Here is a 144,179-nt window from a genome sequence, read left to right as displayed (position 1 = left end):
TGTGTCGTTTGTTTGCCCTCTAGGTGCATTAATTCCACCTAGCAGCAGAGGTGCACTGGACATCAGCCATACTGAGATAAATCACAGCAGGCTGATGGGCCGTCTACATTTTAGAATTCTTACCCTGTTTGTTTCTTTACATCATCTCTCTGTGCCTTTTCGGGTGCCCCTGAGAAAACTCTGCTTGCATGTTCATATATATCAACCCTCATCCATGCTTGTCCCAAAGGATAAGTCCAGAGCTGAATTTTTCCCAAAACACCCGTCTGCCAGTGTCCTATCCAAAACAAAAAAAATCTCAGTGCAGCTGTGGAATATTTGGGACTGACCAGAAATGCTTTCCTTAGCATTCTGCCTCTGTTGGTTGACTGTAAAGACACCACAGGTAGGATTTTTTAGTATCAAAGCAGCTCTGATGGTGAGCGAAGTTCAGCAAATCCTGTAGCTTATTGCTGCTACTGTTTCTAAGTGCAACATTTTTTTTCCCCCAGCTACAGAATATTCTGTAAAAGAAACGGCAGCAACATTAAGCTGCTTTGTTCTTTCATGAGACTGGATTTGGGAGGTCTGGATTTTCCACAAAAGCTATAAACTCCTTTCCACTGGGATGTTAAATAACATTTTCATTAGAGCAGAGAGGACAAGAACTGTGAGTGGCATTTCTAAACTGTCTGGGATGGGAGGCAGTGCTTGTGTGGCAGCAGTGGTCGGGTTATTTTGTACTCAGAAAAACATCAAATTGTAAAAAGCATGTCTGTGAAAGTTCATACTTTTTCTAACGCAGTGTCTAGATTCTCCAAAACATTACACCTGCTTAATCTTTACGATCTTCAACATCTATTTATTTCCACTACAGAAGCCATTTCAAACATCTTTGGTTTTCAAGACAGAGCTGGAATGAAATTATTTTCTAGTTGTCGAGTTCGCAGCAGTTTCCTCCTCGTTCACTGATCACCTGAACCTTGTTTCAGCTTTGATGTATAAGATGAGAACACTGGAAGCTCTCGTAAAGCTGCCACAAGCTTCCCTTTAAAGTGTGATGAAAATTCCACATTCTGTAATATTTAAGTTACAGTGACGGATTTCAGATGTTGAAACTATCCGTGTCATTTGGTTTATTGTGATTGTTCCAGAGATGAAGTGTTGTGGATTTCAGCACTTCCAGCAACCACAGTTTTTTTTTCCCATTTATTAGAAAAAGCAGTTTTTTGAATTCTAAAGTTATTTTGGTTGAGTGTTCTTTGGTGTCACCGGAAAAGAAAACCAGAGCGTTCCTTAGATTAAAACATTGAAATAAATCCTCTCTCATCCTCCTAGGACAGTCTCCAGACAGGCACCATCCTTAATGGAAAGGCTTGTACAGAAGCTACCTACCAGGCTCCAAGCAAACAACACGGCTGAACAAGGACTTTCGGGGACTTTCAGGTGTGCAAAATGTAACCACTGTGAGAGAATCATCCAGAACAGGACCTTAAGAACTCTGAGAAAATACAAGAACGTCGTCTTCATCAGCTGTATCATCAAGTTTCAGTTTGCTGCGTGTCCCTGTGGGTGCTTCTTTGTGACTCAAACAAAAAGGAAAGTTAAAAGAGCACTTTGCCGAACACAAACATACAATCTGCGTCAATGATGAAGACCCCTTGGCTCAGCGCTGTAAAGAGGTACAACATGACAACCCTCTGTGCTTAAAGATCCAGCCTATGTGTGTGAAGAGCTGGATGAAGTCGGTATTTCATTGTAAAACGTGGAATAATAAAGCTATGCGATACATTGTCTCAATAAGGGAATTGAATTCAGACCTTTATGTGGTTGTTGGAGGGTTCATTCTTCTATAGTTTCTGTGTTTTTCTAATATATACGTGTGTAAACTTCGGTGTTGTTCTTCAATAACAGGGTTAGATTTGTTCTTTTCCTCTTTCGGTTGCTGCTGGTGTTTGTTTTTTTAAGTGGGGATGAAGCTGAGAAATGAGTCATGAAATGAAATGAAATGAAATAAAATAAAATAATAGACATTGGTGCTCTTGCCTGCATGACCTTTACACTGCACCATAAAGAAGCCACTACCGCCTATATTTTTTTAAATCTTTTTTCATCTACTGATCATTTTTCCTTTGGTGACTCATTATGTCATTTATTTTTGTGATTAATCAACATAAAATAAAGATTATAGTAGAAAAGGGCCCAACACAATTTCTCAGAGGCCATGGTAACATAGAAATTGCTGTTTTCTGACAATCCACTAACACATTTATTATTTCAGTGCTAATTTTCACTTTCAGTGCACACATTCTCCTTCTAGATCCACCAACACACCTTTTAAATCTAATGGCAGGTGTCCAACTTTTTTACTTACCCCCTGATGGCACTCCTTTCAGTGTAGTTCTTCCCAATTTAACCGTATATCTATCATTTTATCATTTTCCATTCACATTGACCTCAATAAAATGACCGAAGCTACTGTTTTGTTAGGAGCCATTCTTGCATTCTGTCTGTTTCTGCCACAACACTCAACAAACCAGTTCAGACTCTAAACAAGCCTATCAAGCAAGTATTCATCCAACAATTAAAGTAGCAGCTGTTGTCTGCAGTTGAAGGCAGATACATGTGATGATTCTAGCACAAAATTATTTACAACCCTAATGATGGTGGTTGTTAGGGTTGTATATCCAAGGTCCCTTTGTGAAGCGCCGAGGAAGAAATCTAATGTTCCGTCTGTGATTTTAAGCAGTTGTACTTCACATTCTGAATGTTAATTTAGCACCAAATGAAAAGATTTCTCTCACTTTTACACTTTTCTGCCTTCCAGTGGCAGGTTACAATTATGGCTTTGACTCATTAAACTAATCTTTTAAGATGAATAAAACAGTTAGAAAGAACAAGGTGAAAAGGCATTCACCACTTCTGAAAAGCTGAATAATGAAGTCTTCGATTTTTCACTTTGGCCACCTTTTGAAGGTGATTAGCTGCTTGCAAAGAATGAAGGTGTTCTTGGTAGTAGAAATCAATGGAAGACTAAAATCTACAATTGTTTATTTAATTTAAAAATTCTGTAAGCATATTGAGTCTGTCAAACAGTACACATTGATCTCTGTTGTACAGAACTGGATTTGTAGTCACACTTTTCTCAAAGCACTGTGTTTTTGGGTTGTTGTTTTTTTCTTTTATCAGTGCACGAGTGACAAATTCACTGTGAACACAGAAGGTGACAAAGTTCTGTGCAGCTAATGCAGAAAAGTAGGCATGACTGACACACCCCTTGAACCTGAACCTGATGGTATCGTGTGAAGTTTCTGACCGCGAGTGACACTATAAAGCAAGTTTTTACAAATAGGTCATACTTTGTGAGGACCTATTGGCTCAGTGGTTAGAAGCTAGAAGATCCCTGGTTCGCATCCCGGTCTTCCCAGGAGCTTTCTCCATAGAGTTTGCATGTTCTCCCTGTGCATATGTGGGTTTTCTCCGGGTACTCCAGCTTCCTTCCACAATCCAAAAACATGCTGAGATTAATTGGCGATTCTGAATTGTCCTTGAGTGTGAATGTGAGTGTGATTAAATGGTGTATAGACAATGGACAGAAGCACAGTAATGCAACATAATGAAGACCACCAGGAAACAAATACTGATATTAACAATCCGTTTTCTTCAACTTATCCACTGTTGGGTAGTGGTGGCAAAAACATTCCAAATAATCCTCAGCCCAGTATTGTTTTTCAGCAGCTCCTGGAGGATCCCAAAATGTCCCCAGACCAGATGAGACATGTAATCTGTCTAGTGAGCCTTTCTTTGGTGCCCTTCCAGTTAGTGTTGTCTAGAAAACCCCCGAAGGAAGGCGCCCAGGACACATCGTGATTTGATGCCCAAACCTCCTCAGCTGGCTCTTTTTGATCCAAAGAATCAGTGACTCTACTCATCCTATCTCTAAGGCTGAGCTCAGCCACTCCACAGAAATGACTCATTTTGATCATTTGTATCCATCACCTTGTTCTCTCGGTTACTACCCAGACTTCATGATCCTTGGAGAGGGTCCCAGAGACCTTTTCTTTGCAGCTCAGCTCCCTCTTCACAATGACGGTCATGAATAACATGTTTTTACCCCCGCCAGGAGGTTATGTAATCATCTGAGTTTGTTTGTCTGTTAACAGCATAACTCAAAAAGTTATGGACGGATTTTCACCAAATTTTGACAGAATGTCCAGAAGAGCAAAAGTAACAATCGATTAGATTTTGGAGGTGATCCGGATCACCGTCTGGATCCAGGATTTCTTTGAAGGACTCTGTACAATTGAGAGATGGCTGCCATCTCCGGGTCACCTCCAAAATCTAATCGATTGTTACTTTTGCTCTTCCGGACATTCTGTAAAAATTGGGTGAAAATCCGTCCATGACTTTATGAGTTATGCAGTTAACAGACAAACAGACAGACAGATGGCCTGGCGGAGGTCTGCGCTCTCCGAGTGCTTTTCTAGTTAGGGTCCGAGCACCGAGGGTGCGAAGGACAGGCGGTGCCAGGGCACCGACTGTCCAAGGCACCAGCGGTGCCAAGGACCCTATTGAAACCCTAGGGATTATTATTAGGGTCCGAGCACCGAGGGTGCGAAGGACAGGCGGTGCCAGGGCACCGACTGTCCAAGGCACCAGCGGTGCCAAGGACCCTATTGAAACCCTAGGGTTTATTATTTAGGGTCCGAGCACCGAGGGTGCGAAGGACAGGCGGTGCCAGGGCACCGACTGTCCAAGGCACCAGCGGTGCCAAGGACCCTATTGAAACCCTAGGGTTTATTATTAGGGTCCGAGCACCGAGGGTGCGTAGGCGGTGCCAGGGCACCGACTGTCCAAGGCACCAGCGGTGCCAAGGACCCTATTGAAACCCTAGGGTTTATTATTATTATTATTATTATTATTTTTTTTTTTTTTTTTTTTTTTTTTTCTCCCGTAAAGTAAATTGGCTTTTTGGCGGCCTTATCATACTCCAAAACGCGTGAAATTTGGCATGCACATCAGGACTGGCGAAAAATTTGATATTTTATGGGAGTTGCGCATGTGCGTGGCAAAATGGCTCTATAGCGCCACCTGCAAACTTGAAAAAGTAGTCATTAGGCCAACTGCCACAATGTTTCATGTACAGCTACAATATTTGGTGGGCATATGCAGAACATCTGGACACACCAAAAAGTCAATTACAGCCACGCCCTAAACCCAACAGGAAGTCGGCCACCTTCAATTTGCTGTAAATTTTTCAAACTTAATCGCTCCTCGGGAAATGACTTGCCTTTTTGGCGGCCTTATCATGAACCAAAACGCGTGAAATTTGGCGTGCACATCAGGACTGGCGAAAAATTTGATATTTTATGGGAGTTGCGCATATGTGTGAAAAAATGGCTCTATAGCGCCACCTGCAAAATTGAAACAGTGGTCATTAGGCCAACTTCCACAATGTTTTATTTACAGCTACAATATTTGGTGGGCATATGCACCACATCAGGACACACCAAAAAGTCAATCACAGCCACACCCTAAACCCAACAGGAAGTCGGCCATCTTGAATTTGCTGTACATTTGTCAAAATTTATAGCTCCTAGTGGATAAGTCTGAGAGAACTGAAATTTGGCCAGTACATGCACCAGACCTTTCTGATGAAAAGTTATCAAAAACTCAACCAGAAGCCAAAAGGTGTGGGCATGGCGGAGCCTCAAACAACTGATCCTTCGCCATGAAACAGGAATTGGTGTCTAATTCTTCTCAACATGCTCCAATCTGCCTGAAACTTTACATGTATGATGACAGTCCTGTCCTGATGTCATCCACATAGGGATATTCATTGACAGTCATAGCGCCACCTTGTGGTTTCAGGAAATAGACATCTTTTACACTTTCATGCCCTATTGTTACCCGGTTGATCATATTCACTTCAAATGCAGTGACAACAGCCTAAACACATTGATGATGCATCCCAGTGAAAATGGTGACTTGTCATCAAAGGGCGTGTCTGTGGCGGCCAAACCAATTTCGATGTTTCGCCATGAAAATTTAACGATTCATATCTCAGCTGAACAACATCCTATCTGCCTCAGACTTCACATGCTGGATACCAGGTCCAGTCTGAACACATCCACACTCATAAATTTTGAAAAAGTCATAGCGCCACCTGTTGGTAATAGTAAGTTTAAGGCCTTATATTTTCAGGTACAATGGCCCCAAACTTGGTGATATCATGCTGGAAATTGGTCAGTCGAGTCTTCACCTCTTGACAATCCCACACTGTGAAGGGTGTGACATTTCATGTAACGCTGTTGCCGTAGCAACCAAATATCGCCATGAAAAACAAAGCCCTTTCTGACAGGTTAGGAATACTCCAATGCTCACAAAAATTACCACACACATCACCATTGACCCAAGGAACAACACTGTATGCATCTCGGCACTGCACATGCTATAGCGCCCCCTACAGTATTTTTAACAAACAGCCCCCCCAGCACGTTTCACCTACATCCATGAAATTTGGGAGGCTTATAGAGCACATCAGGACGCACAAAAAAGCCTCTTGGAGCCATGTCCTAAACCCAACAGGAAGTCGGCCATCTTGGATTAATTGTGAGATTTTTGATGATTTTTCTCATTTTTGAGAGTTAATACCTCCTGGGGGATAATTCCAGGAGACCTGAAATTTTGTCAGTCCACACAGCAGGACTTGGTTTGGAAAAGTTATCAAAAGTTTAACCAGAAGCCAAATGGCGTGGCCATGGCGACCATCAGCGTTTTGATGCTTCGCCATGAAACATCAACTGCTGTATAACTCTCCTCTGCATGCTCCAATCTGCCTCAAACTTTCCATGTGTGATCACAATCCAATCCTGATCACATCTACAGGCCAACAGACACTCTCAGTCGCAGCGCCACCTGATGGAGGGACAGTAAATGCTGTATAACTGGCCTCTACATGATCAAATCAGCCTGAAACTTTTCATGAGTGATCAGAGTCCAGCCCTCATCACATCCACTGTTTGAAATACACTCTGAGTTACAGCGCCACCTGGTGGTGGATGGGCAGGAAATGCTGTATAACTAGTCTGAACATGCTCCAATCTGGCTGAAATTTTACGTGTGATTAAACTCTGGTCCAGATGTGATTCAGAGGCCGACACACACTCTCAGTCACAGTGCCACCTGGTGAACGTGCATGGATTCGCCGACCAGCGTGGATGCGAGGACCCGTCCATCGCTGCTTGCAGCTTTAATATTATTATTATTATTTTTTTTTTTTTTTTTTTTTCTCCCGTAAAGTAAATTGGCTTTTTGGCGGCCTTATCATACTCCAAAACGCGTGAAATTTGGCATGCACATCAGGACTGGCGAAAAATTTGATATTTTATGGGAGTTGCGCATGTGCGTGGCAAAATGGCTCTATAGCGCCACCTGCAAACTTGAAAAAGTAGTCATTAGGCCAACTGCCACAGTGTTTCATGTACAGCTACAATATTTGGTGGGCATATGCAGAACATCTGGACACACCAAAAAGTCAATTACAGCCACGCCCTAAACCCAACAGGAAGTCGGCCATCTTCAATTTGCTGTAAATTTTTCAAACTTAATCGCTCCTCGGGAAATGACTTGCCTTTTTGGCGGCCTTATCATGAACCAAAACGCGTGAAATTTGGCGTGCACATCAGGACTGGCGAAAAATTTGATATTTTATGGGAGTTGCGCATATGTGTGGAAAAATGGCTCTATAGCGCCACCTGCAAAATTGAAAAAGTGGTCATTAGGCCAACTTCCACAATGTTTTATTTACAGCTACAATATTTGGTGGGCATATGCACCACATCAGGACACACCAAAAAGTCAATCACAGCCACACCCTAAACCCAACAGGAAGTCGGCCATCTTGAATTTGCTGTACATTTGTCAAAATTTATAGCTCCTAGTGGATAAGTCTGAGAGAACTGAAATTTGGCCAGTACATTCACCAGACCTTTCTGATGAAAAGTTATCAAAAACTCAACCAGAAGCCAAAAGGTGTGGCCATGGCGGAGCCTCAAACAACTGATCCTTCGCCATGAAACAGGAATTGGTGTCTAATTCTTCTCAACATGCTCCAATCTGCCTGAAACTTTACATGTATGATGACAGTCCTGTCCTGATGTCATCCACATAGGGATATTCATTGACAGTCATAGCGCCACCTTGTGGTTTCAGGAAATAGACATCTTTTACACTTTCATGCCCTATTGTTACCCGGTTGATCATATTCACTTCAAATGCAGTGACATGAGTGATCAGAGTCCAGCCCTCATCACATCCACTGTTTGAAATACACTCTGAGTTACAGCGCCACCTGGTGGTGGATGGGCAGGAAATGCTGTATAACTAGTCTGAACATGCTCCAATCTGGCTGAAATTTTACGTGTGATTAAACTCTGGTCCAGATGTGATTCAGAGGCCGACACACACTCTCAGTCACAGTGCCACCTGGTGAACGTGCATGGATTCGCCGACCAGCGTGGATGCGAGGACCCGTCCATCGCTGCTTGCAGCTTTAATTTAACAATGTTTTTTTTGTCTAGCCAGTTGTTCTTACTGCACTGTACAGTGTCTGCACACTTTGCCATCACTGTACAGTGTGGTTACAGACCAAACTTTAATCCTGCCAGCACAAACAGTGAGTGTGTGGTGACCCCTTTTTGAATTCTGACGTTTAAACCTGTTCCTGTACGGTTTGTCTTGATTGAGGTAACTCTTCTGTGAAGGACAGTATGTCCTCAAAAAAGCAGCTACACCCTGAAGAGCTCGTAATTAGAAGTCTGATTAGACTGAAAAACAAAATGGTCGAAAGAACCACAATCTCTGCGTAGATTAAAAAGTTATGTCTCTTGCAGACCAATCACGTTGGATGAAGCTTTTCCTTACAGCCAGACGACATCACTTTGTGTTCTGTGAGCAGCCCTCTGCAGCAGACGGTGGCCAGTATCCTGCTTTTCAGCTGGGAGGGACGACCATCCAATTACATCTTCTTCCCCTCTTAAGTCCATTAATCACCTCATTACAAAGGCCTCTCTTCCCTTAAAGGAGAGTTTTGTCCTGCTATCACACTTTATCACATTAGTGCTTAATTAAGAATTATGTCCTAGCATCTTGGTTTTAATTATGTGAATGCCTGGCTCCATTTGTTAAGTAACTATGTGGTGACATGCAGCAGCAGCAGCCACTGCAGGAAAGACACGGAGGGAAAACCGACTGTGGCCTTTTGCTGAAGTAATGAATTTAGTTTTAATGATGAAGGAACACAGGGTAGAGCCTCCAGGCAATGGCAGCTTATTTGGAAGAGTGAACACAGATACCCTCAAAAGTAAAAGGGAGCTGTGAAGTATGTCACCTTATAGGGCCAAAGTAGAATATAGATCCATAGGAATGAGCTGAATGCACTGACATCAACAACTGTAATTCTATCAGTACTATAAAAGGATTGTTGCGAAGAGGATGTTCGCCACTGCCTCTTTGTCTTCGCAACGTCGTGTTTGTTTTGAAGAGAGAGGATAAGAGCTTCTACTCACAGAGGAGCTGATGAAGCTTCTGCGTCTTTGTTCAGAAGGTTTAGTTCTTTGACTCCTCCTGTTGAAATCTGCTCCCCATGCGACACATTGCATAAACATTCACTGGGGGTCGATGTGGCAGACAATGCAGCAGCAAATAACATGACAAATAACTTTCCTTTCAACTTTTACATTACTTAGGCAGTGTGGTCCAGTGAGAGCCGTTCTCTCTTTTAAATAGGTCTCCTGTGTCCCTTTGCGAATAATTCAAAACTTTAACAGTTAGAACAACATTAAAACTTACAAAAATGCGAATGAAAGAAAATGAGTGAAAGTACAGATGACGATGTATAAACACACTGTGACTATAAAAGGTATTCACAACGCTTAATAATTTTACCCTTTTGTTGCTTTTCAACATTGTGTCATGGTCAATATAATTTGTTTTGTTGTACAAGAATTGACTAAGAAAACTTAAAAAGACTGTCATCTCAAGGTGAAAACAGAATGCTACAAAGTAACGCCAATTTTTAAAAATTTTTTGTGTAATTTAAAGACACCGGAATCTTGAAGGTGCATTCACTGGTGAAGGGTTTTCTGGTTATGACTACAACATGAAGACAAAACAACACTTCCAGCAAGTCTGTGAAATGGTTCTTGAAAAGCAAAAGCCAGGGGATGGATACAAGAAATATTCTTTGAAGTGCCGTTAAATCGATCATAAGAAAGTGGAAGGAAAGTGGCACATGCAGAAATCTTTGTAGAGAAGGTAGTCATCAAAAACTTAATGACCATTCAACAATGGCACTCGTAAGAGAGGCCACTAAGACACCTATGACTCTTCTGAAGGATATACAGGCTTCAGTGACTGAAATGGGAAAGCCTGTATACAAAAACTGTTGCCTTTCTTCACCTGAGAGAAAGAAAAACTCGAAGAAGACTCTTTGGTCTGATGACACACTAAGCATGGCACCAGCACAAACACACCATTCCCAATGTGAAGCATGGTGGTGGCTGTAATTTCAGCTAAAGGTGCATCTATCAAATGCTGACTTTACGGCCCTAAATACTTATGTTATCACATTTGTATTCATATGACGTTACTTTAGGTAGTGTCTACAGATACGGACCCGTATCTGTCTGGCAAATGGAAAGTGCCGTTTCTGTAGGCCACAGGCTACGGGTACGGGTCCGTACCTCTAGCAACTACCATTACTTTATACTACTTTATTTATATGAAATGTGTTTTCACTTTGAAAAGGAAGAGTTTTTAGCAAAAAAAAAGCTGTCTACAAGTTCTCTAAAATATTGAGCATTAATTTCAACATACATTTTGTGTCCTTAATGTGTGATTCATGCATGTGGGTCATTCATCACTAACTCGCTTTAATAAAGACATGCTGTTCTTGCCATCACCACAGAACCATAGTGCCACAATATCACAAAGTCGTTTTAATGTAAGCATGAGAAAAAACAAACTTTCATGACACCAGCTAGCACAAACAACCATATTTCACTGGGGTGCTGAAAATAGACTTTTCTCAATAGGGTTTTCTTAGTCTTAATATTCTTATTCTTGTAGACGGGAATAATGATGATTGAGGTACAGGAGAACGTGAGAACATCTGTGCTGAGAGATATCAAACTACTGAGAAGGGTTAGGGTTAGTTGGTCAGATCTTCAATTATTCTTTTCTCAGTTTTTATTGATAAAGTAGGGTTTTTTTCATCTATTTGTTTCAGTATTGTTTTGTATGTTATGTTGCTGTGTGATTTCTGTTCGAGGTAGTAGTTGGTGATGATCTTAATAAAGAATTTCTTTGTTTAATGTTAAAACTCTTGTATTAAAATTTACCGTGAGGGAGCAGTTTTATCCTTTTTAACACAATATATCAATTACTAACCCGTCTGACCAAACAAAGTTGGTATTGTATGCACATTTTTCATTCTAAATTACTGTTGAGCAAAATACAAAATCTGATTTATGTTGCTTTGGTAACAACTGCGCTTTGCTATATTTAGCATGTTTGATTCAATATTAAAATCCATACGTCATGTCTCTAAATTAATGCGCTAGTGATTTATTGATTAAACCCTTCACATGGTAGATTGGCGCTGACATATGCGCTTTACCTCTGGGTTAATGTCAGAGCTGCTAATTGCCGGAGGCTCGCAGGAATAGTTATTGTAGAGGGATATTTTTATTCTGATGTGTCGTTTATGTTGAATGTTTCAGTGTTGGTATCTTTGGGTTTTCATGCCAGAAAGTTGGACTGTGGCTAATGGTTGTCTATTTTCAAAACTGTGGATGTAAGGAGGACTGTCATCTGAAAAGTTCTAGGAATCCAATTCAAAGAGTGTACGATGTGTGACAGTCCTCCATTTCCAAAAAAAAACAATGCTTACAGTCTCTTGAAGTTAAAGCTCCATCAGATAAAAGAATAATGATGCCTGGCCTTGCTCACTGCGCATAAGCTGACCAAATATTCGTCAACTTTTAGGATTCCTCACTGGAAACAAATAAACACAAAGCTTGTTTGGTTTAGAGCCTTAGATGAATCCAGAAGGAGCCCCTCACACATAGAGTGTGAAGTGACTTTGCAGCTGAGAGGAGAAAGTGTTTTTGTTGCTTTCAATTAGCAGGAAAAACAAAAGCCTCCTCGGTGAGGGGGGCGGAGGTTCAGGTGTTGGATGTGATAATGATCCGGGGGTTGACGTGGGACGAGACGGGGGAGGACATGCCTTTGAGGACATGCCAGCGCAGCAGGCGGCGCTTTCTCCCAGGGTGCACTTCAGATGTTGAAGGTGGGACAGCCAATCAGATATGATGAAGGTTGATGTCTCCATTTTCAGTTTCCCCGCCACCGGCTCATCATCTTGTTGTATCGGTGCTGCAGATGTAGCGCTCTGAACAGATTGATGATCAGGGCGGCTCTGATAACAGCTGGAGTCAAATCGTAAATCGATTCACGTGCGGATCGGATGATTCTTTCTGCGAAACGAGATGTGCCATTTGACTGAGGTGACGCCTGTGCTTTCAAAGTGATGGATTTAGTCCCATTTTACACTGTTAGTATGTCAACCAGTGTGTTAGTCTGATAGATACATTTGTGTGTGTGTGTGTGTGTGTGTGTGTGTGTGTGTGTGTGTGTGTGTGTGTGTGTGTGTGTGTGTGTGTGTGTGTGTGTGTGTGTGTGTGAGAGAGTGTTTGCACTCAGACATGAAGAAAAATAAAGAGTAATTTTTTCCTGAAATTGTTGCACCTATTGTAGCACGGAACAAACTGTGGAAAATTGTCATAGATAGAAACCCAAAGTGTCCATTTTTCTACTTTTTTCTTTAAAAAAATGTTTATTCATATAACTTTAAGTGCACATCGACAGCACAGTCCTCTACCAAGACCAGTGTCTGAGCTTCCAATTTGAAATAAAATGATCCGGATCCACACCACCTCTTTACACAATCCAGCATACAGACAAACAAAGAAGAGGCACTAGAAACACCTTTACTGTTTCTTAGAGACTAAACGGCGCCTGTTCGCCTCTTGTTGTTTTAGTTGTTTAGGAGAATATGCAAATAACAGATGGGCCTAAACATGAGACAACCCACACAATTGTAACACCTGTTTTTGGATAACATTAAATACTTAGAATAGAACACAGACTACACAAGAATCCTAGCCACAATTTTCAGTCAGTGTTGCGTACATAAGTGCTATAATAATTTAGTGTTGCACTCCTGTAATAAGTTAATATAAATGATTGTGGGGTTACAGAGCTGGACTTTCCTCTTTACTTCTCACCTCCAAATCTTTTGCTCTTCTAGTTTCCACCAGTGCTCACAGAAAGAAATTTAGCATTTTTTTATTCACATCCACAGTAATACTCCCTACAACCTGCAAACAGCATTTTGATGTGTAAAGGCAATGTTCCCTTCATTTAGCTCTATTAAAAATGATTGATTAGGTTAATTTATATATAGATATAGATAAATCTAAATGGCTTATGTCAGTCCCTCAAATAAATAATGTGTTCAGAAGTGTTGGAACTGGATTGCAGGGTTAAGATTATTTTTGGCAAATACGGTATAAAGTCAATTACTTCCAAACCTATATAAAGAGATCTGTTGATTTAATCAAATGAAACAATTTTTTTTCCGGAATGCAGGCCAGTGCTCCTTCAAGCTTCTTTGTGCAGATGTGGAGGACGGAGAGATATTCTCTCCTTAGTCGACAATTAATCAAATGAGCGCCAGTCGCTCCGTCAGCAGGACAAATACGTCGTGCTGTATTAATTGCCTGGTTGTTCGTGCTGACCCTCAGAGCCTTGACAAAACACACAAACACTCCACACATCGTTTTCTCTGTGATGCAGATTTAATTCCCTTTAATTCAAATGACGTTACTGCAGCGGTGGTGCAGGTGTGACGAGTGAGGACAGAAGGATAATTAACGTCATTGAACTCTTCCATCTTTAGCTTTTTTTTAATTATGAGAAAGAAATCTGCCATCTTTCTCTTCAACACTGACAGGCGCACACGTGCAAATGTACACGCAGTCATGCAGGCGTGACCTCACTCATACACCTGGAGAAAAGACATGCACACATAATAAATACGTACATTTAATATGGCATTCACTGATAGGCAGATATGCCAAACACAGATGTACAGTAGTGCACACACATAGGACAAGATGAGGAACGCACACTAAACATAAAATTCTGAGTCAGCCTCTGACTTGCTGACCCGTCCATCTACCCCAGCCTCCTAGTTGACTTTGTAGCTCTATAACATCACTAATTTTTATGTCAAGTCAAGACCTTAATGCCTGATATACACACACACACACAGTTCGGGTACAGAGGAATTCTTCGGCATGAAGCTGAAAGAACCAGGAAATTACAGAGTTCACATTCATATACCAATAAGTTATGAATTAAGGCAACAAAAAATCTAATCTAAATCTATGTAAAATAAATAAAAACTGTTTTAAAATGTGTTTTATTGCACAACATTGTGTTATTGAACAGTTTTATTGCACATATCTGTCTGTGAGAATAGTTTTGTGTGAGTCCAGGTACTTACTTTGTATCTGCCATCAATCTGACTGTGGCAGGAAACAAACTGTTGTGGAAACGTGTCCTGTGCGTGAGCAGGCTGCCGGCTCTCTTTTTCCTCGTGTTGTAAATAGACTGTTTGTGTCTGGGAAGAGAGTGAGCTGGGTTATGTGCATCTTTGATTATATTGCTGGCTTTTTTCTTGCATTGCTTAGTGTTTAATTGCTTAACTCTCTCCTCTGTTTCTGTCATAATATGTACCATTTCTGACATAATATCATACTGTCATAATATGTGCTGGTCCCTTTTCTTTTCCCATCAATAGGACAGCTACACACTCACAACACAAACATCACAGATTCAAGCCTTTAATTACAAATGCAGTAATTACTCCAGACCAAAGTGTGAAAAAGTCTCTTTTCTCCATATTTGATTATTTATTGCACTGGGAATGGTGAATGCATCTGCACCCGACATTCCATTTGCCTGAAATGTGCCACCTCTACAGAAACAATTGAACCCCTTGCCTTTTTCAAAAGTTCTCGTCCTACTTTCACACACAGCCCTCCACGCCTTTCTCCTTCCTCTCTGCCTTCTTCTGTGGTGCCTCAGCTTGAGCTGAGCAGCTGAGCTCTCGGTGCATAATTACCCTCAGCTTTGCAATCACACGCCTCCCAGCCTCCCCCCTGCATGTATAGGGATGCTCACATCTTGCTCAACACCCCACCCTCCTGAATCGCAATGGGAAATAGCAGTCATTAGGCAGGTGGAGGACGTGAGACAGACAATGCAGAGCTGCAGAGTATAACCTGCCGAGTGCTCACGCATAATGGCTTGTATCTTTTTACCTCAGGGTTTAGCTCTTCCTCAAAGATTTTGCTTTAGAACTTCCAAAAGTTATTTAGTTTGTGTCTGTCAGCAAAATATCACAAAGTCATCAGATTCTTAGATTTCCTTAGAAATTTGCTCTTGCACAAGTGATTAAATGACTGGATTCTGGTTGTGTTTTCTAGAATTTCTGTCAAATATTCCCATTTTTAGATCTCAGATTGAAAAATGTTGAACCGCATCTTAACTTGGTCAAACTATATGTTCATTTAGCAGAGTCAGTTTCAGAAAATCCATATTATTTGTAACAAAGCTTGTAGAAAGAGGATCAACGTTATATTTAGGGCTGAAAGAACAATTAAAGGGGATCATTTGATAAAAGTTGGAGTAGTTTTAATCCCAAATCATCCATTTTCTATTTGTAGCGGTGCTGAGCTTGTGGCTCACGTGAGTTTTCTCTTCCTTTCTCTACTCGCTGTTCTTGGGTGTGTATGAAGTGCTTGGAAGAATCTATAACAGCTTTTTAGTACACTTTTAAAATCTCAGCAGCCACACTCTGTTCACTTAATTTGGCTATCCAAAGCTCATAATAACCCCATAGTGTAAATCCTGTTGATGGAAGTAACAACTTTGTGTTTCAGTTTATCTGGTGTGATCATTTCATTTTCACATGAAACATTACCATATTCCTGCTTTTCTCAAAATAGCGTAGAAATCTTAAAACCATGGATGTAGAAAGCCAAAGCCAGGCTGTCACGCACAAGGAGTCAAGAGGGGGTTTCTGTATCATTATTCTTCTTCAGAATCAGTTATTGATTTGAACATATATGGTTGAATTACACCAGTATTACAACTTTCGCTTGTGTAGTGCAGGTTATAGTGTTTGAGCAGAGTTGCAGGTGAGCTGCTGTGCCTGAGATGCAGCAAGTAGCAGAGGGATGGGTGGAGAGAGAGGCAAAGACCTCATAGAGCTGGAGAAAGCATCAGTTAGGAAGTCATTTTTATACACGATGCGATAATTTTCATGTAAGAAAACAACTTAAAAATCTCAATATCTGCAACTTCGATATACAGAGATGAGTTTCTAGGGGTTTCATAAATGACCAGAGAGAGACTTTAGGCAATTTCTGCCTTTATTATTTTCTTTTGAGGCAAAAGAGAGAGGAGTGACCCTAAATCTTTGTTGAAATACATATTCATACGTCTTAAAGATTTAAGGACAGCCTATAATAACTGCCTCACAATGTCGTCCTCACTTGAAAATCCTGTGATGCTGAAAAGTTGATAACAAACATAATGAGGGAGCTGCACGACTTTCCTCCCAGAAACTTCAGAGGCAAATCTGAAAACAGAACACACATCCTCATGTACACACACACACACACACACACACACACTCTTTGTGCACTTAGGCAAACAAAAATTACCCAAATGCGCATTTGAAAAATCAACCCATTTAGAGGCAGCTGCAGAGCAGACACAGGAAAATGATGTTGTGACTCGCCTGCAAAGTAAAAATGATGAGCACCCTGGTTTTGCAGGCTCTGCAGTTAAGAGTTTGACAAAAAGTAAATAACAGCAGCACGGCTGGGCTCTGCTCTAGTCTCTCCCTTCAAATGTAATTAAAAAACTTCTGGCAAAGGAATGAATTAAAGGCTCCCAGTAGCACTGATAACCCTGGCGTGGCAACAAGCAAGGGTTTTAACAGTCTCCTAATGGGCCTGCTAAAAGGCCCTTTAATATGTTTTCTCCTGTAAATGATCAAAACTCCTTTTCAGTAACCTCAATAATGATCTTTATCAGGGAGTGAAAGAGAAAATGTTCACAAAGGATGAAAGAAGGAAGGAAAAAAAACACCACAGGCAATGGCACTTGGATGGGCTAAAGGCTAATTGTGTCTGAAATGAGATTTTAAGCGTTTGAATTAACAGAGGATGCGGCGCACGGCAGCTGAGAAATGGAGGGAAAATGGAGGGAAAACAAGCGCAGGTCACATACAGATAAGCATGTCAGCTCTCCGAGAGGCCGACTCTGTGTTTGTGCAGCTCTTTAAGCCACACAGGATGCCGTCTGGTGATTAATTAGCCTGACTTAGAAGAGCAAACCCTGTCATTACTTAGCGCATTCATCTTTCATTTCAGCCATTTACACACTCTCCTCTGCAGAAGTGCAGTTGGGATTGAATTCATGCATAAGCAAAACAAAAAAGTCGCCGCAGCCTGACAGAAGATGGAACAAAATATTCCCCCACAATCATCGTGTGGGGTGAAGAAGTGCGAGAGAGAAGTTACAAGAGGACACAAACAGTGAAGGCGACGTAACAGAGCTGCTAGAACAAATGAGTTTTCGGGTTAGTTGCGGATAGAAGGACTAATGTAAGTGTTTAAATGATGGAGAGAGTGAGAGGAAGACAGGCTCGAGATGTGGAGAACAGTGTTTATTGCTCAAGTAAGAGAGTAAATATGATGTAGCATCTCCAGCTGTGCACTCAGCTCTGTCAGGGCGTGTGGTCGGCATGCAAATACGAGGTGATGGATGTATCTGGTCTAGTCTAAAGGGAATGAGCCAGTGAGGGGGAAAAGACGAGGCTGTGGTCGCTGGAAGACTAATGGGCCGATTAAGAGCTTCAAGGGGGCGGCAATTTATTTGTCGTGTGTGACTGGATGAAGATTCACTTCATTAATAAGGCCCGGCACTTACCAACAATGTTTTTTTGCTTGTCTCTCTCTCTCTCTCCCACTCTCTCTCTTCTTTCTCCTTTTCAGTTAATTGTGTCTGGAGGAAGAGACAACAAATGCAGACTTACATGACAGACACAGCAGAAGAGCAAAAGAACGGCAAAGTTCAGACGTTCAATTGATCCCTTACGACAGAAAAAAACGCTCCATGATGATGAAAGAGCGATTAATCTGCAATGTATTTGTGCAATAACACACACAAGCAAAACACAAGCCCTGAATGCATGTAGGTGGTGTTGGTAAAAGTCCACCTTACTCTGGTATGTCCTGTAGATTTTTATATGTGTTTGTTAAGTGCCACCAGAAGACTTATGAACGCCGTCAGAGGTCACTGTCAGAAAAAAATATGTTCAGAATTGTTGTACTGACATTCTCTCCAAAATGCAGCTAAATCCAAAGGAAGGTCCAAAAATGAAGTGTAGGATCCAGTGTCAAACCAGAGACTGAAGGTGGGTTCATACTGAAAGTAAAGAAAGTTTTTAGCATTCATTATTCACCCTGAACTTATCAGTTCTCTTTGCTATGCCAAAGGTGAATTTTTTTATTATTATTTTTTGAGTATTTTCCTGGATTTTATTACTATTCCCACCACAAATATAATGTGAAGGGACAAGGATCACAATAGTGTGAAAAGGACAGCTAAAACAAAACATGCATCGTGAAATTATACTTCGAGTTTTTGTGTGTCTGCAGTATTGACCAGTGTTGAGGCCCTCTGACATTTCAGTTTGCAGTTACAGTTGTACATTTTCGTTAATTTGCCTTCCATTTCTGTGCAGTTACACTGCGCTACGCATTGCATTGGACTGTCTTTGTGGGGTTTTTTATTTTTATTTTCTGCTTACAATCTTTTCCCTCCATTTTTCTCTGCTAGTTACTTTTTCACTAACTACTGAAGTGAAACATGCTAAGGTTGAAAGTAGCAAATGCTAATCAGGAATACATCCCAGCAGGCTGGGAAATATTCGTCTTTCTGAACTGGCTCGGTGGATAGCACTGTTGTCTTGCAGCTGGAAGGTCCCCAGTTCTCATCAGGGTCTGGTCCTGTGATCTTTCTGCATGGAGTCTGCATCTTTTCTCTGTGTATGTGTGGGTTTTCTGCAGATTCCTCCCACAGTCCAAAAACATGCTGAGGTCAGAGGCGTAGTCTACTTTTTTCTGAGCAGCTCAGTGTCTTCCTGCTTTATGTCTGCAGTCAATCATTTCCTCTGCTTCTCTTCACTGAACCGGGTTTGGTTTCTTTACTTTAGTTTGTTCTTTAGGCGTTGGCTTGCAGCTTGCAGCTTCCAGCAGTAAAATCGTCTTTAATGTGTTTTTTGGTGTGTTTTGGGGCTTTGTACTGGATAGCTGTCTTGGTAAATGTGGTTCTCTAGTCACAGTTAGCACATCAGATCACGGGGGGACCACTCCCTATTCCACTGTCTGTCTTTATAGGAAAGACTTTGGAGCAAAATTGCGATCTCCAGTTCCTGTGCTGAGGTTCACAACTCTTTCAGAACTAACCTTAAGATAATTTCTTAAACATGCATTTCTGCTTTTTTTTTTTTTTTTAACAACTACGGAGAATACAGATCTGAGGTGCTGATGCTCTTTTGATTAAAATGTGTTATATTCTCGTAGTTAATAATAACAATGATGAATTAAAACAGACATAAAAATTGCATGCATTAGTAAACAATAGCAGTAACTTTTGATATATGGAGAAAACAGCTATACACATTCAAATGATGATGAAAATAAGATTCCTGAAGCTTACATGGTGACAAGAAAAGTCTCTCTGTGTGTCTAGAAGCAGCAGAATGAACTGTTTGGTGTCTCTTGTGAATGTAAAAGCGAGGAAGAGGTGCTCAGAGTATCCAGAATCACTGACTGCAAAGGTTTGGTCCTTGCTGTACTTATGTGTAAATTTAAGTTTCCGTTTAAATTTTGCAATTCATTTTGAGATTTTAAAAAAAACTAATTGTTTAAGAGGAGATCTGACTGTGAGATGCAGGTCATGGCAAGGAAGGATTTTAGGTTCACTGAGAGGTAGGAGACATCTCTTGTTGTCTGCTGTTGGCATTAAATAGTCTTTTGGCTGTAAACCTCCATCCTCACTGCTGAAATGAGGAGACAGGAGAATTAGCACCAGGGTTTCCGAGGTCAGCAAAAGGGTCAAAGGTCTGAGACTTGGCCTTTGACATGGATGAAACACCAGAAGCAGAAGCACCCTGCGCGACCCTAGTGAGGATAAAGTGGTGTATAGAGAATGGATGGATGGATAAACTAACCAGAGCAGGAAGTGAGAGGAATCTGAAGAAAATTTGCCTCAAATGACCAATGCAGAAAAGTCAAGAAGTCAAAACTGAATCTGTTCATACAGGCCTTGAGACTGAAACATGTCCACAAGGCCAAAGTGAACTTGAAGTGTGGCTGCATGAACGCTAACATGATACGTGGAGAACCAGGCTTCATGCTGATGGTATTTTGATGAACATCAGCATCCAACTGATTATTCTGGGAGAGAAGACAAACCAGCTTGTAGCTTTGTCTGCCACATTAATCCCGTATGTGATTTTATGACACTACTGTAAATCAAGAAAACATCCTTTGGTGAACCATGATGTTCCCATGGGAAAGACCTTTACTGGCTGGAATATCAGAAAGTCTGTTATGTGCAAAATTTCAAAGAAAATGTGTCATCATCAGTGAATAGTCAACTAAATGTTAAAAAAAAAAACCCATCTGTTTCTGTATTATTATCTTATTTTTTTTCTTAATCTCACCAACCAAGTAACATGCCACCCAGTGTTCTCATAAAGATGCACATGCAGTGTTTTGACCAGCAGACTACAGTTTGTCCACTGCCAAATTTATATCCAGATCATTTTTGAGCTTTAAATCACTGGTTTTGTTTGCTAACAAAGCTGAAATGAGATGTCAGAGAAGCATAAACATACTTTACTTGACAATGTAAAAGCACGCCAACCTGCTGTGTCAACAACAATGCAGCTGTGGAGCAATTTAGATACAAACAGCAGGCAAATTGACCCTTCCAGTTCAGATGACTGCAGCTTTTTCTTGCTCCTCTTTTGCAAAGCATTCGTGGTTACGTCACTGTTCAGCTTTTGGTGTGCAGAGGAGCTCGACAAGATCAGGCACCTCCAATAATTCAGTCTTATCCCTTTTAAACAAGGGACAGTGCTGACAGATTGAGCTCCACTGAGTCATTATGGTAATACTGTTTCACTGATGTGATATACTAGGCAGAAATGTAATAAAAGCTTAAGGCTATAATGGAGCCTGTCATACCAACCAGCTTGTCAACATAATAGCCACTTCCATCTGCAATTAGTTCCCAGCGCATTCACTGATTTTAATTTCCATGTGAGCCATTCAGGTGTCTGATGGAGCAGGTTAGAGGTTTTAATGTCATCCTGAAGGACGTCGTCATGGAGACAGACTCACACCGGCCGCCGTGACCTTTGACCTGACCGGAGAGTGTGGCCTCAAGGACGACACACGGTTCCCACTACTGTCCCGGCAATATTATCGAAACACCTGAAACTTCCTGCCCCCCGTTCCCCAACTAAGCCGCAGATGGGTCGGTATAAACTTTTGTCCTTTAGAGTCGCCTTCCTCTTGTTTCTCCTTAGTTTTACCCTGGCTGGGTTCAACCGAATAAAGAAATCAAACTCTGGAGTTGTTAAAGTAATTGCCAAGCTGGCACATCCCCAGTTCCTCTGCAAAGACACGACGGACACTTCAGAATGTTAATGGCCACCCTGATCCAGCGAGGGCAATGCAGGCTTGGCATATGCGTGGATGGTACTGGTAGAGTGTGTGTGTGTGTGTGTGTGTGTGTGTGTGTGTGTGTGTGTATGTGTGTGTGTGTGTGAGAGAGAGCTCATACCCACATTAACGATTTGCTCAAGAGACGGACATTTCTTGTTCTTTCAGTGACCTTCTCTCTTTTCCACTTCTATCCTCTTCTTATTGGGCTCTTTTCAAATTTAGAATCTCTTAACACTGAAGAGTCAAAGTGAGTCCTGTTGGTGCATGAAGATACAAAGGAACAAAATACCGACAGGATCCTGTTAATGAAACAGGCTTTGGTGCATTTTTTTTGGGCATTTTGACTTTTGGTTATCAAAAAAAAATGCTCCAACATTCCAAAACAAACACCAAGCAGCAGATTTTGGTGTTGTTCTAGACTAAAATTCACTAATCTTCTGTGATGGATCTGTCCATGCAGGAATCTACAACATGTCATCTGTCATTAGCAGCACATTTCTTCTTTTATAAGTTTCTCTTATCAACTCAGACGACACTCATGCAGCCCACAGTAGCGTGTCAGATCCATGTAAGACTCACTCATTCATATTTATCAATTTGAGATACGCGATGGCCTCCATTTGTGATCTTGGTAAGTAGATGTTGCAAATGGATTTCATAAACAGGCCTCTAAGGAACAGGCCATAAAGAAAGCACAAATTTAGAACATGTGGGGGTGGATTTTTCCTTCCAGAGCAGGTTGTTCTGGCTAAATGATGCGCTATATGCATGTGTACGGCTTTGACGTGTGTGCACCTTAACAGGTAGATAGGAATCCTTAAACAGCAACCTGATTACAGAACACTCTAAAAAGGGCATTTTGTGCAGCAGAAACTATTCCTACTCACCTGTCTGGATGCTACCTCATTATTTTTGATATCTTGTGCATTTGTTAGGATCTTGAATTAAAATATGTTTCAAATTTTTGCAGAGCTGTGTTGTGCCATTGTACACCCAAGAGTATTATGTGACTAAACTCTGACCTTCAAATGTGTTAATGTAAAATAAAGCAGGAAAAAATCTTGAACATGGGAACTATTGCCTCTCGGTGCACAGACTCCCTCAGGGAGAAAACAGACAGAAGGCAAATATGGGGAACCCACCCTGAAAATGCAAGAATGAAAGATTGTTTTTCCAAGAAAGAACTTGATACCCCCCTCCTAAAAATATAGTTTGCAGAGTTTTAATTTGTAGGGAGTTTCAGCTGGTCCGGATGGTGGTTCCTCCTAATTACACATACCATCTAAAAATAACTTGTGTGATGAGCCCAGCAAGGAGGCGCAAAAACACGCTTCCCCGCTGTGAGCTTAATGCGAGATTCCAGGACTCCCGCCAATAAGCCACTGCAGTGAGGAATAAACAGCAGTGCTGCTGTTTGCCGTTCCAATTATTGGCACTTTACAATCTCTTCATCTGAGGAGGAGGCAGACGATCATGTCTTAAAAAAAAGCAATTACACGCCACCGACACGGGGCAGTCCTGATGGCCTTAATTATATTTCACCATTACTGAATGAATCAACAGGGAGACAAACTCTCTGGAGGCCGTAGGAGAACATCTTTTCAGCGTTGTAGAGTAAATGTCAAGTTAAATCAGGAACAGGCAGCATTACAGAACTCATACTGCAAAGTGTATTACTTTGAGCAGCTTTCAGTCACATTAAATGGAGCCTATCAATGACACTTAGAGAAAGAAAGTTTTTGTTTTTTTTTAAGGAAAGATGTGTACAGCTTTTTGTACGATTTCACTTCTTAATTACAAACTTCAAGTGACAATAAAAATGACTAGTTTCTCTTGACTAATTTTAAGCATTTTGGACGGAGTTTGATAAGACTACATGCTGCCACAGGTTGTCTTGAGACAACTACTTTTTTAGATCAAATTTGGAAAAAGTTGCTCAATTTTGTCAAGTTAAAGTACACTTAAGTTCTCACTACATATAATTCCACCTATGGAGAGTTAATCAATTAAACAATACTTTATTGACTCTCATGAACATAGTAGACCACAATTTTCCTCATAAACTCCTGACCTGCAGTCAACATGTGTTGTGATTCACTTTAACCCTCTGAACCCCAAAACCCACCGGTGAGTTTGAAAGATAGGTTACCTTTTTTTAAAACTGCCAAAAGTACGCCATTTCTCAGAGCATGTGCAAACAAGGGTTTATTGGACTCTCAGCTTTCCATCAGTCAGTTTTAAGCAGATCTAACCTTAAATTTGCAGCATTTCCTCAAAATTTATCTAATTCTACGTCATTTAAAAATTTGGCTAAACAAATGATTTCCAGTAGTCCAGTTCTGCAAAAAACTAAAAGTACTGCCCTCGTCGGTGCAACTAAGAGGTAATTTGTGACCAGCAGTCACAGGAGGACAACTTAGGGACTTCTCAGCTGAGCTGCAGGCCGTGTTTATAAAGAGCAGCTACAAGACAAGTATGGAAACAAATCAGATTAGTGAATAGTTACACATAATAACACCTGGGGCACTTGGAAAAATTCTGTCCATGTTGATTGCAGGTTTTTCCCTTTTTGTCAAATAAATTGTGATAAATATTCAACTTTTGTTTTCCATATTTTATAATTAATGTCATAACTGTTACATGCTGCATTTGAGACTTTTCTCTTTTTCCAGCCACGGTTGACCTGTTTCCATAGATGTTCCAGACTTTATTTTGTAGTAAATACAGTGAGTAAAAATGAAAACACCCTGAAACTGTTTAGGGTTCAGAGGGACAAATGTACTAAGAGACATGACTGACATACCAACGCAAACTGATGTAAGAACAGTTCTGGGAAATGCAGTCACTTCTTTGCTTCATCAGGCGACTGATACCACATCTCGACCAGGACACAGATGAGCGTAAAGACTAAAAGCAGAGACTCAATGGGTTGCGTGGCACCGTTATGGTGCAACAAGCACCATAAAGCCTTTGCTAGCATTTCTATCAATGCACTGAAGCATTCATTCATTCATTTAATTCACCGTATCCACACCTGCTTAGCTGATCTCGACTTACTTTCTAGAAAGTGTAAACTATCTCTTCATACTTCCAAACCGAGATATTACACATAATAATCAGATGACTTTCCATAGCTAGTCTGAGGACTTTCACCCAGAAAACACATGTCAAGTCTCTGGACAACTGAACACACAAAAACACAAAAGAGCTGGCGACTAGCAACCCACTTTAATCCCCATGATGTACGATTTTCTGGATGAACGTCATTTTGGATACAGGAACTCATCTTTGTTCCAACATTTCAGTTGTGGTGACAGGAAAAAAAAAAAAACAGAAAAGGGGAAAAGAAAGGTGTGACATTTACAAATTCCATTCACAATACAAGGCCCGTGGTATGTACAAGGTGACAGTGTTGGAAAAAGTCAGTCTGTCAGTAGTTGAGTTTCTCTGTAGCACCTCTGAAGCACAAAATGGCCGTACCCGGGAAAAGAAGAGCATGTAATTATCGGTACAAACTGAGTAATACGCCTGCAAAAAACTGCTAAAAATTAAGGTATTAATATTTTAGATCGGCCAAGTTTGTGAATTCAGTTCAGAAAATGAACATACAAAGGATACAATACAGTAATAGAAAAAACAGACAACAGTAACAATATACAATATTGATCTATACAAACCAAGAATGGTACAATATATCCAGATTTTAGGGTTCCTACATATATTCCTTTTTCCAGATACCTGGGATTTCCTAGACTCTCATTCATTTAAACCAACTTCACAGTTCTGGCCAGTTCAACTGCCAACAGGAGATATGTGACGTTAAACAGATGTCCCTCAGTGCAGAGCAAATGTGACAAGATCAGCAACAAGCTCCATGTGTCAATCATGAGTGAGCAATGTTTCTAGACTCTTCTGTTACATCCTTGACTGTGCGAAGAACTGGATGCTAAAAGTGAACTTATTTTCCACATGTAGGAACCCTGAGAGAGTTTTGGTGTAAAAAGTGGAGCCGCCAAATGACCATTTGAATGACGTCAATACATAAAGGTCTCATCTGTTAACTACTGTGACACGTCTTCACAAAAATTCAATGCATCCTGCAGACAAATCTACTAGTGTTTGCATTCAACATGTTTGTTCTATAACAAATAATTCTTTCAATATTTGACTAAGACATTTAAATACTGACTTCCCGCTACAATACACTTCTTTTTTTTTTTAAACCCCTGTGTGCCCATTTACCTCTTGCAATCCAACAAGAAAACAGCTTACTGAAAATATCCTGCAGATGGACAATGTGACACTTTTGTTCCACCAAACAGTTTCAAAGCCATGAGTGGCTGGATTGAAAAATAGATATCTTGTTGCTGGTTATTCGACTTAAAAAAAGAAAAGAGCAGAGTTTAAAGTTCACCAGGGCCTCAGTGCTGAGAGGTCAAAATAGTAATTAGCTTCCTGTAGAAAGAAAACGGAGTGTGCTGTTACTGAATTAATGCAACGAGGTATGGAGTTGATGCCACCCAGAGATGTATTTATATTAAGATGGCGGAAAAAAGCACAGCAGCTGACAAAAAACAAACAAAAAAAGCAAAACTGTCTAAAAAAAACAAAAAAACAAATAATAATAATAATCATAATAATAATAATATTAGAAATTAAAAAAGCCTTGTCCTCTTTCGCAGTTGCTTCAGAGCAGGCTAAAGCACCACTGCAAATACATTAACTCAAAAATAGAAAAGCAACATGCATTAAAAGAGTGCTCGTGTGTCCGTATCTTCTCCTGCTCCTGCTTTGAGCTCTCAGAGCCGGTGAAGGAAACTTTTGTCCGTGAATGCAGCACTCAGTAGAATCCACCTCCTTGAGCTTACTTCCTATTGGCTCCGCCTCCGTCGGCCGAGTAACGACATAGTGGAGTTGGATTTAATACAGGGGGCCGGAGCCATCGTCCTGAGGAAAATGTGAATGGAGGAGAGTCTCCATGTAGGAAACGTAGCCGGTGCTGGGCGTGTAGCTGTCGGACATGTGCTGGGGCGGAGGGGGAGGGGACGGGGCGGACAGCAGGGGGTCAGAGTTTAAGGTGGACTGGAAGGGGGTGGACTGTGGAGTCAGCGTGGGGTCCGAGGCCAGCGTCGTCTCCGTGAGAGCGTCGGTAAAGGTGGCGCCGGTGTCCATCGGGGTCTCAGCGTCCATCTGAATACCAGCGGGCGGTGGGGCAGCGGGGGCATCCTGCGGGGTCACGGTGGGTTGGGACAGAGGTTGTGAGGTTGGCGGTGTACTAACACTGAGTTCTAGTGATGGTGTTGCTGCCGGGGCCGAGGCCAGGGGGCAGGCCGGGGCATTAGTCGTCTCCATGGGGGCATCAGAAGGCGGAGCTGAGCTGGAGGGCAGACGGCGGCGTTTGGCTGCTTGAGCTTCATCTGCTGAGGAAACGTCGTCCTGTGGCACAGGGATAGCCTGAGAGCAGACAGACCCAGAATTAGACTGAGGACTCATGAGGATTATCAGGAGTTTTAGCATTCTGTTACCAGAAGCTGGTTGTCTGTCACGACATAACCACCGCAGGTCATCTGACATCACTACCTATTGTTGGTACGTACGTTTATAAAAAGGCTGTCTTGTGATTATTTTGTGCTAAGGAAGGGTTTACTTTTTCTGCAGTTCAGTGGTTTAATGCTACCTGAGCTAGCAGTTCAACAAACCAAATGAGGCTAATTTGCAGCTCAGAGAATATTTTAAATGACTGCTGGCATAACTATTGTGTTACTCTTTTTAGCCAGCTGAGCCCCTGAATTCACCAATTGGTTAGAAAATATAAAAAAACATCATAAAAATATTTTTAAAAAAGGGGACAGTTTAGACCATTTATCGTAACAAAACAGGAGGAAGAATTAACAGATTTCCAATTTTCCAACAGTCCTTGAATTAATTGCAAGTGACTTTTGGTATTGTCGAGAAAAAACAACAAAAATCTGAGCTTAAAATTGAGATATTTAATCAAAATCACTTTATTCTACATGTCTCATTTTAAAAATTAAAACTTCTGTGCACCTCAGTGCAACTTAAAGTCCATTTGTGATCGAGTTGCAACCAACAGTCATGAGCAAGAATTCAGCAACATTTTGGCTTTATTGCAGGTTGAGTTTATTCAGAGCCCAAAAATTCTGGCAAGAATTTAAAACATAATTATATAAAGCCCCCATTTGTTCCAGTATTGGTGAGACCTGCTCATTATAATTTTGTTGTATTACAAAAACAGACATTTTTGAGTTGTCGTTACTTCTAGAAATGGCTGTGCTGTTTCCATAGAGATGCATGATTTTATATTGCAGTGACAACAAAGGTGACAAGAGCAAAAAAAAAAAGGTCCAGAAACTGCTTGGAGTTTAAAAGGTTTTTTCAACTCTTGTGGATTCCTTGTGAGTGCTAGAGAATGTGTTTCTACAAAATCTAACAACGAAACTAGGCAGGTTTTAGCTTTCAAATGAGCCCTCTTATCATTGTAACAATTAGTTTATACATTAATTGATTATAAGGAGCTTAAAGTGTTGTTTTTCAGCACCTACTGATGCTTTGATTATTAATGCATATCTTAACACACATTCACAGATTGTTCTGGCAGCATTAGAGTGTGTTATATGTCCTGTTTTAAATGCTGTCAAGTTTTCCTCTAAGCTATATTGTGTGAATTCGGTCGAATATCTTTAAACTGAATCCGAATGGTCAAAGTCCGCCTGGCTTACTTCTGACACCAATGCTCATGGAAAGCATCTGTGGCATGGCCCTTACTGCTCTTTGTTGGTATCCTTCTGAAATTTGAATTCAGCTTTGACATTTGTACTTTTTTTCCACCGTCTAAAACGATATTTATTCAAACTAGCAGCCTACACATTTGTGCCCACTCACAGGCCTTCATCCTCTGTGGACTGCAGAGCGTTGGTAGTTTGAATTAATGGCTGCTTTAGCTGCAGCGACTTCTAGTCTTTTATTTAACAATACAAACTGTTGTTGGGTTGTCTTTTCTTACCATTTGCCTCTGCAACCAAATATCTTCCAAACAACAGTGTCTTGTCTGGTGTATGAGGGACGCTGCAGGGAGCAGAGTTTCAGTGTTAAAATACTCACAAGTCGGGCTCTGACCCTCTTGGGTAGTTCCTGGTCCAGCTGAAAGATCTCCGACTGCTTGAGCATCAGCTGACTCTGGTCCTGAAACTCAACCTGGACAGAGGAAATGAAAAAAAACAGATCAATCCAGCCACATTTCCAAGAGTGTCTTTCTTCAAGGCACAGTTTAGCACACATGTGAAGACAAGCACAAATATCCAAATACACCCAACTGTTAGAAGATTTACCTGCACGAAACAACATCATTCACACAACACAAGAGGACAAATGTGTATATAGTTGAAAAAGAAAAAAGAGCATCAGGATGGTTCCGTGAGTAAATTTTTCACACTTGCACCCAGACAGTCACAGGTTGGATCTCAGGCATAACAAACGGTTCCATCAACAACCATGTGCTCCTGTCAGGACGCCCTTGACCGCGACACTGAACCCCAAAGCTGCTCACTGACCGGAGAAGAGCTTCAGTTAAGCACGCTAAATGTAAATGTAGATTTAAAAAAAAACACTGAGCAAAAAAACAGGGACAAGGTCACAGTTGTGGCCGTGACTGTGACCAGCTGGAGGCTTGTTTTTAGCTCATTACAACAGAACTCTCGTCTGCAAGAGGCCTCTCGGTGCTGTAGCCGATGGGCTACAAGGAGACATGAAGGGAGTGCACTACGTTATAGAGCCGATTTACTTTCCGAAGAGGAAATGATTGGAAAAACTGACAAAAATTCAGTTTGTGGCGCATTATTAGATATGCCATCTGAAGAAACAAGACTGAGGCACTAAACAAAAATGGCTGGAGTGACTGTAAGCAGCAACCTGGAAGACTAGCTCAATATCTTTTGTTTTATCTCAGCCATTAAATGGTGTTTTTTTAAATACAAAGACGCAATGAAGCAGACAGAGATCAATGTCAAGTTCAATAAGTGATCTCTGGGCTAAGATGTAGCCTCTATAATCCGTTTGTTTTTTTTTTGTTGGTCGATGTGTGTATTTGTAAAACCAGAATCATGGCAAAATTTAACAACCTCACTGAACCTTGTCTGCTAACACGTTGGTGTGTGTGTGTGTGTGTGTGTGTGTGTGTGTGTGTGTGTGTGTGTGTGTGTGTGTGTGTGTGTGTGTGTGTGTGAGAATTTCAGGATGCTCCCTCTCTCTCAAAAGTCCCACAGTCATCATCTTCAATTCTGCATTTTCCACTTTGTAAGCGCTCTGCAGATTTGCTCCATAAATTCCCCAGAATGCACCAGTGATGCTGAATCTCTCCACTTTATGTTTTAATGCCACACTGTATCAAAATGCTCTCCCGTAATCGACAGGGGCAGCCGAGCTTCTCGCACGTTGATAAATGCCAAATTGGGGAGCCAAATCAGAGGGCGGTTACAGAGCAGCCTGTAACCAAAAGTTCAGCCGTTCACTCGCTTCGACTCATTCCGAAGGAGAGCATCAGATGAAAAATGCAAATGATGCCGTTGCTCCAAAGTGGTCGCCCAACAGTCTTCTCTGCCCCACAACTATGTAAAGCCGTAGTAAGAAATGATATTTACAGTTCGATTTGACTTGGAAAGCTTTAGACATCTGAAAGGTTTAGACATCTGTGTGTGTATGTAGCAGGACGGGACTTTATTTTGTAAAATGTAAAAACCTGAATGTTGTGTGATTTCTTTGAAAGTTGTCAGTTTGTTACATTGAATGAAGGTTTATTAGCATTTTAGTCATCAGCAGTGTTTGGAATCAAATGAACAATTAGTCAAATAAGCACTGATCACAAAATTAAAACTACTGACAGATGATGTGAATGACATTGATGACCTCTGTACAATGCACTGTTCTGCTTGGAAACTTTGCACTTCTGTGGATGTTACTTTTCTCCTCGTTGGTAAGTTTATAATTATGTACTCTTCTAAAGCTTAAACGACATGCTGCCAGAATCCACGTGTATCTTCTGCTTCTACCGTCCCAGTTTATATCGCGGTAGAACTTCAAGTTACATTCAGTTTCATCTATTTTTTTGTTGTTTGTGGGTCACGGTGGTAGAAGGTAAAACAGAATAAAACTTTAATTAATCCTCCAGCATAGAAGCATTTTTTTCCTCCCTTTCTCTTTCCTGAACACAGGAAAGAGAAGTGTCTGCTAACTAAAGGTGAGGGAAGATTGCTCTCTGCCTTTCTCTACTCCCCCAAGGGTTCCATATGTATGCAAAGGGAACCACACTCTGTCAGTGGAATCCTGTCATTTTTGCTTATTCTTCTTCCCCGTGGTCTCCAGTCGAACTTTTCTACAGTATGGTATAATTGTTTTTCTTTCTATTCCTTTATGTGACAAACTGAGATATAAGTGGCATTAAGTGAGTGAACCAAACTCCTGATATTTTACTGCTCAGTAGGCCTAAAACCAAAACAAAGTGGACCTTAACCTACTGTCAGAACGCAAACCAACCAGTGTAATAACTGAAGAAGTCTGGGGACACTCTTCAGAGCAGCTCAGAGAAGTCTTGTTGGAGTCATTTGCCTAAAAACAAACATTCTCTCCTGGAGAAGCCATCAGGAAATGTCGAGGAGCAGCAGATAGCGTTGATGTCAAAAAAAACAAAGCCTTCATTCTTGACATTTTATTTCATAGTTTCTAGACTTAGTTCATTAGTGCCCGCTTTCCTAAAGCAACTGAACACATTCTCTCGCCCTACTCACTAAACAGTTATCTTTAATGTCCAAAGATGTGTTTTTCATTTTCTTTACTGTGACTGGTAATGATTTGGTTATTGCTCAGCTATCACTCATGTGTTGGCAGTTGTTTGGTGGACCAACTTTTCTCCTGTTTGTTTCTTAGAATAAAGTCGAAGCTCAGTGAAATTCAGAATAAACTATGTTTGAGTATAAGACAGGTAAAGTTGATTCATTATTATTTTCTAAACAGCTTGGTATGATGGTGCCCCAATAATCCATAATAAGCGCATTTAATCATTTCATTTTTAAATAGTTTTAGTTGCTACATATTCGCACGCACTCCAGGTGATAATTAAAAACAGTCTTTTGAAGGTTTTGAAACAGCAGCTGTTCCTATTTCTCACCTCCCATTCAATAGCTCTTCCTCACAGAGATGCACATCCAGTCTGTTCAGAGACTCAGATTGTAACTTTCACCTTTACGCCACAAACATGATTGCCAAATCTCTAGCTAACTGATGAGGTTTGATCCCAGGTCTGTCTGTAAATGAATTAAGGCTAATAGTTGTGTTTTCCCTCACCTGGTAGAACTTGTGGGTGTGTTGTCTGACAAAGGAGGCGTTCAGGACCTGACCCTCTGGTGTGCTGACCACAATCAGCTCACCGGTGTCAGGAGGGCCGCTACGCAGGCAGTCATGACTCTGAAGGAGGAGGGAGAAGGAAGAGATGGAGGATGTGGGCAAAGAGGAAGAAAATGGAGAGGAGTGAAAAATGAGTAAGAAAGTGACGACAAGAATGCATGTGTTATTTGCTCCTGTTATCCAATGCAGTCAGACTGGAGAGTTTTCACTTCTCTCTGATTTGGAGTGATTGTTTTGATAAGTTTTAAAGTTCACTGCATAACCGGCTTTGGTATGTTACATTAGATATATAGATATAGTTCTTGCAAAGTTTTTAAGTACAATCTCTTTGTCATACATCGACTGTAACAGTACTCACTAATATGTTCTCTGGGTGCAAGTTGTCACAGTATGAGCCATCATCAAAGTTGACCTCGTAGTACGTCTGTGTTGCCATGCCAATGATGGTGCAGTGGTAGTACCAGGAGTCACTGTTGCGACCAATCACCCTTTGGCCCAGGGTCGGACTCTGTGGGCTTTTGGGCGCTGCTCGAGGCTTAAAAGAGGAAAAAAAACAAGAGAAAGGTCAGGACTGGCATGTAACTGGAAGTGTGTGTTCATTAAGAAATAACAGTCATGTTTGCTCATGATCCTTCAAAAAACTGAAATGTACGGGTGAAAGTCCAACGCCTACTGAAGAGGCACAGTTCACAAGATACTGCTGTCTATGGAATTCTATTGTCTCCATGTTTATTCATACAATGAGGTAACATTTTGACAGAATAAAGTCAAGGCACGAGTGTGTTCTATAAGGGCAACGTAATTCATTTTTCCTGATGGTATGTAAACTTAGATGAGTGGCTCTTCGCCTCAGTTTCTTTCACTAATTCTTTTACTTGCTGCTTAAACAACACTCAAACAAAGAAGTGTTCAGCCGAGTCACTACATGATGGAACTACAAAGGAGTAAATCGCTCCAGTGAAACCAGTCATTTTTCTTACACTTAAAAAGTGTATCCACTAAAACTGTTTCTCCAAAAGTAAAATATTTCATCTAACTTGGACTTTTGACAGCAGTTTTAACAAAGAAGTTACAATTTTACAGAATCTTAACTGTTGCAGGCTTCATTTTACAAAAAGATCCGCTTTAATGACCCATTTGGCTGATCTGCACTTACCTTTGGGGTTGCCCTTTTATGCTTGTGGCAGGTGACAGACACCACGAAGGGCCAGTCGGCAGGCGTCATGATCACGCCGGCAATCTGGGCGCAAGTGACGTGGAAGGAGGTGGCACAGTTCTCGTACGAGCACTGGATGCAGGCGCCACGGTTCTGATTAGGATTCTTTCCGTGGCAGAACACACATTTCTGCAAAGAAAACATGAAGACTTTTGTTGGTCTTTAATGCTAGAGGCTAAATCACCTCCACTTTGTCAGCTTATTTTTTACATATTGCATTGATGTTGACAATTTATTCATAAGAAACATAAGAAGCTCAGAAAACAGGCGTCCTAAAGAATGAACTGAATGCATAAAAATCACAACTGCAGAAAACTATTTGTAAAGAAGTTTAGTACCTGACCTCCTTAAACCTTCGCCCCTAAAGCTCCAAGAAAGTTAAAACGATTAAAACTGCGTTTTATCCACAAAACTATTTCCTTGTGCGAGTCTGGTACACCGTAAAATTGTAGTAATTGTAGGGCACCTCATGAAATGGAGATGGTGGAGGAATCAGCAGCTTCTCTCTGATCTTTGACACTGCTGGGTGCTCTAACAGGTTTCTACTCATTAAAAATAGAAGGGGTGTTTTCAGCTCTGCTCATAACATGCTTGTACAATCAAGCGTCACTAGTGGGGTGACATTTTCATTTTCTTGAACAACTTAACATTTGTTATTAGCAGCAGGTTGAACTGTCCCTTTGACATAAAAAACTATTTTTCAGTTGTTTTTTTTGCTGCATAATTTTTGGCATCTTTGTCTTCTGCTGTTACACAACCATCACAAGAGCTTTGCAATTCTCTGTTGGATCATTTTACTTTTCAAATCCCATAATTCCAGTGTGAAATTACCATCAGCCAACCAAATCTTTGCCTTTGGCAGGCTCTGTTGCACCGCTTTGATAGGCCCCCCCAAAACCATCATCCTCCATTTTAATTCACATCCCTCCATGTCTACAGTAGACATGCAGTTTTGTTCTTTGTCTTTACATCTTCCTTCCCCCAGCCCTCATTTATCCTTTGATTCAGTTAAAATTGAACGAACACGGGAGACAGAGATGAAAAAGCCCAACTAGACAAAAAGTGGAATCATACCCATTCAACACATGACAACACACTCTGATCTAACAGACTCGACCCATTATCCCCACAGCTTTGACAGCTGTTAACTGGAAACACTAACTATTTGGCTTATCTACCATTTCAAGCCCTCCATCTCTTTCCAATCCCTCACTCTCTCTGACACACATCTCTCCTCCGCCATCCTTCTTGTGTGTGTCATCCTGTTGAAAAATCACACTGTGAGCAGCTGTAATGCACCGCATGGCCGATCGATAGAAAATAAAAACCCTTTATTAAAGTGTCAATACTTCATTTTTGTACTGGTTCAGGGTAGATATTTCACCAGCTGCTGTGCTTCGTAGTTTCCAGCAGCTGGTATAGTTTTTCCACCGCTGACATCATAGGCAGGCGGTGACATGAAACCAGAGCAGCATGGAGGGAAAACAATGGCACCAACAAACACCGACTGTCTTTTTATTTCTACGGAGTATTTCATCCAGCTGTTTGCTAGATTTCCCATTTAATGTTCATTTCAAAAACAGTTCAAATGACATCAACCTCCTAAAGCACACTGCACACAAAGGCTGAATAGATTATTCAACTGAAAAACACACTCTTAATAGCATTGAATAAATGGAAGTATTTTTTGCATTATTTCATCGCCTTATTTATTTTTGGCACGTTCTCTTGACTTTATGCGTTCGTTAAAGTTTCTCTCCACCCAAGTGTGTTTTTCTTTGCACTTCTACTCAAAAAGTAAATCCAGCCTGGCATATTCCTCACATCCATCCACACCATCGAACTACTTGATCACTCTCTGCTTTTTCCGGTACCCACATCGAAACAGACTGAAAACCCCTGAACTGAAAAATGAATCAACACAGGAAATAACTAACTTTGCCAGCAAGTTGATTTCTTGCGATATTTGTGAGTTCACAAATCTCTCAAGAAACCATCTTGCTCCGCTCCCGCATTCACTGTTCGTACAGAGCCAAGTTGGCACGGGCCAATCACACAGCAGTATTCGTGTGTGGGGCGGGATATCCGGGTGTGAAGACGACACCAAGCGCCAGTAGATCAAAACAAACATGGCAACGGAGGACAACGATCGTGTAGATGCTGCTATTAAGTCAGTTTTAGCTGAATCTCGTATCGCTTCTTTGAAGGAAGAACAACGAGAGGCGCTTTGCGCATTTCTGGATGGTAAAGATGTTTGTGCTTTTTTACCTACGGGTTTTGGTAAGAGTTTAATCTACCAATTGGCTCCACTCGTTGTGAAGATCCCGCGATTGGCTAAAAACAAACCTGTCAGAGGCGGGACATACTGTTGCATTGTCCAATCCGTGCCTCTTTCCTCCGAACGGATTTACATGGAGCGGTCCCAGATTGATATTGTGGAGTACTATCAAGTACTACACAATTATTAATCTGGCTATTGCCAGGTTAGGAAATAACTGGCCAGCCAGTAAGTAACGAAAACAATAAAGTCACTGTTTTGTGCATGTAGCAGGAGAACGGACCTGGAACGGCAGGTGGAAAAACTGTTTTCAAGATTGTGTGATGATTTATTTAAGAAGCTTGCATTTCCAGGCTTGAGGCTGTTTTTTCACAAGAACTGAAATCGCTGTACCTCTTGGTGCAAGATGCAACACTACCTTTGGGAAAGGTACAACTTTTGAGGGTTTGAGCAGCGTTACTGTGCCTGAGAAATTCTGAAATAACTAACACAAAAGCAAACTTGTGTGAAATCTCTCCGTCCCTGAAACAGAATGCTCAAAGACGGGAGGGGGGAGGAAAAGAAAGCGCTGATTGCTGAACACGGTGCAATATAAACTGGTTCCAAGGGTGCGTGCTCACATTTGATCAGCCCAGCCATCCGAATCATTAGACCGCAGAGCTTCTTCTCACAGCCTTTTAAGAGGAGATGGAAGAAACCTGCTTTGACAGCACTCGGATGCAAATGTCACCCAGCTCGTCTTTGATAGATTATTCAAAGACAAGGGGAGGGAGGGAGGTGACATTATTTGTAGATTTGTGATAATGCACCAGCAAGCACTGCTATTGCCTGTGAAGTGGGATCGGGTGATTGGGGGCAGGGGAGGGGAGACTGAGGAGGAGGGATGCCAAGAGGAAAGGGAAGCCAGGGGACAAGTTGTGTTCAAAGACACAGCAGCAATGGGAAAATTGCCTCCTGCCCACGGGATCGATGCAGTTCATTTGGCGCAGTGAGAAATGACAGCTGATTATTCAGCCATTCCTCTTAGCACATCTGTTTTACCCCACATCCTCATCCGCTCGCATTAAAAAAAGAAAAGAAACGAGCGTTCCATCCACCAGGAAAGGAGGAAGGGTAGCAGAGAGAGTGACATATGGAGGCATTGAACAGGAAACTCGCTTAAATGTAGGAAAAGATTGTAGGATCAAGAAAACGAGATCAGGGATGAAGAGAAATATATAATGGTGAAGGAAGACAAAAGAAATTAATCGGCTGCAGTGGGCAGCGAGTATAGATGAGCTACACTTTCTCCAAACCTGGAGGATAAAGATAGTGACAGCAAAGAAGGTTTTTGCCAGATTTAAATGTTGCCCGTTTCACACTGAACTACAGTGTAAGAAAGATGTGTAAATCTTTTCTTTTCCTCTGCCTGAACTTACCAGATTCTTGCGGGTTTCTGGGACAGCGCTGACGTCCACTGGGTGCCTCTCAATAGCGTTGACGAAGCGAGCTTCAGCCACAGCAATGGCACAAATGACATGGACCCACCTGGTGACACAGAGACAGAAAAGGTAACATGAAAACTTCAGACTCGTACTGTACTCGTACTCGTACGTAAGATGTATTAACTAACCTAATCACTCAATGTAGTAACACTTGGAATTTAATTCTAAGTTGTAGGTCTCAAAAAAAGATCCAAGTCTCACCAGTCAATCATCAAAAGAGTCCAGGAGCCAAGTGTTCAGATACCAAGAAGAAAAGTGTTTATTCACACAAGTCAAAACACTGAGAAAAATCCCGGGAACCTTCTGACCTCTGGTCAAATCGCTCAACCTTTTATACAGTATGGGCCAGGTTTGGTCACTCTCCTGGCCCTTCCTTCTTTTACCTGTGCCAGCTTTCATTTTACACCATTAATACATAGGGTTAATTTTTAATGGTGTCTGGAACTTCCCTAACTCTCCAAAAAATAATGAGACTGAGCTGGCAATCCCTCAAAGGGAGAGACCCTCCCTTTGGCTTCATGTCAGCACAGTCCCATGCCTTCTTTATTTTTACCTTCGTTGTTTTCAGGTACAACCAGGTACAGCCAGGTTCACAAGTGCAATACAGGTCACCGTGACAGTACATCAGATTCAAACACCAGGTTCATAAGTGCAGCACAGGTCACTCTGACAATACATCAGATTCAAACACACACAGCTCTAAATTTGTAACACCAGTAGAGCAAAATATTACACAACAGTACGAGGAAAATATTCTGACATATACTATTATACAATACTATTTTCAGCATGATATCTTTATTTTCAATTGTCTCCTTGGAGTTTATTTACATTACTGAATTTACAACTAACATCCAAACCAAACATGTGGCACTAACCGGTTGTCTGTGGTAGTCTTCAGAGCTCCTCCTCTCAGGTTACAGAGGCAACACTCCTGTAAAACAGACAGAAAGTTAAGACTAAGTTAAGGCACAGAGAACAGAGTGATGCGGCTTATTTGTCGCTATAGCAAGCCAGTCTTTTCCTAAGTATTAATATAGTTTTAAGTTGTGATATCTGTTTGGCAGCATGATATAAGAACAACAGATATGACAAAATGTAGGTATGTCTACAAAGGCTCCACGTCCAGTCTACAGTACTGTAAGAAACATGTACACTTAATTCTTGAGACTAAACCCTATTAATCCTGGAGAAGAGCTGTTTTTCTACACTTGTGTGTGAGCCAAAAGATTTCTTTGGCTTCAGGTACAGCTACTACTCACCACTGTCCAGGCTCCTGCTGCACACCTGGAGCATGTCCAGGAATTACCGACAGAGTCTGGCTTCACACCGTAACAGCCTGCAAGGAGGAGACATTAATAACCTCATGTATCTCTGGAATAACATTTAGCATTTACCCCCATCTTTCCTGTCTTTCTAAAAATTGTTAAACATTTCATTCCCTTTTCTGTAAACCACAAATCTATTGTTAACCATTTTGTTCACACTTTCTTTATAACCCGCTCTATCTCACCATCTCTGTCTCCAGTTCAAGCTTCTGAACAAAAAGACCTGCAGGTTCGTGCAACACCTGGACAGGTTTGAATGATTTTTAGTGGGGTGTCCACTCCCAAACAATGAAGAGCAAAGGGATGGAGCCCAGAACTGGCAATTTTGACAGCAGATCTTTCTGCTTCATGTCTTCTTATCAATAGCAGCGCTGTTTCGCCAGCCGAGTCCAGCTCATCCCTGGATGACTAATGAACTGGCCTTGAAGGTGCTCCAGCTTTAGGGATAATAAGAACCCAGGAGGGTTGATGTGTGCGTTTCTCACTAGACGAGCGCGTGCAAGTCCATGTTGTGATTTATGTGTGTGTTTAGCTGGACACAAAACATCATTTTGTGCGGTTAGTTGGAAACATTGATATGCCTTTTTTTTTTTAAAGCATACATGATGAACGTACTACATACAAGTGTAAATTTTAAAATGTTTTGTCCAAACAGCTCATATCTGCACTTGGCAATAGAAACTAGAGCCGAGCACAGAGAGAATCCTGGGATAACTCACTCAAAGATAATGCTAACAAGCTGCCTATCCCTTCAACTCTCCTGCCCTTTGGTTCAACGGAAGCAAGATGCCCTTAAAAGTCAACTTTCTTGTGAAAAAATGATGAAGTGAGGAAAGGAGTGTAAATAAGAGCTAGGAAAGTTTATGGTGTGCTGCTTTCAGAAAGACCTTTGCGCTGCTTCAACAGCCTCTTAGCTAGTTTAACCCGAGTCAAGGAGAGTTAAACTAGAAAGCCTCACTGAGCATGGCAACAGGGGAATTGAGCAGACAGTTTGTTGCTCTGCTGTACTGGACTCTCGTCTTCTGTGCTTCCTATTTTTCCAACACTATTCTCGGAGGTCCAGGGGGGAAAAATGTGAACAGAGAGAAACAGTGAAATGTCCAGTGGAGTCTGTAAAGCTTGCCAGTCCGTGTATGGGTTTGTGTTATCAATCAAATGCTGTAGAACAGAATCAAATACAAGGTTTCTACAAAAATACAAAGACAAAAGACTTCTGAAATCACAAAATATTGTTGAGAAAAAGGAGCTTCAATGCTCAGTTTCACGCAGGCCTCTTTCACAACTGATGGCATGGCTGTTTGTCATGTTAACTACACTGTAAAGTCTTACACTTGGGTTTTTGAAATGTATGCGTGCAGTTACATCCATCCCCTTGTACAACAAATATGGAATATATAATTTATTATGCATATATAGAATGAATGTGTTTAAATGACAAATTAAAAGAAGTCTCTTAATAAGGTGTTGTATCATGATATGCCACCAGAACAGCTTCAGTGATCCTTGGCTTTGATTTTGAAATTGATCTGAAATCATTCTTAAAAAAAAAAAATCCCTCTTTTGATAGTTTGATGACAGTGGTGGAGAGAGCTGCCTGACATGTCAGTGCAAGATCTCCAATAGGTGTCCAGTTAAGTTAAGATCTGATGACTGTGAAGGCCATCCTAATCAAACCATTCAGTAATCCCTCATGCACTTTGGATGGGGCCATTGTCATCCTGAAAAAGGCCACTCCTATCAGAACAGGAATGTTTCATCATAGGCTAAAGACTCAGAAGATCTTTGTACTCTTCCCTCTAAATGTACTCAAACCATGCCAGTTGTTGCGTACTTTACCACCTATGTACTCTCGCTCTCTGTAGCTGTACACACACAATAACGGAAGCTGCTTCAGTAAAAGCTGTAATCAAATTCTCTTTGCTTGAATTCTTCCTGCAGCTGGAAGAGCTTTAACTTTTCATTATCAACAAGCAAACACTGCTGTGCTCAAATGTATTTTTTAAGCTTGTCTAAAAAGAAACCACAAAAACTAGTATACCTGAAGTTATTAATTTATAGCAAGGAAGTCTTAGCGAACTAGGCTGCCCTGATGTACCAACACAGGGACTGCATTCTCTTGTGTATTGATTGATTAATACTCACTGGCATGAGCCTGCATCTGGCAGGATGAACAGCGGATCAGAAGACTGGTTCCATCCTCTCCGATGTGACAGTTGGTGGGCGGTGGCTCCGTGTTTCCTGCTCCAACACTGAAACACATCTCTGGGACAAGTGGACGAGTCATGCTGCCATGGCGGGGAGGGGTGGTACGCTGGGTTTCACTTGCAACTGAGCCGTCTTTCTGCGGCTAAAGAGGTCGGATAGAAATAAGAACCCTTTAAAATGAAACTCTTAAAAAGCATTCATCAATTTGTCAGTTAGTAGTTTAAACGGTCAACTTATCACCCAACATCACCGGTGCTAATCTCCTGAACTGCTACTATGTACCTCTGCAGCGGTGTGTGGGTTTACCTTCGTGTAGGGACAGAAGAGTGAGCAGATAGCACAGTATGGCTGGAGGGCAGCCACTGCAGCATTAAAAGCCTTCTCTGCCAGGAAGTTGGGTGAGTGATTCTGCCACAGGTGCTCCTGTTTCTTCATGTCGCTATCCAGCGGCATGGGTGAGGACAGCTCTGTGTGTAAGAAATAGAATTATTACGGTGCTGCTGCTACAAAACATAATATCCACAATTAGAAGTAAATGACACAACATAAAGACAAGTGGGAAGGTTTTTCATTGGCAATAATTTGTATTTTGTAAAACCATATTAAATGTTTTTAGAGAATCTTTTTCATAAAAGAGTCCCTGCCAAGAGATGAGAAGAGCGCATTCTGTACACGGACAGTAACAACGCCACTCCTGATATACCTGGCTGATGAACACAAACAGGACAGGCTGTAATAATTTGCTACTCAAGGCTGAGAATCAATTTTACAGTAAAGCCCTGAAGCTACTGATCCAGACCGCTTGTTAGACCTGGACAGAAGGCAGGAAGATCTTTTCACAAGCTTCCCATTTAACAGTCTATTTTCACATCGCCTGCTTTCTCTCCCTCTCCTCTAGTCCCCCATCCACCCTTCTGAAGGACAGGCCCCGAGTCGGGTCCCCTGCTGCCAACTTAAAGTGACTTTGAAAGCAGGTAATTGGAAGTCATGATCCCTAGATCAATAAGTGTCAGTCAGAAAATGAAAAGAAAAACACGGAAGGGAGAGCAGGGAAAATAAGCCTTGCTGTCTTGATTTCATTATCCCCACAGGGAGCTTTAGTCCTGCTTGTTTTTCTTTCCCCAGATCAATAATCAAAACAGAAATGGTGTCTTCTTCAGTTTAAGCATCATGATGGAGAGAGCAAAGAGTGGGATAAATAATGAGGGAAAAAAATAGGGTTGGTTTCTTGAAAACCGTGTTTTGGGTAAAATGTGTTAATATTTTCTGCAGTTAAATTTAATGGTTTCCAAGGCAGCTAAATTTTGCTTTTCTTCCTTCTCTTCAAGGAGAAAATGAACACCGCATGACAGTATATATTTCTCAACTGACATCCAGATTTTTGGAAAATTCTTGTGCAGCTCAAAAAAGTAGGGTGAGTATTCTTCAACAGTTCAAATCTTTCTGTACAAGCACCACTCAGCCTAAAATAAGTAATAAATATTACAGTATTTAAATATTAGTCTGGTGTCAAATACAAAACCACATACCTTTGTCACCTTTAGGGTCTTGCTTGACGATGGACAGAGGGGAGCGCATGGGTGGCTTGCTGAGGGGGTGGCGGCGACTCTTTTTCACCTCTGTTGGCATTTTCATCTTGGAGTAGCTTGCCTGATAAAACAAGGTTGTGTCAAATGATCTTTTGTTTATTTATGTTCAATGTGTTGTAACCTCACAACACAAATGTCATACATTTATACTAGATGTAAGCCAATTTATCGTGCAATACTGCATTAATCAACACTGACATTCTGATTTGTTTTGTGTATTTAACTGATAATAGCAAATGTATGTGAATTATTGTAAGGCTGAATAAATTTGCTCTTCATGAGACAATTCAGAGGGTTAATTGTGTCACAAATCAAAGGAGAAATCTTTTGACTTTCAGTCTCAACTGGGTGGCACTCACGTCCATCTTGTTGTCTGCTGGGATGTCATTGTGTCTTGGGGATACAGTGCGTACACGACTGGCCGTGGCTTTCTTAGAATTATTGATGCCAGATGTAGCAAACTGCTGAAATGCTTCCTCAAATCCAGTCATGGCACTCTGGATATTGGAGATCTTCTTTGGCTTTTTCGGCTTCTTTTTCTCAACGTCATCTGTCAAGTTCTGTGGTTTGGCTTCTGGCTCTGGAAGAAAACAGGAGGGAAAAAAAGGTCAGAGGAGTATTAAAAAAAAAAAAAAACGGTGACAGACCAGATGAGCTACTGTGATTAAAACAGAAATGTGGATTCTATTTCTAATCAAGTTAAAATTGTTAAATTTACACTCTAGAACAGGGGTCGGCAACCTTTAACACTCAAAGAGCCATTTCGACCCGTTTCCCACAGAAAAGAAAACACCGGGAGCCGCAAAATCCTTTTGGCATTTAAAATGAAGACAACACTGCATACATCGCTTTTTTTTTTTTTACTTCTATGCCCTTGTTAATCAGTCGTGATTAATTAATTACAAAGCCTCTAATTAGATTCATTTTTTAAATTGTGTCCTTCCACTAATATTTATCTTACCTGGTTAATGTCATTTTTGCTCCTGGACCTCATATGTTACATAATGTTAGCTGGAAATCAATATTTTGCGAATGTCTATTTGACTTGTAAAATCTATTTATCTATTTATCTTAAGCTAATAACTTTTCTCCGGTAAGTCGCTGCCCTGTTTTCCAAGACGTTACTCCTCTGACTCTCTGACCTGCTGCCGTGTTCTTGCGTGTAACGTGTATCACCCTATCATGAGTACTTTTGACTCAAAGACAAGACGTGTCTTTCTTGGAGTGGAGCTTTAATATACAGGCTTGCCATTCTTGAGTACAAAACGATGTGAAACTACAGGCGTTGCTTCTCCATCTCCTCCGCATCAACCTTGCGCTCTCATGTCCCAGCCAGGGGAAAACCCCAGCAGCACATCCGGTGAAGTGACACGTCAAAATAAGAGCGGTAATTTCACAATAAAACTCTCTATATTAAAATGCATTGAAACGCGCCTGAAAGGCAGAACAATTTATTTTCCAAAGTTACAGGGAGCCACAACAGAGGGCTGAAAGAGCCGCATGCGGCTCCGGAGCCGCGGGTTGCCGACCCCTGCTCTAGAATAACACCCCTTACTTGTTAGATTTGTTTTCACACAAACAAATTACACTAACTGTTCAGGTCTTCCTCACCTTCCACAGATGGGATCTCTGCTGTTTTAGCGGCAGCCTCAGCAGCCTCCTGCTCCTCACGCTCCATGGCCTCCAGGGTCATCATGGCCTCTCTGGCTAGACGCTCCTCCCTCTCCTGCCTCCGCTGGGCCTCGCGCTCCTCCACCTGACGCTGGTACTCGGCAGCGTTCAGCTCAATGCCCTCCTCCGCCAGCACCTTGACCTCCTCCAGCTTTAGACGACGAACCTGCTTCATCTTCTGCATGGCCCTGGGGTTGTGCAGAAAGACAGTTTAGCCTTAGTACAATGTACATTTTAGACTTTCTTGGTTATCCCTTAGTTTGTCAAAGACAATTTTGGAACTAGCACATTATATACAAAATTTGGAACCGATATAGATATTAGTAGATAATAACTATAATATATAACGGATGTGCATGTTTTGAGATATTCTTTACTGCCTGACAACATCCTGTGTGTCAAACCTCTCACCTTCGCAGGAGGTTAGCCCGGTAGGTGACACGATGCTGCCTCCAGTTCTCTAGTTCGGGGCTGCTGAGCTCAGTGGCCTTAAGGTGGTCTAACATCGTGGTGTCTTTGCCCTGCTTCCAAAGCTCATAGCGATCAGGCTGCAGGCAGCGCACAAACACATCCATGGAGATCTTCACCATGTCCTTTCGACAGGTACACTGACAAAAAAAAAATGCAGAGGAGAAGCACATGGCACTGAGTTAGAGAATGGAATAGCTGCACATAAACAAGAAAAACAAACTATGTAACACAAAAATAAAAAGTGAATTCATTTCGAGTTAATTCAGCCTGGGAACTAATGTCACATCCCACTGCTTTCAGGTTTTTCTGAGCCTAATCCCCCACAGCTGTAGAGTGGAGGAGATTGTCTACATATGGAGCCACAACTACAGATGAAGCTTTTCAGCTACACTTCACAGATTTTAGACTGAAAACTTGGTGCAGTGAGGGACCAAAAGCAGAAGTAACCTTCTGTGGCAAACTGATGAAGAATCCAAAAATCAACATGGAAGAGGACAGAGAAGAACAGCAGCAGAAATCCCACTTATAAAGAGATGTTTCTTGAACCTAAATGTCACATATTTATACAAAGCATCTGTAATGTTTCAGAATTAATAACTCATTGCAGTTGAGTGTATATAAACTGTGCTAAATAGAAGGAAAGCAACTCTCCTCGCCCTTCTAAGTAGGTTATAGTCTGCAGTATAACAATTATACTACACCTTGCTCTGTGCTCTATAGTCTACATGGAGGCAGTGACATTATCTAGGCTATAATCATGTAAGATTAACAGCATTTACTAATAAGAGTGATTTTAAAATGGCGTTATACAAATTACTGCAGAGTGAGGTGAAAAAAAACCCACTCTGTATATGAACAAGGGCAACTAGGACATAAAAAGCATAACCGAGTTTCAAGTGTCTGGATACTAAGAGACTCTCACCTCTATGTTCCCAAAACCAAGTTGGAAAAATCATAATACACAATCAAGCCTTAAGTATACAGAGTAACATTAGTTGTCCCAAGAAACGGTTGTATTTACAGCACTGATCAAAGTTACTCTAAAACATGTAGGAAGTAAAATGCGGCACAACATATGACCTGGTGAAAGAGCCTCAGATGTAAGCAAGAGTACCGGCTGCATCTGGTGACCGCTCACATTTCAAAATGTCCCCAAAAACCTTCAGAACGGCATCACAGGTCAATGAATCATTCTGCTGACTAGAGAAAGGAGCAGCTGTAGCAGCAGAGTTGTTAGAGGAAACCACAGTGCTGTATGTAATAGAGTGAGAAATGGCAGTTACAAAAGAGAAGTCTGGAGATGAAGGAAACAAAAAAGGGAGATGCAACAAACAAAAATGGAGGAGGAGGAGAAAGAGAGAGAGAGAAAGAGCGGGATGAAAATATTTTCTTTTGTGCCTTGCTTGCTGTATTACATTTTGGGCCTATTATTTTCTGAGCAGTACTGAGAGTCTTATGTTCAATTACTGGAAACACAACAGCTCACACCTCCACAGCAAAACAATATCCCGGCTACATCTCATCTAGACACCATTTGACAGACGGAAACATTAAAATATGGTGTCGGGTGGAGGGTGGCGGACCGGGAAAGTGGGAGGGCAGAGGGGGGCAGGGGGGGCAAGTGAGCGTGGGTACACCCGCCTGTTACTATTAGGAAACCTTTAGAAGAAAACTGCATCATGCCGGAAAACCAGAAACACGAAAGAAAACCAGATAAGTGTTGCTTTTACACTAACTGGACCAGGCGAAAAAGTGCTATATACATTTGTAAAAAGACAAATTATTTTATTCTAATGAAACTATAAAGAGGTTATGGACACTGTTGCCATCCTCAAGGGCTGGGACGAGTTACACTTTGTTATCATATAAAAACTTAATTAGAGGAAACACATTTGGAGATGCACAAGATCTGAGAAAATAAAAACTTGCCCTGAGGCAGGCAGTCAATGAGCCCTGAAGTATACTTGGGCTCATAATGAAGCTAAATTGTTGAAGCCAGAGAAAACCCTAGAGCCTGGGGACTCTCGATGGATCCGTGGACTCAGAGTGTTAATAACAAAACAAGGCTCGAGTCTGACCCGTCTGACCTCCCTCACAGTAGCTGGGAAACTTTGATTATCCAAAATTTGTTATGCATGCTTTGATCACACTACTGATGGGGAACAAAAATAACCACAAAGACGATCCGAAGGATGAAGAATGATTTGAGATGTAATTAAAATTTTTGAAGGTGCAAAAATTTCCAAAGGCGGGGATGTATTTCATCAAGCTGTTCATGCTGCGAAAACCTACTACAAAAGAGACAAAAACTTACTGAAAGTATTTGCTTGTTTGTTCCACAAGTTTTTCCAGTGGAGAAATAATGCTGACCAAGTCTAAATAATGACTACATTGCTCTCATTATTCTCGGCCTCCCACTTATTTCTTTTCCTTCTTTATATCTTCATATACGCCCACATTTGACCACAGCTGTTTAACATGCCGAAAAGAAAGGGTGACTGAACAGAAAACAATGAGCAATGCAGAAATGTTCATTAGTAAGTGTTGTAAGGCGTTCGCAACCATAAAGCTGACTGTGTTAATAACAAACAGTGCACACAGCCATGGATTGCTGCATCTGTCAGGTTTATGTTGCACCACGTTTTCTGTTGTAAATGTCAGCGATACTTCAACTGACTAAACAGTACCAACTAATCTCAAAGCGTGGCCGTAAGTCTGTGGCTCACTCTTCTCCCCACTTAAAACTGTCCTCACAATAAAGCCACACTTTAATAGCAGTGAATAGTGGTAGGGTGGATTGACTATTAGAGAGCTTACCAGGAAACTAAACTGATTTGATGCAAGTTTCAAACTAAAAGTTGTAATCTTGGACTCGTCATTTCACTGATTTTTTTTTAAGTAAAATTACAGAAATTAGAGACAAATGTCATGTTTTTTGCATGAATGGACATGTACATATGCAGAAGATAACTAAATCATAATTTTTCTAACCTTTAACCATCATAAAGACATAGAGAAATCTGTTACTGAATTTTGCTGTACTGTTTTAATAAAAGCAGGAAGATTCATTAGAGGCTTTTCCCAGCAGAAATTTTTATTTCAAAACAGTAATTTTATAATACTTAACATCTGAGATGTACAGAAGTGAAATGTGGCAAAGACTGCCCTTGAGCTGCTTCACATTTCATAAGCACCTAGAGTGTAACTGTGATCATCACCTCTCAGCTAAGCTTTATCACACTGTATTATCATGGATAAAACCACAGGCTTCTAATGTGAATATAAAGTTCTTTGTAAACGGTCTCTGTGTTTAATGTGTGCACCATAATCACTGAGAAAGTTTAAGACGGTGCTGACACGTGTCGACTAAATTATTTGACAAATGTTATTTCCCACTGCCATGTTTGTGTGATACCTAGTCATCTTGTACAGTGTAATTATGAGGGAGTTTTTTTTTGTTAATGAATACAATGTTTCTCTATCCTGTAAAGTTTGTAAAGTAATCATCACAGACATAGGCTGCACATAAACAGTCTAATACAAATTTACGATGTCCAACCACAGTATATCTGGTCTCGCCAACACGAGACAAGTCTGCAAACAAATATAAAAAGACGAAGTGAGTCGTCTGCAATTCACTCTGAAGATGAAAAAGTGATGTAATTTAGTCTGGGAACTGGGAGGATGATTTCTGCTCTTCTCCCAGACAGAAAAATCACCCCGGAAGCCTAAGGGAACAGTCGCAAACTGTGACTGAGCACCAAATGAACATGAAGAGGCTTTCTTTGAGATTACGATAGACCCAGAGGACATCAACTGTTAACATTCAGCAACATAATGGTGTGGCAGACATAACCATAATAACCTTAAGGACCATTTTTTACCAGCTTTAGTTCTTTAATGGGTTCAGTGCTCTGACGATTTCTTCGAAACTTGCCAAAGAAACTGCAAGTACAGTTAATATGCCACGATGGCTAATCATGCAATGCCTTGCTTGCCAATTCTGAAATAGTCTGACCATTTATAGAAGAGTTTTGTAGGAAATGGATGACACTTAGGGATTAGATCCAAAACTGCTAGAGTTAAAGTTCTTTGCCTAAATTGAAGTAAACATGTCTGTTTGAAGTACTACGAATGAAATGCTCACCCCATGAATGACTAACTAATAAGAAAATTAAATAAACACTTAGAAAAGGTTCAGAGTAAGGTTAATTAAGACCGCGATGTCTTAAACAATGAGCGTTTAAGTACTTACACACAGCACGCAGGGAGTGCTGACAATAGGTCTGCTTTGACCGCAGGTGTGTGTTTGCTTAGTAAGTCAGACAGATGGGTCAGCAATTGAGGAGCTCGTATTTAAGACGGAGACATGAAGCACACCTAAGCTCACTCGCTCTCCTTCTCTCTGTCATGTGCTGGCAGCCCCCAAAACGGTGACAAATTCGATACTGAGCCTCATCGTTCACTGTCCTGTTGGGTGCTGACAGAATACGGCTCGGTGAGGGGGAGGGCGGGCGAGGGAGGGGAGGCAGCCAAACGAGTTAACGGATGACTGCTTGAGCCAAAGACAGAGAAAGAAAGACAGGGGAGTTAAGAGACAGATAGAGAGAAAATGAGAGACTTCATTACTGCCAGGCAAGTGGCTGGCGTAGGCAAGCTACATTAAACTACTGTGTGTGTGTGTGTGTGTGTGTGTGTATATATATATATATATATATAAAAAACACAGTTAACTGAAACTGAAGTGGAAACAAATTCACTTAAAAATTTGTCAATGAGATAAAGCACAATTAGACTCCAATTATATGTTCAGCACTTAAGGGTGGGAATATGTAGTAGAATGAGAGCACGTTTGAATATTTAACACCTGATTTTCAGAGCACTGAGACCTGGTGATTCAATTTAGGTTTTTAGGACATCTGGTGGGGGGAAAAAACAAAAGCAAAAACGAGTAATCAAATCCAGTGAATACAGTGACAATGAGATTACTTTTTAGGTTGTGTTAATGAAGATGAACAACAGTAAGACCTATTCAGGAAGAAATAAAATGAATTTCAACAGGTTCTGTGTCACTTTTACCACCTTCTATATCAGAACGACCCACAATTAGGAGTGACTGCGGATGCAAAATGAAGCGGCACTAGTTATGAGACCATCCCTGTAACTGCTGGGGCACCACACATCACCCAAAGAGAGTGGAAATGCCTGTGTGGAAGAGGAAGAAAGAGAAAAATGGACTGGCAGAGAGAACCGTGCTCATTGGCCGAGCTGCTGCATTTCACATTCCTCTGACTCTGTGTGCTGTGCTGTCGATTTGTCGACTCGGATTAGTAGTGCAGAATGGACCACTCTTCTTTATCAAACTGAGACAAGTGCTGTGGAGATGCTCCCTTGGGCAACGGTGGAGGGAAGACTGCTGGAGCCTGGACTAGTGGTTCTTAAATTACAAGTGGCCACATGGGTGAAGTAGGAAGGCCGAAAATGAGAAAGAGTGAGAAGGGAGGGAGATGTACTTCTGCAAACTGGCACCTCATAAATCTGACATGCAGCCAAGTAGAGAGAAAGCAGGAAAAAAAAGAGACGCGCACGCACACGAGGCGAAAGAGAGGGCGGAGGACTGGATGGGAAAATCAAGCAGAATGTGTAGAAGAGACAAGGGAGGAGTTTCTTCCAGAGGACGTTGTCGTTGGGCTCCCCTGCACAACCTATCCATGCCCTGTCAATTTCATGCTCAACAGCCCACAGGCAAAGAGGCAGTTTGCGTCAGTGCACGGATGTGAGGGTACAGTTAGTGTCGGTAACAGATGGTGTGTAGCAGAGAACCAGACGCTGCTTTTATATTTCGATAAGATCTATTACTATATCCCTTCAGAGAAGCAAACAGCCAGAGCAGGAGGGCTGCAGAGCGGCTTCTGAATAACACTTTAGATCAAATGTCTTTAAGTGAAGCGTCTGCATTTGCCTGCAGAGCGTTTACGTGATGACAGCGATATTAAGAGCTGCAGGTGTTTACTTTCACTTCAAATATTCATGCCTTGTCTCATATAGCTGTCTGCTGGTAATGCTGCTAGCTTATTGATGGCTGCCATCGAAAATCTGACAAATATATAGATTTAGGTTCTCGTCCCGATTACCTGCCAAAACATATACAACTGATATTTAGCAGCATCATGCCCACACTGCCTCAAGCAGACACAAATTTAAATTATTAACATCATTGCAGTCTAGGACGGTTTTGCTACTGATGTCAGGCAGATTTGCCTCGATATTTTTGAAGTGAGTTTCAGCAGAATTCAAGAAAAAAATTGGACTTTCAACGCTGTCGTCACAAGTTCATATCTTACATGACTTCATGACACTTCAACAGCACTGAGTATATATCCTGCTAGGTCGTCTTATCTTACCTGGGTAGCCATCTTGCCGTAGTCCACCCAGCGCAGAGTGGCAAAGTTTGTGGACTCTGCACAGTTGAAGCCATGGTTGAAGCCAGCATGGTAGCCATAAGGAAATGTGATCATAAACTCCCCTTCATTCTGAGTTATCTGTTCACATAAGGAGAAAAAAAACAAAAACGTTTACAAACTTAAGATAACATTCTTGATACGTTACATTTCTATTTTCTAAGTGTCAGTACTGCATACACAGAAGGCTGCAATCAAGTATTTATTTTCAAGCCAATTTGCCTTTTTTTTTATTATCCACGAGTATCACATACATAACACTTGCTATTAATGTTTCAGGGATAAACAGGGAGTTCAACTCCTCAGAAAGAACTTCTCTCTAAACTTTCCTGACTTGCGAGCAAATTTAATTCCACCTAACATGACTGCTGCTCCAAGTGTTGAGAGTCTTCCCATGAGCTCCGTGTTATTCTGAGAATCTTTAAAACGGGAGGACAAGTGAAGCATATTCTTTTTTTAATGTGTTGCCCCAAAACTTAGGCCCTATATGTCTGAACTGTGGATCTCAACTTCTTTGTGAAGCCTGGATCCCGGCAATCAAGAGACACATCAAGCCAGACAAGGTGACAGGCATGAGGGGAGGAACAGGGGTAGAGTCTGAAAGCGGGAGATAAACTTCCTCAACTAAAAGGCAGTGGTTCAGATATCAAACGTCCCTTTTTTGCTCTCGCAAGAACACAAGACGATTTTATTTTTACACATGAATCAGGAAAGCTACTGTAGGTGTGTAACAAGTAACATGTTCGCTGTGATAATGACGTCCTCAGGGGGGAGTGATGAGATAAGTGGGGTAGGGGGGAACCTTCTGCTGACAGTGGAGAACTTTTGATGCCTGTTCTGTGCCAGTTTTTTTTTTTTTCCTCATTCAATCATCCATAAATGTTTGTACTGTGAGGACTTGTATTGCATGCTGATCCAGAGGGGGGAAAAGATGGCAATTAATTTCCAATGACAGACATGAGAAGATCTTGACTCATATTATGTCAAAACTACTGTCGGCATCAGTTGTGATGTTTGCGTCAAAACGGCGTCATCCAAAACTAGCCCACCTTTTCTGCAATTTACACAGGAACGACTTAGAGAACAATTTCGCCTCTTCTTTTAATTGTCATACATTTCAAGCATTCTTATTGTTATAATGTCATGATCATAAATGTGGTCACTATGAGACTGAGGATATACATTTATGTAAATTTGTTGAGGAACTTGACTACTGAAAAACACGTTATTTTTCTAATTTTACATTAAAATACAGTTAAAGTTTGAAATAACATACACTGTCAACTTGCAATCAGCTTGGACTCATGTGACCAGGGATAATGGGAAAACTAGCTTTTGTCTGTGGAGTGTTAAACGATGCTGTGTCATAGCATTCTAATGTAGGCAAGTGAATCCAGCTTTATGGAAATTTAAAAATATAGAGGCTTCCAATTTTAACACAGAGACTATTCCACATACAAATTAACTTGAATAAATATTATTTTATTGCTGATAAAAAAAGCCCTCCTTCGTCATAGATGCGCAGACCAGTAGCCACTCACCCTGTCGAAGGGGATGCCATATTTCTTCAGAATGGATGGAGATATCAGCGTCATCTTGTGGCGAAGGAAGGCGTCACAGCCTTGGGAGCTGCCGGGGAAGAAGCCTGCAGAGGGTGACACATAGTATATTTCACTGATAGCTAGAACAAGGAGGGAGTGAAGGAAACATAACTTATATGATAACATGAAAAATTAAACCAACATTAAGGGAATTATCAGGTCAACAGATCTGCAGTACACATAAGCAAAAACTTTCCATAAAAACTCGCAAGCCATCAGATACACACTGATAGGAATGTTTTGATTACCAGGCAATTTTGTTTTCCAAGAATTAGGCCTGCTTCAGATTTGGAGATCGAGGATCATGCTTTACAAATGTTCGGGAAACAACCGCAGTGTGTGTGTGAAGTAGTGTCTCGTATCGAACTGTAGGTGTTGCAGAAAATCGAGGACGGACAGTACTTTCAAGGTTATCAACTGAGAGCTGACACCAATGAAGCACTTGCTCCTGAAAGCCACTAAGTATCACAATCATTTCCTGGTCCCACCACCCCCTAACATCATTTTGCCCCTGTGGTCCCTGTCTAGCAGCTGGCACAAGTAAACCTCTGTGTTCTGCTGAATGGACACTTAATACAGCATGACGTATGTTAGATACATATGTAGACATGCAGAAATTATACAATGCAAGCATTATTACTTAGTTATAATTTGCTCAAACTGATTCTTACAAAAAAAGGATTATTCCACTAATTCTGCTGCCAATGGTTACAAAGCACTAGTTGCATGTCTAAAATTGGGTTATGCTCAAGAATAAACTTTGCTGTCATTATTAAATGTATGAAGCAGGGTACAATCCCCATTTGCATCATACTCTCACACTACCTAAATCACAGACACTGCAGTACAGTATTATGATCATCATAATCCAGCTAAACCACTACTGAGCAGACTGTAGGCCTCTGTATCACAATTTACATGAAATATATTTGCTTGCACTCCAGCAAAAGTTCACTGAAAAATAGTGTGTTCCATGTAAAACACAAACCAAATTAACGAGTAATCACATCAAAGCAGAAAAATGTGTAACACGTTTACATGTGCTACACTAGCCTGATTGCTCTACAATGTAAATTCACATGCTGCATGATCAGTATACAGATTTCTATGCTCCCTTTGTGTATGTAATGGAAAATCTTAACTGTATTCAGACAGTAACAACTGAACGGCTTTCTCCAGGTGATATAGAACTATAAATGTTTGTGACCCCACAACCTGGAAAAGGAAATTTCTCCTTGACATAGACATTATTTTTTTACTGCCTACAGTGCGGAATAATCACATTACCACAGTGTATGTTAATGTACTGACTGCATGCCTCCAGGTTCAGGGTAAATCTGATGGACCCAACTATGGCTTGAAGGAATACAACAACACAAAAGGGGATGTTGTCACCTCTGAAAAGTGTGATCGCCTTCAGTGCAGCACAAGAAGAAAATCTTTGCCTCTAAATGTGCTTTGGTTATTAAATTTAAGAATCAGCAGCTGTAACAACATTGAAAGACAGAAGGTACTGACTGCTTTAGCCACGGTATCATTTGTTTGCTGTGATACAGTCCAAAACAATGAAATTAAGTCTAAAACTGTTAACTGCCGGTGTCTCCGTCCCCAAGGTCACTACTAAAACATTCTGCAGTCACAGTACTTTGTAAGACCACTTAAAATATGTACAGACCAAATGAGAGCGCAAATGCCACCATTTTCACCAGCAAAAGCGCATTTGTGTAGCTGCAGTAACTTACTAATGTTACCTTTTGTGTTGCAAAGCATAACCACTCCCTTAAAAATAGCGACCGCTTTAAGATCATAATAAAGCTCCGACATTTTGGGCTTTCAAAGCCCCAACTTGCTCTGTAAAACAAAGGCTCACTTTTGCTCTCTGAGACACAGACACAGAGACGGCCTGTGCATAATCAAAAGAAAGAATTTCTCCTCCATCACTCACTCTCCTGCTCTTTACCGTCTGTAACCGCCAGGGCCTCAAAGGGGGGTCCATCCAAGCCTCCACCCAGTTAAACTTTAATGTGGCTGACAGTATAATCGGCACCCATTTCATCCTTCATTTTCTCTGCATTGTTTCAGCCTCTGTTCCACCCTACAAAGCAAAAGAGGGAGAGAGGGACTCTGCTCTCTCATTGCCTGCCTGCTTGTTGGAGCTGATAAAGGTGAATAATGTGCCGACAGAGCCTGGGTATTAATCCCCATTAAAATGCAGCTGGCTCTCTGAGCTCTCCACGGGGTAATATTAACTTAAAGGCTTCATTCTGTCCTTTTGCGTTTGAAAATTAAGTTCCTGCCTCCAACCGAGCACCTTCCCCTCCCAACCTGCCCACCCCCCCCAAAAACGTCTGAAGCCGTGGCTGAAATAATGCAGAGATGAGGAGTGATAAGGGCAACGGCTGTCGCTGTGTCAAATGTTTGGAGAGACGTTTTCAGGCAACAGGACCACCGTCCCAGCCCCATTTGGCATTCCTGCTACACTCATAACTGTCTTTTTAGGACCTCATAAACAGTTGGCTGCCTGTGCTGACGATGGCTTTGATAGGTCAGCGGGTGCCTGTTAAATAACGTTGGCAATGCTTCCCTCCTACTGCCAGCTGCTTAGATAAGAAGAAGAGGAATTTGACTAACTGAAAGATGCACGCTGACAAGAAGAGTGATAAGACTATCGACACATAATATAGATTTTAAGGTCGAAGCATTTGATCAAAAGTGAATCCAGCTAAATTCACACCAAATTTCAATTTGTTTTGATTTTTTTTTAACAATTCTATGTAGGTTGGATGTTCAGGAGCCTTAAAGAAAACTTTTTAACACTTCAATACATACTTAAAGCCATTATCAACCCAGGACTATAGCACATAACACTGTCCATAATTACTTTAACAGAGAGAATCAAACAGAGCTGGAATAAAAAGAAAAGTCTATTTGATATACTGTGCCTAAAGTTGTCAAAAAATAAGCCTGTCTCACAGCAGACATTTTGACTTTCCATTGTAGAAAGGGCAGAGATAAAAGAAAGTAAATACAGCTTCATTCCATTTTGGTGGACCACTAAGTCAACATAAACACTAGTGCAGCAACAACAGAACACAAATATTCCATTCCCGAAGCTCCTTTTTCATACTCAGATTTTGTAGGGTTTCTTCAGATGTTTAAGTTGAATCTGGCAATGATTTGAGGGTGAGCATAAAAAAATGGGACTTTCTCACTACTGATGACGAAGGATTTAGAATAATGTAGCTGTAAATGATAACAACAATGAGCAGGAGCCAGTTCAGTCTGTAATGACCAACTGGTGAATCCATTTGAAAAGAAGAAATTCTTTATGTTATGATTTTCCTGAAATTAAGTGTTATTAGGACAAAAATGATGCTAAAAAATATTTGTTAATTACCTATTTTCACGACAAGAATGTAACTAAAATGATAAAAAATATAACTAACAAATCACTGTTTTAATGCAAAGTCTTGTTTAACTCCAACATCTGTAGATTTGCTGTCAATAATAAGAAGCACCGTACATTCAGTAACTTTATGTGTCAGTCAGTAATTCTATGTTAGTTAGCGCTTGGAAAGAATACAGGCACGTTATGGACCAAACTCATCTGAAATTTTCAATAAGAATTAGGCAAGAAGTAGCAACTAAAGAGACGACAAAAACTACAAACATGCAGGCAGCACTTTAAATGTATAAAAAGGTGCTGGAAGCTAATGTAAAGTTACTTTCAGTCAGATTTCTTTTGTGTTGCTGACAGAAGGAATAAATAGGTTACAGGATTAATGCCAGCATCTAAATCATTCTGTATCTGCTCACTGACAAAACATCACTGTATTAATGTTCTCCAATGCTTCTGCTTCTCTTTCCAAGCCTAAATCAAACAGTGCACAGTATTACAAGTCTGATAAGTGTGTGAACCGTCTGAATGAGCTCCAGCTCTTCACTGTAGACTACAGGTAGCTGTGCTAATGCTAATGTTAGGTGAGCAGGACCAAGACAGGCAGAGTAGGTCTGTTCAAACAGATTGGAAATGATAACATGAATTGGATTTGCTGAGGAGAGTCTGTCTGACGTGTCACGGTAGAGCAGAGGGAGCATTTTCCATTAATCCTGCAATATGTAAGAATAACACCTGTAACAATTGTAAGTGTACACACAGATGGCAACAGCTACAGTCAAAACACTAAAAAGTAAAAACAGAAAAAATGAGACTAAAGTGTCACTGATGACAAGTAGCCTGAATTGCCTGTATTTTGGTTGCTAAAACAAAGAATAATCATAAGACTAAAATATGACTACAATCAATAAATGTGATGTAGTTACATATGCAAGTAAGTAAATCTTTCAAAATAACAGAACGTTTTAGAATAAACTGCACTGTAAACCATGAGTGCTTTATTCCTTTGAAGAGACTGCTTCCCTGTCACACTCCATATAGTGTGCGTTACATATTCGAGCCACTCCAGCACAAGAGACAGAAGCTATGCACTACTGATCACCGATTTGTTCTGAGCCCTTCACAACAACAACCGTGTGTGTCTATCTAATGTAGTCTGGATTAAGCAACTTTCCCTCATAATCTTCCACCTCGCTCCGAGCAAGAGGCTACACTCAAGTTAATCCTCACTGATCAAAACAGCGAACCGGAGGAGAAGAACAACATGGATGCCAGAAAACAAGGAGGGAGATGAATGTAGGCATCTTGTGTCGCAGAAAGAAAGCAGAATGGTTTCACTTTAGTGCCTCTCCTTTATCTGGCTCAGATAAGATTTATAGATTGTAGACAGAAATCCCCTGTCAGAACCAATTCTGGGTATAGAAGTCAGTGAGGAATGTAATGCTCTAGTATATCAGAGATGCTGTCTGATGTTCTCATTAGCACTGGTTCCACTGTGCTTGATTCGGTCAAAATCTGGAAAGCTCTCAGTGTGTGAGTTGTGGAAAGCACCAACAGCCAACGCTTGTTCCTCAGCACCGCAAACATTCATCAATGCACAGTCCAGTTTGATAAGACTTCAGGGTATGGGCTTTCGAAGTTTTCTCCAAGTCCTTCCAGGGAACAGAGAGCTGATGCTGCTGGCTTCACTTCAAACGGTTTCTCCTTCAAATTCAGCGTCTACAGCCCTCCTGATCTTTTTAGCTCAAGCGACTGCACACATCAAGTGCTTCAAGCTGCTCTTCCTTCTCCAACTCCATTTTAGCACAGCGCAGGTGACACAGAAAGCTCTGTTTCTATATGTGGTGAGAAAGCGGGATATCAACCTTTCTGTCAAAGATTTTTCCAGTGTATGGTCCACGGTGTACAGCACAGTGTTCACTGTAAGGACCACTGTGTTTGACAAAGAAACTCAAGAAAGGTTGTTTATTGTGAGTAGTAAATAGTTTTAAACGGTGTTGTCCATGCTGTGCTTCAAAGGAACAAAGCAGGGTGTAGTCGAGAGGTTGCTGCATTGCTTTCTATTTTCCCACACAAGAGAACCAGTAAGTGTACGTTGGATGTGAGCTAGTGTGCATTGTGTAAAGATGTTCAGTGTCCAGCATGAGAATGATTTTACAGTTTGTGCACTCAACAGTCAACATCAGGGGTCCCCAAACTTTTTCCTGTGAGGGCCGCATAACTTTTCCCTTCTCTGGTGGGGGGCCGGGGTCAGATTGGAACAGAAAAAGTGTGACGATCGCAGGGGTGCCTAAACGTAAACACTGTTTTCCAGAAAGCCACACATAACCAAATATTAATAACCCTTTCTGGGTTATCAATATTTTTTTCACAGAAAAAAAGTCAGGAAATAAATAATAACACTATTAATGACATAAATAACACTATTTATGAAATAAATAATAACCGAATAACACTCTCTGGGTTCTTCACAGAAAAAAAGTCCATGGAACATTAATTTTCTGTTGTGTCGTGCACAAACTTAACAGGTAAAAGTTCAGCTTAGTTGTCAGAGCAGAATCTCTGACGTAAATGACTCATATGATCAGTGTCTCAAAGCTCTTGTGTTCCTTCCTTTTAATCCCAGGGTTTCTGTTACATTCATTCTGCAGCGGCAGCCCGGTGCTACTAAAATTCCAGCGCTGCTCCTTTAATTATTTTTTTTTTTTAATCGTTGCAAATACTCCACACTGCATGTCTCCACCTTCACAGCAGTCTTGCGCCGTGTCGGGTACTCGCGAGTGCTCAGGTAAACTACAGATAACTGTGGTGCTCTCAGTATCTACTCTCTTTTTATAGGTTCCAGTAAAATGTCACGTTCTATGCGTGTATTAGTCTCGATCACGTGGTCAGACTGAAAAAAAAAAATCATAATGTGTCTCTGGTATTGTTCAGGGGGCCGGGCCAAATGTGGAGGCGGGCCATATCCGGGCCACGGGCCGTAGTTTGGGGACCACTGGTCTACAGCATTTGCTCTTTCTGGTATTACACATTATAAAGAAAGAGAAAGCCAAAGAAAAGGTGCATTCAAGTGTTGAATAAATAAAAACAAATTGATTCTAATTTAAAGCAGATTCTCACCTTGTGCCAGTCTCTCCAGCCTCTTGCCATGCTCAGGTGGGACAGAATACCTGTCAGAGAAGAAAAACGTTTTTAATTTGATCTAATGCTACGAAATTTGGAAGGACATACATTTGGAACTGCAGCATAAAAAAATATCTGAACCGTACTTTAACCTAATTGTAGTTCAAGTTTCTATATTTTCCTCTTTCTCCAAAATATCTTGTGGCATAAAATCAAAATTCCTCTCAAACGAATATGAGCTTTACAGAATGAGCAGACGCCAACATCCCTGAAATGTGAACAAATTAGTTTCTTTAAATGTGCATCACCTTCAACGTATCTGCAAGTTTCACTCAGGTGAGCCTTCAGCTTCAGGAATGCATGTCCACAGAATCAGTCATTTCACTTCCCATTCAGCCGTGCAATGTATGCTGGTAGCGCCATTAAATGTTTCATGAGACAGACTGTCTCGCTGCCTACTCCAAATTTGCATGAAGTTGAGATCTAGGTTACTTTATACCAATAAAGGGCATCATAATGCCACTTATCGCTTCTGGAAACTCCAAAAAAAACTTTGAAAATGTGTTGTTGATGTAAAATGAAGACTGATTAATGGTTGTATATTTATTCATTTATTACCCCAACCGTTTTTGTAAAATAAGAAAACTGCTGTGTTAGTCTGGTTTGCAATCAGGCAGTTTACAGTCCAGCAGTTAAGTGTTCGTTTAATCAGGTGCAGCCAGTGTTTGCACTGTTTGTAGGAGGGAAAAGCCTGTATAAGTTTCCCGGAAAGGACCTTTCGACAGTTCACCGTGACACTGTCTAGGCACACACCCATCAAGCCTCTGATGCTGGGAAGCAGTGCAACTCCTAGTGTCCAAAACCTCTGTGCACAGGTTTCAAAAGGATCTTTTTGGTCATGGAATTCTGTTAAATACATGCGAAAGCAGAAATTGTAGGAGTATAAGATTGCAGGCCATCACGACTGAGAGCTCTTGGTATTGGATATATCATGAAACAACTTTTGTTTTCATGATCTCTAATAGTACTAAATTAAGTTAAACCCAGGTTTGTTCAAATTGAATGCAAAGCCAATTTGTAGGATAACAGAACAGTGTAAAAAGATGGTGCAGACATGATTGGACACAACTGCAAAATGTGGCAAATACAGCACAATAGGAGAATGCAACCTTAAAAAAAAATAACAACAAAACTGGAGAGAAGAAACAAAAGACATACAGGTTCCTGTGAAGTCTTGATATCAATGTAAGTCTAAACACAAACATAGCACAGCCAAATGTGTTACCTCCACCAAATGTCTAAACAGCTGGTACATTGGCTGTTTGGGGCAAAAAAAAAAGCATGACTGCAAAATCATTAAAGTAATGTGTGTGTGTGTGTGTGTGTGTGTGTGTGTGTGTGTGTGTGTGTGTGTGTGTGTGTGTGTGTGTGGTAGTACATATTAAGAAGAGGATGTAACCTTGAACTTACTAAGAATAAATGCTGTCAAAATTGCATCAACAGCTCTCGAAGAGGTGTACTAAATAAATCCACTTTCAAAACGAGTTCTAATCTGAATGGGAAAAGAAGGGGAACAAAGGAGGGTGGTGAAAAAGATGAAATGGCCGGTGAAGGGCAGGACTGGGAGTAATTACTGTTTTGGGAGTTCTGGGTTATTTCTCAGCCCTCAGCACTTACCGGTTTAAGAAATGAAATTGTCCATGACGTACTCTTCACCATCTCTCCCAACAACTTCTCTCTCTCACATGCACACACCATCCAAACAAAACATTATTCCTATCAGTGTTCGAGGGGCAGTGGCTTTAGGGTTGCTACCATGTTGCTTGAGCTGTTCTTCTATTAGTGCTTTGTTTTTGTTTTGTTCCTTTACTGACATTTCAGCGCTAATTAGCCAACTCCCTGCTGTGTATATGTTTTATTTTCTTCCTATACTTCTGGCTTATTACTGTACAAATACAGTAACTCTGTGGCCTCACTTCTATGTCGTGGAGGAACAAAGTATTACAATTACCAAACTGTTTGCGCTGGTAATAGGCGCTGGAGAGTATGAAGCATTATATCAAATGTCAGACGCTACATTTAGAAGCTGCTTTATTTGTTAAAAAGAATAGGAGGGAGTCAACAGACCTCTAACCTGTTTATTTGTGAAGTTATTACATACTCTTTATTACAGCAATTATGTCCTCTTGGTTGTTTAACCCTCCAGAGACCTCAGACATTGAACTACGGGGTGGAAAAAAGAAGCCTGCATCTCTCTTTTCTTACTGAAGCCTCGGCAACCAGATGGATGTTTGAAACAAACTAAGAAAGAGAGGAAAAAAATGAGAGAGAACAAAGCCAGAGATGTGAGAGGCAACAGCACTTAACGAGAGAGAAGAATGAGCAAGAGCAGAAGACAGACAGAGGAGGAGAGAGGAAAAAAATAATAAAGAAATAAAGAAAGTAAAAGACAAAGTCCATTTCAGTCAGAGGTGCCAGATACATGGTACCACACTGCCACCTGGAGACAAAAGCTTAGACCTTACTCCACTGTCGTATTACTACGGATTTACACAAATATCCTACTAAATCTTGTCATCAAAATTCTTCCTGCTGCTAGGAAACCAGGAAGTGACATCTGACTAGAATCATATATAGTGAAATTCAAGTAATCATCTCACAGGTGTCGCTGATCTTTATGTACAAAGTAGTATCTGTCTTTTTTAACAGTTTTTCCGGACTAAAATAACTTTCCGTGTGTGACGATGCGTTTTATACATGTATTCTGCATATAAACATATTGGATGATGTGTATGGCAAAAAAGGAATCACACTATACAGTGTTAGCTAATTGATGCTATGATCAAAAAAGGGCAACAAAAAGTAATAACTCCTAACTACTACTGGTTGCCATTATCCTTTGGAAATAACTGAAATTGCAAATATTTCACCAAGTTTTTCACTTTGAATCCCATAAGACTTAGTGTCTGCGTATTCATCACGCTGCCTCGCTGTATTTTAACCTATCAGTGGCCACTAATTTCACCATACAAACTGTCCTGCATGGTTGATTTTCAATTAGGAGCCAATATTTACAATCTTTCAGTAGCAACATTTCACAGTTTTATGATTATTGCAGCTCAAAACACAATTTATAATTTCTGGAAAAGAAATCCTGCTGCACTCATTATTGTGGCATTACATCTGAGGTTATGTCAGGACTCAGCAATGCCAGGCAGACACAAAATTAAGCAGGTCCTAAGTAAACTGTGCTACGATGTGTGTGCTTGGCTAAGAATGTCAAGGTTGTGTCTCTGAAGTGACGGTGAAATTGACATTGATCTTCCCATGAAATGCAAAAAACAAAGCACATTTCCTAAAAATGTTTGAGTTTTCCTTCAAAGCTGTATTTGTCCTTGGGAAGCATCGCACTGCAGCTTTCTGAGTAAATGCAAACAAATTACAGAGCACCCCACATAAGAGAACACCCCTCAAACGAGCCCTTCCATCTCAGCGTCAAGCTAAACAAATCAGCCGACCAGCGTGTGTTCTCCTGTTCCCTCCCTCCTAAGGCCTCGGTTACCGTGGCAACAACACGTATGTCACGACGGCAACAGAAAGAGGAAAAAGGCGAAAATAAAATGACACACAGCAAACGGAGGCATGGACTTTTACACCTTTCTTCAGGAGAGCATGATTTATCTGTGGCGGGACAGCATTCCTGCAGGTGGGATTAAAGAGCCACGACAACATGAGAAGCAGCACCGCATGTGTTCGAGAGTTTTACATTACAGATATGTGCATTCTTCTAACACAGGAAGTTCTACTTCATAGGCCTATGATTTATTGGGATGATCATATGCAAACATAGTTCCTATAAATACCTGAAGTGCAATTTAATTGCTGAGTGTGCATGTCTGCCAGTTGATGTGTGATATTTTGTTTTTAGTATGAATGTAGTGAGCTGCGAGATATTGGAATGTTTAGTCTAATAATGTGGTAATTTTGCTGTGATCAAATTGACCAGTATTATGGTTAGTAATGACAATAAATAACTTCAGGAGTTGACATTTCTTTTGAGATCACCATTTCTACTGTTTTTGTGCCAAAATTTTCCCATATATTTTGAGTGTAAATACACACACATATACAGCAAAGGGTTAGATTTTGGCCAGAGGAAAGCTCCCAACAGCAGACCTTGTTGTGGAAAACCCGCTGTGACTTCTGTCGGGATTTTTGGAATATTCTTAAAACATGAAAACACCAAATGTGCAACCTATAAATGCACTTCCAATTAGTACTACAAACACAAAGTCAAAGTGCGGAACACCCCGCCCGGCACCCAAACTGCAGTTACAATCCAACTAATACACAGATCTTCAGCCCTCTGTTTCTCTCCTCTGGGAACTGTCAAACGTGAATGGTTCAAAACCATTGGACTACAGAGGAGGCTGAGCACTGATGGATTCATAATAAACTCCTCCCTTCTGGGGAAGTGGCAGCTGGGCTACACTTCAAAATATCCCTTTCAATTCTCTTTCGTCAGCCTTCTCCTACCTTGCCATCACAAGCTCGGAGGCTAATCTTTTATCTGACAGCACATCTACTGTTGCGCGCTGGGGTAGAGGGGTGACTGAGAGGGTTTCAACATTGAAAAGAAAGAATGATGGAGGGACACAGACAGGGAGAAAGTGACTGGCAGCTAAGGCTGAGATCTTTTTACACTTTCGTGTATATGTGTGTGTGTGTGTGTGTGTGTGTGTGTGTGTGTGTGTGTGTGTGTGTGTGTGTGTGTGTGTGTGTGTGTGTGTGTGTGTGTGTGTGTGTGTGTGTGTGTGTGTAGCAGAAGTTATTGGGGGGGCAGACATTGATGGGAGCAGAGTTGCAGGGGGAATGGAGTTAATTTCACAAACGGCTGCACTATGAGACGACAGGAAGACAAAGAGAGTGTGTGTGTGTTTTAAGGGAGCATGCTCTGTTTAACAGCCTGTAATTACCCCACCACACACAAGTACAAAAGTGAAAATGATTCAATTTTAGAAAAAAAAGTCAAGGTGGAAGGGCTCGGTGAGAACTCAGAGTGAAAGGCAGGGAGTGACAAGGGGAGCACAAAACCATGCAAGAGAATTAGACAAAGGCAAGTAAAGAGAGGGGAAAAAAGAAAAGCACATTTTTAAAAAGGGAATGAATGATGTACATCCATCTATCTAGGAGTTAATTAGTCTTCACAAAGGACAGGATGAGCATAAAAGGAAAGAAGGGCTGAGAAAAGCTAAGAACAAAGAAAGTTGGAAGGTATTATTTTGAAAGCATCCTGCAGACTATATAGTCAGATATCATCACGAAAAAGTCCTATTGGCAGTGTGACTTTTTTTAGATTATTGGAATTGCTTCAAACAAGTCCTGACAAAATTGAATAATTTGAAAATGTACAATTTGGACACAAATGCAACCTCTTCGAGCAAGTTCCCGCCCACAGCACCATCTGATTGGTTGGGCCTCATGAGTAATAGCTTATCAACAACTGCTTTAAATTAAAAATCTGGCAGAAAAGTAAACACACAAAGGAACCAAAATTATCAACAAAGCTTTATATCTGAGTTTGTGTTATGCTAAACGTTGACACCGGGTTTTTCATTTTTACTGCAAATGCATATTGGTTCCAGTTTACACTTTTACTAATGATTGATATCAGCGTTGGTCTTTTAAAACTGAATGAGATTGTACTTGTGGCAGTGGGGGTTTCTGTGTATGTGGGAAGAGGTTTATGCTATTCCTAACTTTCTAATTTAAATTAAGTATTTAGTCATACAGCACAATAGACCCTCTACTGCACATATTTTAACTGCTTTATGTATTTTGTGACTACTAAGCCAGTAAAAATTCGGAAGGTGCCCTTGTGGGTAGTCTTGGAGCGGTGTAGGTCTGGTAGGAAATGGCCAAAGTGATGAAAGACCCAAACTTCAGATAACCTTGATTTCTAAATTACAGTTCAGTTACAGGACCGTGGCAGGGCACATTCCAACACTGTTCAGGTCAATATTGGAAACTCTGCAGAGTCAAACAATTTGTGAAATTAATAGATAAACTAACAGGGTTCTCGCCAGCGCATTTCGGGCCGTTACGACAGCGTAACGGGTCGTTACGCTGTCAAGTTTAAAAGATTACGCTGTGATTAGGGCCGCTACGTTGTTATTTTGACAGATAACGCCATGTTATCACGTTTGTTTTTATCGACTGGGTGCCTATCTAGGTTAATTTATGTCTCCCCACCTCAGCCGTACTTTCCTGTCGATTGACCCGTTCCCATCTAAAATTAAGCGTCGCTTCCAATCTCGGGGCTACAATTAGCATGTTTCGGTTGTTTCTGTGATGCCATGTATGGTGAATAGGGACCTAAATCACGAGCATTTGGAGCATCTGCGTGACGCTCATTGGCTGACATCTGGGCCGGCCGCTCGCGAGATTTAATGAAGGCTATCGCGCGTGCGCAGTGAGAACCCTGACTAATATGCACATTTGTATCAATAGCAATTACCTAGTGTACATTTTGACAGTGATAATTGAAAAGCTAAATTTGTTTTCTTTTTCCACTACAATGGCAAAAAGATTCTTACTATTAAAGTGTACTTTAAGAGCAACACACACACACTAGGGGCCTATGCTGCATACCAAAACATTAGACACCCACGGCATTTTATCTCAGTTAATGTTAGACAAGATGTTAACATCCTCCCACCCACCACAACAGAAAAATCACAAAAAGCAGCAATTGTATCACATACACGCTATAGAACTACCCAGCATAAGTTATTTTTTTAAATTAAAGGTGCAAAATCCCTCTTGAAATATTTTAAAAAGAAATCCAACAAAAGAAAAACATGAAATCTTAACAGAAAAGGCCTTCAAAAGCCTTGATTTTTCAGACAAGAGTGCTCTACCAGTTCAGCATTGCAGCACTATAACACTGCTGGACATGAACACAATATAACTGTGGGTGTGTTATGATGTTAGCAGCTGATGGAGGTAAGTAAGTAGCTTGGTGCCATTTTTCTACTTAATGCAATGGTTTTCTCCAAGACTCGGTGGAATTTCCATGTAAATATACACTTGTCCACTGCTTCCATGTGTTCACTGATTTGACACAGGACAGTCACGCGAGATCTGCTCAGCAATGTAACACTGCATCAGCTAAACACTGGAGGGAAACAGAGCGCAGTGCCTTTTACTCGCTGCTCTCAAGTAACACCAGACTGTACATCGCAGCTTTATATTTATCTACGCACAAACACAGGCACACACAGGTTTTGACACGGAGCTGTAATAAAATATACCCACTCTCAGTGAGAGGTGTGAAAATGAGATAAATGATTTTAATGAGATGACATTACAGGGAGGGGGAGTTCTAACGCCGCACATGCCTCCAGGAGGTGAATGGGGAGAAGGGAAAGGTAGAGGGGAAGCATGCTGTGAAGAAAATGAAGACAGGTGAGAGAGCAAACAGAGATGAAACTCACAAACACACACAGAAACAATGCTGTATTTCTGAAAGCTGGATTGGCTTGTCTTCCCTCCTGCAGTGCCAGGGATGGAAAGCAACATGGAGGGGAAGATGGGATATAAAAAAAAAAAACCACACAAATACAAACAAAAGAAATTCAAGGGGCAGAAAAAGTAAGAAAAATCCTCAGAAAGCTGGGACCACCAGGTGTGTGACAGATCATTTCTGATTTAGCAACAACTAGCGTGTGTGGAGACCATTTGTTGCTGATATGCAGCGTAACTACCAAGACTAACATTTTGAAGGGTCCAATACAGTGCAGCAACGTTTGAAAAAAATAAGCCATCTGTCCATACACACTACCAGTCAAAAGTTTGTACACACCTCCTCATTCAATGGTTTTTCTTTTATTATGGTATACATTGTAGATTACATATACTGAAGACATCAAAACTATAAAAGAATGCATATGGACTCATGTTGCAAATAAAAAAAGTGTTCATCTTCAGTATTAATCTACATTGCAGAAAATAATACCAATAAGTAAAAAGCACTGAATGAGAAGGTGTGTCCAAACTTTTGACTGGTAGTGTAAACCAAAAAATGGAGGCTGGAGATAGCCAGCATTTTACTTACATATGCAAGACAAAATCTGAGTATGTAAATGTGACAAATGAATAAGTTATATAAGTGGAAATCATTTTTTAGTTCTAATAATCTAATTTACAAAACTCTGCTTTGCTTTCAGGCAGCAGTTTCCCACTTTTAGTCTGCACTGAGTGCCACTGCAGTCACTTTAAATGACAAAGAAAGCCACCAGCTGTCAGTATGTAATGTGATAATCATGACTAACTTGGTGAAGCCAAACAAAAACTTCACTGATGTGGGGGATCTGCCAGCCTGTGGAAGAGCAGGTTTCACAACACTGACGTCTACACTCAACCACAGATCGTTTAACAGGTGACCAACACGAAAGCACAGGTCTGTTTCTTCATACCAGTGTCTCTGATTTTCACATTAAATCGCTAGAAAACATCTGATTGGTAAGGCCAATAACTCCATTAGCCTTCAATAAAACCTCTGTTTCTTTACCAGATTCATAATGGCTGCCCTACCTCACAGACAAAGTTAACTGTCAGGCATCACATGGACACTAGATGGGGCTGTTAACCACCGCAGGACTTCAGATGCTACTGGGCAGGCAAGGTTGTCTGTCTGTTAGCATTTGCATAGTGCAAGACAATGTTTCTAAGAGCTGATGTCGGAACTCTTGATCGAGTTTAGTGATTGCAAAACACAGAAAAATGTGTAACAAAGTCTAAAAGTGCAGCACTGTTCTTGAAGTCGGATAAATTAATAACAATAGCAACTACACTGGTGTGCTGTTTGACAGTTTTATCTAAACAATGCAGTCATCAAGCTCTTCTGTCTGTTTTTGCGATGAACCTGTCTGCATTCTAAAAGGTAAGAAACATGCAATGGCTTGCTGTAATGGCCGAAGTGGAGCGAAATCACTTAAGTAGGAAGAGCATTTTTTAAAATACTTAAAAAATAAAAACACTGACAGAAAGCTACGTTTTGTAAGTTCTTCTACATAAGAGTTTTCTGTAAATTTGAAAGGAAAACAAAGCAATTATTTTATCAGTCAATCATAATCAGTCGTTCTAATGAAAAATGGTCCTAATGGTCATATAAGTGTCTTTGGATGCCCTGAAACCTCCACTGAGTAACCAATGGAGTATGTCAAGGCAGACAGGCTGTCACTGGTGGCATCTAAATTACACACATTCAACCCCACAACAGCTGCGCATTTCAAATTAGCACCAAACACAGGTCTGAAAGCAATTAAAAATCTTAAAATGACAAGTGACAGTTCTGAAGATGTTTAGAAGACTTCAAGATCAAGAAGCAGTGACTGACCAGGACTTGGACTGTCCAAAGTGCAGGTAGTTGATGCTGTAGAGGTCCATGTCCTCAGTGTGCCAGGCAAAGGTGGTCTTCCACATGCCAAAGTACAGGTACGGAGTGTTGACACCTTCAATGACAATGCCGCACTCTTGCTCCACCATATCGAGCAGTGTGTTGAGATGGCCAATGTTCCACTCATGAATGTCCTGGAAGGCAAAAGGTGTACTGATGTGATTAGCATACTTAACTGTCTTCTAAGGTTTTATCAATAATCACCAGAGGGTGCTCTAGTCAAATATCTATGTACTAGCCAAGTGTCTGATTATTGAACTGATCGCTATATTTCATTCACTGAGAAAGAAAGAAATAGAAGATAAAAATCCTGTTTTAATTGTCCTAAAAGCCCAATATTTATAGTAGCTTAGGCTGTGGCCATGAGGCATAGGAGAGTGCAATTTATAAAAAATAAAAATAAAAAAAAATCAGTGGATAAATTAATCACAGGTTGTATTTTGATTTTAATTAGGATTGGAATAATGCAATTTATAGAATATAGAGGAGTTCAGTCTCCCCTGTCCCCAAATCACTAAGTAATAACCTAAATCTAGATATCTAGATAAGTGATCATGGTTGGCATCATCCTGAATTAATGAGTACTTATACACACACTTTTCAGGAACACACATCACTCACCTCATCATAGATGGAGCCACTAACATCAGCGCCATAAATAGGTGACACGAATGTAAGGTTCTTCCAGTACTTTCTCTCTAGATCATCAAAGTCTTTGTGACGTGGTGTGCAGTACCTGAAAACAGAACAGGAACAATCATACTGTAAGTGGTGAGCAGAGAGATGGCCCTCCAACTGAACCCGCAAGCATCTAGCAGTATAAGCAGTTCAGAAATTAGTTCCTAACCAGTTGCATTCAACTGGTTAAAAAAAGCACAAGTATATAGGCCGTGCTTTTGGTCTATAGCCAGTAAACAGACTCACATAGTATAAATACAGCCCAAGTTTTTTTGTTCAACATTCTCAGTTTAAAATAATAAGAGACAAGCTTTTACCAAAAAACTTTAACTTCATAGCAACAGTGACAGAAAACAGGGAACAACAATTTCAGTGTTTTGAAATGTAGCACATAAACATTATTACTTTTTCTCAGTATTTGTGGTATTTTTCATGTCTATAACGGGACAAAATCGTTAATAAAGGCATGCATTTACCACCATCTTCATTTACTTCATTTAAGCATGTTACAACCACTAGTGGGCAGAAAAGACACTAAACCACAAAAGCACTGCAACAAGGTGTTAGGAGTCTACAAAACAATGGCCACCACCTGGTTTATTTTATATTTCAATGGCTTCCAAAATTAAAAGGTAGATTAGAAAATTGATTATTTTTTAACACAAATGCACCTATGTTCACTTTTTTGCAAATGTCCTCTACTCTAAAAAAAGAAATCTTAAAAAAAAAATATGATCTTCAGACAAAGAACTCCTGAAATACACAGGCGATCAACTTACTTCTTGCTGTTGGCCAGCTTGCGGTACTCGCTCACAGTCATAGATTTTTTCTGAATGTTGTACTGAGTGAACAGACCAGACTGACCGGTCACCACCTGCATGATGGGAGCTGGAATCACCATGTCTTCGATAGTGTCATATGACCTGCGTGGCTTCCAGCCCTCCGGGGGAATCACCTGGAGAAGGACAGGGACAGTCAATATTGACTTGCAGTAAACTACTATGCAATGTACTTTAGATTTGGCATGCACAACTCTCTAATCAGGTAGGACATTGAAATTTCACTAAAAAACAAGGTATATAGTTAAACTGCTAATTATTTGTAGGGCTGGCCCGAATATTCAGGCCCCATTAAAGACGAATATCCGAATATTCGTTCCGCCCCGTAATGTCCCACGAGGGGGGTCTTCAGTTAAAACTGAATAATTCCCAAACAGCGGAGGTCTTCCGTGTTTATGCAACGAAGTGAAGCGTGCCGTCAGAGTCAGCAGCAACCTGGCCATTCGGGTGGTGGTAACAAAGAGCTGAGATGAGTCAAACACGATGGGATGAGCCGATGTGGGCCGAAGGCGAAGGGAAGAGACGAGCTCTGAATATTTTCGTCTGGGGGAGGAAGGGGTGATCACATAGACATATGTGTATGTTTATGTGATCACAGGACGGGATGAGCCGATGTGGGCCGAAGGCGGAGGGAAGACAGTAACGCCACATATTCTTTCCGCCCGGTGACATTCTAACAAATATTCGGATACCAAAATTAATATCCGGATACCGCTGTAGCGAACGAATATTCGGATTTTCGGGTATTCGGGTCCAGCCCTAATTATTTGATTGATAATTATTTTGTGGCAGCCTTGAGAGCAAAATAAATGTTGGTTTAAGATCTTAAAAATATTAAGTCAAGCACTTCTGTCACTTCTAACAGATTCTTGCAAATATATCTGGACAGTTTTAAACATTAATCATCATTTTGACGAGAACTCTGAGTATTCAAAAGTAGGCAGAAGCTGACAGTAGCTGCTCATGGGATTGAAAATTTCATGAATTTAATGAAACCGAACCATCAAAACTAACTTTTTACATTGGTTGTATTTGGAGACAATTCATAATGTACATATTTCCATTGTAACTCATAATCTGCCACAGTTACCACAATTTACTAGTGGTGGCGGTGTAATGTGCATGCAGACTCATGCAGTTTAGAGGAGCAGAGTGTAACACGGATAGCTTTCTGAAGCAAAAACTGACAGATGCCCCCATAACACCTTACATACAGACTTTTGGTAGACACTACAATTTACCGATGCTGTCCAAATACCTCACAGGCATTGGCAGACACTACCAAACAGCAAGGCACACAGAGTTCTACGCAACGCTCGGCTACTGCAGCACTCTTAACTTAGGCACAAGAAGATATGAAATATTTCACTGAATTTGAAACTTTGTAACTTTATCTACCCAGAGACATGTCAGTTACACCACTGAAACCAACAAAAATATTTGCTCTTGACAGACATGCAAATACAACAGTCACAGGCTGGAGCTCTGATCACCACATCGTAGGTCAGAAAAAGGCCGCATTAAATATGCGATTGTGTATGGGTATATGCACAGCAAATGTCTGTGGGTTGTCCTCACCTTTGCCAGGCCAGCACGATGAGCCCCTTGACTCTCCATGTAGACTATGTATTTGGCAAAGTCTTTGAACTCCTCCATGGTGGGCCGGAAAGTCATGATCTTGCAGCTGGGGTTCTTGGCGGGAACTGGTGGTGGTGCCAGCAGAGGGCCTGGTGGCAGCCCACAACCAGGAGCAGGTTCGGGGGCCACGCTCGGGTCTGTGGCCTGAGCTGGGGTGAGATCTGGAGGAATATCATGTTCTGAGGTCACTGCTGTGTCGGGGGTTTCAGCTATTGCTGGCTCCTTAGTGGGAATCTGGTCTTGGGCTGCACTGGGGCTGAGAGAAGGAGGAGAAGCCGGGGCAGGGTGAGGAGCTGACACTGTGTCCATGGGCATGTCGGTAGCCATCGAGTCTTTGAAAGACTGCAGGTAAACCTGAAGGGAACAGCATGTCATGACAGTCAGTTTATATTTAGTCTACTTCACTTTTTTTTTTTTTTTCAAACTAGACAGCTAGAAACTTTAGTTGCAAAGGCACATTTGCTACAACTATAAGCTGGACAACATGCTCCGAAGAGGTATCAAAATTTTTGAAACAATCCTTTCTTACAAGAAAAATCTAAACAGTAAAAACAAACTAAACTCAAGTGAAATTAACAAATATGGCGCATTTAAAGATGTCAATGCAACGAGCCAGTGGGAGAGTAATGCATGCAGATAGAAATGTTCACAATAAATCACATCTGATCTCATCTAAAGCTGGTTGTAATTAGTAGTAACGGTACTGAAGACAAATTCTATTGACGTTGAAAAAGTGTAAAAGCATTCACTGCACCAAGCTGCATTTTTAAATAAACTTTTGCATATAGTGACATATTTTGTTCTCATTTAGCAACAGTTTCTCTCATTGTCAGACAAAGAATGGAAGTTCCATAGACTGTCCATAAAAGATGGACGTAGCAACAGCTGGTGTGTGGACTTCCACTGAAGCCTACAGTTTGGCATTTGCCTTCACTATCTTGGTCTTTCAAAACTACAAGTGAAGAGTAGATCTGTCTAGGGTGGTTCATAATGGTCAATAAAATCATTATGAAAATCATGTGGCCCTCAATTCTGGAAAACTTCAAACTGACCTTTTAGGTGAACAGTAGCAGCTCCGTAACTATTTAACAGCCTTCCTTTTCCCCTTTCAATTAAATACTAATCCTCATTTACATTTTCAAGAAAAATCGATAAACATTGATGTTTTTAATGGCTTTTGGCTGCTCCTAATTGTCTTAATATGTCATTTCTTTTTTTAGAAAGTGATTATACAAGTTGTCATTCTGTTTTGTCTAATTTATTAATTTATCTTTGTTTTTACTTTGATTTTATTAGTGTAATCCTGTCTGATAAATGTACAGCACTTCGGTTAACTGAGCTCGTCTGAAACACGATATATATATATATTTACACTTACATTACCAGTCAAAAGTTCAGACACTCCTTCTCATTTAATGTTTTTTCTTTGTTTTTAAGACTATTTACACTGAAAGCATCAAAACTATGAATGAACACATACAGAGTTATGTAGTAAACAAAAAAGTGTGCAAATAGGTCATAACATTTTTTATATTTCAGATACTTCAAAATAGCCACCCTTTGCTTTGATTACTGCTTTACACACTCATGGCATTCTCTCCATGAGCTTCATGAGGTCGTCACCTGAAACAGTTTTCACTTCATAGGCGTGCCTTTTCAAGGTTATTTTGTGGAATTTCTTGCCTTCTTAATGGGATTGGGACCATCAGTTGTGTAAAGTCAGGTTGCTACACAGTTAACAGCTCTATTTGACAACTGTTACAAGCCACAATATGGCAAGAACCAATCAGCTAAATAAATAGAAACAACAGTCCATCATTACTTTAAGAACTGAAGGTCAGTCAGTCTGGAAAATTGCAAAAACTTTGAATGTATCCCCAAGGGCAGTCGCAAAAACCATCAAGCGCTACGACGAAACTGGCTCACAGGAGAACCACCCCAGGAAAGGAAGATCAAGAGTCACCTCTGATGCTGAGGATAAGTTCATCCGAGTCACCAGCCTCAGAAATTGCAAGTTAACAGCACCTCAGAGTAGAGCCCAGATAAAAGCCACACAGAGTTCTAGTAGCAGACACATCTCTACATCAACTGTTCAGAGGAGACTACACCAATCAGGCCTTTATGGTCAAATAGCTGCTAAGAAACCACCACTAAGGAAAAGTAACAAGCAGAAGAGATTTGTTTGGACCAAGAAACACAGGGAATGGACATCAGACCAGTGGAAATCTGTGCTTTGGTTTGATAAGTCCACATTTGAGATCTTTGGTTCCATTTGCCGTGCCTTTGTGTGATGCAGAAAAGGTGAATGGATGGTCTCTACATGCATGTGAAGCATGGAGGAGGAGGTGTGATGGTGTGGGGGTGCTTTGTGGTGACACTGTCGGGGATTTATTCAATACTAAAGGCACACTGAACCAGCATGACTACTACAGCATCCTGCAGCGACATGCCATCCCATCCGGTTGCAATTAGTTGGACCATCATTTATTTTTCAACAGAACACTGACCCAAACACACCTCCAGGTTGTGTAAGGACTCTTTGACCAAGGAGGAGAGTGATAGAGTGCTGCATCAGATGACCGACAGTCACCTATCCCAAACCCAGTTCAGATGGTTTGGGATGAGATGGACCACAGAGTGAAGGCCAAAGAGCCAACAAGTGCTCACCATCTCTGGGAACTCCTTCAAGACTGTTGGAAAACCATATCAGGTGACTACCTCATGAAGCTCATCCAGAGAATGTCAAGAGTGCAAAGCTGTAATCAAAGCAAATGGTGGCTATTTTGAAGAATCTAAAACATAAAACATGTTTTGTCTTATTTCAGACTTTTTGTTTACTACATAATTCCATATGTGTTTATTATCATTGTGTTCAATAAGAGACAACAGATCAACATTTCAACTTTTATTTCCAGACAGACAGATAGAAGTGCATTTTAATTAGATTTCAAATCTAAATGATAATGGCAGCATCAGAAAGTAAGCCAGAAAGTCAATATCCCAAGAAAGAAAGGCCAAATATAACAACATAGGTAAATGGACACACTCTGCATTTTACTGCTGTACAACTGCCATGTTTGCATAAATGCAGGAAATTTTATGGTGATTTTTGCATTGCATTAGAACTTAAGTGTATTTAAACACAAAGTAAATAAATTACATTATGTTTCTTTCACTTCACTCTCAGCTACCACCCTCTTTCCAGTGTCATCTCACTGTCTTTAGACTAGTCAGACAAGACTTTGCTTAGCTGTGGTTTACAAGACAGTTCCACCGCTTGTCCTCATGTTGAAACTGACAACTGGTGCTTTCCTACTGTATGAATAAAAGCTGCACACATACGGAAGCAGAACTGTGACTTGTGTTTGACCAACCAATAACAAGCAGAAGAAAACCCACACTGACAGTACTAAGGCCAAGTGAAAGTACTCTCTCTGGAGCGCAGACTTTGTGATGGAAAACTATGAATCAAGATTTTAGAGTGGATAGAGACACTCAACTAAACAATTAAATGCCACTACTCTCATCGGACAGCACCACAGATACAAGTTAATTAAACAAATGCCTAAAATATTAAAATAACGGACAACAGAAATAACTTGTTGCATCTAAGATGTAAGGCTCCCTACCAGCCTCTCGCCAAAGCTGAGGCTGCTACCCCAGCAGACAGCAGCCCTGATCTTCTAATCCTGATGTTGTCAACCACCAACATGGAAAATGGGAAAGAAGACGCATTATGAAACTGTCACACTTCGCCAGTATATTGACATTTGGAAAAGGATCAATTCAGAGCTAACTGAGACAAAGTCAGAAATATGTTTTCAAAAACTGCATATTCCACCGAGATTGTGCGTCAAGTGCTGTTTTAATACTTGAAGGTTAATACTAAAGGTGTTCACTGTCGTTGTTGTTCCCCCAATTCTAGATGGAAACATTGAAGCGCTACTGATGGAATGCATTCTATATAGCATTTCAGACATTTGCTCTTTCTAGTACCCTTTCGTCTTCTGATGAATGTAACATTCATTAGGCGCCGTGGTATGGACCAACAGCAGTAAATATCTGTTAACCGTTTGAGCTTATGTCTAGCATGTGGAGAAAGTGACAATCATGGCAGTAATTGACTATTTTTGCGTTTTTGCTGATCCAAAAGAATGATTTAATCCATGAAGCCACAATACAATATGAACCACAACTTTGTTATCCGTTGCATCCCGATGAAAAACCCAGTTCATTCTTTTGACTGGCCCACTTCCAGAAGCCTGTCGAATACAGCAGCCCTCTTAAAGTCCATGTTTTGAAGTATCAGTCAAACATCTCTGATTCAGTTCATTAATCCATGTGACAGTACTGTTAGCTGCCAGGTGTTTTTCTTTAAGCAACATGCTATGCGTGGGTAACCTGCATTTTAAAGTTTAGCTCAAAAGGAGGCTGAACTGGAAATGTCAGGGACAGTTTATTCCTTCTACATTTGTGTGTGCTGTGCAGACTGATGCAAATTTTGGAAGAGGAGAGAAGACGCGCCTGTATTTATTAAATTGGTACACATTCCTCTGCTATGTGGACGGTCAGACTTCTTCTCATAACAAAGACAAAAAAAAACAAAAACACTTGGGGTTCCGGTAGATGTTTCTTAAAGGTTGGCTGCGACTTTGCACCGTTACAGAACATAGCAGCTGGTTACAGATTGGGCCGCAGCTCAGCGCTAATGTGATTATTCCTGTGCTGTGCCAAGCACGGTGGGCAGGTGTACCACAGGATATCCGGTGAAACTGAGACTTTGTACAGTATGCAGGCAAAGGCAATGGAAATCATTGACAGATCAAAGTTACTACAAAGTCCGGTAGACAACTTCAAGTACAACTTTGTAATAATGATGAATTGTACTGGACTCCTCCATCTCTTCTCTCAACAAGCACTCGTTTCAACTACCACTTGTTTCTGAGGCACATGTGCGGTCTCTACACTCGCAGTGCCGAAACTATGTGCGGTTGCAAATTCTGGGCTGCAAGCGGACATCAGCAGGGAGGTTTAAGCAGACCCTCATGGACATATGAACAGATGCAAAAAGTATGAATCAACACCAAGGCTGTCAACAGAGGAGGAGACTTAGTATAATACTTATGTGTACATATACCTATCTTGCTCATCACCTTATTCTGAGTAATTCTGTGAATTACGCTATTGGCAGCTACAATATTGCAATTTCATACCCAGATTGTAAGTCTACTCTCTTGTTGTTGGTTGGAAATGGCAATTTCTTAAGTCCATCGGTACACATCTGAGCCCCAATCCAATCCAGACTATGAACGTTAACACCACTAATGTCCGAAGCAACAAATACAACAGAATGTCTCTATATAATAAATATTTAATTCATAACATGCTTATTACAAGACATAACAGTTCATTTAGTGTTTCTATCACGAGCAGCAGTTAAAAATTTTCTATGTGTGCACTTATTATTAGGTGTGAATGGGGGGGGAAATGCTCAGTGAAGTGTGTCCTGCTGTCCAAAAATTAAAAAGTGCGTAAGCAATGAAATGTCAAACACCAAATGGCTGCACATTATCTCCTTGAATTGATGGTTATTTGTATACTGGAGTACATTAAATGCCTACAACATCCCCGAGCTCCACTGCTTTGTGATATAATCTATGTTCAGACCATTCAAGATCATAGTTGATTGTAGTACTGTAGCATGCTGTGTCTGGAGCGATGACATATAGAGAAATCCATGACAGGCTGATTGAGTTCAGCAGACTGGAAGTCGAGTATTCAGAGCTGTCTAAGGAAAGAGTTTTGACTCACAGACATTACTTATACATACATTTACCTTGTTCTTTGAAATCTCGTCACATTCAATGTGTACATCCAACATTATAACCCTGACATGACATAAATAAAAGCATAATGTTCCCTTTAATGGATTTGACCTTATCAGACTGTCAACTCCTGAACCGCACAGCGTCAATATTTTGCTTGTCTGCAGGTGATGAAGACACCACTGTGTTGGGGTATACAGGAAACTAGGGCTGCACCTAACAACGCAGTCAACGAGTCGTCTGAGCACGATACGTCATCAAAAGCGGAAGTGAGCGCGCAATGCAACAGAAATTCCCTTCCGACCGGAGCACGGAACACGGACGAACATCGGCGTGGCATCATGCATGTATTATGTATGCACGCTGCAGCGCGGATGTCCGCGTTCTATCGTAACATGGATGTCAGCGTTTACTATACAGCTGTATCTAAATGCGGACGTCCGCGCTGGCTTCTGCATAAAACATGCACGACGACTTGTCGACGCGTCGTTAGGTGCAGCCCTTACAGGAAACCAACACACACGGACCAGTACCTGCTTTTTGACTCTCACCATCCACTGGAACACAAGCTAGGAGTCATCAGGACCCTCCAACACAGGGCTGACAAGTTACCCACAAGTACCCAAGGCAGGAAAAAGAACACAAACACCTGAAAGGGGCACTGAAACTGTGGATACCCTGACTGGACCTTTGTGAAGGCTCACACAAGATCCAGAAAGGAAACAACCCATGAAAACGGAAGAGAAGGAGAGCAGGCGCAACAATATATGATCCCATATGGTCTGAAAAACTGAGGAGGATTTCAACAAACTGTCTTTTTAAGCCAAATAACACCCTCGTAAATACTGTCCCCCCAAAGACCCCACACCACACAGACCAGGAAGAGCAACCTGGTGTATGCAGTTAAATGCAGCGAGAATGCTCAGATCTCTCATAGGGGAAACCAAAACAGCCAACAAGGACACAGGAGAGCCAATTCCTCAGGACAGGATTCGGCAGTCTTCCTTCACCTTAAGGAAGAAGGACACTCATTCAGGACACCAATGTTCAGATTTTGGACAGTGAGGACAGATGTTTGAGATTGGAGTGAAAGAAGCCATCCATGTCAAAGTAGAGATGCCATCTCTTAACAGGGGGTGGCGTCTGTGACATCATCTTTTGCCAATTTACAATCAGGTCCTTTCAAAACTCCTCAAAAGAACTACTCAGCAGACTCATGCTAACGACCACCATTAGCGCACCAGCGCTCGATTTAGACGGTCGCCAGGTCGCCGCAAACGCCGGGAATCATGGCAGGTTGATGACATCATACAAAGTGGCTGCCTCCATGAAGAAAACATGATAGGCGGTTCAGCTGATCAAGCGTTCAATTTCGACAGTCGCCAGGTCGCCATTTGCGACGTTTTTAGTCGCAAATGGCGACATGGCGACCGTCTTAATCGAGCGCTGCACATGAGGGCTCAGTGACATCTGTGCATTTCAACGACCCCCACCAATACTCACAACGACCACTGTTGAGTAGTCAGATGAGTTTTGGCATCGGTCGTTGGAATAATAGCCCTGGACACACCTCACAGAGGTTTAAAACCTGAGGCAACATCAACCACCACCAGAACTGAAGAAGCCTCTTTGATGAGAGGTGAAACGTCTTCAAAGAACTTTCTTAAAAGTCCAGTGGATTTATTTAAACTACTTTGGATAACCATGACCTGGATGAATGAGAACATACACAGACATAAAGAAAATAGCACATCCTTTTGCTACAGACAGCCCCTACCCATAGTGTCACTCTTTACTTCATTACCTTTTTTCATTGAAAACTCCCTTAACACGTGGCGTCTGAGAGTTCCACTGATTCAATCACTTCTTTCATTGGGAACCGTTTGCTAGACTGCTAGACCTTGTTCTCTTAATTCCATCACGTTCGTCATTGATTAGAACTATACACAAACTAACGACTCTTCTATTCTGTATTTACACACTGTCCCTCCCAATGTCTGACCAGCTGTAAAAAATGTTTGTCAATGTTCTGGCTGGGCTTACCTTCACAGACTCATGCTTGTGTGTCGGTAGCTCACTATATACAGAATACTAATAAACATCTCACTACAGCAAACTTCACATGAAGACTTGCTCAACACAGGCATGAAAGAGTAGTCAATTTTGCAGAGCACACAGTTCTGTAGTTTCACAGAGCCAAATGCAATGTGTCACAATCACATAAATCATTTATGTCAGACAAACAACTGCATGGAAACGCCCTACACAAGTTATCCAACTGATCAGTTGGATAACTTCTTGCACCACATAGGTGCAACCCAAGCAAACTCAGTGACTGTCCCCAAATGGCACTACAGCAACATGTTTAGGTTCAATCACACTCAACAAAATAGATGAGAATGCTAATTGGCCTGGCAGGACAGACCGGTTTTACTTCTGCATTTACACTGTGGTGGCTACACATGGTTTGGATGGTGTCAGATAGTGGGTCTAGCCTCAACAAAATAACACACACACGCACGCACACAAAAGAAAAGCACTTCGCACTCTTGCAGCTTGGTACAGTGCCTCCCCACAAGGCAAATACAAGCAAGGCAGATAGCGATTAGAATTTAGCAAGTCATTTGCATCAAAAAGCAAAAAAACCCCGTTCAGAGCAGGAAACATGCAGTGAGCTTAAATGGGCAGTCTGGGTCCATGGGAGTGAATGAAAAGACGGTACTTAAGTTGCGGTGATGAAATTAACATGACATAGCATTTGTAAATGAATCCTACTCTAACACAGCAATGCTTTCTGCTCACTGACAACATAACTTGCTGCCCACCAATTTGTCCAGCTAGCCTTCAGAGTTACTTTTACTTTCACTATTAATAATCACTATTCCAAGGCGTTTTCAGATTATCTCACTGATGCCTCTACATCTTTGAGGGGGAGGGACCGTCATTCTAACTGGGACTGACCTACTCAGAAGATCGAAGGCCACATGACCCCCAGCTGTACAACCACAACAAATGGGGCCTACATGGACCCTTTAACTCCATTTGGCCTTATTTCAATAATGTAGCAAGCGGCTCTTTTCAACTAGAACTGATGTGCTAATATGTATGCATTATCATGATAGCTAATTCATTTCTTTGACATAATAAAGAAAAACGACGCTCGTCAGTGTTAGTGTCACTTGCTACTGGCTGCAGCTGCTAAGCGCGACGATAGCCCTGCACAACTAACAGTAACTATTAGCATCTGATCCAAAATGACAGCCAACAAAAAAACAGCGACTGAAGCGCTTCACATGACTAAAATGCGGAACACGCTGAAACATCTATGCAATCTCCCGAGCTGAACATAAACCAGAACCAACGTTACATTTTAGAGTTAGACTTACCGTGTACTAACGTCAGTGTATCCCTAGCTACGACGCCTAGCTTGTAGCTAGCTACTTCCATATCTGCATTTAGAAAAAAAAAACAAAACACCGCGACGACAGAACAACACACATCATAATTAAACGGGAATGCGGTGCTTGCGACTGAATAAAATAAAGCCCGTTTGGGAAACATTACTCCTGCAGCAAAATATCGTCCGCTCCCCGTTTCTCTCAATCGACTTGGTTACGTTTATAAAAATTCCCTGATCGATTTTGTTCTAGCATTAGCTAGCCGAGGCTTTGGAAGGTGCACGCCCACTCACAAACTACCTCTTGCAATGGTTGAAAAAAGCGGATGATGGAGATATTGGTGAAGTCTGATTGGTACTTCGTTATGGACACACAAGTCAACCAAAGGCATCAGACACCACTGCCCTCCATGTTCCGATGCTGGAGCTTGAGCGATGTGCACGCCACGCACGTACCACTGCCGGGTTTGCTCGAAGCTGTTACGCGCTTGGGCCATGAGCAAAAATACAACAGGCTGCGTGCAGGTAAATTTTTTTATTTGAATTTCAACCATTTTCACAATCCTGATGAAAGACCAGATTTTGTCACCCTACTTGCATTATGTTCTACCACTTAGAGTAATGGAACACAACTAGTTTTACTTGAAGAGGGTATCTACCTTTAATTTACAATCAAGTATCAAATCAAATCTGCATGTAAAATCAATCGTTCTTATTAACACTGTAGCATTTTATACTAACCACACTTAAAAGGTACAACCAGTTCTTTAATAAATCAAGTTTTTACCACAAATATTCAAGTAATTGAGAGAAAAAAAACAAAATAATCAGCAACACCAAGCCCTTCTTCAAAACAAAACATCCTCAATTTTCAGTTTTTTTTATTGAATAACACTGAAAATGTATTGACAAAATTTTGCACCAAACTTGTGCAAGCAATTCTAAAACTACATATCAAAACTAAAATGAACTACAAATTATACAATTTCAGAAAATATACATTTCCCAGTCTATGCAAATATTTGTCTCTCCATCAAAACATGAACTGCTGGCATATTGACAAACTCATGCTGCTCTTTGAAATTCAACTATAAACATCATTTATAGAAAGGCAACGGCAAAAGTACTAAATAAATTCTGTTTAGTCAAATTGCCATCATGCTTCAAGAGCAGGTTGTTGAATTAAATGCGAGCATTTCTTGTTTTTAAATGAGGTCAGGTATCACAAGCGACCATTGGAGACAAAAGACTGACTGAACACCCCCACACACACAGATGGCAGTAATAGGTTAAAAGATGAGACAGTACACATTTTAACTTTGTCACAAATACAATTTAAGTTTCTAGACTCTGTTAGGTTTGAGTGTCAGGGACAACATCTAGAGAGCTAGATGGGAGGTCTACATTACATTCTTGGTTAAGAAGTCGTTTCTTTGGACTTTATCAAAGCAAATTTCAAAATGAGGGAAATCCCAATCTATTGTGTTAGATTTTCAAGGTTTTGTCCAATTAATAGCAACTTTTAAGCAGACTTTCAGAGACTTCACGAACAGCTATAAAATTTCCTGTATGAAAATATTTTTAAGGAACCAGTAAACAAGTTAGAAAATCTAACGTTTTATGACACGGTTTCACGACAAGACACAGTCTCTGTTCATGTGCAGGGAAACAAAACAAAACAAAAAAAATCAGTTTGTGCTTGTATGTTTTTGGAGAAGCTGTTAGTTCTGAAAGCCTCTCTGTTCATCTGTCATAACACACAAAATCAATTAAAAGTTTCAACTGCATGATCGGCTTTTTGAAAACTAAAACAAAAGCACCATAATGATAACCAACCACAGCCAACCTAACGGCAACACTAACAAAAGCATTTCCAGACAAGTAGGGAAAACGGTTGAACATTCTCTTAACAAGTGCTAAACACATAGTGACTTAGTTAAAAGTGACAGTTTTACAATATGGATAACATTAGCATTAGTTAATGAAACATAACGAAACCATGGGAGTAAAAAAAATTGAAGGTATTAATGGAGTACAGCCAGTTACAAAAGGAATCTTCAATATCTCATTAGCACCACAGCATGGCCGATCCAAGGTGACAATGGTAGTATTGAAGTCCACAAATATTGTAGTTTTATAATCATAGAAAATATATTAAGAGAAACTGATTCTTTATTGCCTCTGCTGAAAATGCCCCTTACAGTTTACATCGTATTTCCTCGAGGGCTGAGTAGGCAGAACCAATGATCATCGCCCGTTGCTGTACCCTGGGAAAAACTGATTTAGAATGGCTTGCAGAGATTTGTTGACAGACATGGCGTAGTTTTGCCCAGGTCGTGTCTGCAGGCCGGGCAGGTGTACACCTCTGCTTTGAAGGACCGCTGGAGGCATTCCTGGAAGAAAAAGAACAGAACAGCTTTCAGTCTGAATGTTCTTCATTTTATTGCCAGTCATATTCAAAGGTGTGTCCTTTGTTACCAAAATGGAACATTTCAAGGTGTGTGCTGGTTAAAAGCTTATCAATTTCAATGTAATGTATTGCAGTAGTGTATTCATGGATTCCTTTGGCAACTGGAACTTGGTAGTAAATCTATAAAGTCCACTTTGCATTGCTTACTAAACTTGGGATGGTAATAGCTTCTTACCCTGCAGACATTGTGTTGGCACTCTGTGGTGATGGGCTGATACACCACTTCTTGGCAGCAAATGCAGAGGAAAATTTCTTCAACTTTGCTCAGGAATTTCTGCAGAAATAAACATAGTAGAAAATAAATTAGTTTTCAGTAAATTACAGTGATTAAAAACTATTTTCAGTTACTCTTTTTAAATGATTGACCGCTTTTAGCAATTTCATGGGAAATTTAAAAACACTTGAGTTGCAAATTTGCCAACAAAAAAGAAAAACACTAAATTCCTGTGTTGTTCCTCAACAAAAATGCTAATCTGGAGAAAATAGTTCAGTGTTTTTTCAAAAAGCAGCAGAATCCAGCACTGTTTAAGCAACTGCAGTCCACAAACCAGTCTATTTTTAGCTAAACAATATTTCCACTCTGACCACGTCAATCTAACTTTGATCTCTTATATTAAGCTCCTGCTGGTACCAGGCAGCTTCAGCGACAACATAACCGTTTCGTTTCCAAAGGTATGACACGTTTAAAATGCTTAGCTTTTTCAACTGCGGTTTAACGTTAAATGTTTAGCTGCAGTAATTCTGATATGCCGGTCATCTATTCACTTCTAAAACAATATTTGGTATCATTACAAATTAAAATTGTTTACAACTATAAAATAGGTCTTGTTTTTTGACATTTTCTACCATGATTTACCCTCCTGTGGGACAAGAAACAACTCATAGCTGCCCAAACATTAGCCCAAGTTCAAAAGACAGCCATCCTTACTGGTCCAAGTGACAGTGAGTCCATGGCTTCATCCACAGCTTCTTGTTTGGCTTGTCATTCTTGATGAGGGATTTCTGCTCCTGGGAAAGCTTGTACACCTCCACCTTGATTTTCTTAGCGGACTTGGCTGGTGAGGTCTTGGAGGATTCTGAGAGAAACCAACAGACATTTTATTCATTTAATAAGCAGTGCTCCAAAGTAAATTCTTTACTTGTCGCACTGTTGCTACCAACTTCATCAGTTGGTCACACCAGCAAATATGTCAAAATCTCTCTTCCTGCAGGCTGCACTCTTAATCAGATGTATTGAGTCAGACCTGTCCCTCTCCATCAGCCTCCTCATGTTGTTTTCTAAAATAATCAGCTATAAATCATTTAATTACCAACTGGCCAGGCGGGAGGTTGTGGTCTATAAGGACAGAATATTTGTGCTTGGGCTCAGAGGAAAAAAACGAATCAATTGCACTCAGCATCTATGATCCTATTTTCCAGCAAAGATACTGTCAAACACAACAACTGCTCTTTGCTGGAGCAGTAAAAAAAAAAAAAAAAGCATACCGCTGCCCTGAGATTTTCGCTTCCTTTTTGCTTTGGCTGGGTGTTGCTTCCTCCTCCACTTCATTTTTGTTCTCTTTCTCTTTCTGATAACCAGCAGGATACTAGAAAAACAAGAATACATTAAATTAGTTTACACTAAAATTAGTATTAATGAAAGTAAACAGTCAGCAGTTTGAGAATTAAAAGTTATTTAGAAATAACTTATTGCATTTCCCAGGTACCATTTACAGTGTTTATATATCAACAAATTCTAGGCAAAGACGTTAAAAACAAGCCCTGTGAAGGCTGATAAAGATTATTCTTTCCACATAATAAGCCACACAATGTATTATTAATTCCCAGTTGAACACCCTAGAAAACTGACAGTCTGCACAATATAACAGAATCATGTTTACCTGCATGGTGAGACCAAGCTTCTTGATGCGTTCTTTGCCATCTTTGGTCCATGGTGCCGGCTCATCGTCATCACGCTTCAGCAGATACCGCCACACCAAGAAGCCAGACTTTCCTTTGTCTGGCCAGTACTTCACCACCTGCAGGAAGTTCAAGACAAGATATGAATTAAAGCTGCAAATAAATGCTCAAAGTTACAAGATTATTAATCACATGATTTTCAAGCTGGAGGTAGTTGTTGGATTATCAGTAAATTCGTTCTATTTTATTTATTTTAGCAAATCTTCACACTTAAACATCACACAATTATTAATCATTGTAATGGCTGCCATAGAGGAGTTTGCAGTGTGCTCGCTGACATGTGTCCTCCCCCAAAACATACACAAAAACCTGTCTAATGTTCCCTCATACCTTATATATCCCATCATATCGGTTTCCTTCTTCAGGGCAGTATTTACTGTGTTTGCGTCCTTTGCAGCTGCGCACAACTCTCACTGATTTGCCTTCCTTCCAGTTCTTGGACTCTGCTCCGTTTTTGTCGTTGACAGGGACGTTGCAGTTGAGAGCCAGCGCCCTGGTGGGCACCAAAGCAAACAATTTAAATATGCAGAAACAAAGCAAAAAGTAAACAGACACGTTGAATGAAGCGAGTTGTGTCGGTCTGTCCTTCGATGTCATACCGATTCATGTGGGTAAGTGTCTGATCACAAGATTGCTCAGCAGTCCTCTTGTTTCCAGATAGATCTCGCCCTCCAGAACCAGTGTAAGTGAACTCATTACCATCATCCTACAGCGCAAGACATAAATATTACACACACAAACACTAGGTTTTGGCAACAGAATAAAAATGAACAAGGCACCTACTGACAACACTAAAACATAAATATTAGTTAAGTCTCTGAGGTTTTTTTGTACATAATTTGACTATATTTAATGGGCCTGAAATGAAATTCCCCTGGAACTGACAGCGCACTGCAACTTCAACCTTGTTAGAAGTTATCCCCACCTTTCATACAAGTACTGGTAATAAAGAAACATCATACCACATCATCCTCATAGCCTCCTGCCAGGACCAGAGAGTAGGCACCATCATTGCTCCTGCCATGAATTCCAGCCACATGAGGCCTGTGGACACCAGATTCACTGACCTGCATGAAACAAGGAACATGAATGTTATTACAAGCACTACAATACATGATCAGCAAACACGTAACAGAAATGTTGTTTTTGTTGCAGCCTTAACATTGGATGTCTCAGTATTTAGGAGCAGCTGCTCCAAATTCATCTTTTAAAACAACCTGTAACAAGTACAAAGTGATTCTAGGCACTTGAAAAAAAGCTGTCTAATGAACACTAAAATTGAAGGCAACATGGTTAAGCATTGCATTGTAACTGAATTAGACTGACCTGCACTCTGAACTTCCACAGGGAGCCGACAGGGACGCCAGGGATTGGGCCATAGTGGTTGGATGGGACAATTGTGCACTGCTTGGTTCGACCAACACAAGCCATTCCCTGCAGGATGAGGAGTACATTATATTTAAAGACTCCAGCATTTAACAGGCTGTATTATCACAGCAAGCTGTCCACAAGGACACTGAGCATATAGGCTGTAAGATGTTTAGTCTACATGCTCAAAGATACTGCACGACTATTATCTTGGTCAAAATCACAGTCAAGATCTATGTGATAATTAAATGGTTCTTATGAATAGAATTAGCTCACTTTTCCCCAGTCCCTCTGGCTGGAGGAACTGGCTGAAGCCATCTTAGCTTTCTTCTTGCTCTCCTTCAGCTTCTCTCCAGCACGCACAACCTCACTGGTGTCATTACGGCAGCCTGGGCAATACCTGAGACAGTATGACAGGGAAAGGTAAAAATCAAGCTCAGCAAACCGATAATAAAAATAATTTCCTAAAGAGTGAGACAAAAGTTGTGAATTTGGTGGCTGGATTGTTGATTACTGACAAACTCCAATGTTTAAATTGCAAAACCACAATATTAATTATAGCATACCTAATCATTTCCTAACTTTATATTCAACTCAATGACAGCCTGTCTGGATATACTAAATTCCAAATCCACTGACCAGTCCTCGTCTTCGGGGATGGAGGTGAGGGGAGGATTCAGGCAGTAGGTGTGATAAGCCATGTCACATTCATCACACAGCAGCTGTTTGTCAGGGTCCTGCTTGATGCCACAGACTTTGCAGTTGCACCAGTGACACTTTTTATTGGGATCATCCATGCAGTGCTTGCACTCAGGTCCATTTGACCCTGGAGAATAAATATATTTTATCATATTATACTCCAATTATCATTTCATTATTCAGGACTTTCATTTGAATGGGAAAAGGTTGGTTTCATACATACACATGCAAAATTCTAACCATTTACAAGTCAAAATTGATCAAAATATTGATAGCTATCAGTACACAACTTTACAATTTAAAAATTTTAATTTCAACCCACTTTTTAGTGGACTTTCTGATCCAGCTGAGGCATCGGCCGGAGAACCAGGCTCCTCAATTTTGTAAATTTCAGTCAGGAACATGATCCGGCAGTCATTAAGAGAGTCGCCAGCGTCACTGCAAACAAAAGAAGTAGTAAAAAAAAAAAAAGCTCTCAGGGTATCCTACATAGTAGCAATGCTGTAAATAACGAATCAAGTTAGAACAAAAATAACAAACTTAGCAAGGATAATGGAAAACTGCAGAAGTACAAACACATCAAAAGGCAGTATATATTTTGTGTCAAAATTAAATTCTTAAAAAAAGTGCACATAATGAACATGAAAGCCTTTTACATGTCATCTTGTTCTTCGGTACATAACACATCCTGCAATTAGCTTTGATACCACAGCAGGAAATCTGTTTCTATGCACCTGCTGCGGTGGTATCAAAAAACCCAACCAACTGAAATACTGTGACAATGGAACGTAAAGATAACGCTCACCAGCCACCACAGCTTGTCAGGTAAATATATCAAATATGAATGATTATAAATAACCCTGTGAAGTATTCCTCTTTATACGCAACAACGTCCTTACCCAAGGATAATCTTGGCATAGATCTCTCGCAGGGTACGCGTCTCCCGCTTCCTCTGTATCTCAGCGTCGTACCAGTAGCCGCGATCCTTGGGCTCATCTGGGTTGTAGTTAAGCATTACGATCATTCCCGGTTCCAGTTGGTGCCACTGGTATACAGTACGGGCTCGAGGACGAACATCCTTGGCCAGCAGCTGAATCACTCCGTTCTCTGGGTAGCTATGGCAGAAAATTTTATACCGTATTATTTATTTTGTCGTTCAGAAAGAAGCCACACACCACCACAGGTGTTTCCCCACACAATGCTGCGTTAAAATGTAGCTTAGTGTATGAAATCATGTTTGAATGGTGAGGATCAACTGCTAGTGCAGCAGGTGTCAACAACCACAGCACTCAGATGAATGTCACCTCCAACACTAATGCACTTGTGAACAAAAAACAAGAGCACCTTTCAAGGAGGTCAAATCCAGAGGCACTACAGGCAGTTGTATTAACAGTTAGGGCTACTAACTCATGAAACCACACAATTTCTGATGCCTAACTGGTGACTGTGAGGTGGTCTAAATTACTGACGTGCCTGCTAATCTACTAACCTTCTATAGAGCACTATCTTTCTTGAGATACTGTAACTGTAACTAGAAGTGTTTCACTGGAAAACACAGATATGTTAACTGTCAAATTTGTGCTTCGTCCTGTTCATTTAGGAAACAGGCCGTTAGTCAGACCATCAAATCTAAATGTACACATGCAATTAATGTGCTACACTGTCCTTCTACTAAAGGACTACTTATTATACCCTTAGTAATTTATTATTATTATACTGTTATATTAACATCTGTAAGGAGACTGACATTAGGGAAACACTTCTAATGTTGCATATTCAGTATACGGACATTCCATTACTGCAGCTCTGATTGACAGAGGATCCCTGACTGAACCAATGAGAGCATCCTTTTTAGTTTAGAGGGCATCTAAAATATTGTTTTGCAAAACAAATCTGTAGTGCGTTCAAGAAATGATTTAACATTAGCTCCCCTCATCTCCTTCATGTAACTTCAGGCAACCCAACATAGTCAAGTCATTATGATGAGTAGTAGTTTTAGACATTGAACGTTTTTTCACAGCTGAAACTAATTATTTTCTCCTTCTGCACCTACACCTCTTGACAACCAAACTAAAGCTCTAAAGTGCAGGTGTTTGGCCACTTGTACAAAAAAATAACATCCCTCTTAAATCATTACACCAATTGATGGCAAATGTCTTTTCGGAAAACTATCCTGACAACTTTGTAAAACAGGATCGAGTTAAATAAATGTCAAACGATGGTCCAAAGCATTAAAAAAACAAAACATGTCCAACAGAAATAAGACACTTACTCTTCATATTTAACATGGTACAGTATCTCCTCCTCTGCTGGCTGGGCCTCAGCAGCCTCTTCTTTGGGTGTCTTCGGGGTCTTGGTGACGTTGACGATCTGGGCCTCAAACCAGGCTCCCATGTTTAAATCTCTTGCGTCCACCAGCTCATTAATCTTTAAACAGAGTGGGGGAAGGAAGGTGATCAGAGTCTTTTTCAGAGACAGTAACAACAAATTCCACCAAAATGTTGTGAAACTAAACCCTGTTCCAATGTCCATAAGTAGTAAGCTCTTTGAAGAAACTGAGAACAAAGTCCAGCCACTGCACCCACACATTTTTATCCTGGTTGCCTCCATTTGTAGATTCATGTTCACTATATGAACAGCCATCACAATCGTGTAGGTGCAGAGCTGAAGACAGCAACCCCACAGATGTGTCACACTGCTGGAGTCTACAGAGTTCTATTTTTATACGTCAATAAAATTGTGGGCATGTATAAAATGCTGCCTTTAAGAAAAGACAACTTCATCACAGAAACTTTAAACTAAAGCTGAAAAGGTGGCAATGTCGGGCATTTAAGAAAAAAGCTTAAGCAGCAAACTCAATCAGACACTTGTAAGTGCATGTTCCACTGCATCAAATAATACACATGCAGTAACTCAGTTGCCTGAGCAATGCAGCCAAGCACTCAAAAACAAGTCACGTATGGTGATATTTTATCTGACCACCTTAGAAATCAAAGTGGCTATAGCTGAACAGATACACCTGAAGATAGAGAAAAAGTGCATCAGAGAAGAGGGGGACTGAATATTGTTTAAAAATGGGGAAAACAGATAGTGCATAGTGCTGCACTCAGTTTCCAAGATAAAAGATAAAATTGTCAGGAATTGTAATGTGAAGAATGAAGAGAGAGCTAGAGAACAAAGTTCAAACCTTGTCTTTTTTGTTGTTTCTGCACAGCTCACCCATTACTGCATGGAGCATGCATGAATGTTTTATTTTCACTTTCAAAACTAGTTACAGAAAAGGAGAATAAAAGCCCCTCCCAATCAGATTTCAGAACGGTATGGGATAATGAGTCTTCCGAGTCTTTCCAGCATCAGTCTTCATGGCAAAAGATGTTTCCTGTTCAGAAAAAAACTGCACCTAGCATTATGGTTATGTATTTATATCCTTCATCTTAATACAAAGCAGCCTACACCGCTGTGAGAACAGCTTTATGTGTCACTTAGCTGAAGACGGATGTCTAAGATTCTCAGGATGTCGTTTTAGAGGTAAGAATACAAACAAAATATTTTAATCAGCTTAAAATAAAAACATTTAAAAATTATAAATTGTCTTTAGTCAAGTTTGGACTTGACAGCAACTTGTTTTGGAATGGCCAAGAACTCTGAAACCACCCAGAAATGATTGATGCCTACATTTTACCACTTTCTTTTTTGCTATTTCCTTTCTCTCACTCTCACAGTCAGTCAGAAACATAAAATCCAAACTGGTGGTTTATCAACTTTACATGTGTTATCCCACCACGTCTCATGACAATTCCCAAATTGGGTTGAATGCAGGTCAAATACTACAGCATGTTTCAAATTTCTCTCTTCTCCGTAAAGCCAAAATAACCATGAACCTCTAAAAACAAATCATCGAATTTAATCTCAAACACCATCTTTAAAACATACCTTGTAAAATCCAAATCCAGGATCAATGAGTTCTGGTACGTTTGTCTGGGCAGAGGTGCCAGCAGTCTGACCCTCTACCTCGCCATGAGTTGAGCTCTTGTCAGAATCGCTTTGGGTCGAACCACAGCCAGAATCAGAGTCTGAGAGCTCAGCTTCTTTGTCCTTGCTTTTGACGACATTAACAGGGGACATCTTCTGCCTGACGAGCAGCTGCACTATGTCGTTTAGGCCCACGTTATAGTCAAATATGGTATGGCCATCCTCCATCTGGCAAATTAAAAATGTATAACATGGTTAAATGGGGAAAAAAAAATCACTATTTCTTATTGTTGTTTCAGAGGTGCTTTATTGTTTCTGCTGTTGTCTTTACAGCTTTGTATTCGATGCATTCTACACTCCGTTTACGATCATCTCCTATATCACTTCATGAATGGAAAGTTTATGTCACCAGAGATCTAGCAGCGCTTAGGTTTTAACTTAGTGACTGAAATACCACAATTAACAGCATCAAAGACATGAACAACATCCCAGTAATGCTGCCTCACCTGCTTGCCACGGTAGAAGAGCCTTTGCCTCTCTGGCTCCACCTTGAAGAGTTCCGCGATTTTAAGACGAAGCTCATCCACCTTGGTGAGTTTGGACAGGGAATCCACCCGATGGGTTTCCTTTCCATCCATTGTGCGCACTTGAATCCACATTGCAGCTGCCCTGTGTCCACAGCCAAATCATGACCCCATTACGTCACAGTTGGAATCATTTTACTACTTACTATATGTAAAGACAATAACCTTTACGAGATCATTTGATTATATGGCATTTTTAGTAACACAGTGTTCTAAAGTAGTACACAAACACAAAGCATTTCCAATAAGCTATAATGTCACACAACAACAAAAATTCTTTGAAGTTTTCTCTAGTTTTGTTTTGCAAAGTTTATTGGGAAAAGAGAATTCACAAACTTCACATATGCAAATTAATAATATTCTTCCTCACACAGTTGTATGAAGTAATGGAGGAAATTCAATGCATGTAATTATTGTTAGCTATGATCCAAAATTCTTGACATGTAATATCTGAATTATGATTAAAATAATCATCCAAGCAGTGCAGCAAGCCACTTTCCCAAACCTCCAATTACCATTTGGAAGCTCTGCAGTGTTGGATTTGCAGATCAGCATCTTACTTCTGCTTTTCTTATTCCATACACGCTGTTATTTTTACTTGCACATTGCTAATAGAAATTACTATCGCAAATTTTCTTGCACTTGACAAAGTTTCACAGATCCTGATATCTGGAGCTGTGAAAACTAAAGGGGTGCAGCTCAAATCTAAAATTTGTTTTTGCCCCTCCTTTTCATCTTTCTATCCACAATAGCTGGATAAGGCTAAGCATTCTGAAAATTAACTTCAAAGAATGAATTAATGTTCTCAAGAGCAGAAATATGACTGTATTACTGCCTGCTCCGTGCATTGTGCTGCTGTCAGCACTGGGCTGTCACTTCAACAGAGTATGAGAAAGGGAGGGAACAGGCTGATTTAAATACAGTGCGGGAAACTGAGCTGCAGGCCACTCCCAGTTCTTTTAAAAGCACATCCGGACGCGAGGGAGCGCTAGCAAACAATGTGCCTTCGCTCTTTGACAATAAAACACACCGAAATACTATCTTAGATATAGTTTTATATCGATTATTATAGCGCCACAACCCTCTTTTACTCGCTTGCATCGTGCTTTGTTCCTGTGTATTAACAAGCAACGAGCTCCGCGGCTGCTTTGCTTTCACATTTGCGCTCACAGCTGAGGTCTTGTTCGCTCTGCTGGCTCGAAATAAACCAACAGCTCTGAACAAAACAAGACCAATAACATCGAAAACTAAGTACTTCTCCGCCTCCATCGTGTGTTATTTCACCGAAACCGTTCGTTTTTCAAAATGCAGAAGAAAACATGATCCAATTCAGTACTAGCCAATACGGGCAGGAAAACAGGCAATCTGGGGTTAGCGTATTTGTTTTTCTCCATGTGAAGCGGTGAAGTGCCAAAGCTAACTGAGACTACAAGTACTGCAGATTATGTAGCTCTACTACAGATTCACAACAATGATAGGGGTCGAGTTCATCACCCACCCATATTAATGCTTACAGCAAACCACGTTACAATTTATTGTTACACAGCTTTCAACTAGTATGTTAGCAATAAGAAGTCGGAGGAGAATAAAAAGCACGAAAACTATCCAGTTAACTAAAAATTGTGACTCATTTTGAATTTTACATTCGGTTGCTCGGTAACTTGATGTAGTAAGCGAAAAGAAACGAGGTAGGACTTTGTCAAGTTAGCTAACCTTAGTAAGCTAGCTACTGAGTGAGGTTATCAATGAGTACAATTTCAAAAGTTATCACAACACGAGAAAAACACTGCTTTACCTGTTTGTTCGTCCAAGTTAAAGCAAGAAATTGACGTTGAACGAATAACGTGCACGTTTTCCCCAAATAACTTCTTTGCAGGGTTGGCACGACCAACTCTATGCCTTGTTGGAGATTGATCAATGAGTTATTCTTCAAGACTTTGATATCCCGCCTGCGCTAAAAACTCTGTTCCGCCATTGGCTGCTTGCCTCCAACTACTTCGAGCTCATTGGACGGCAGAGCTGTCAATCTTTAATGTGACTGGAGCTTAGCCTCAGCGCGCGAAACGACATTCTCGTGGGTGCAACTCGTCTCCGGATATCTATCGCGAGATTACGCAGCTCCCCGTAAACCGGTAACCCAGAGAGACAGATGGTGGTTCTGGTAAACAACCTTACTGGGAGGGCTGTTTGTCATGGATGAAGTATGACTGCTTCATTGTTGGGCTTCAGAATGAGTTTCCTTCCTCAAGCTAATCACCTAAATATGTTAAACTTGGTTGTGGAGCCCCCCGACGGGCTCTATTAATCCTGTTTAATTAATAATGTGCAATTACCTCCCCCTCAGTTTGGCGGGAGCTGAGAGTTAATGAGGCCAGCTCAGTTCAAAGTAGAGCCCTGAAAATGAGAAGTAGGTGACGCAATGTGTGTGAGAAAGGTCTGGGTTTGGGTACATGGCAGAGAATGCCTGTTTGCTTGCAAAATTGATACACTATGCAATAAAATGTTTCTTCACTTGTTTATGTAATATTTCTACTACTATTTCTTCACTGACTGTGTTGACGAATAATCTTGTAGTAAAAGAGTTCTTGTGATCCGCTGATTCATGTGGTGATCACATCCTGACCTCAAGTCTCACTGTCATCTATTAATTGAAAAGACATCATAAAAAGAGATATTTCTTAAAGGAAGGGAATTTTGGCTGTTTGCACTCATGAGTTAAAATGTGGAAAATACGTTTTTATGTGACAAAAACAAATTCAGAAACATAGAGCTCACTGTAAAAAAGTGACGATATTAAAAGGAAGTGACTACTAGATAAACTCACAACAAAATCTTACCTGTAGCCTACTTTTGATTGTGTGGGCTGAACAAAAAAATGGAGCTCTGAAAGAAGTATTAATTTCGTGGAATTTAATAACATGTCGCATGTTATTTACTAACAAAATACTGTAGCCGGCTACAAAAGTATATGTCACCTGTGAGAGACATTTATGTCTATAATGCTGCTTCTCATATATAGGCTAAAAAACATATAGATGATACATGTATAATACATAAAAATATATAACAGACTAGGACAGTGTGATGCTGGAAGAAGGTCCCACAACAAGGCTATAAATAAAGTCAATAATGGGAATAATTACTAAATTAAATCTTTACACTAAGCAAGAACACACCATTAACAAAATGTGAAAATGACAAAATACAACCAGAAAAATCAACAATATGAGTAAAGCAACTGAAACTACACATCTAATGATAAAAACAGAAGTGAAAGCACAGAGGTTACTGCAGCCTTATTATTTTAAATGCAATGAAAGCATAAAAATCTGGTGAGCATGTTTTTGTGAACCTTCTCAGCTGTAAGAGAAACTAAAAAATGTAGAAGACAGTGTCATATTGGAACAGGAAACTCATAAACTCTTGGATGTACAGAAACATGAAAAGCTTTTTTTTTTTTTTGGTGAAAATGTTGCTAATCTGTTATTAAGAATCAATTAAAAATCTGCATGCAGTAGGCTATGTTCATCAGGTAAGGCCACAAGATGGAATGTTACAACAGCAAGAGAAATTTACAACATTTGCAGCTGTGTTAATCTTTCTTTTATTGCTCTTTTGTCGTACTGTTCTGCTTATTATATTTTAAGCTTCACTCATTCACTCCTGGGGCTGCCCTGCACAGCTTTTCTCATTAATTTTCACAAACAGTTCAGCAAATGAACCCTTGAAGTCCACTTCTGTAAACCCGAGACGACCATCGACTTCCAGTGATCAAAGCTGCTCCTTTTTATGTTTCAGCAACTTTTTCCACTCACATTGTTCTGCCACCAGCAGCTGGTTTCAGTGGGCAGTTATGTTGCTATAGGAACCATACTGGCACAGATTCACATCAGTTTAGCGGCATTGTGACATCCACCATCTTTATCTGATCTGTGTCCAAACAAATTGCAACAGAAGTCTTTTATCCACTCCCCAAATGCCCATGTTGAGGTATTATCTCTTGGCACACCTTTTATTGAAGCTGTTATAGGAAGTTCTTATCAGCACACTGTTAACCAAGCTATGTTAGCTATCTGGTGCTAATGTGTTGTTAATGCAATATTCTAGCTACTGCAGGGATACCTGATTTGCATTTTAGTTTTCAGTTTTATTCATTATGTGTATGTTTATTCCTGCACTGTGCCTATGAAAGCTTAATATTAATAAAGCCCAGTGGAAAAAGCACTTTTATTTCATATCACAGGGTAGAAATACTCTGCTACAGTCAAAAGCAATGCATTTAAATTCTTACTTAAGTCAAAATACAGCAGTTTTAGCATCAAATACAAGTAAAAGTACTTATTATGCAAAAATATAGAGTTCAGAATGTTGTATATGACTGGATTATAATATAAATGTAATAAATATGTCAGTTGCTTTAATGATGAAGCTGGTAAGTGACTTGTTACATAGCTTATCTGGTAGCTTGTTTATATATTTACTCATGATTATACTTGATAGTCTGTTATTAAGTCAAGTCTACAACTAAAGTTATTAATAAACCAAATCTGTAATTATTCAACTTAATCCACAAAGTAACAAGCAACTAAAGTTATTAAATACATGCAGTGGAGGAATAAGCTCAATATTTACCTCTGAGCTGTGGAGCAGAAATCCAAAGATGAAAAAAGGGAAATAGATCAAGTAACTCAAAGCTATACTTCAGTACAGGACTTGAGTAAATGTGCTTAGTGGCTTTCCACCACTGACACAAACTAGTTTTACATCTTTTTTCGATCTTTGGTTTATAATTTTTTTTTGTGTGTGATTTGTAGTTACTGCCCTTTTCAAAGTTTTATAGTCGCAGAAATTGTGGAAATAATGTTTTAACGATGTAAATTTCCAGTCATACCTGTCTGTTTAGAGATCCAGATAGTAAGTTAGTCCCGGGACTAACTGTGAAACTCTGAGCGGAGGATATGAAGAAATAATTCTCTCTGTTCCCTGACAGAAGCACTTCCCCTCTCACTGGAGCTGCTCAGTATGTGGCTGAACTCCCAGGGATGAATGAGTGTAACTATATGCATATGTAGCAGAGTGTTACCAAAAGAAGAGTGCATGCTGAGAAAATTCTTCCCAGCATGGAAGAGGTTACACACTAAGAGGAAAAACCACTGAATGAGGCCTATCAGCTGTACGGTGTCTCCGGTGTGGTGGATCCTGGACAGAGCTGCCTGGCAGGCACTGAACAGCACTCAGAGCTCAGGGAGGATGAGAGGAAGTGGACACGACAGGCCAAATCGTCCAGGAAATCTTTTTGTAGCTTTGTTATTGCTTGAGAAAGCGCAACAGGCAGCGACTGCACACTGAGAAGGATAGAGTCCAGCTTCTCTTCAAGAGCCACGATCCTCCGGTCCAGCTCCCCGCTTCGATGCTGCAGCTCTGACACCAGATCATACATCGTGTTCTGAGTCTGGGAAGCAACATGGAGACGGATCATACATCTTAGCTGCTGTGATCACTCTCCAGGACCATCAGTCTAAGTGGTGTAAAGATTCACACTCACTAAATTATTGCAAACATTAAAAAGATTATGAACAAGGCAGACAAGTTTGAGTTTTGTCTAATGGTGACAGCTTTAATGTGATATGCAATGAAACAGTCAGGGCTAAGGCTGACTTTACAAGGAAGCTTTTATTGCACTTTTAGTAACACTGCACACCCTTGCTGAGTCTATATCAAAAATAAATAAAATGTGAAACGCGTCCAGCATTTCAAAATGGACATCCCATATTAGCAACTTAAATGGGATCCACTATTCACCACAAACGGGGCCTCACACAGCTTGTCGTAAAAGTTCTGTGAGTATTGCCCCAACATAAAGAAACCGTTAACCCCATGACGCCTACTGTTGCAAATTCACAACATACCTAACATACGAGATAGCGTATCCATTCCCCTAATGCCGGTTTGTGCATATTCCATATGTATCTCGGAACCTTTTGCAAGCACTGGTTTCTCGTAGGACAAGTCGGAATAGAACCTAATTATTATAAATCTGCTCTATGTGTAATAGACAAATTAACAATCTCCACTTTGTTTTAGCATCAGTTGGAAAGCACAAACACACCAAAAATGTTTTTATAATTTAATTGTAAATAAATTCAGGTGTCAAAGGGTTAAAATATGCTGTTTTCCAGGAAGTAATAGTTATCAAAAACAAATATATTTAAAAATAATAATCTCCTGTCACCTAAAATTAACAGTTAAAGTGTGTATAATTAAGTTACATAATTCTCCTTTGACAGTTTTCAAAACAGAGAAGAATACTGCAGATACAAACCTTTGCGAGATCAGCAATTGTATTGGCCTGGTCAGTTAATTTCCTTTGCTCCAGTTTGACTCGTCGTAGTCTAAAAACAAAAAACAAAAAACCAGATGCACTGTCACTTTTTTGTTCCAAATAAAACAAACACAAGGCACAGTTTGTCTTGGTTGCAACTTAAATTATATTATCCTAAGAATAAAGATTCTGTCACAGATTTTACTGTAATAACATTCATTTAAAGAGAAGAGTGCAGGACTTGACTCTGTGTTCCTTGATGATAATGTATTGATACTTACTCATGGATGGCTTGCAGGAATTTGCGCTGATGGTGGCGTACTCTGGCACGGTCAATCTTCTTAACCAGCTTGGTGTTTTTGTAGATGAGCCACGTCTCCCTCAAAACATTTGCTGCTGTGTTTTTTATCTGAGGAAGAAATATCACACTAATAAAAAGTAGTGCGAGAACGGAAAACACTGTTTTCAGCATAGACTTGATGTCATTTTGCTTTTCGAGACATAAATCTACTAAGATAGCTGAATACTATGTATATAACAGATTGTCAAAAAAGATAAAATTGTATTACCTGTTAGATTAAATGTTTATTGCTAATATAAAAAGCCTCTCTGTGTCTAAACAAACCTTTTTGTAGATTTGAGTATCCATCATAAAGTTGTGGACGTGTTTCTCAGCTCTGGTGAGCTCAGACTTCCTTGCAACAACGGCGACCACTAAGGCCGTACAGCCTGCTCCCTGAGGAGAACAGCAGCAGTGGTTAGCATCACTGTCGTGCTGTACTTATTGTAGCAAAAAGCATTCCAGTCATCCAAGCTTTATACTTATGTTGAAGTGATGTTGTTGTCCATAGCAATTTATTACCAGTGATACAGAAGATAAAAAGCCGACCACATTAGATTATTAATTGCAGGAGAAAAAAAAATTCTGGGAAAAATTAAAACTTTTAATCTGCAGCCAGCTGAAATAAATATTCATGAATATTACAGATGCGGTAGTTAAAACGTACTGCCAAGCTCTGTTATGACATTGCAGCAAGAAAGAAAAGTTTTGTTATGTGTATGTTATTTTTCTCTGTAGAATAATTGTATAACCCTTCACAGCACGTCTTGATAAATTGTACCAGTATGAATCTCACCATAATTCCTGTTAACAGGCAAACCCCTTTCCCACAGTAGGTGTGAGGGACCATGTCTCCATAGCCGATGGACAGGAAGGTGATGGAAATCAACCACATTGCTCCAAGGAAGGTACTAGTTACTTCTTGAGCGTCATGATACCTGTTGAGGTATGACATCTTACTGTTACAACAGCCGATGTTAAAGCTGAAGAGAGGCACACTTTCCTGTGTGCAAACTGTTTGAGGAAACTGAAGGTATGTAGATAAGAAGTCATAAGATGATACCTCTCACATATGCGCACAGTCCATGCTGCGATGATCCAACAAGACACACTGAAGACAAGCAGGACTGTGCCAGGGCAGATGGTCATCAGAGTCTTCATGACAAAACGAGTGTCAAAGTTGATCTTGTTGAGTGCTCCGATGCTGCGAGAGGAAGCATCTGTGAAGAGTTTGCTGTGGAGCAGCATGACCCTCCCGATCAGATAGAGGCGCAGGAACATCGGCACAGAGAGGATGATGTCCACATCAGCATCCGCCACTGACGCTGTGTAGCTGAAGGCCAGTCGAGCAGTCCAAGTGAACACATACTGACCCGGGATTGGATGGATGGCACAGATGAGGAGCTCCAAGCCGACAAAGAGAATTCGCTCAAATGTCATGGCTATCCTCCAGTCGTCCGCCCCGTTGTCCACCAGGAAGAGCTAGGGAGGAAGACAAGAGAGCTAAAGAGTCAAAGTAATTAATGATTCTTGGTTTTACCAGGTTTATTTACGTTTGGATTGAATTGGCAAATAATGACGTTCCTTCACTGATACTCATCAGCGTGACAATAAACGATCAGTTTAATGTTAAAACAAATTAAATCTTGTGGATATTATTTAATATGCAGATTAAGTTCTTTTTAATCATAGACATGGCATTTGCAGCAAACGCAGCTTGGTTTCATGACCTTCATGGCTAACTTTGTGGCTTAGACTTGGTTATCTATTTGATATGAGGGCTGACTGGAAGTCATTAACCGCCACAGAAGTCTTTGTCATGGTGCCCATTGCTAGCTAAACCTCAACAATACTCTCTGCTTGCCAACATGGAAGTACCAGTAGTTTGTCACTAGAGTATTAAACATTAATGAGCTGCAATCTTCCATTTTCTTAAACAGCAGGAGGCTCTACCTGGTGGCACAACTAGGTACTGTAACTAATCTACAATATATTTTTATTTTATATTTTTCTGACATGTATGGTCTTTCTCTTCTGCATTATCAGTTAATTTTGTAATTGATTCAATAATCGATTCGCAGTTAATCATTAACATCTCTAATTTGCATGATTTTCCTTTCCATTATTATCTCAGTGCTAAGTAACAAAGTGAGACACTTAGGACTAAGCTCCAGGATAAGCAAATAATTCATTTCGTGAACCATCATTTACTCTGCTGAGTTGCTGAGGCTGGATTACTAGCTGGCTACCAAGTCAGCAACTGGCTGGGGTCCCTCAGGGGCCCCAAAAGTTGCAGGTTCATCTATTTCCACTGGTCATTGCACTTTAATCAGTTACAAACATGTTGAGTTATTTGTGCCACGAAGGCAAAAATATCAACTCTGGTGTAATATCAGCTATTTATTGAGCACTGTGAGTCAAGAGTCAGTTAATTTATTCTACTTTATGTTATCCTCATGTTAGGATGTCAAGAATGAAATGCATGGATTATTCATTCATACTCATACCTGGACTTCCCTTGCGTGGTACATCACAATGAGTCCAAGTAGAAAGACGGTGGAAATGCTGATCAGGCCTTTCAGTACATATGAGTAAATAGATTGCTGTTCATGAGGGAAAGAAAAACATCAACGTGTTAGTAGCTTGAGAGAGAAAAGAAAATCTTAAAGATACACTCAGTGAGAAACAGAAATAAACTCTGGAATGGGGGTAATCTCATCTAGAAAAGTCATATGAAGGGCCTTAACAGTCATGTTAGCTGGTGACACAGTTGCTTTGCTGACATCTATTTAATTTTAAACACATAATACTGAATCACAATGAAAAAGTGGCACATTTGAAAAATATAGTGAAAACACATTTTTCTTGATTTCACTTTCAGCACATGCATGATCACTATGGTGGCAGGTAATTTGCTGCACAAAGTCTTAGAACATGCTATGAAACCTATTTTGAGTGTTTCTGCACTGATGCAGCCTGTTCTCCATTATAAACAAAGTACCTTGCTGTAAAATTCCCTTGACAGTTCAATCTCGATGACCATGACAATAATACCAAACATCCCGCAGACCAGCGCGTAGTCGCTCAACTGTTTGCGCTTCCCAAACAGAGCTCTTCTCTGACCCAGCCGGTAGCTGAAGTCCTTAGTCTTCTTCTGTGGTACGGCACCTTCCTCTCTGGTCATGCTTTCACTGTTGGCTTTACTGGAGTCTTCTCTAATGACTTTGGAGAAGGCGTCCTCGATGATGGTGCTGTGAAGGAGCTGAAGCGGTTGCTGGCTTGAATGAAGGTCTGCGATACTAGATCTTAAGGTGCCGTGGCTGCTCAGCGGTCGCACGACGTCTCCGTTTAGGATGTTGCCTGTTTCTAAGGTGTCAAGGAGTGGAGGACTGTGTTTAGGCAGGGACAGTCTCGATCCACTGAGGTTCTGAGGGTTTGTCTGCAAAAGGAAGTAAGACTGTCAACCACAGACAGTACGCTGTCAACACAGGGCATGTAATGCGTCAGACAACATCCTGTATGCTGAGAGAACGATGAATTCAAGAATAAGAAATTAGAACTTTCAGCCACAACATTTAAACCACCTGCCTAATATTGTGCAGGTCTGCTTCATGTTCTGAACCATCAGGTCATGGACACATTACATCAAAGGGTGTCTGACTGAAAAATTGGGAACAGATCTTTTGCCTTCTATGAGGTGTGGGATGGAGACTGCGCGGATTGATTTTGTTCACACGGAGCCCCGTACAGAATTTCTTGATTTGTTCTACCTCAAAACACTTTTGCAATAGCCTTTACATTCCTACTGATCCATATGAACACTTAATGTGTTGGTTCAGTCCAATTACAATACTCTGCCTGTTAAGGCAAACACTCTGCGATACTACAAGAAGGAGAGATGATGTGACCCCTGAATTAACTGCTCATTATTCATTAAAAAAGGAAGATTTTGGACAGCATCCAGCCACTTGTTGTGGGAACAGCTGCAGCTGCTACCTCATACAACTATTTCAAGGTAACACAAAAGTCTAACAAGGGCATACAAAAGGTTTTGCAAGGAAGCTATCAAAAAAACTTGTGAGTTTTTCTGGAGCTCTGTATGTTCCCATGCTTCCCACTAATGCCCGATTGGATTGGGATCTTAGAAGTTCGGAGGTTGGGTCAATGCTTTGAGCTGGTTGTGTAGCTGTTTTTGTTTTACTGTGTTGTCGGTTTGGATGTTCTGCATAAGGGACGCTGCTGCTACCGGAGAGTGCACTTGCCCTTGAGGTTTTTGCTTGATCTGCAACAATGTTTAGGTGTCTGGTACATATCAAAGTCACATCCACATGAATGCCAGGACACAAGGTTTCCCAGCAGAACATTGCATGTAAAGAGCTGATCACTTCACCTTTCAATGGTTTGAATTTTGTCGCTAACCGATGCAACTTTTTCCTTCATAACAAATATGAACAAAGGCTTAATTTTTAACTGGGATCCAGAACATATCAGAGTTAGTTGTAATGTTTGTTGTAAGTTTTATATGTGACAAGTAGAGATGTCTGATATGGGCTTTTTGCCAAAAACCGATATTGTCTAACTCTCAATTTCCGATTCCGTTATCAACCGATACCGATATACGTGTATGTTGATCAAACCCAACATATAATCCCTTTCTCACTCTTTTTCTCATTTTAGTCTCTTGGGGGCATTTACAAATATATTTCCGTATTTATTGAAGACATTTAGCTGTTTAGGAAGCAGTGACATATATGAAAAGTCATGTACCTGATTTTGTCGCTGTCTTGTTTTCTCTTCCACTAAACCCTGGTTTTCCAGTGAACTATACTGGCCGGTGGAGAAAGACTTGACACTTTTGTTACGAACTATTGTAGATGACCTCTGCGCCCACAGAGTGCTGGAGGGAAGATGACGGCACTTGAGGACGATGGATGGATCTCCAGGCGACTTGCAGGTTTGATCACCAGTTCCCAAGCAGTGGGATTCCTGCTTTTGATGTTGCTGAACTAAGAGTGGTTCTTTACCAAAAAGCTCTCTCCAGTTGATGTCTGAAGGCTCTTTTTGAAGTTTCTGATTTGTCTTGGCACACTCTATGGAGTTCAGAGGAATGTTAAACAAATTTGGACAAGGTGCTTGGCTGCCGTCTTTGAGTTTAAAATGATTGCAAGGTTGTTCTTTTCGACCTTCTTGTTCAGGACACTGAGGCATGAAATTATCCTTTGCATGATCTGACGCTGGTTTCAAAAGATCTCGATGGTTTGCTTGCTGTGGTAGAACCTGGCGAGTGGTTGAAATTTGGCTGCTGTGAGAGAAAGAGTGGGAGTGTGGTGCAGATGAAAAGTTTCTCTTATTTGTAACTCTGGAGAGACAGTCTTGGATCGTGCCATGTTTTGATTGTGGTTGAAAACCGGATGTCTCTGAATGCTGATGAGCATCAGGACAGGGACAACCACATCTGTCATTGTGGTTTGGATGACCCGCACTGGTCCCTGCTCTTTCTGCTGAGGGTGAATCATCTCCTACGCTGCTAACCTGGCCACACAGCAGCAGCCAGTCCTGATCACTCAGCTGTGATAAGGTTAAGCTTCTGGTTTTCAGTGGCGACATCTGGGCAGAAAATCTTGGAGAACTGATTCCGTTCGATCTTTCGTGGGGTGAAGATGAGACACAACAAAGACTCTTCTCCTGTAGGGACAAAGGCGTTTCAACTGAGGTGCCAGAGTATGCGTCATGCTTCCCCTCAGGTTTTTTTGTCACAGAGGATGGACCTCCTGAGGTACAATGTTCACGGTCCCCGTCTTGGAAGACTTCACCTGTTGAGTCCAGACGTCGTGTTGCGTTGGTGGGTTTAACCAGAATCAACCTCATGGCATCACTGCAGACCTGCATCACGATCACACACAGATCATTTTTTTATGTCACTAAAAAGTCCAACAAAGATCCTGAAAAATACCTGATTGCAGGATTATACAGTTTAATGATGTGCAAACTGCAGCCTTCAACTTCTCCACCAACGTTGCTCAAAAATACACATAAGACAACCTTGGCTGCAGAGGGATCTATAAGTTGCCCAATCCAAGTATGCGAATCTCAGTCTGCTCGGATTTTCTGAACTTTAACATTAGTGGACTATGTACTGGAATTGTTGATTTAAATAAAGGTAGCAGGACCAAAGTACCATGCAATCGAAATGTTAAAAGAACCAATATGTGCATTGAAATATGCTTCATTACAACACACATAGAAAGAGATGCTATTTTGTTTCAGAAATGAAGTCTTTAAAAGTCTAGTGTCGTATTTTTAGGTCTGACTTTTGTCTGTCTTTACTCTCAGTAATACTATTCATTCAGAGTGAATTACTGTGGAGAACAAGGTTTACATGAAATCTTAACATGAAATCTAATAGAGTTTTGAAGTGACTTATTTGTTTATTGGAGTAATAATATTAATCTATTATAATATATAATATTATTATTTTAAAAATCACAGTTTGGAGTAATTATTCAAGATAGATTATCACCAGCGTCAAACCAATCATTTGCTTAATCTCAGCTTGTATTTGAAGGTGGCTGTGAATATGAAACATTCTGTCAAAAGCAGATGTGACTCTCCTCTTATGTTTGTTTACTGTGCATGGATACCAGAGAGGCTGAGAGAAAAGCACTGAGCAGTTTCACATATTAATCAGTTATGTAGAAGAAAATAATGACATATTTCTATTATGGGTAGTCTTTTGAATGATTTGCTGTTCTGTTCCATTTTACTATATCTAATTTTGGGAGAGTAAAAGATGGAAAATAATTTAGTAGCAGATGGTGGCTTTAAAAGCAGGATGTTTAAAATGATGCTTTTGTACATACTTTCACCTGATAACTGATGTTTTTAATTATTATATCAATCACATTAACATTCAGTCTGAACCTATATTCACCTAATTTTAGTGATTTATTTTCTATTTTATTTATTTCAATCATGCTTTTGTATCTCATCTCTTTTTTAGCTTATTTTTTTATCTGCATGTAAAGCACTTTCAATAATTTCTGAGTATGACCAGGTGCTACGCAAATAAACTTTTTTGCTTGGTTACAAAAGTTTTTTTAATGTAACTAAAATGACAAATACAATTAACAGACATCAGTCATTCTGCAGATGAAGAGGCGAACAACCAATATCTAGGTGGGTTCCATCTTAAGCAAACCCCTGTATAAATAAAATGACTCAGACAAGAGTATGAAAATTGTAAGAGATTTTCTTTATTTATTTTATGATCTACTAATCATTTTCAAAAGTGCATTCTTATTATTGCCAACAGTGGTTGTCTCATTTTGGACCACTTCAACTGCAGTTAATCTAAATTTTAATTTAATTTTCCTTAGTAAAAAAACAAGACTTCATGACTTAAATCCTTACTACCACAGGTGATCCTTACCTTCCTCTTCCACGTGTTATTTTGTCCAAACTTGAAGAAGCAGGTTACAAACAGACTGTGCTCCCGATTTGCAGGACAGTAGTATTAAGAAGAGCGATCTGAGTGGGTGTTGAACAGCAGCTTGCCTCCTCCCAGTACGAACACTCGATAAAGGAGCTTTAGAGACGCTTCCTTTGAAAGTAATGATTAGAATTCAGCATGAAGAAAGAAAAGGGCTGCAGTGGCCGGCCTGGTAAAGGGTTGCCATGCAAATAGACAGGGAGTGGGAGGGTGTAGCAACAGGTTAGGATGCAGACAAGATAAAAATCTGTAACATCAGACCGGCGTGTCAGGGCGGAACATCACACATAGAACCTCAAAGAAATCCCTATAAATTGGGAGTGGACTGGCAGGTTGCTAGGGAAAAGAAAAGGAATTGGTAGCTTTCAATGCAAAGTGGAAAATAAAAGGTCAGCTGAACTAGTCATTGAAGCTCCACAGTTCAAAGGCCTTCGCGGTCTCTTATCTCCTCCGCCACAAGAGGCTGCAGGACAAAAGTGTCCATTTTTAAATGCAGTTCTGAATGAATCAAGCCAGCGGGTGCAAGGCCTCATCAGCTGTGTCCTAGAAGATCTAACAAATGTAACTATATGAGCAATTCTGCAGTATGAAGAGACACATTTTACAGCTGTTGATGAAAGAAAGTTATAAGAGAACATCACTTCAGACTCATGTATCAGGAGTGGTGTTGTTTTTCTCAGCCAAATACTTTCGCAGTGTTTTTGTTGGTATTTACAACTTTCAGTGTGAAGCACTTCCCATTTCAAAATATACAGATTATTTCCACAAACATGATAGTTTTCTTGATTGTTTGCCATTTTGTATTCCCCAAGAATTGAAGGCTTGTGAGTAACACTTGCTTTACACTTTCTCTTTCATTTTCAGATCTACGGATGAGCCACGTGGTCGAACCCCATTTCCCACATAACACTACTGAAATTCTACTTTAACTGTACCTTACTTATAGTTAGGCAAATTCAGCCCTGTTCTATCTGTGCTCACTGTTGTATCAGGCAAACCTACAAAGCCTGCAGCTTGCTGCCTCAGCAGCTCAGTATATGAATGTTGCTGTGCTGGAGAAAACCTTTGTGAGCAGCAGTAGCGACCGGCCGTATAAATGATTACCAAACTCATCTGAAAGCAACAACTACTGCTACCACTGCTGCATTTAACCAAAACCCTGCAAAATGTATTCTAGAAATGGTGCACAAAATTTTTTAGAAATTAAACTAAGAAGTTACTTTTGTTGTTACTTTTCACTGGCTTTAAGCAGTGTTGTTCCTACCAGAGACAATTTTCAGGATTAAAAGCATCATTGCACTGATGTACTCTGTTGAATGAGCCCACAAATTTAACAGTTTAAAACAGTAGCAACACAGCTCTGAATATCTGGATGAGTCAGAAAGCCACCATTGACTTTCTCTTGTGTGAAAAAGAATAAGACTTCCTTGTCATGATTGGCTGAAAGCCCGAGTCTGGCAGAATAGATAATGGAGCCAAATTCAGGTCCAGTCTGAGGACTAGAGATGTTTTCTAAAAAACATCTTGACAATGTTGTTGTTGTGGTCAGGACTGTATGCCCATTTACAATGTTTTCTATATCATTAAAAATACAGGCAATCAAGTGGGGTTTTTTTTCACTGTAAAAGCAGCAACACCAGGAGATTATATGTAATCCTCCAGCAGTGGCTCTGTCTGGTATCAAATCAAATGGCACACTCAGGCTTACCTGAACAGAAAGTAACAGATTGTGCCACTGGAATCCTAAATCAAAAATAGCTATAAACATCCTAAAATACTGAACAGGAGGCATCAGCAAAGTAGTATAACAGGTGAATAGTCATGCTTACTTAACAGGTTCATCATTTCCATTATCAATGCAGGTAATGAGGCAACAGCCCCGCCACACTGAGGAGTTACAGCACAATAAAGTCATTTTCTACATTCAGGAGTAAGCCAGGACTATTACAGTTAACCTCTACCTGCTTCACCATCTTGGCATTTTTTTTTAGAATAAATACAAAGTTATTCTTTAACTGATATTACACATCTAAAACACACAGGGAAGATATCGTGTTGGAAATCCCACTGTCTATGAGTATTCAGGGTAACACTCTTAATCCACTGACAACGGAATCAATAAAAAACAATGTAATCAAGGCCACGGCCATCTGTTCTGCTCAAGTGGCTCCTATCAGGCTGAAACTGTTGAACCTGGTTAGTTGTTTGCCAAAGTTACCAAAAGGACAGAGAAACCCTGAAGTCTCTTTCAGCCAGAGGTATTTTGATTCTTCTGGTGACTGGTGAGTACTACTATGGACAAAGAGCTGCTCTCTCCATGAGCCAAGTTTGAACTCCATCTTCTTTTCTGGATAAGCACTGCCCAGCAGCAGCAGTTTGATGTGGCTTGGTTTTCATTCCTTCTAATAACATGGACTGCACATTTAAAGGCAACAAGAGGTGTTGATGATCGAGCAGTGAACTTTAATAAGTTACTCTCTAAACATCTGGTTTCCCACCTACCCCGAAGTGCTAAAAAAAAAAGAATTTAATTAGCTTTATTAGATGCTGAGATGCCAAATTAGAGGCCATGTGCACAAACAGAATGATCAGCTGTTACTCTGACAGGTGAAAATGAGTGTCTCCTTCCTAGTGAATGAGTCCTCTGGCACTGGAGAGATTGTTTCTGAGTAGGTAGTGGTGAAGCTCTTGTCAGCAATGCTGATCTTTGCAATGAAATTATTACATTTTCCAATGGAAGTCTCCAATGTGCATAGGCTGACAGTTTTCAAGTGGAGTTATGGGCAAAAGAGTGCATTCACTTTGAGTTGTAGGCGGCAAATCGCTGGTTCAGGGGGTTCTCTGGTGCCTTGACCCACTCCTTCTTCAGCTGTTGCTTCAGCTGTGACAGCCTCATGTTGGGGTTCTCCTTTTTTAGACGAGGCATGTTCTCCTCCTCATAGGCTGCAAATGCCGCTTTCAACCTCCGCTCTGGGTGGCGGTCCAGGTCCTCGGGCCCCGTGCTGGGAAGCAGGAAGACAAAAATCAGTGACAACATTTGCTGTAATCATGGAGTCAGCAGGATGTCACGCACATAATCGGTACCTGAGCACAGCGATAGCATCTTCTATTGTTCTGGCTTCCACGGTTCCTTCCTCAGGGATAACTCTGTTCACATTCTCCTCAAGTGGAGTCTCCAGGTGGCTCTTTTCTGTGGGAAGAAATTTTATATGACAAAGTTAGTGACATAGTTCGAGAAGTAGTAGTTTGCTTATTCTAGCCAGCACATTCTTGTCGCCATCTTTTTACCTTTCGGGGTCAGCTGCAGCTGCTGTTGTTGCTGCAGCTCATTCTGAAGCGTCTCCTCGATCTGGGCACGTGTCACTTTTCCACCAGATGAACCTTCCTTCTGGGATTTGCCTTTCATCTTGGAATTCTCTTCATCCAGAAGTCGCTGGTTTTCCTTTTTCCTCTCAAGGAGTTCCATCCTCTTTTTCTCCTTGTCATCCTGCAATGACAGAAATTGTTTCATAAATACGAGTTGCTCCTCTTTTATGCATAAACAGTAAGTCATTTTGGCCACAACATGTAATATAGCGCATGAAATGATTTCACTATTCAGAAAGTTTCACTGATGTTTCCCTAAAATCCCACATAATAAAGAATCATACATACAGGATAACATTCATGCCCTAATGATGCCTGTAAAAACTGTTCACCATAGTACGGACATTTCTATTTGCAAATTATATAATATGAGGTCATGCCCAAACTCCAGGACTGAAGTGTCTAAGATTGTGGAAGCTACAGTAAGTTTAGTAGAGTAACTTCAGTAACTGTATGCTTCACTTCTCTGAAGCAAGTGTAACTGTTTTCCACAGTTCTATAGCTAATATATTACACAGTACATACACAGGGTCATGTTCAATTGAACCCTGTATGGGTTCAAACTAGAGATCAATTCTGTAAAACATTAATGACATGGACAGCCCTACCCTGCAAACTGACAGGATTGTTTTCTTAGCTTTGTTAAGTGTTACACCTTGGCTGTCTGAATTAGTGTTTTGGATTCTGTCATTAGTACGCTGCATTTTCAAGGCAGAGATGCTTAGTCATGGTGCTGACTGCTTATTCTGCTCCAGATATGTCCTCTAGATAAACACAATAAGGACATGTTACCAAGGTTTAAAACTTGATTTTCATTGTGAGGATTTTTATCATTTGTACAAATATCACAGACAACCTTAGGTATGATCATAAAGTTGAACACGACACGTGTTTGGAAAAACAGCTCACCTTTCTCTGCTCTTTTTTGAGTACATGTTTGTCAGTTTCCTGCCAGAGGGCATCCTCTTCCTCCTGTTTCTTGCGGGCATCTGCCACTGCCTTGGCCTCAGCCTTGCGGGCTCTGGCTGTGGCCGCCTTGGAGTTTTCACCCTGGAACTTCTTTGGCATCCCAACAGCTGCTTTTTTTTTTTTTAGCTAAAATAGACATAAAACATAAAATTTTCTCCAGTAAGAAACTTTTGAATACATATACACAATACAGATACAGCTGACACGTTACTTAAAACGCAATTTTAATCAAAGTGGTTATTTATGGGTTTAATGTGCAGTGTTTATGTGATCTGATCTACAGCTAGATTCGCAGCTAACTCACTAAAATAATTTCGTGCAAGAAACAAATACAGCAGCATCAAATGTTCTTGTTAGATGTCTACCCTAACTAGTTCAGCATCGGCTTGAAATCGTCGGCCAGCAAACACATTGGTTACTAAACAGGCAAGCCTGCAAACCTCTAAAATTATAAGAATATTGCGTTTGCTTGGCAGTGCAGCTCGTTAGCATTAGCTTGTCGCTGTTAGCCTGATAAACCAGACTTTTTTGCCTGTCAACAAAAACAACCAGGTTCTGTGCAGCTCTACCGAAACTTAGCTAAGAGGATAATTATCACGTTACGTAAATATTTAAGTATAAATCTGTTTTCGTACCAGTATGAGAGGAAAACCAGGTCCCTAGTAGACGACAATTTACTACAGTTCCGAAGAGGCATCTGCCACCTCCTCTCTAAAAGCACCGCGCATTCTGATGACGTCAACTTCTGTATTTACCATAAATCATCATCTTTGCATACTGCAGCACATTAACAGTAAAACACGATAATTTTTGCAGCCTTAGAGCAATACTAAAATTTGGATTTATATCAAAACGCCAAAAAATGTTGCTTTTGTTGTTTTACAGTGAGCAATGCTGCATCACTTAATGTAATAAGCATAGACTGTATATCAAGATATAAATCTTGATATACAGTCTATGGTAATAAGGTGCTATTGCTGCAGAAAAAAAACCTGGACAACAGAAGGTGCTTTTGAAATTCATCTCTACCTATTTGAGTACATATTGACTTACTGCAGCCTGATTAGGAAGACAGTTATGGCAAAGAATTTTAGTTTGTTGCATTAAATGCTTCTATTACTGCTTCTATTAGTGTGTATTCACTGCTTGCAGCAAAGCTGTGAGATGTTTGTTGGTCACCTATTGAGCACATAAACAGGAAAACCTACCAGTTTCTTTACTGCTACAGGAAATATACATCTATAATCTTAGCACTAAGAAGAACTTGTCCAGTACATTGTTTCATTCTAAAATGTAGTGACATACAAAGTATTAAATTCCACCTTAACATATGATTGACTGTCTCTAAGAACAATAACATGTCATATTTGAGTCAAGTGATAGAGGAAAGACGTTAAAACTACATTTGGAATATTTTATTATGACAAAATGTTAACACAAATATTCAAGAGTATGAGATATATTGACGGTTTATGATACAAAAAAATATGGATTCAAAAATATATTTCTGAGAAGTAATGATATGGTCTGAATACAGGAACAGCTGGAGGTTATGCGTATCTGCACATTCTTCTTTCAGAAGTCATTGTCGCTTTCCTCCAGCAGAGGAGGTCTCATGCCTCCTCTTGGGGGACGAGGACCCCTGGAGACTGGGCCCTCCAAACTGTCATCCTCCAAATCTTTGCTCTCCTCCTCATCCTCCTCTTCGCCGTCCTCATCTTCCTCATCATCCTCGTCCACATCAATCTCGCTGTCTTCAGTCTGAAACAGAAGGCAAGCAGCAACACTTAATAACCACAACAGTTACAAGACGGTAGCAGTCAGTTTCCAGAGTCTAGTTAAACAATTTGCATCCTATGTTATGTTCCTGGACAGATATTCAACACACGACATAGAACCACAACAGGAATGGGCAAGTTCTCATTCAAACTAAACACAGAACTGTCTAATTTCTTTCCACTACTTCAATGAAACAGGAGAATTTAATTACACAATCATTTTTTATCGCTAGTGAAAACATGCAGAGTCAACAACTTATTTCAAAGGGAATCTGTGTGCTGCAGCAGGTCCATCCGGACTTGTAGCATTTGCCTAATTTAAAGGAAAAATCCACAATAAACTCCAACTTCAAAACTAATAAAGACTTTTGCATTTTTGTTTAGATGCATCAAGGGAGTAGAATGCAATGAAGCAATAATTTCTATCTCTTCAGTGACTGTCTTGTTTCTTTTTCTCAGTGAAACATTTGTAGTGAGGTTGACACTGTATATGTACTGCACTACAGGTATAATGGAAATATATATATTCATATACATGTTCTAGATGCTGTATTTTTTGTGTAGATATTCTACAACATTTTTTGGGACTATGCTATGCAGCTGATGAGAATCACTTGCTTATCCTGCATATACAATCCCTACATGGTCAGAGAATCAAGGAATTTGAGAATGGATTTTTCCTTTAAATACACAAGGAGGAAAAAAGGAGGTGACTAGCTCCTGGTCCTGCACAAACCTTTCCTTTCCGCTGTTTTTTGGGATGAGGGATTGACCTTCTGGAAACCACTAAAAAGGCCTTAAACCACAAGTAGGAAACCAAAAAGAGTGAGATACCGATCAGAGATGGTGAACAGGATAGCTGGCTGAAAGCGTAAAAGTTAAGCAGCAAGCATTGACAGAGAGCACCGTTTAGGGCGTGAAGAATCTTGACAAAATGAGGAGAGGAAATAGTGAGGTAAGGATAGAATCTTGCATTGACAGATAAGACATTACTAACCTCATCACTGTCACCACCCTGCATGTTTCCGATGAAACGTGCTCCTCTCCCTACGTAAAAATAAAAAATTAAAATGATGCTATGCTGAGTTTGTATTTAAAAAAGGAACTTAGGTAAGTCTGATTAGACATTTTAATGGTTAGAGCATTTTATTTTTGAAAATCAAATTTAATTCCATCAGGATCATAGTAATGCACAATATTTTGTCCACACTTAACATCCATCTTTGCTTGTGTTAAGCAGCGATTGTTAGCTGATCCTAACAAGGATATGGCTGTCTCTCGTACCTGCCATGATGCCGTTTCTTGTGGGTCGTGGTTTAGAAGGCCGAGACTCCTCCATGTCGCTGTCTGAACCTTCATCCTCCGGAACGTCCATGTCAGAGTCCTCATCTTTCACTGCACAAAATATATTTAATAAAATAAGTGTCTAAAATCATCAAAAGCGTTGAGATTATGCGATTTTAAAAAATGTTTTTTGCTTCTAGCGTGTGTGCCTCACAGGAACTCTTCATTAGCTCCCTCTCCTCCTCTCTCAGTTTGTGTTGCATTATCCTTAGAGTGTTTTCAGCTTCCTGCAGGGGAGATGAAACATGAGAAATGCAATATTTTAAAGTCCTAAAGTCAGTCTCTGGACTTTTTTATCCAGAAGAATGGTTGTTCTACTGCATTTAGCGAAACAATCAGTCTGATTTTTGTGAAGGAAAAATTGTAGGTAATAGGTCATTTTGAACCAACATACTGAAGGTCACCCTTTGACCCCAATTGAAGACACACAGAAGCACACCAACTGCTCAGACAGACAACTATTTGCTGATAGTGCAACAATAACAAGGTTAGATCCTGCCTCTTTTCTCTCTCAGACAGTATAAACCCTCCAAGGACAGAGAGACTCCTCAGATTTGATACTGGCTCTGTCGGCATATGCGGTCCTTGCTGTATCATTTCTCCTGAATTCAGTAAAGCATTTTTCTCTACATCAGTCATCTGAGTCTCCTGAGTGTTCCAGAGTTTGCTTCCCGAGGTTCCTCACCTGACATCGCAGAAATTCTCTAACAATTTTCACCACAACCGACTTTTCTGTTATGTATGTGTCATTATTACAGGCCAGTAAATGATATTTTTACATAGAAAGGTTCTGGAAGTGGGACACTCATCTTGAGTGCAGCTCCTTAGTTATGTTCACATCTTTTGAACATCTAGGAATGCCTTAGTGTGGAAGCATAAATGCAGTTTAGACAATCTCAACCCCTTCCAGAAGGATAGATTTCTCCTCTTAACCCAAAAAATAAGACTGAGGAAGAATGAGTGATTTTGTGTAGGTGACATTACCAAGATAATGCACATATGATCCCCACACACACCTCAAACCTCTCCTGCTCCAGTCTATGGTATTCGTCCAGTTGAGACTCCAAGAAGCTGAGGTTCTTGAATTTCTCTACGTATGTGTCATATTGTTTCTGCAGATCTTCCTCAATCTTCTCGTATTCATCCATGAATGCTGGCCTAAGAAATGAAGAGAAAAAGAACAAAAACCTATTTTGCAAGCACAGACACACTTAATTTCAGTCAAAATTGTGTTTGAAAGAAAGAAGAAAAATTTAAGATGTAGAAAACTTTTAAAACACCTTGGTAATTAAAGGCAAAAGGCAAATTTATTTACATAGCACATTTCAACAACGCGGCGATTCAAAGTGCTTTACAAAGACATTAAGACAGAAGATGACAACAATTATTAAAAGAAAAACAAAAGAAAACATTTACGAAAGGTAGGTGAATGAAGGTCAGAACAGTAAAAAGATCAAAAACAGAAGTCAGAAAACAAGGGCTGTTTAAAATAACTGTCATAAAATAGAGTTAAAATAACTGTTAAAAGTAACTGTCATAAAATAAGATTTAAAATAACTTAAAATAGTTTAATCAAAAGCAGCTGAGAACAGGTACATCTTCAGAATGGACTTAAATGTGCTGAGAGTTTCAGCAGATCTACAGTTTTCTGGGAGTTTGTTCCATATATATGGGGCATAGAAGCTGAATGCAGCTTCTCCGTGTTTGGTTTTTACTCTAGGAACTAGAGGAACTACTAGAAGACCTGATCCAGATGAGCCATATTTATTGGCTAATAGTGGAAGTAATTCTAATCAAAAAATATTACTCTTCCATTTACTCTGTGCTTGGTTTTTACTTATCCTAAGGCGACAAGTAATAAATCTTCGCATTTTCCTTTCTGCTGACTGGCAGGTACAAACTGACCTGACACTCTGCAGGGTCTGGAGTCTCTTCCGATTCCTCTCCAGCTCCTGCTTCTTTTTTTCTATCTTGGCGTCCAGACTGGTCTCATCAGACACAACATTACTCAGCATGTCTTTGGTCTTTTCCACACTTTCCTTGAATGCAAAAGCACAGAGACAGATTAGTTTCTCATCAGGTACAGTCGATTCCTATGTGAATGGGAAAAATGGGGAATGAAATGGAATCTGTCAGAATAAATACAGACCAAAACCTCCTTGATGGAAGCCCTCAGGGCCTTTTCAGTCTCATTGATCTCCAGAGGTCTGGCAATGGCTGCAATTCTCATTTCCTGTGAGTGACATGATAAAAAAACAGCAATGTAATCTTCTGTCACTGATGTCTTGTCAGACAGGCTGCATCACAGCTTTGCAGTTGCTCTCATCTCAGAATCAATGCAGAAAAAGCAAAAATCATAAAGTCATGTCTGTGTTTGTCCTCACCCTTAGGTCTACTTCTTTTCCCAGTAAATCATATAGAGATGCTCCTTTAGACGTGACCTCAGATGCCAGCTGTCGAGCTGCTTTAAGATCTGAAATCTAAAATGAAGACAAAGTGAAACGTAATCAGCAACACACTTGATAGTTTTATCCTATTTTCATAAAAGATAAATGTAAATAAAGAAGAGAAATCATAGAAAGGAAACAACAAACATATGAAATGATATTGGGTGTTACGTCAAACATATTGTACTGACTGCACTGCTCTAATGGGAGAGCCTGTGCTCATGTGGGTCGAGTACCAGTGACCAGCAAGTAAGGCAACAAAAGACAATCAAGCCAACATGAATGTAGGTAGCATTCACTAAAATAAATATTAATATATATTTGCTTCATTTTATCAGTCTGAACAGCAACAAATTATTTTTTTCTCTAAATTTATGCCTAATATTTCTCAAAGCAATTGTTTTAAAAGCTAATCCACAATTTTATGTTTAAAAAGGCACAACGGCAGAAATTCAGATGGAAAAAGCAGCCGTTGCATAGCCTAGCCGCGCTAGACAACCCACGGCAACGAATTTAATTCTCTGCCAGGGTGGGTCTCGTTACCCTCCATAAGGCTCGAGGCTGGATTCTCCTAAAACTGGCCGGACCAATCACCATGAAGTGTAGAGTCAGAAGGCGGGCGTAAGGAAGTGACGACAGAGGCGCGACGATTCTGACAGAAACAACCGGCGCACAATAAACAGTTAGCTTTCGTCTCGGCTTTGGCCACAGCCCTTAAAGATTTGAAGCTAAAATTCAACTTGAAAGATAAACAAAGGACGGCACTTAAGTGTTTCATTGAGAAGAAAGACGTATTTGGACTTATGCCGACGGGATACGGCAAATCCTTAATATACCAGTTGGCTCCGCGGCTCCGCTGGTTGGGAAGCTAATGGGACTTAGCCACAATCTGCCGGTGCTCTCGGAACTACCTCAGCCTATTCGTTGCGTTGATTGGTTGTATACCTACCCAATTGCTGCAGAAGGATTAGATAGACAACCTTTTAGCCCGCCTCCCTCCCTGTCGAGCTTCCCTAGACCCTTGTGCCGTCAGAAACATGGGTGTAGCATGGCTAGGCTAGTCGTTGCAAGCTGCACCGTTAAAATAAGACAAAATTGAACGAGTACATGAAAAACTCTCTGATTACAGGTGAATTATCCAGAACCAGCCACTATCTAATGTACAACATAGCAGATTCTGAATCAATGGCAAGATGTGAATTAACATGACAAATTTCTGAATTTTATATCATTAGTTTCTGAGATATTGCCATCCAAACACAGACATGTGCTGAAAGTGGGTCAACCAGCATTTTTTTTTTAAATGCCTCAGAAAATATTTAACATGGTAAGCAAAAATTTCACAAATATCTTTATTTTCATTTTAAATAAATCTCTTAGTGATGGCCATTATTTCCTCAAATTGCTGTCTGTTCCTGGTCTCTGTAACACCCAGCGGGCTAATAACTGTGAAGCTGTAATCCAACATATGTGAATGAATGCACATTTTGTAACTCTTCAGGTTCCTGTTTCTTGCGGTTCCAACAGGATATTACTTGGCTGCCCTCTCTTTTATGGCATCTAAATGAAGTTGTATTGGGTATAAACCTCTGCTACAAATAGTGCACTAAAAATTTTTGCATTGCATATATACACGTTTTTTAAAAATCCAGCTTCTGTTTCATGTTCCTACATTTTAATTCACGAGGATTGCCAAATTGCAACTTTCTCTTCAAAAATATAGTTTTCCTGACAAAACTCTATACACCTGACGGCTTAATAATTGAGTTTAGAAATTAATGAGGATACAGTAATAAAGACGCAATATTACACAGAATGTACGAATAGCATCTCACCCGTGAACCTAGGTCAAATTTAAACTTGTTGTTGTCCTCCTCAGCTCTATCTCCAAGAGCCATCTGCTTGGTTTTCATTGCACTGTACAGCACTGAGGTGATTTTCAGCATCTCTTTCACTGCATAACCATCAGCCTGGTAGAGACGCTTGGTGTTCAGCTTGATGTGAGCCTTTGTTGCCTGCAACCAGGTCAGAAGCTGGTTAAGACAGACCGAGTAACAGCATGCGCTAAATGGCTTAGAAAAAAATGTACAGTCTTTATAAATTTGAGACAAGATGTCACCATGAACTGAGCCACAGCCTTGACGAAGAATATTCTGTCTGACTCTGTGTCCACATCAGTGGGAATATCAGTGTGAGGCTCATATCTATAAGGAGAAAGAGAAGGATGGGATGAGAACGACAAAACAAAACAATATCACAGTGTCCTCCATCACACATAGGATGTTTATACATAGTCTGGGCAGATCAAAGTACAAACACAGACATCTGATCCATACAGGAGGACAGAGTTGAACGATAAGTAGATGATGTGAAAAAATCCAGCCAAAGAAACCATGACAAACCTTTAGAGGCACAAACTTAAAGATTGTTTTCTATAAAGCTAGAACATACCTCTTTACAAGCCATATTAGGATTTCTGCAACTAGAGTGAAATTAGGTGTTCTGAAGTTCTCCATGGATATCAAGCGAGGATAACCCAAGGCCCTCATCATTTCTGTGAAATCTGACAAATAACATACAATTCAAAAGACACTATGCTCACCTCAGCACTACAATGTTTATTGGGGCATAAATAACATAAATGACAAGCATTGCTTACTTCTTAAGTCTCTGAAGGACATTTTGACCTACAAGTACTGCACAGCAAAACGTGGACAGGTTCCTCCTCTGTAAGTAAAAAGGAGAAAATGTGTTAGCAGAAACAAAACGTTATTTTGTCGCGTGAATCGAAAACATAGAGGGTGGCACTGACTAAATTTTAAGGATTTGTCATTTGGGGTTGCTACAGTAAAACTTACTGACATGACTAAAATGTAAATAAACCATTATAGCTATCAACATCGCTGACTTAAAAACAGCATACAATCGCTATTTTCGAAAAATAAAAGCTACATAATACTCACTGTGATATAACAGACTCATTAGTGATTCTATTTTGAGTTCAATTTCAGTGGTGGAAAGCGGAACGTTATGTTTAACTATCGGTACAGTGTGAAAATGTAAGCCTGGTTTAAGTAGCATAATTCTGATTACATAGCTTAGCTAGCTTGTCGCTAGCTGGAAGTTAGCGAAAAGCGAATCCGTTTGAGCGGCCGGTGGCTAACTGCAGGTTAGCCTGTAAAAAGACATTATACTTTTAATCTACATGATAAGCCGCTATCAAAAAGGGTATACAGTGTTCACAGGAATGGTTTTGTTACCTGCTGTTGTTGTGCCCAAGCTAGGAGTCCATTGGGCTTTACCGAAGATGGTCTCTATGGAAACCGAGCTTGTTCTACGGAAGCTCAAAGCAGAAAAAAATGTCAGCAGGGACAAAAGAAGTGAACACATACAAGGAATTCGACTTCCATATTATCTTTCCTCTTAACGTACTTACACAAAATAAGACACACATACATTTCAACAAGGGCAACAGGCTTCAGAGGGACAATGCATGAATGAACTACTATGTACAACTAAAAATATGTGTAAAAGAGCTGTTAAAGTGTACCAGAATATAAGTTTAAAACCACAGTGTACAAAATTTCGTACAAATACAAGTATTAGCAATCAGTAAAGATAATGGCACCATATACATGATATGTAGGTGGATGATATTGCAGTAGAACAGAGAGCATAATGTATGAGATGAAACAAATACAAGCATCTGATAAAAAGTATATACAGTACTGAAATAGCTTTTGTCCAGGGTTTGATTTATCAAAATTGATATTATCTGTCCATTTCTCTGCGCTGGACATGCATATATCCTGGGTGGAAGGCAATTGGTCGCAATGATTTTCTCTTCAGTCCTGACTGTCCACTGTAGTCTGTCTGCTCATTTTAGTGGTCGATCTAACCAGACAGTAACTGAAGTGCAGACAGGCTGAATTATCGTCCTGGTGAATTGGATCAGCAAACTCATCACCATCCCAAGTAAGGCTGATGACCATAGTTTATCTACAAACTGGAGCCTTTTTTTTCACGCGCTTTATGAGCTTTAAATTACTGGTAAATATTATTTATTGTGTACTATATACATTTTAGCATCCATCCATCCATCCTCTATACACCGCTTTATCCTCACTAGGGTTGCGGGGGGTGCTGGAGCCTATCCCAGCTGACTCGGGCGAAGGCAGGGGACACCTAGGACAGGTCGCCAGTCCGTCGCAGGGCCATTTTAGCATTATGATGTGAAATTGTTACTGCAACACTGATCGTAATGCTCACTTTGTCTATATGATACTGTATATTTACAAGTGAATAGATAGTGTGTTTGATTTCATTACTTAGCATACTGTTGTTTTTAGTAAAAAGTCAGCTCTATGTGATGCCGAGCTCAGTGGGATTCTTTATCTTTGTATTTATATATGTTTATGTGAAGCTTCACTGGAAGGTTACACAAATTAATGGCATTTTCATTGGCACTTTGCAAAACCGTTAGACAACATTCTGTGAAAGTTCCATAAAGGTTACTTTGCAAAACCTTCAGAGTTACTTCAGGGAACTTTCTCTGAAGGTTCCATGAAGGTTGTTTTACTGAATCCTTCTTTAACGGACAGCCTTTAACTGTCATTCAGAAAAATACACCAAAACAAGTGTACATTCAGATCAATTCTGTTGCTCTCAAATGCTACATATACCAGAAAATGTAAGAAAAAGTAAAATGAATGACACAAGTTTAAATTTAAAAAAAAAGTAAAGACAAGGAAAGGTTCCTCAGGAAAATTTGTCATGGCGGTGCAGCAAACATTTATGGAACGCTCCCATAATGTAAATTGTGTAGTAATCCAGTAAACAATAATACATTATTGTTTACTGGATTACTATACAGTTTACTGAAATGCTTGTAGTACCTTTTTTGATAACTTGTGTAGTTGCATTCTGAATTATAGTCTTACTTCTACTTCAAACATTTGACACTGAAATGTACTTTTTACTCCACTGCGTTTATTTAAATAGAGATAGGTGGATGCTATATTTATTCCATTTGGGAAAATTAAGGTATCAAGTAGCTCACATATGTTAGCTTAGGAAAAATAAGGAAAATAACATGCAAAATGATGTGGAAAGTAACATGCAAATTGTGCTAGTATTTATCTATAGTTCAACTATATTGCAAGTGAGCTGTTTACATAGAAATCCGATTTTTTTTTAATGCAAATAAGCTAAAATTACCCCCTGACATATAGGTGATGTTTTACATGCTGGACATATTCACAATCAGGCATAACATTAAGACCAGATGCATAATATTGTGTTGATCTCCTTTATGCAGCTAAAACTCCTCTGACCCAGTGGGACATGGACACAGGACCTCTGGGGATGTCCTGTGGCACCGGGATGGTGGCAGTGAATTCTGTGGGTCCTGTGGGTTGCAGGTTGGGACCTACATTGATCAGGCTTATCCTTCCCCTGATGCTCAGTAAGATTTAGATCTGGGGAGTGTGCAATATCTTAGCTCTTTGTGTTCCTCCTGAGCAGTTTTTGCAGTGTGTTGGGGTGCATTGTCCTGCTGAGGGTGACAGCTGGCATCAAGGACTGCTGTTGCCATGATGATTGGGAGGTTCCTTGACCTGCAATGTTTAGGTGGGAGGTACATGTCAGACATCCACATGAGTGTCAGGACTCAAGATTACTCAACAGAACTTTGTAGGTTATTAAAACAAGATGATCAATGTTATTCACTTCACCTGTCAGTGGTCATGATGTGGCTAATCGGTGTACCTGTATTGAGAGTTTTCTATATATGTATGTGTGTGTGTGTGTGTGTGTGTGTGTGTGTGTGTGTGTGTATATATATATATATATATACAGAGAGAGAGAGATAGCTATAAAGATATAGATATATACATATATACATATATACATATATAAGATGGAAAAGTTACAATGCCATCTTATAAATATAAGTATATACTGTATATAAGATGGCATTGTAACTTTTCCAACTTGACACCGTGCAGTACTGTCTACGACCACCGGGCGGCGCCACCTCTCAGCCTGCGCCTCTACTGCTTCTATCTCCGGGCTGCACTCCTGACGCAGAGCACGATGGAGCAAACTGCGGAGCCTCCTCACAACAACAACAGCCCGGCTGGCAATGAACCGCCTGCCTGCGGCCTCCACAGCAAACGCCTGAAGGAGCTGGAGAATGCCGCCCTGCAGACCACTTTAGTATCACGGATGGAGACGGAAACTGGGGCGGACGCCGGGAGCTGGACGGAGCAGCAGCCCGTGGAAGGTGAGCAGTCGAACGGCTTGTCCTTGAACCACCGCTCGGCCCCTCTGCAGCCGAACACGGACGTCGAGACGGAGGAGCCCGGGACAAACGTGGCCAAGGAGCGGGTGGAAGAGGAGCGGACGCTGACGGACCATTTAAACAAACGACTGCTTTCTTCGTTTCTGGAAAAACTTAACGAGCGGGACCTGGCGCTTCCCGGTGTTCAGCGGCTGGACTGTGCCGTAGCCGACGAGGACTCGAACAGGGCCGCGGACGAGTGGTGAAGCTCCGGCTGAAGACAACAACATGGAGGAGCCCAGAGATCCAGGACCAACGTGCGACAAGCACAAGATCAGAGACAGACCTGCAGCCAGGAGGCCTGCCAGCTTATTGTGGGAAAGGGAGGGAGATATGTTTACTTTTGTATTGTCAGAATGAATGAAAGATTACGAAAAATGCAATAAATGACCGTCATGTGATATGAAATGCTTTTGTACTTATTGATTGCATGAATATGTGGCAGCCATGATGAACGCAGCCATGTGTGCTCAGGAAGATCATGAAGGGACTTTGAGTCATCACCAGGTGTCAGCACACACCAGAATATACTCAAATACACTTTATATTGGGATAGAACCAAGTTTCTTATTCTTTTTCCTTAACATGAGGCTGAAAATGAAGAATACAGATGTTAAATGGTGGTTAAAAAAAAGTGTATTACTAAATTAAATGTTCTATTTTCCAAAAACTGAAATGCCAGAGGTAAGTAGCTCATCAGAATGGCTGAAAAAAAATGTCATTTCAGGTACATTATTAGTAGAGGGAGTTTCAGTTCTTGTATCCTTAAAGGTTACATGAGCTACCGACTAATTTCCCAAAGGAAATAAATACAACATCTATCTATCTGGTACCTTGCAGTGCAGTCTAGTATATTCCAAAAAAATGCAGCCAGTTTCCAGTACACTGGCTGTTATTTGTTCATATTGATTTATTTTATGTATGAAAGCAGTCAGAGATGTAGACATGTGGAATATACTTTATTTGTCATTGTCCAAAAAGTTGTTTAAAAGTCGAAAACCTGCATGTGAAAAGACAGAGAAGGGGTTTCTTTTACATTTATGGTGCAAACTGCTAAAAAACAACAAAAAAGCACTGTCACTTGTCTTGGGACAAATTCAGTAGTTACAGCCAACATCTGGGAATCACAGGATACAAAAAATGCTTTACCACAGTGTAACAGCATCACAAATGTAGAGCAACAGATCATAGAGGATTAAATAAAGCTGCTGGTGCAGAGTGAGATTTACTTCTTATAAATTCAACTTTTGATTAGAAGACAAACCTTGTGTTTCAGTGTAAAAGTAGCAGAAAACATAAACATGAACAGTCGCAAACCGGCCGAACTTAGCAAAAATATTTTTATTCACCTCTCTTCCTTTGAGAGTTGCACTTGTGGATTAAAATGTTTCTGGCAGTTTGAACATGTTCAACAGTTAAGTGTAAAGCTATAACTCAAAATCCCTCCACCTTATATACATATGTAACACTAGCTATACAGTTTGAAGATCATTTCATTAAATTGTGAAACTAGAGGCTTTAATGTTAATGTCCAAACACAGACTCAGTTTTCCTGCTGCCTGTCACAGACCTGCGAACAGTGGCTGAAGGGCAGGTGTGCATTGTGTCAGATAGGGAACATACCAAAGTGAACATCCTGATGACAGGCTTTCATCACATCTAGTGGTATTTAATTACATCCTATACTTAAAGTTCTTTGGCACAGTAATAAAGACCAAATGTAACTCCACATGTAGGGCAACATAAGAACCTGTACAAAATAGTCTCACTTGCAATGATAAATTAATCATTGCAACATTTCATTGTGAAACCTTCATCTAGCAAATGCTTTGGTGCAAAACCACAAGCCGTCTTTAATCGTGAGTGTCTCTGTTTTTCTCTTGTGGTGTTTCATACCTCCCAAACATATGCAGAGTTTGTTCATTGGGGGCAGTCGGAGCCACTCCCTATTTAAGCTGGTTTCTGGCTCAGCACCAGACTATTTGCTGGATGAATATCTAGCATCGAAACGTTGCAATAGTAAATCAATCATTGCAAGTTGTGGGATTTTCTGTCCCCCTCCTATGCATCTGTGTTATGTACTAGATGTGTGAAGAGTTCACTTGGGTTTAAATCACAGCATAGGAGCCTATAAGAATAACTTCTCAAACTAAGGTGTTGAATGAAAGAGGAAAAAGACCGGACTGAAATATTACGGCTACTATTGATTGACTGATTCATGCTATTTGGGGTAAATTTGATTCCAACACCTAAACTCCAGGCAATGATTTCATATTTCCATCTGTTGATTTTTGCTTTTCAACTGTGACTTTATACAGATCCATCAAAGGGACAATCTGTCGTTTATCTGCCGCCTTGAGTTCCTGCAAAAAAGATCAAAATTCTGGTTTTGAAACAGCAAGAAACCAAAACTAATGGATGTTAATATTCTCTGGTACACACATGAAATAATGGAAGATACAAATACAAAGAAAAGTACTTAATTCATGAATTTCTGTCATTCATATGGCCATATTAACCATCGAAAAAAATATCCTCTACATTTCACTCGGACATCTTTCACTTACGGTAGTTTGTAAAGTGATAATCACGGATGATAACAGAGTCTTTCATACCTTTAGCTGATTATTCCTACTGAAGATCTCAGCTGTATCCTGGCATGGAGTGCAGGGAATGCAGGAAAACATCTTGGACATGGTCTCAGTCTTAAAACAAGCACAGACAGCGCATTTCTGCATGACATTTCTCTGCAATTTTGTTCAAAACAGACAAATAAGTAATTCAAAGAAAAAACATAGAATGAAAGGGAAGCCTTAATGTATGCTATTGTTACATCTAGAGACATGGTTTTATTATATTTACAAAAATAGATATTTTGCAGTTAGAGTCATGCATTTAGATAACTCTATGACTTTAGACTGTGGAAGGCAGTAGGAGTAAACAGTAGAATAGAAACTTAAGAAGGGAATCTGCACACTGCACAGAAAGATTTGAACTTACACAATTTTATAGCCCTGTGATTTAACACAACATAATAGAAATATGCAACCAAATTCCCTCCAAAATGGCAGGAATATGACACTAAATATAAAGTTAACTAAATGTCTGAGTGGGAGAAAAACACAGAAGACACCTTTTAGGTCTACGATCACAATCACTCTATTCTATTAAGGTGCATCTAAAACAAAATCCCAGGCCCTAAGCTTGTAGTATAATACTCACTTTGTGGTCTGATGGGACCTCCTTCACTTTTTTCAAGTCCCACCACAACAAACCCTCTTTAATATGACTCCTCTTTGTTGGTCCTGTGGTGGAGAAAAACAAAATCTGCTCAGCTATCAGAAAAAAACAATGTAATACTCCCATACAGCACCACTTAAGATGGAAGATTACAAGCTTTTATTGCACTGCAGTAATGTTGGATGCTTTGGATGCAGCTGTAAATGTAAATTTCTGGCAAATGAGTGTCATTTGTGTCACAGAAGTTCTGAATAATCTCTCATTGTGAATCAGCAGTTTTCACTTTGCACAAATACACCTGCAGTCTATTTCACAGATGCTTGTGTATTAGGACTTTTGTCTTTTTACCTGTTGCGTAGCTCACTATCGTCCCGACAATGATGACTGAACTGGTGGCCATGGCACCAAAGTAGAGGTAGGACATGGAGTAGAAGTTATGCAGGCCCCTAGTTTTGGTAAAGAGAGGAGAAAGAAAATTGTCCCCATTATTTTGTGGCGTACTCTATCTTATTTCTGTCCTCTTTTGGTATTATAGCACTTTAAAAATCACTTCAACTGAAAGCTTAGCTGTACTAAAACTTAAACTAATCACAAAAAACAAGCTAAATCCATCAGTATTCAAAAAGCGCTGACTGACTTTTCTTTTTTTTAGCACAAACTGTGGTTATCAGCACGATTCTTGTTCCATAGAATCAAAGTGTAAACCACAGGATTATAAACTGGTAGCTGAGCTCACTGACCCAAAGTCATTGGGGCGAAGCGGGATGGAGATGGAGGGTTGGTCCTGGTTGGAGCTGCTGTTCAGGGCGATGCTACACTCATGTGTGGAGCTGGGCAGGACACCCATGGTCTCCGCACTGGGTGGGTGAAGAGTTGAACCTACAGCCAGCCACATAGACACACAGAAACCCGCTGCAATCCCCGAGAAGGCCCCCTGGAAGACATAAAAACATCATCTGTTGAAATGTTGAACATCTATAGCCAAATAAGTCGTGCCTGAGACTGGTTTATCGAGTACGTTAGTTTTTATCCCACTAACATGCTCTGATGTGCACGTTGGATACATGGAGAAGACACTAACTGCTTGTTCAGCTTGGAGATTTGATGATTTCAAATATGTAGACAAATTTCTCCTGACTTCTTCTGCAAACAAAAAGCAGTGATCTGATAAGAGCGGGGGTAAAAAAGAAGACAACAGTGCCAGTTGTAAAGCACCCTGTCTGTAGTCTTGATTTATATATATAATAACAGGAAAGATGTGAAGAAAACTGTTTCCTCATGGTATATAGTAGGAACCCGGGATACTGAATGGCGGCAGTAAAACTTCATAAAGATATGAGGCTGTTTATCGGATGTGACCCACATTTGGACCTCAATAAACAGAAGAAATTCAGGAAGTAAACGTGCATTCCAATAACTTTCCAGAAAAACTGTTTGGTTAACGGAACAATATAAAGCTGCTGAGACAAAGGTGTGAAAGTCAGGTGCTCCAGTGTGAAGCTCTGACAGTTGTTTAAGTTAATGATCTGACATAGTTTTGTTTAGTCGCAGACAGTTTTAGACTTCTGAGATTTAACAAGGAAGTAACATGGAAAATGCAAAGTTTCCCTAATAGATAAAACAAGCTCACTGGCCTTCTTACACAATGTCATTGGATGTCAAACATTTGGCACAAGTTAAAAACTGAACATTCACAAGGAAACAGAAAGTGGTGCATGCTCAAGAGAAATTCACATGAATAGATTTAGTGTCTTACATAGATAACAAAAGATTCCTGACTTCTAGACATCTAGGAAACAAAACTGATGCTGGCAACATGTTGTAATGAAAATATTAGACTTGGCAGGGAGGTATTAGAGAGGTGACATGTTGCTAAGATTAATTTAAAGACAAAACTAAAGATGTAAGGAAACACATTTTAACTGTTTGTGCTAGTCTGATGAACACAGACGGATCCAAAATAATAATTTTCCCACATTAAAATCCTCCTAATAAATTTTGTAGCATGAAAAGGTAAGTGGGTTTAGTTAAGTAATGGACGATAAACCACTGCATGCATTTGACTGTAAGTCTTATTTATGTGAGACGCTGCGACAAAAGGGTTCAGCCTTTTCAGAAAGTAAGTCTGAGAGCTCCTGCCAATGTTTTGTTTAAAAAAATCTGCACCTCAAGCTGTTATTTGATTACTATGACCTTTATATGAGGATTTAAAGCATATTATGAATATACCTTATAGTTTTTATATGAAACAGTTGATCGTCAGTGACTCACCAGTCTGTTTGTTGCTGGAACAAACATTCCCAAAATAAATACGCCCAGTAATGGACCGCTGACCACTCCCATGACAGTAAATGATCCCTGAAGAAAAAAGACAAACTCTGGATAATCAACCAAACAAATGGGACTCTATTACAGAACACAAAACTAATCTTACACAGTAGTTCAGTGTGAAGACTCTAGATCAATAAACCAGAAGAAGTTCTCAAGTACAAAATGTCTGTATTAGGATAACTTCTATTTATCTTATATAATTTCTGAAAAATCCTAAAGTTTAACTTAAAAAGAAATTGTGAAAAAACTTAAATAGTAAAAATAAATTACAAAAATAACCTATTATTCTATTTATTCAGCGTTTCATAATTTTATCAGCTACCTGCAGTTGTGGCCATTCACATTATGTTTCTTGAAAAGCTCTTTCATTGCTGCATTTTTACAAATATGAGGGTCACATTAACATCATATAGTATCATAATATGTAGATATTATACCTGAAGAACTCCCCAGTCCAGGAAGGAAGACAGAGCAGCTACAGTGATACAACCAACTCCATACAGGAATGCTTGGAGAAAAGTCGTAAACCATGAATAAATACAGTAGCACTGCGCAAAACATGAGCAATCACATTTGCCTGGGATTACAACTATTACAACAGTGAAATAATTGGTGTTGTGCAAGTGACTTTTCTGCCTCTTGTCATGATTGTCTTGGGTTTAAAGCAAAAGTGAAAGTACTTAATACGTTAACATTCAGCAGTCAGTGAAAATCGACCTACATAGTCCTTTGGAAATAAGGATCAGTTTCTTCTGTGAAATGTGGAGCAGGTGAGGTTGCAGCAGATCCTCCATCGTCACAGCTGCCATGGCGTTGATGCTTGTGGATGCCGTGCTATTGAAAAGACACGTGGTGTTTACATAAAACAAATTTAATCTTTTATTCTCCAGTAATAAATACTAGAGCTGCAGTATGTGCAGGTGTCTGCCACCATATATTTGAAACAGAAAACACTTTTTCCGACTGTACACATGGGGGATACAACAGTCTACAACTGACCCAGTTCTCAACTGACCCAGTTCTCAAATCACTCATTTCAGTAAAAGTCGGTCATTCAGAATTTGAATGAGGGAAAAGTACAGGGGCTGTAACAGTGTGCTAGTTTCCAAAGAATCATAGTATAAATTTGTGGCAAGGTGGGTTTAAAGGGGCAGAAAAAAATTCTCTACACGATTTTCTTTTCATATATTGGACCAATCTCAGCTTTTAGTGCAATATTGGACAGTTTTCCCTCTTTAAGCTTAAAAAAAATTCAAATAAAACTACCAGATAAGTTAAAAGTCAAAACGTTTCTTTGGTGGAGCTGCAATAATCTCGTAGGCATCTAAAGTGGAGTCCAAAAAGACACTGCTTTTCTTTGTAAGGGGTCAAGCCAACATTTAGGGTTACATCCTAAATGTTGTGGTTTAAAAGGAAAAATAATTCACTGTGAAATGTGGTGGAACTGAAGCATGAAGACACAGAAAATGTATTCAAGCAAAGTACGAGTTACTCAAATCAAGACCTAAATGCAGTATTTGAGTAAATGTATTTAATTAGATTCCACCACTGATCCCCTGTATCATGATGGAAAAGTCAGTCTTAAGTTTGGTTCAGAGACAGATAGACTGACTTACCTCAGAGTCCCACTGTACGCACAGGCAAGGAAAAGACCCGGGAAGCCTGGATAATTATTGAATATCTCCAACACGAAGTACGGCATATACTTCATCAGACGAGCAAGGAGGTAAAAATAAACAGATTAAAATGAGTGTGTTTAGCATTAGTTTGTCCTGTTTACAAAACACTTCAGCTTTCATCACAGTTTGCTGAGTAAACTGTGCTCAGCACTGGACACTGACCTGGGAGTGAATAGCTATAATAAATATTTGAAATATTAATTAGCCCTTTTGTGTGACCAAGTCAAACATCATAACCGGAAATGATGGATGGAGCTGGCAAGCAAAGACATTGGAGAATGTCTCTGTTTCATGTCAGCCTGAACTGGAGATTCATAGGAAAAATGAAAACAATGTTCCACAGAAACCAGTTCTGAAGGAACGATTAAGCTAAATCGAATCTCTAATAGTTAAATACTCAGAGGAAGCCACTGCAGTCAATAAGTGCCACTACAAGATCCAAAGGACTGGCATGTTTTCTTTTTAAAAATTGCCAGAATTGCCCCTATTTAATATAACCAGACACTCTAATAACAGAAAGAATCATCAGATTTTCAAATTTTACACGGTCTTTGAGCATATCGTGTGTCACATATTGTTCTATTCCAATAAAAAATGCCACAATACAAAGCTTTCATCGAATCCGGTAGAAAACAAACATTACAACATGACAACAAATTTCGGCACTTTTCAGATGAACTGCAAGCTGTGTTTACACAGAGAAGAGATGGTTATGAAAAGACAAGAGAATAAGACATACTTGAGCAATAAAGTAGAGGCAACATGATTCAGAAATGGCATAAAGAGGAGCAAGTTGCCAGTAGGTTGCAGGAAGATAGTACATTCAGCATGGTGAAATATCTTCCTGGAGCTGATGTACGAAAAACACCTCATTTATAAAGGTTGCAATAATCTAAATAGTACTCAAATAGCTGTTCTAGTTTTTAAATTTTTGTAAGAATTGAAGATTTTTTTTCTTTTTAATGTCTGGCATTATGACAATAAGTGCACGAAAGCCATGATTGAACTCTCTCTACTTCTAGCCGTGGTTGTGCTGTTTCAGTAGAGGTGCAGGATTTTATGTTGCCGTCAAAAATGATTCCACAGTGAATAGAAATGTGACAGAAGAAAAGCTCTCCAGAAACTGCTTGGAGGTCAGCAAGTTAAAACTAGTATCAGTGCTAGTTTAGGTACCAGATCAGGGGCAGAAATCCTCCCAGACTTCAGCGGATCACAGCTGTAGTAATAAGCAAACATGACGATGCCGCATGTTGCTGCACTGCTCACAATGAGGCACAGACCCACTTGGTTCACAAACAGCGCCCTGCAATCAAAGGCAAAAATCATTACAGTGATTCAAGGTCACAGTTTCCTCTATTGACTCACTAACTTGGTGTGGGAGCTGATACGGGGCTGTATTAATGTAAATGAATTCCTCAAATAATGAATTTATACAGTTACAATGAACTAAAGAATGATTGAAAGTCTCAGTTTACACTTACATTTACACTGTTTGTCATATGTCAACATAACACAGTGCTAACACGGGAGTATCATCATTAAAATTTCAGAAAAGCCATGCTGAAACACGATATCAGATGTTTCGCATGCAGGTTTGTCTTTTCACTTCCAGGAAATATGAAACATGTCACCCTAAAACAAATAGCATGAAGACACAAGATGCCTATGTAAATAATAAAACCATGTAGGGTTACAATGACCATGAAACATTCCACCTTCTATCTACACAAAACAGCAAATAAAACTTATGTAACTTCTTATCGTGCTGTACCTGCAAGACCAAGGACGGCAAAACTATGTTTGCCCTGCGGCTAATGACTTTGAATCAATGAGTCTGCATCATAAACTATTTTATGAAGCTATTATTTTGTGAGCTTAGCGGCCTGCTTATGCATTAGGAGGACCAGAAACAGTAGCAGGACAACATCTGAATGATCCGAATATGTGCAAAGACAATATTGACACATGATGAAATCATGTAATAGAGGAAACGTAATTTGTCATTGTTGCATCACTGAACTGTTGTGTGAAAGAAGTCTAAGATTTTATGAGTGTTTGAAGAGATTCAGAAATTAAAAGGTGCACTAGAGATTTTCCAACCCAGAGAGGGACAGCTAATAAGCAAACATTATCACAACATATGCCGACTGAACTTCAGTTTTCAGGACTCCTTAGTACTTTACTCTGAAAGCAAAAATGAGTCAGTCTTTTAATTTTATTTCAATGGCTCTTTCACATGTTGTGTCATCTTGGTGAATGCATTTTTTTTGATTCAATGAAATCAAATTAAACTTGATAAAACAGTTTATTAAATGCAGTGGCAGTGGTTGGTTATTAAACATGTGAGAACCCAAATATAAATGCTCAAATGCATCTTCAGAAACAATAGGAGGATGAGTTTAACTCAGCCTAAAAAAAGGCAAATTGCTAATAGAGTAAATGCTGAAGTGAACTTCATGCAGCTGTAAAGCAGGTGTCCACTCACAACTGAGCTGCTTTCTCTGTTCTGCAGGAGATGTAGCGCTGGACTTGTGCTTGGTTGACCCCATACATGGACAACCAAACCATCGCTCCACCGACAGACAGGCTCCAGAAGGTGTAGCGGCTCCGAGGGTCAGCGTTAAAACTGATGAAGAACATCACAAATGACTGTTAGCAAACGGTCGAGGTCAATCCATGGGTCACATGACAGTTCAGCAGTCTCAGTGGCACAGCCAGCTACTGGTAAAGTAGATTTATGTGTGAACAATCTTATAGTTATTACTTTCAATCTTTTTTTCATTAAAGCTTTTTCATTAAAGCTGCTACCAGTGACGTGCCCTCACAGTGACATGAATGCAACCAAGGTAGTTATGAGCTGAAAATGTCATTACTCGTCAAAATTAATGCGTGATCCGTTGTTGGCGATCTCCAGCACCCGTGCAGGACTTCCGACAAGGATTGTGCCGTGGATGAAAATGGCCACGAAGCCTGAGAGCATGACAATAATCTGGAACACGTCCGTCCAAATTACAGCCTTCATGCCGCCCTGTACACAGACAACGGAGGAGACAGATAGACAGATGGACACAGAGTGAGACACACAGACACACAGTGTATAATGTGATCAGCTTCTATGCTATTAGATAAGATTTTATCTTTAAAACTGAACATAGCATTAAAAAGCATTCAAAGTTATTATGTTTAGGATGTTATTTATATTTTAAAGTTTGGCCTTTATTGTATATGACAGATGAGAGAGAGACAGGAAATGTGGGTAGAAGAGTGGGGGAATTGACAGGCAGTAAATGGCCATGGGCTGGATTTGAACCCATGATCACACCATTGAGACTGTAACTGTTCTTTATGTGCTGCCTGCTCAGCCAGCTGAGGTATATGGTTGCTCTAGAATGCCATATTTAAAGTCCACATTTGGTGCATTTAGCCTTTTGTCACCATCGTCAATTGAACATATGTGTGATCTAAGCGAAACAGTGCATTTATTCAAAGGTTATGATGCCGGAAATTCCGTTTTTAATGTCATACCCCTAATCTTATAAAAAGAAGTCTAGGTTGGCTGTGTTCTTCCAACACCACTCCAAACCTACATCAATCAGTCAATACGTGGGGTCCAAAAGTTGTTTTTTTCTTTTTAAATCATTCAAAATATCGAAAATAAAATGCGACATTTTAATCTTATATTCAGTAGCTTCTGGTATTAGGTTGCAAAGTATCACAAAATTGTAATCTGAATACTTAAAGTAACATAATGTCACCTCTCTGATCCCAGTTAAGAGAGTGGAAGGTGATTCAAAATGATTCCAAAAATTGTTGAAATGCTGCAAATGTTTGTTTCAGTGCAGCATCTTATTGTACATATCCACCTTATGGTTAAAGGGATGAGACTGGCTCGATGTGTAAAGCATTTTAAAATAAATATGCCAATCTCTTTAGAGACCGGTGCTGTTTGTTAATGTGCGACTGCTCCAATGAATGATGAGAATATCAATAATAACTTCTTACCACTGTGGTGTACACGGTGCAGATGATCCCAGTAGAAAACAGAGACACCCACATATTCAGTCCAGTAGCTGCAAAAACACACAAGTTTTCAGGTTACATAAAACAGAAATGTATGTTTTTTTTCCCCAGATGACCAAAAAATGACAAACTAAATATGATTTTCAATTGCTAGCATGCTTGGATAAAAAATGTTTAAGTTTTATAGAGGAATTCATTCATCAAGGAAATGCAGAACAAAAAATTACAACTGAACTGAAGATTTGTGGTAGTTCATTCAAACGGATTAAATGCTAAAGAAATGTGGAAACTACAACCAAAATACCAAAAAATGAAAACATGCCATTATTCTATGCAAACAGAAGGTCTGCAGATGATCTCTCCTACCTTGGTTGAGGATTAGAGCTGGAGCGTAGATGACAATCCCTGTATAAAGCAGCTGAGAAGCAAGAAACACAAGAAAATCACTAAACACACCAACAAACATTAAAGCCCAAAGCAAACTGAGACTGAGCCTCACTAAGCAGTACACAAGTGAGTGTATTATCTGTTAAATGTCAACTGATTCAACACTATATCACCTCTCAATAACGCTTTCAGTTGAACAGTAGGGTGTTTGCATAGCATTCATTCACAATATAAAAATACGGGCATCACAGTTGGAACGTTTCCTTTATTGACCTCATCGGCATGTAGAAAAAGAGCAGCTGATCTTTGCCTCAGGGGTTGTGTTGCTCTACTTTTAAATTTAAATGCCTCCAAGGTGTTCTACTGGATTCACGTCACAAAGGCAAACTCACCAGGTCTCTGCTTTCACTCTTTCTTCAATAGAAACTCTATGATTTTTGCATTGATATCATGCTGGAATATGGATTATTTTTTGTCAACATGTTCATGCAGTTAGGATATTTTGAAATAAATGTTTCAGCGGTCATATTTGTGTTCACTTGGTTCCATTGAGTTTCTACTTTGGGGCCTGCATTTTCAGTAAAATCTTTAAAGTATTTGTTTCAGATTTGCTTTTGTTTCAATTTGAGTGAAATAATTGCAATTACAAAGATGATTCAATTCATGATGTGTTGGCATTTAAATGATTTTGTGTGGGTTTGCAGGTATTTGTGCTATATTCTGACAGCACTGAGAGACAGAGAACATCGCAGAGTCTGTCTTACCGTTGCAACAATGAACTGGATACTTCCCAGCAGCTGCATCCCTCTGCCAAACCTCATCTTCAGATACTGTGACAGGCAGACAGCTGGAGTTAGAACATCACAGAGTATCGCTGCACATGTCTCTCATCCTTCTTCACCTCCTAAATTCAGCATGTGTGATGACCCGCAGGTGCATTTCAACCGAGATATCCTTGATCCTATTTCCACACTGCACTATGTAATCCTGATTGGTTTTGGTTTAGTGTAATACTCATTTTTCTGATATAATTCTCTTTTATATATAGTAAAACGACAATTTGAGCATTAAAAACTAGCACAGTGTTCTTGTTTACTGGGTAATAATTATATTTTTGAACAATACAAACTGATATTTTCATATGTTTGCAAACAGATTGCATAAAACTGTAATAATTTTTCAGATGACCAGAACATGACAAATAGTGTAATTTTCTATTTCTAGCATGGTTGGGTATAAAGTGTTGATGTTTTTTAGAGCAATTCATTCACTAAGGAAATATAGAATAAAAAAACTGCAACTGAACTGAAGATTAGTTGTAATTCATTTAAACTTTGAATGACTGAATACAACATTTTATAGAAGCCAAAGGAGATTGAGTCAAGATTACTATCAAAGATCTGCCTTAAGCCATATTAACTCTGATTTAAATGGCAATGAGCTACTCTGTGTTTGCTGAAAGTCCAACAACTTTTGTCTAAATGAGTTTAGTTTTGTAATATGTGTGTCGGCAAATGGTCAAAAATAGCTTAAAGCGGCTTTAAGTTTTGATTTCCTGTGTTTACAATGATTTATTACGTATTTTATTATCGCAGGATCATGATTTTGATCATAAGCTTGGGAATTGTTTGTGATCTTGGTGCATGTGAGATACATTTTACAGTCGAGCAATCTAAAATTGTACTTGTAGTTGATATTAGGCAGAAGAACAGAGTAAATGTAATAACAGAAGTAAATTTGATGCACAGATTTGTACGATAACACAGTTATTATTTACTTTAACAATAATAGTTATTATTTAGTCAACTTATAATCAATAAAATACATTTTCTGTCTGTGTTTATCTCTGTGTTGCTTTCTCTCCAGCCAGCATTATTTTAATATATTACGTTCAGTTCTTGAAATAACTGGTGGAATAAGCGGACGCTCGTTCAGACCTGATTGGTACTGGTGACGCCGAGTCGAAAGAAAACTGGCAGGAACAGATAAGCAGTCAGCAGGGAGTTGATACTTTGGCCGAGGCACATGTAGAGGAATTTAAATCCGTAGCGAAAAGCTTCAGCAGGAACACCCAGAACCTGGACGGCAGACATGAAGCTGGCACAGAGCGACAGCCCCACCGGCACAGCTGGCATGCTGCGACCTCCGGTGAAGAAGTCATCGGCAGTGACGTCCTTCGGCCCCTTCCTCAGAGCCTGGAAAAGACCTATTGCCATGGAAACCAACAACATGGTGGCGAAGACTATGTAGTCGGCTGGGACGAAGCCTGGACTGGACGGCTCACCAGCTAAATGATCTTCCATTATTTTATTTTTTGGAGTCCAGATACTTGTTGGATCTGTCAAAGTGAATCACATCATTTGTGCATTTATTAGACAAGTAAAACCGGAACCCACAGGTGAAAGCATTGCTCTAAATAGGTACTTTCATCCAAATATAACACACAGAGGGCAAACGTCTTTTTCTCTGCCTTTGTTACAGGATTGCTATACTTTGCAGCAGCTCTAAATTAGTGGAATAGCATCACATCTCATGTAGCAAGTGGACTGACTGATACAAACATTGCTCGTTGGAGCTACTAAAGGTCAAAAACATCAAAGGGCACCTTTACTTTTTTCAGCCTCCCAATGATAGTTTTAAAACAGCAGCACATTATTTGTTAAGTTCAACACTAAAAATGACCTCTGGTAGCCTCATGGTCAGAACCAAAGAACAAAGTAGCAGCATTATATTCTTACACTGCTGCTGCTGCTGCTGCTGCTGCAAAAAAAAAAAAAAAAAAGAATTAAGAGTTTCATCTTAATGGATGGAGATACAAAGAATCTCTAATAATGTAGGGTGTATGCCCCATCTCTAACTACTGTAACAGTCAAAGGAAACAAGCCTTTTCCAAGAATTTAAAACATCAATCCTCTTTCCCCTAACCCAGATTTCACCTATCTAGTCCGTTATGTGGACCTCCTTGCCAAAATTAAAAGCTTTCTTTGAACATGCTGCTGGTGTGTTTTTATTTTTGTGGCACTGGATCAGAAAAATGCTCACAAGGACCGATGACAAATAGTGTTTTCGTACAATTGCAAAAGATTAAAACTTGAAAAAGTAGGACAATTTCAAGTTTTTACCCTCTTATTTTTCTGATAAAAGACTAAATCAGAGACGTTGTTAGGATTAGAATATTTAATAAATAGCACAAGATCTTATTTATTTATTCAGCTAGAAAGCAATAAGGTGCGGAGCAGGCAGCTGTGGATGGAGCAGCAGATAAGTTAGGGTGTGCCGCTGTCTCGTCTCTAAGCTGAAGTTCAGGAAGAAGGCTAGTGAGTTTTGGCAGAGTTGCCGGCTTTCATGCTTTTGACATATGACTTTCGTTTTTAGGTTCTGTCTCACACTGCCCAAACAAATCTTACACCTAATCAGATGAAGCCTTAAAGCCACTCATTTGTGAATTTTTTTTTTTACATGCAGTAGAGAGCCTTTATCTCCATTCAGAACAACGTCTGAACATCAACACTGGACATCCCAGAAAGAAGCAAAAGACACATCTGTTGCTGTCAAGGGCATATATACACAACATCTCTCTTGGAAGTTGAGCTGTAAAACTATAACTCCGCTGCAATGAGCACACTATCTGCAGCTGAGATTAACGAGAGTCAAAGCTTTTGACGAAACATTAACAGGAGGTGAAATTTAGTTTGTTGCTTCCAGCTGTTTGGGAGTTTTTCCTCTAAGTTCATCAAAAACTTGCAGCAACAGACAGCAGAAGGATCCATATGAAGATTTGGAAATTGCTGTCATTAGATAACTTAGAATTAGGATAAACTTTGATAGAATCTTTTGTGTTTTTAGTCAGCAGACTTTCCCCTTCAGCAGCACCCACATCTCTGCTCCTGGACTATTTAAAGGGGCAGTCAGCCAAAGAACTGTTTAAAATTATTATTGCAATGCATAATGAGTATTAATAACTTATATATTGTTCCAGTCTTGCTCTAGCTGGCAACACAACATTTATGCAATAAGTCAGTTTATTATCATTCATCAAATGGTTTCCAACTAGTCTGGCTCGCCTACACTGTCATTCAAATGAATGTGAAATATGTTAAAGCACAACAAGAAGGTGGGCTCACCTTATGTCACCGAGAGCACATTATGTCCCATTGCATATCAATTTTATTTTTAAAAAAATGAAAATAAAACAAATATCAGGTTAGAATCTGAAGATTTCTGACCACCAAGAAACAACTCTGGGATGAATATAACTGAAAACTCTCATCTGTGCTCTCCTGATGCAATATTCTTCCATTTAACTGAGTGCAGCGGCCAGTATAATGTGTGATATGTGGATAAGGAGTGTAAATCTAAGTCATTCACGCATTAGGTGTAACTGTGTGTTTTCCAGCTGGAGCCTGAAATAAAAGGAAAGTGACTTGCAGCTGACAATAAATCCACTTTTTCTCTTTAAAAAAGTTGAATAAAGAGGTTCAAACACTCACCACTGTACATTCAGTTCAGCTGCCTGCAGTGACTGAGTTTGGAATGTCTTCTCTCTCTCTCCTGCTTTCTCTGACCTCTTGCTGCTGCTGCTGCTGCTGCTGCTGCAAAACTGCGAGTGCGTGACGCCAGCGCACATCAGGACGTTTTGTTTGCAGGTGAAGAGCTCAGGTGAGACGGAGAGGGGAGAGGAGGGGAGGACTGACGTCACGATGCGTGGCCAGAAAGAAAAGGTGGGGTGATCGATGGTTAAGTGTCTCCAGCTGATGCGCACGGAGCCGATGGAGAATGGAGGGAGTCTGATGGCGTGCGTGCGTGCGCATGTGTGTTTTCACGTTTTTTTTTTCTGCGCGTGCACTCATGAATCTGTGCAAAACGAGGAAGGTACAGAAAAGGTCAAAGCAATGGCTGAATTTCCCAGCAAATGTGTCGTTTCCTCAATGCACATTACTGTACATCAATAGACTGAGAAATAAATCAGTAATGGTGTCTATAAAATGCAGTAAAAAATATCAGCACTATTTCCCAGAACCCTAAAGGTGAACTTTGGATGTCTTGTGACTGACACACTATAACCCAAAGGCAAGAGTGGATTCATCTGAACTATTAGGGGTTAATTTTCTGCTGATGATTCATCAATTTCTGTTTAAAGTGTAAATGAAATTCATCATTCTGTTTACACTTTAAGTTTTTAGTAGAGGCAAACATCTTACTAATTACTGATGCATTTATTTTTCCATTCTTTAAAAAAATAACTCAAATCATTACCTTTATGGTGACCTAATTCATTTTATTTCTCATTCTGTTATACTTCTCTCAACCCTATGCTTTGAACAGGCTGTGAGGAAGTGTACTTTAGCTTTTTAAACAGTTTTAAGTTTAAAATTAATCTTCAAGAGTCAATAAAGTTACAGGCTGATTTGCATATTTTATTAAAGCGAGATAAAATGAACACAGAGTGAATGGCATCATTTGTAGATAAAAATGACAGTGGTGACATTTTCTCCCTTCTCTTCTCTCTGTCTGCCTGGTTCGGTCACTGCATGAAGCTGAGCAAGATTGTTGCTGATTTAGAAGAAATAAAAAACAGGCAGATGAATGTGGATCAGAACTGGACTTTAAGGTAGAATCACCAATTCAAATCAGATACAGGAGGATTAGAAAGTCAGTGAATCCGTGCTCTCAGTGTTCACGTCTGTGGATGGTCCAGTGCACAAACTTTGTTGTGCATTGGAGTGTTTCCAGGTCTTGCAATAGAAACAAGCAACCAGGTCAATGAAAACAAGCTAAAAAAAAAAAAAACGCCCAACAGCTGAACTGCCCCATTGTGTAAATGAGAGATCACTTGGTAACAGTAGAAATACATACATTTATTTTTGTTTGCAGTAAACTGACAGTAAATGCAGTCAGTGTAAAGATTTTGAATAACTTAAATTTTTACCCTCTAATTAAAATAAAAGACATATACATTATACATAAGCAACACTAAATAAGCAACTACACTTTAGAAAACAAACCCAAACACCTGCAACCCTTGACTGATGAGATCTGCAAGTGACTTTACAGAAAAACAAGCCCAAAGTCACTTATAATAAGTGGACTTGGCAGCACTGATCACAGCGTTGCATCTCATGTTACAGATGTTGTTGACAACATTCCCCGACCGGCTGCAACCCGACAGACTTCTCCTGGATGTGAAACCACAGCTGGCACAGAGATGAGCTGCTGATCTCATGTCACACTCCTGACAAAACAGAGACAAACTGGTGCAGTGTTACAGCCACTTTTTATTTACTGTCATCAGTAGGTCACGACTAGATTCAGACTGCATTGTTTAGTCAGCGTTTCACAATGAAAGCCTATATTTGAACAGGCTGTGGATTCTGTTCAGTAATCTAAAAATCAAACTTGATCACTTTAACCCTTAAAATTTGAAGAAGGCCTGCTTTGCAGCTGCAGACACAGTGGCATGGTTGTTGTTATTAAATGACTTCTCTGCATACATACGCAGTGAGTTATATCTTTGCTTTCTGTGCAAAAACACTCCTGCTGAACATGTGCACTAGTGCCCTGGTAGTGTAGTTGGACATGTCTAGATGGGTGAGATCTAGACATGTCTAGATCATGAGAGCTTGCAGGGATGTAGTGAAATGATAAAATTTACATACCACGGACCTTTGTGTACTTGTAGATGGAGAAAGTATAACATTTTCCTTAGGGCCAGTGTTTCCTTTGAATCCGTGAAGATCCACTGATGTGTTTTGCATCATGTGGTTAAGTCCGTGCGAGTCTTCTCTGCAAAAGTTTAATTTCAGCCCAAAATCTGTGCCTACACATGAGCAGTAGTGCACCAGGTTGGCATGCACAGATTACATACATGGAAACCTACTGCACTTGTGCTGAACAGAATCCTCCAAGAAAGTGAAGAAAGTAATATGGTAGCAACAAATACAAATCTGTTGTGTATGTAGCTGTCTGTGTGCACGTCCACAAAGCAGTCAATGCTTTATGTGATGGGAGTTTCACATCTCCCTAAATCAGTAGGAGTGTGGGTGGACCGTGTGGACGACGCTATAGCAGCAGTAATACACGTTTGTCAATAGTATGCATGCACAGAATACGTAGATACAGATCGACTGTGCATGTGTTAAACAGAAATCTACAAATGGACTAGAATGTAGAATGATAGCAGCTATCTGTTCAGTTACTCACCTGGAGATTGCAGGTCTGTCAAGAATAAATGATAAGAACAAGGAAATGACATTACACGACACATTATTACTTTTTTGAAAATACAGGTTATTCTTAAATTCAAAACCAATCCAAAAAGTGTTTGTCTTTTATAGCGTAATGCAGTAACTTTAGCAGGGCTTCAAGGCTGCATACTAAAATCTGACCAAATCTGACCAAATATACTCATCTGACACAGAGAACTAGATATAAACTCCTGCCTCTAATTCAAGCCTGCTTCAAAAAAGGCCTATTAGAAGGTAACAGGCCTTTATTTAAGTCTGTAATAACTCCAACAGGTGGAGTTAGTAAAGACCCCAGCCAATATTTGAGGAAATATGTTACACACAGGGGCTGCACAGTGGCTTGATGGTTAGCACTTTCATTTTGCAGCTAGAAGATCCCCAGTTTGTGTCTCGGCCTTCCTGGGATCTTTCTGCATGGAGTTTGCATGTTCTCCCTGTGCATATGTGGGTTTTGTCTGGGTACTCTGGCTTCCTCCCACAGTCCAAAAACATGCTCAGGTTAATTGGTGATTCTAAATTGTCCATAGGTGTGACTTTATATGTCTCTATATATAGCCCTGCGATAGACTGGTGACCTGTCCAGGGTGTCTCCTGCCTTCACTCTAAGTCAGCTGGGATAGACTCCAGCACCCCCGTGACCCTAATGAGGGTTATAAGATGTATAGATAAAGGATGTTACACAGAGACAAGCCTGAACACTGCTGGGGGTCAGTCCCAGCTGCAGTGCATAGAGAGTTCAGCAATTAAAACCAGTCTGAATCATAATAACTACACTCAACACAGATCACATTTCATCCTCCTGTGACAACATAACCTGAGCTATGAAAGTAGCTGATGTATGAACAGAACACATGCATACAGAATTACAGTTTGAAGTTTGACTTTGAACCTGTTAGGTGTTCTTGCTGTTCTATTCCTACCTCTGGTGGAGATTTGTAATTGGTCTACAGAGGTGTCCATTTGTCAGCTGGTGTAAAATCAAAGTCGGATGATGACCCATCTCTGTCAGTTTATGTATGATGGACATTGCTCGTGATGGATAACTGTGCTCGAGTCTAATCCAGTCTTCAGTCATTCACAGGCAGACATTTCGAACATCATTCACTCATTTATAAACAAAAAGGATTATCATAAAATGAATAAAAGTGGATGAGCTGCACAGAGAGTAATCTGGTCCCAAGTTGCTAAAGATCGGAGGTTCAGTTTGGAAGGTTAATGCAGCTGATGATGATTTATTAGACGGTAGTTCTCTGTTATCTCATATGTTATCTTATCTTCAGTCTGCTGCTTGTGCCCTTGAAAACCTGCCCACAGTGGCTCAGTTAAGATTACCTTTTTGCACGTTATCGTAAGTCTTCCATCAGACTGTTTCTCCAGTGGCCTCTTCTGAACAAAAGCAGTTAAAAGCAGGTAACATGAATAACTTTAGCCTCAGTTTCAACTGGATCCTTATGAAGAAAATACAGGAAAAATTGGTTTATTTACAACTGTCAGACGTTATTGGCTCCCATTTGCAGTTTACTTAGAAAACACTCCACTCTTTCGATAGTTTCCTCAATCCACCATTAATCCAAGGTGAAGAGCGTTTCCCATATAAGAGGAACTGAAAATACAAAAATACACAAAACCCACATTTGTGCCGTTTTGCCAATCCGAATCTTAAAATGATCAGAATCACTTTCTCTGACAGCTTTTGTCTTTTTGAAGTCCTCGTCAGTGATAGATGTGAATCATGAATGTCTACAGGTTCATGTCTGCTGAAGACTTTGGGAGATTCCATAAGTTTGTTTTCAGTCATCATGAATGTATTTACTCCTAATCAAACAATAGTCCACAGAAACTCCTGCAGGTTAAACTGGGCAAACCTGACTGACAGCCTCTAAAGGACTAATAAAAAAATGAAAACAGTCCCTTGAGATGAGCATGATTAAGAAGCACACGAGGCAATGTTACACCAGTACTCTCTGTCCATTCAAAAGTATGCCATGTACTTCTCCAACATATCCAACATGTCTGGCTGATATCTCCACATGGATGAAGGAACGGCACCTTCAGCTGAATCTGTCTAAGACTGAACTCATGGTCTTTCCAGCTTGTCAATTCTGGTTGGCAATTCTTCTGCAACTTGATGGCAACACCTTTGACCAATCGCACTTTTTGCACTTTTTGCACTTACTACAGGTTTTTCCTTATGTCTGAATTCTTGCTTGTGTTGTACGTCGCTTTGGACAGAAGCGTCTGCTAAATGAAATTGTAGAATTGTAGAATTGTAAACATGTTTGTTGTAATATTACTGTTCTGAATATTTCCTCTGAACATTGCTCACTAGTTATCCCGTTGTTCCATATAAAATGTGTTTTGTTTAACCCATAATTCTAAGGCACAAAGGTGAAAATGTTGTCATGTTTTTGCTGAGCTGTTTTAAGTTTTATTTTCTTTACAGTGGTTATAAGATGAGAAAGGTGGACAGTCTGATTTTTCTTTTGATGGTTTTGCAAATATTGCTGTAGGTAGGAAGCAAGGTGTATAGTTTTAATAACAAAAGCCCGTTTGAATCAAGTTATTTTGAAGTTTATGCAGAAAAAAAACTGAATGGATTTGTAGATTTTCCATGAGACTAAAAAAATTCTAGATTTAATTGTATGTCTGTTCATCCTGCTATTAAGGAGATAAGGTTAGCTCCAGCATCTATAGTTCTGATGTCATAGTTCTCTGCCACAAACCCATGTTCCTTTTGGGTTGTGGGCGAGTTGCTGCCCCAATCAAAGGAGGTTGCATATCTTGGGATATTGCTCATCAGAGTTGGGAAAATTGAGTGTGTGGTGGACAGA

The 144,179-nt window shown here is 40.2% G+C and overlaps 6 protein-coding genes across 6 annotated transcripts; all 6 read right to left on the bottom strand.

The window, feature by feature from the left end:
* Positions 1 to 25,132: 25,132 nt before the first annotated feature.
* kdm4b (lysine (K)-specific demethylase 4B) lies at positions 25,133 to 72,129 on the bottom strand. The gene is made up of 21 exons (XM_051947266.1): positions 71,719 to 72,129; positions 70,081 to 70,256; positions 69,245 to 69,359; positions 68,564 to 68,757; positions 59,161 to 59,210; positions 52,584 to 52,687; positions 50,986 to 51,123; positions 44,522 to 44,718; positions 44,051 to 44,298; positions 42,799 to 43,019; positions 42,380 to 42,500; positions 41,157 to 41,317; positions 40,788 to 40,992; positions 38,580 to 38,656; positions 38,196 to 38,251; positions 37,252 to 37,360; positions 33,496 to 33,684; positions 32,698 to 32,874; positions 32,280 to 32,399; positions 29,046 to 29,138; positions 25,133 to 27,377 (listed from the first exon to the last, which is right to left on the bottom strand). The coding sequence occupies exons 1-21, from the start codon at positions 72,103 to 72,105 to the stop codon at positions 26,844 to 26,846; spliced, it is 3,672 nt and encodes a 1,223-aa protein (XP_051803226.1). The 5' UTR covers positions 72,106 to 72,129; the 3' UTR covers positions 25,133 to 26,843.
* A 9,735-nt stretch (positions 72,130 to 81,864) lies between these two features.
* On the bottom strand, positions 81,865 to 93,991 carry uhrf1 (ubiquitin-like with PHD and ring finger domains 1). Its single transcript, XM_022210601.2, is given in 20 exon segments — positions 81,865 to 83,327; positions 83,330 to 83,393; positions 83,646 to 83,744; positions 84,399 to 84,430; positions 84,433 to 84,546; positions 84,956 to 84,996; positions 84,998 to 85,056; positions 85,351 to 85,488; positions 85,760 to 85,922; positions 86,029 to 86,135; positions 86,392 to 86,496; positions 86,756 to 86,863; positions 87,074 to 87,197; positions 87,437 to 87,623; positions 87,819 to 87,934; positions 88,396 to 88,611; positions 89,769 to 89,923; positions 91,430 to 91,696; positions 91,975 to 92,137; positions 93,848 to 93,991. Coding segments are annotated over 19 exon segments (2,328 nt in total). The 5' UTR covers positions 92,128 to 92,137; positions 93,848 to 93,991; the 3' UTR covers positions 81,865 to 83,247.
* Positions 93,992 to 94,945: 954 nt separating this feature from the next.
* On the bottom strand, positions 94,946 to 108,514 carry kcnn1b (potassium intermediate/small conductance calcium-activated channel, subfamily N, member 1b). The gene is made up of 10 exons (XM_022210605.2): positions 106,144 to 108,514; positions 103,482 to 104,597; positions 101,716 to 102,153; positions 101,222 to 101,317; positions 99,778 to 100,196; positions 99,511 to 99,652; positions 99,000 to 99,110; positions 98,656 to 98,783; positions 98,375 to 98,444; positions 94,946 to 97,504 (listed from the first exon to the last, which is right to left on the bottom strand). Exons 2-10 carry the CDS (start codon positions 104,580 to 104,582, stop codon positions 97,220 to 97,222), a joined length of 2,790 nt encoding a protein of 929 aa, XP_022066297.2. The 5' UTR covers positions 104,583 to 104,597; positions 106,144 to 108,514; the 3' UTR covers positions 94,946 to 97,219.
* A 131-nt stretch (positions 108,515 to 108,645) lies between these two features.
* On the bottom strand, positions 108,646 to 111,288 carry ccdc124 (coiled-coil domain containing 124). Its single transcript, XM_022210595.2, has 5 exons — positions 111,174 to 111,288; positions 110,479 to 110,664; positions 109,492 to 109,690; positions 109,288 to 109,393; positions 108,646 to 109,205 (listed from the first exon to the last, which is right to left on the bottom strand). The coding sequence occupies exons 2-5, from the start codon at positions 110,635 to 110,637 to the stop codon at positions 109,001 to 109,003; spliced, it is 669 nt and encodes a 222-aa protein (XP_022066287.2). The 5' UTR covers positions 110,638 to 110,664; positions 111,174 to 111,288; the 3' UTR covers positions 108,646 to 109,000.
* A 650-nt stretch (positions 111,289 to 111,938) lies between these two features.
* Positions 111,939 to 121,913, bottom strand: cluap1 (clusterin associated protein 1). The gene is made up of 13 exons (XM_051947387.1): positions 119,368 to 121,913; positions 118,767 to 118,834; positions 118,559 to 118,670; positions 118,227 to 118,311; positions 117,943 to 118,122; positions 116,045 to 116,140; positions 115,810 to 115,893; positions 115,566 to 115,699; positions 114,677 to 114,818; positions 113,815 to 113,887; positions 113,601 to 113,711; positions 113,314 to 113,363; positions 111,939 to 112,299 (listed from the first exon to the last, which is right to left on the bottom strand). Exons 2-13 carry the CDS (start codon positions 118,786 to 118,788, stop codon positions 112,114 to 112,116), a joined length of 1,275 nt encoding a protein of 424 aa, XP_051803347.1. The 5' UTR covers positions 118,789 to 118,834; positions 119,368 to 121,913; the 3' UTR covers positions 111,939 to 112,113.
* A 1,474-nt stretch (positions 121,914 to 123,387) lies between these two features.
* slc5a5 (solute carrier family 5 member 5) lies at positions 123,388 to 138,897 on the bottom strand. Its single transcript, XM_022210600.2, has 17 exons — positions 138,595 to 138,897; positions 136,042 to 136,442; positions 134,869 to 134,934; positions 134,084 to 134,135; positions 133,700 to 133,767; positions 132,571 to 132,725; positions 132,183 to 132,323; positions 130,871 to 131,000; positions 129,635 to 129,723; positions 128,740 to 128,852; positions 128,456 to 128,526; positions 127,959 to 128,045; positions 126,428 to 126,621; positions 126,036 to 126,133; positions 125,670 to 125,752; positions 125,063 to 125,152; positions 123,388 to 124,810 (listed from the first exon to the last, which is right to left on the bottom strand). Exons 1-17 carry the CDS (start codon positions 138,602 to 138,604, stop codon positions 124,697 to 124,699), a joined length of 1,962 nt encoding a protein of 653 aa, XP_022066292.1. The 5' UTR covers positions 138,605 to 138,897; the 3' UTR covers positions 123,388 to 124,696.
* Positions 138,898 to 144,179: the final 5,282 nt, after the last annotated feature.

The sequence above is a fragment of the Acanthochromis polyacanthus genome, chromosome 4 (genome assembly GCF_021347895.1).
Source record: "Acanthochromis polyacanthus isolate Apoly-LR-REF ecotype Palm Island chromosome 4, KAUST_Apoly_ChrSc, whole genome shotgun sequence".
NCBI classification, from domain to species: Eukaryota; Metazoa; Chordata; class Actinopteri; family Pomacentridae; genus Acanthochromis; species Acanthochromis polyacanthus.
Note: the sequence above shows the minus strand (reverse complement) of the source record. Positions and strands in the feature narration are given on the sequence as shown.

Excerpts from the sequence above, each read along its gene's own strand:
- kdm4b (XM_051947266.1), bottom strand. The coding sequence starts at position 72,105 with ATGGCTACCGACATGCCCATGGACACAGTGTCAGCTCCTCACCCTGCC. Across the intron at positions 51,124-52,583 it reads ATGGCATCCCCTTCGACAGG|ATAACTCAGAATGAAGGGGA; the intron begins GTGAGTGGCTAC and ends TTATGTGAACAG. Across the intron at positions 32,400-32,697 it reads TGCACCCAGAGAACATATTA|AGTCATGACTGCCTGCGTAG; the intron begins GTGAGTACTGTT and ends CTCCTCCTTCAG.
- cluap1 (XM_051947387.1), bottom strand. The coding sequence starts at position 118,788 with ATGTCCTTCAGAGACTTAAGAA. Across the intron at positions 115,700-115,809 it reads CTTCCATCAAGGAGGTTTTG|GAAAGTGTGGAAAAGACCAA; the intron begins GTCTGTATTTAT and ends TTTGCATTCAAG. Across the intron at positions 112,300-113,313 it reads AGGGTGGTGACAGTGATGAG|ACTGAAGACAGCGAGATTGA; the intron begins GTTAGTAATGTC and ends CTTCTGTTTCAG.
- ccdc124 (XM_022210595.2), bottom strand. The coding sequence starts at position 110,637 with ATGCCAAAGAAGTTCCAGGGTGAAAACTCCAAGGCGGCCACAGCCAGA. Across the intron at positions 109,394-109,491 it reads GCTGCAGCTGACCCCGAAAG|AAAAGAGCCACCTGGAGACT; the intron begins GTAAAAAGATGG and ends TTCTTCCCACAG. Across the intron at positions 109,206-109,287 it reads GATGCTATCGCTGTGCTCAG|CACGGGGCCCGAGGACCTGG; the intron begins GTACCGATTATG and ends CCTGCTTCCCAG.
- kcnn1b (XM_022210605.2), bottom strand. The coding sequence starts at position 104,582 with ATGAGGTTGATTCTGGTTAAACCCACCAACGCAACACGACGTCTGGAC. Across the intron at positions 98,784-98,999 it reads ATACTCAAATCTACAAAAAG|ATAAAAAACACAGCAGCAAA; the intron begins GTTTGTTTAGAC and ends TTTCTTCCTCAG. Across the intron at positions 98,445-98,655 it reads TTCCTGCAAGCCATCCATGA|ACTACGACGAGTCAAACTGG; the intron begins GTAAGTATCAAT and ends TTTTGTTTTTAG.
- slc5a5 (XM_022210600.2), bottom strand. Across the intron at positions 132,726-133,699 it reads GCACCGTGTACACCACAGTG|GGCGGCATGAAGGCTGTAAT; the intron begins GTAAGAAGTTAT and ends GTCTGTGTACAG. Across the intron at positions 132,324-132,570 it reads TCACGCATTAATTTTGACGA|TTTTAACGCTGACCCTCGGA; the intron begins GTAATGACATTT and ends GTTCTTCATCAG.